The sequence below is a fragment of the Terrapene carolina genome, unplaced genomic scaffold, assembly GCF_002925995.2.
Source record: "Terrapene carolina triunguis isolate 2854851 unplaced genomic scaffold, T_m_triunguis-2.0 Scaffold111, whole genome shotgun sequence".
NCBI classification, from domain to species: domain Eukaryota; kingdom Metazoa; phylum Chordata; order Testudines; family Emydidae; genus Terrapene; species Terrapene triunguis.
Window position 1 is genome coordinate 5808554 of NW_020664462.1, and position 129617 is coordinate 5938170.

Genomic DNA, 129617 nt, shown 5'->3' on the forward strand with positions numbered 1-129617 from the left:
CCTTGATTCCAACAATGGTCTCTCCCTCTAATTCCACAGGGCTGGATGTCCTGTACCAGATCCCTTACGCAGCATCCTCCGTGCGGCACATGCCTCTGGCGCGCTCAGCAAAAGAGCAGCCTTTGTGCGGCGTGATCTCGCACACACCGTGTGTGCCAGGTCACGCCAGCAGGGACAGAGGAGGTGAGGATCAGGGCCGGCTCCAGCTTTTTTGCCGCCCCAAGCGTCGAAGAAAGGGGAAAAAAACAAAAAAAGATAAAGCCGCCATCGGCGGCTGCTCTACCACGCCGCTTCATTCTTCGGCGGCAATTCGGCGGCCGGTCCATCCCTCCGAGAGGGACTGAGGGACCTGCCGCCGAAGACCCGGACGTGCCGCCCCTTTCCATTGGCCGCCCCAAGCACTTGCTTCCTGCGCTGGTGCCTGGAGCCGGCCCTGGCGAGGATGACTGGGGGGGACGTTGTCCTTCTGGGGCTGCCTCCGTGGCCTCCCTCCTGTGAGTGCTGCGTAGCACGCTGGTCGGAATCATCTCGTGGTTATCTTGGGCTCTCCTGGCTGATTGTTGTATCCATTTGCCATCTTAGACGTAGAGTCTGCACAGCCTGTCAGCTTCCGGGGGCAGGGCCTGTCTCTGTGTTTGTGTAGGACCTAGCACAACACCGATACCAACAAGGATGAGAAGCTGGGAATGGGCGACGGGGGACGGATCACTTGATGATTACCTGTTCGGTTCATTCCCTCTGGGGTACCTGGCATTGGCCACTGTCGGGAGACAGGATCCTGGGCTAGATGGACCTTTGGGCTGACCCAGGACGGCCGTTCTTATGCTCTTATGTGATGAGAAAAATCAGCTGTTCCCTTCTGCTGTGGCTGCGAGAGCTGCTGGAGCTCTGTATAAGGGTGTGGCCAGGGCCGGCTCCAGGGTTTTTGCCGCCCCCAATCGGAGCCCCGCTTCCTTCTTCGGCGGCACTTCCGCGGCAGGTCCTTCCCTCCGAGAGGGACCGAGGGACCCGCTGCTGAATTGCCGCCGAAGACCCGGACGTGCCGCCCCTTCCCCTTGGCCGCCCCAAGCACCTGCTTCCTGTGCTGGTGCCCGGAGCCGGCCCTGGGTGTGGCAGTCTCATTACTTGCTGTCTCCAGTGCTGTGTTACTTGGCGGGGCAGAGGGCTAGCCACATTTCCCTGTCATTTCCTCTTCAGGGACATGTGGGTGTGGGACCCATGTCCCTGTTACTGTACAGGATGCAAGAGAGAACTGATGTATTCAACAACGCTGGGAGCCTTTCAGGCCGAGCGCCCTGCTGCACTGCGATTGGCGCACCGGACGGTCCTGATTAACACCCATGCTTCCCTAAGCCTCAGCCGGACCCCTGTCCTGCATCACTGATGTCAGCAGATGTTTCCCCGTGGACATCAATGGGGACAGGCTCTTAGTATAATTATGTTGTGCCTCTTATTCCGTACAAACGACTGAGGGCTTAGAGCTGAACCCAGATCACTGCCGTGGTGTCTGGGGATTGACTTTTAAAGCCAGATTTGCCTCTTCGGTTATGTCTTGGGGGCCCAGTACGTGGTGAGTGAGCCGCATTCTCCTCCTGCCTATTCCAGGGGCCCGCAGGGCTCAGTTCCTGGCCTGGTGCTATTTAACCGTATCAGCTCCATGTAATCATCATTGATAAAGGCTGCGGATGACACAAAGAGGGGGGAGTGGGAAATAACAGAGAGGAGCCGTCTCTGATACAGAGCGAACGGGCTCGCTCGGTAAGCGGGGCACATGGTCCCAGTGGGATGTTGTGGCCAAATGGGCTGATGAGATGCTGGGGTACAGACCCAGGGGAATCTCAAGGAGGAGCAGAGAGGTTATTTTAACCTCAGGCTTTGGCCCTGGGGTGACTGCTGCTGGAACCCTGTGTCCAGTTCTGCTGCCCACAATCCAAGTGCTAGGAGGATAAACGGGACAGACTGTGAGGTGCACAGATACCACAGTGAGGCGGCCCCTGGGAGGAGCTTAGAGAGAGAGCTAAGAACTGGCTTTCTGGTGCATTTTGATGGCGGGTGGAAGTGTGGGCCCATGAACAGGGGGCCTGGGGTCAGTTACTGACTCGCTGCAGCATCTTGGATGAGTCACTTTGCAGTGTTGTGCCTCAGTTTCCCCATCTGTAGAACGGCGATTATAATATCTACCCACTTTTGATGCCTATAGCTGAAGCACTGTGTAAGCTTTAGCATTACTTCTTGCTTGTCGCTGGCCTGGAAACGTGCTCTGGACAGCAACCTTCCTAGGGAGATTTTGGGCACTTGAAGTGCCAAAGAGAAGCTAGAAGTGCCGGCAACAACGGCCAAAGGACTGGGGAGAGGCTAAGGTGCGGGAAGGGGGAAAGGATCTTATCACCTCCAAACCTGTTTACCTATCCCAATGTCCACCTATTAATCCCTTCCCTGAGCCTCAGGTGAGAAACCACATCCTGGTCTGGTCGCTTTCAATTTATACGGCGCGTGGGAGCATTTCCCGTCTCCTGCCTCCTCCTGGCTTAGCCACTGGGCTGTTCAGTCCCTTCGTGCTCACTTTGCAAAGCTGCTCCCGGGGGGCTCGGGGCTTGCTCGGGTCCTGTCACTTCTAATATCCTGCCTGGCTGCTCCTCAGAAGAGACGGAAGCGGCGGCAGGGGCGATGGCTGGGCTGCGTTGAGGCCTTAGTGCCACCGTCACGGTCAGCTGGCGTTTGCTGGGCCAGGTTCAGCCGCGGGGGAAGTTGACACAGCGTCCATGCAGTTATTGGTCTGGCTCCCAGGTTGCGTTTGGGCCTGGCCATTTCAGTGCCGGAGAGGCCATTCTGGAACGGTTTCCCCCTGCCTGATGCAGTGTCTGATCCACACACTCCCAGCGCCTGGGGGTTTCAGGTGCGTGAATCCAGCGCTGGGCTCCTGTGTCTGTGAGCGTCTGGGCCGCGCCACCCCAGGCTTGCAATGGAGGCCGGAACCAGGCTAGATTGACCTGGTTGCATTACGCACACACTGTAGCAAAGTCCAATTTCAAACTGCGGGAAGTCCCAGCAGCTCTGGGTAAGCAGCTAAGGCCCCGACCCGGCACGCTACTCCACCCAGACATTCCCTGCACCCACGCCCGGCCCCACTGACGTTAACCGGGCTCCTCCTGGGCGCAGGCGTCTACCCTTACAAAATGCATCACAGGCTGGGGACCTCAATCTGTGGCCCGTGGCACGACGTGAGCTAAAGGCCGTTTGCTGAGTTGCCGGGTGAATGGTTAGCCCGGACATGCGCCCGTCTCGGAAGGTCAGGCTGCGATAACACTCTCTGCCCTAGAAACACCACGCCCGGGGCAGCGATTTGATACCACTGACCCAGAAGCCTGGAGGTAAAACTCTAACCCGCTCCCAGTGCGAGAAGGGACCTGATATCCAGCTGGCACATGCCCAGCCTGTCGCCCTAGGCTGCCAGCCCTGCCTCCACGTCTCCCTCCTCCGTCCCTCCATCCTCCCCCACTTGCCCTGAATTAACTTTTGCTGCTGCTGTTTGACAGGCAGCTTCTGAACCAACCCCGCTCTGTAGTGCTGATCTAAAATAAAACTATCTCCAGCCTGCCGCACTCTGCTCCCAGCTCAACTCACTCCTGAGATCCACCCCAGGGGGGACTGGCAGCCAAGAAACCAAAGAGCCACCGGCCGGACAGACAGATGCCTCAGCGGAAGGACAACTTGCTATTTCTTCCTTCCCACCCAACTTACAGTGCTGGGATCCGGATTTCCAAAGGAATCGTCCGTCCCCCTGCTTTGCCTCACTTCTGAGCTCCGGGCTGGTGCTGCAGTGTGCCAACTGCTTGCCAAGGTCAGTTGCAGGGAAATGCATGTTCAAAAAGGAGGCGAGTAAATCAGGTCATTGTTAAACGACTTATCTGCATGGCGCGAGCGCGCCCCTTCTTGCATTGTGTTTGCAACCCGTCCCTGGCACCGCGGCTGAGCTGAATGTCTTGCTGTGTCTGTGGCCGGAGGCTACTGTTAACTGCAGCTGCGGTGGATGGGACGTGAGGACGGGTTGCTTTCACTGGCCAGGGCGCAAGCGCTGTATGTAAGATCGACCGCTTGCAACAAGATTCGGCCACAGTGCAGAAGTGCCGGTAACGCAACCGTAATCTGTGGCCACAGCGTGCGAAGTGCACATCCCCTAGCACGTCCGCGCGCCTCCCAGGTGTGGAGCGGAGCAGGGAGATGGGCACGCTGAGCTAGCTGCAAAGAGGGAGCGGAGCCCCACTGCAGCCAGGGACAGGCACCCTGTGCTGTCGCATGGGCCTGCAGCTGCAGATAGGGCAAGCGCTCAGCTAAATTTGGAAAGGGCTCCGTGTTCTGCCGACCGAGGCTTTTTCCCACCTCGGCCTCACACCAGCTTCGGGGGCATTGCATTCCCGTTTACGTAACTTTGCTCCATTAACCTTCTCCCGCCCAGCCCTGCTGGGATGCCCTTGAAAAACACCCTGTAAGTGCACAGTGGCTGAAGTCGTGCTGAGTGGGGGGCCTGCTTAAAGAGACGTCCACAATGAGGAACAAAACACCAAGCACGCCCTCCAAGTGGGTTAAAACTAGACAGTGCAAAGCAAAGGCACTTTGATCATAAGAAGGGTCTTGCACTGGAGGCAGGACGACACACAATGAGGCCTAGTGGCTAGTGCGCCAGATTGGGACTCGAGAGATCCAGGTTCTACTCCTGGCTCTGCTGCTGGGTGCTCTTGGGCAAGTCACTTCCCAGCGCCGTGCCTCGGTTTCCCAACCTGCAAAGTGGGATAGTGGTGCTGACCTTGGCGGGGCATGTTGAGCTGTGCGGCTGACAAGTGCAATGTAAGTGCTGACCCGGTCTCAGAAGAGAAAAGGCACAGGCCCCTAGTGTAATGATCCAGGCCACTCAGTGATTGCCAGGGTTCATCCAGCTGCCAATACGCCAGGTCTAGCTAGCAGCGGGCTCTGCATGGTTCACAAGAACCATGCAGCACTAGTCAGTTCATTGTGATCACTGCAGCAGGGGCCAAAGTCCACCCTGGTTTATACCCATGCAACCTCCCTGCATTCTCCCCGGCAGCACCACTGAAGGCAGCAGGGGACCCCGGGGGACAGAATTGGGCCTGGATACTGTCCTGCTCTTTCATAAGGGACAAAACTGCAAGAGCCTCACTGCAGAGTCACGGCAACCAGCGTTGGAAAACAGCTGCCGTGTTAGGGTGCTGAATCCCCCTGACTGTGCCCTCGGCTGTATTCCCCGGGGCTTTCGTCTGGTCGTGAACGTGCTCATCCCTTGGGAGACTGTTCCATCTCGCTGCCAGGAAGCCCAGCCTGCTATTCCAGCAGACTGTTAGCCCGTGTCACCCCCTGCAGAAACACACTGAGTGCCACGAGGCGCCCCCGAGGCCAATGGCGACTCTCCCAGGAGCACAGCCTGGGAGTGAGTGTAGGCGGCCTCCCATTGCTCTGGGAAGGAGATGCCTGGGACTGAAGCCAGGCTCCCAGCAGCGTCAGCCCAAACTGCACCGACTTTGCATCATCTCCCGTCAGCATCACTTCTCAGCAGGTTCTTTGACACCTCTTTCCTGTCTGGCCTAGGCACGGAGATGACCCTCTTCACCCCGCTATCCTCCGTTCCATGCCCAGGGTTGCCAACTTGGTCATATTTAAAAACCGGACACTCCAGCAGGAGTGCTGGAACCTCCCCTGCCCCGCCTCTTCCCCCTGAGGCCCCGCCCCCTTCCACTCCTCTTCCCCTCCCACCCCCAACCCTCCTGCCCGGGTCAGGAAGGACTTGCCTGTGGAGCTGGGGCTGGGAGCTGCAGCCGCCCAATGAAGGTAGGAGGCGGCCCCGGCTGAGGAGGGGCTGGAGCAGGTGATGACCCGGTGCCTTCCCTGCTCACAGTAACCGGACTTTGGGTGTCCTGTCAGTAAATCTGACTGGACACTGTCAGGTCCCTTTTCGACCGGACTTTCCGGTTGAAAATCGTGCACCCGGCCACCCTATTGTTGCCACTATGCGCCTCCAGCTGCACACACGGAGCATCTCACAGTCTTTCATTCCTCCTCACAGCCCCGCGGGGCGGCAGGAAAATGCCATTGGCCCCATTTAACCGGTGGGCAGAGGAGCATGGAGAGAGCAAGGGCTCTCCCCACAAGGGGACTCCGGCGTCCCAGCGCTCACCGGCTAGCTTCCAGGCGCCCCGTGGAATTCACAGCCCCGAGCGGGGCATCCCCAGGCATTGTCGGGGGACGCAGAATGTGCGGCACAGATGCCGGTGAGCCGAGGGGGGTGCTGCTGAAGCAAGCCAGCGGGAAATGCCCGGGCAATGGGTGGAGCCTAAGCACTGCTCCTCCAGGGTAGCTAAGGCTTTTAGCTCTGGGTTGGAGGGAGATACCTTCCTCCACTTGGGCTTCTTAGCTGTAAACCCTCCTGAAGGTAGGAGCCTAAGCCAGATTGGTCCTGTCTCCCATGGGAGAGAGCCCTGCGCTAGCCCCTAGCCTGGTGGGTAGGCACTCGGTTGGGAAGCGAGAGAGCGGGTGAGAAAGAGAAGGCAGTCCTATTGCCTGGGGTCTAGGGCACGCTGCTGGCATGCAGGAAAGTCAGGCTCACGGCTCTGCTCCAGACTGGGGTTTCAAACTTGAGTCACCTAGCTGCGAGGAAGTGCGCGAACCACTGGGTATAATGGGATGTACGCACACAGCCCGCCTGCTCCCGAAATTCCTCATCTGGCTGCCCCCGGCAGCCTTTTTGCATGGCCTGTTCCGTGCTCGGAGCACACCTGCAGGCGAGAGACCCAGGGGAAGGCGTCGTTGGAGAAAGGCCATAGGCATGACCTCGGGTGCTGAACGATGAGGCAGCGTCAGGCCTGAGGTGGCTTTGTCCAGGCCCATTAGCAGACACTTAGGTTGCCTAGGGGATGTTCCTGGAGGAGATTTCGGATTAGTTTCGTTTGCAGCTGAGCGGGAGTTTTGAGGAGCTCGGGGGCACTGAAATGTTGGACTGAGAGTGGCCGTGGATCTAGCCCTGAAAGACTTGCCCAAGGCTACACAGGAAACCTGCAGCAAAGGAGGAACAGGTCTTGCACATTCTAGGCTAACCACTGGCCCATCCTTCCTTCCTCCGCATTTGGGCTGAATGGGAAGGAGGTTTAGGACCAGGTCCAAAGACTCCCATGGACTTCACTGGGCTTTGGATTGGGCCCCAGGTGAACCCCTTCAGTTGGAAAGCCAAGCCACAGGTTGACCCGCGCTTTTGGCGCAGTGAGTGATCTGCCTTTATTGGACCAAAGAGAGGCTCCAGCTTTTAAAAATTCAGTAAAATTAAAAAAAAAACCGTCAAAGGCAAAAGCTTTCCAAGTCAGACATTAAATCAGGGGCCGCCAGAGTGGTTTTTTTGATTGCTGCTCACACAGGCAGTCCCCTTCCTGATCCCCTTTAAAGTTCACTCAGCTAGTGTTACTGAGTACACAGGATTAACTGCTCCTCTGCCGAGCTGTATTTTCTGCATCTCCCTGCAAGATAGCCCAGCGTGGCTTCCATCTAAGCACATCTCCCTGCCTGAGCCAGGAGCCTTTCGGCTCACCTGCCTATGGTTCATCAGGGTCTGGCTGTTGAGTCTGGCCCACATGCTCAGGGTCCAAATGATTGCCATATTTGGGGTCGGGCAGGAATTTTCCCCAGGTCAGACTGACAGAGACCCTGGGGGCTTTTTTCCTTCCTCTGCAGCAGGGGGCACAGGTCACTTGCTGGTTTGAACTAGAGTAAATGGTGGATTCTCTGTAACTTGAAGTCTCTAGATCATGATTTGAGGATTTCAGTAACTCAGCCAGAGGTTCGGGGTCTGTTACAGGAGCGGGTGGGTGAGGTTCTGTGCCCTGCCATGTGCAGGAGGTCAGACTAGATGATCATGATGGTCCCTTCTGGCCTTAACGCCTATGAGCCTATGAGACTCGGCTGCTGTAATGGAGGCGATTGAGTCACTGAATGAGTGACTCTGCTAACTGGGTAAGTCCCCTCCAGGGGAGAAATTCACCAGCTACGACTACTAATGGGCACGTCTACACAGCTCACGGCTCCCAGGCCGGGTTAACAGGCTTGGGCTAGCAGGGCTTGCACTGGCATGCTAAGAGACAGCACTTTGAAGTTGCAGCTCGGCCAGAGCCAAGCTCAGCGTCCCATTGTCGTAGGCACCGTGAGGAAGAGACAGTCCCTGCCCCACAGAGCTTACGATAGTGGGAGACCAGCCACACAAAGGGAACGGAAGGAAGTATCCTGTGACAGGTGGGTAACTGAGGCACAGAGAGAGGAAGTAACCTGCCCAAGATCACCGAACGCCGTCCTGCCTCTTGGACAGCTTTGACTGAACAAGCAACGCTGCCCTTAGCCATTCCCTCAGCGGCGTCTGGACAAATGATGCCCGGAAGGCGATCATGTTATCAGACAAGCAAATACACTCAGAGCAGTTACAAGCTGGTCACTAAATCTCTCCAAGCCACTGGAAACCACATTGCAATCATACCCGCCCTGCGAGATCCCACCCTAGCAGGCCTTAAAGCAAGTGCTGGGTAGATCAGCCATGGGGTGTTTAGATACAAATGTTCCAGTCTCTGATCCCAGAATAGGGAGTGGGGAATGCAACATACAGGAGTCCCACTTGGCCTTGATGGCTCTGGAAGCTCTAAGTCTAGCCCTGAAAAATGTGACCCTGTTTAACATGACAAGATACACATAAAAACTCTCATCTCCTTCCCTAGACTAAATTGCTTAACAATGCAGAGGACACTACCAGGGACCTGCTGCACACAACACATTGTCACTGGTAACCATATGTTGCCTGTATATTGACAACGATACCAAGCACATTACCCATTACACACCGTTCATTGCCACTGTACACCACCCGCTACATACACTACACTGCCAGCGATGCAACAGCTTCTTGTCCATGACTATGTTCTGCCAGCTACATCCAGTATCTAGCATCCAACATGCTGGGCAGTTATCAGCTACATACAGGACATAGAATCATAGAATATCAGGGTTGGAAGGGACCTCAGGAGGTCATCTAGTCTAAACCCCTGCTCAAAGCAGGACCAATCCCCAGTTCCCTAAACGGCCCCCTCAAGGATTGAACTCACAACCCTGGGTTTAGCAGGCCAATGCTCAAACCACTGAGCTATCCCTCTCTACGTGGGAGTGTCTTGCCATGGGACTTACTAGCACAGAACCAGTCAATGAAGTGGAAAGGGAGTAGCAGAGCGTAGTAGCTCTCTGCCAATTTCCCGATACAGCTTAAACTACCCAGACTTTTGTTGTTTATTATTATTTGTATTATGGCATCTTCCAAAGGCCCCTATCAGAAATCAGGGCCCCATCCTTCTAGGTGCTGCACAGACACAGAGAAACACAGGCCCTGGCACAAGAGATTCAGACCTGTTCAGAGGGGTTTTACCCACCAGACCCCACCCCGAGTATTCCTGGGGAACCCCAGGCTAAGCGGAATGGCCAGCGTTTCCACATTTGATTGCCAACGTTAGGCACCAAAAAACTTGCCTTTTTTTAGAATTGCTCAGCTCCCTACAGCTCTCCCTGACTTCAGTGTTTAGCGCAAGAATCCTGCCTAGGTAAGGACTCTCTTGCATGATCCCTCTATCGTGCGCCAGTCACAGTTTCCCATCTGTGCCTGAGTCACAGAGGATGGTGACTCTGTTACAGCTCTAGCAGAGAGCCCGGCTCTGGAGGTCCCAAGTTAAAATCCCCAGTGCTGGCCAAGATTTCAGCTGTCACCCTTTCACGCTCCGTGCCTGTCTGCCCCTGTGGGGATCGGAGGGCTGCAGTCCGCTTCTGGTGCTGTCCCTGTGCCAGCGTGCTGTGGGAGGGGCATCGCCACAGGGCGGGGCCTGGACACACACACAGTCCTACGTGCCTTCGAAAACAATGTCTGTGCCTAGACGATTTCCCAGCCGCGGGTTTGTGATCTTTAGCTTCATTGTGGCAGCTCCTCTGCAAGGAAAAGCACCAGCGTAGGGGAGAGATGGTTTAAATGAAAGGAAGTGGCCAGAGGCCAAGCAATGTAATCTCCTGAGGCAGGGATTCCCAACCTATGGTTCTTTGAGCTACAGGTCATTCAAGGCTACCGCAATAGCCATCCATTAGATAGGTGTTCCATGTCCTCTGCCTGTATCACAGAAGTACCCAATACTCATAAGAAGGCAGCGTGGTCCAGAGGATTATCCACTAGGCCGGGAGTCAGGTGAGCTGGGTTTGGTGCCCGGGGAACGATGATACCTGCCCTCTAGTACAAAGAGCCCTGAGATCTAGCGATGAAAAGTACCATCCAGGGGGCAGTAAATGAGGTAGAGGCTGGAGCTAGTCCACAGGAGGGGGGAGACAAAACAGGGGACCTCCTCCCTCCGAGCAGCTGGGAAGGGGTGGCAGAGAGGCTGTTACTTTGCAATGGCATAACGTGGCTGTATGGGGACAGCCCCACACATGCATGGTGGGGTTCTGCTGTGGCTCACTGCCTGGCCGTCCCCAGATGAGGATGCTGGCCTAAGCCGATCAGCCCCGTCTTGGGGAAAAGGGATAACAGCCAAGTGCTCTGCAACACTAAGGCGCTGAATGCAATGTGCCACTGACCGCGCTAGCTCCCAGCAGAAGGCGACGGGGCAGCATTGGCAGTGACTGACTGCAAGGGGATTTTGCAGTGGTGAGGCGCATTAGAGTTGTGATATCATATCGGACAATGAGGTGAATCCCATCCCCTGGGATATTTAAAACCAGACTGGCCCGAACGCTGTACGGAGCAATGCTGCTCCGTCAGAAAGAGCAAACACATGACCGAATAGCCCCTCTGATTTCTATGGTCACGTGCTCTGCTGGAGACGGAGTGGAATAGATGGACCATTCTTGTGTTGAGTCTAGCAGCTACTGTGGTTGAAAAATAAAGGCAGGCTGGAATCACAGGGCTGAGGAAATTCCCCTTCTTGTTCAGGAAGGGTAGTAGAAGGATATGTCAGCCCAGGGGTGGTAGGTAAAGAAGCCCGTCAGCTGGTAGAACACTGCAGACAAAAGACGACAAAATGGATCCAATCCTCCAATTTCAAGTCATTCATGTGTAATGAGATCCCACACACAGTGTGGGGGTGAGTAGCTATGGACACAAAACTTTTCCTTTCATTTTTTTCTCTGCCAGATCTGGAGACCCTTGGCTGTTGGGGTGGTAACCCACCAACATGGGTATTAAAGCCGTGTTACCGAGTTATGAGCTGGGTTTCTACGCTCTGATCTTGACTTGTGCGGTGGTGTACAGTGGAAATGGGATCTTCGACGCATCGAGAGGTAATTTTCCTAATCCAAGCTAGCCAGGTGTGGGTGTGTAAGTGGTAGGTGTATTCCAAACAGGTATTCTTACCATCCAGAATTCAGAAGGAGCCAATTTCCACCCATTTGCAATATCTTTTCTTATGATCACAAGTATAAAGCTCTTGGACTTGATTCTCTGCTGAGAATGACCTTGTGAGTCACTTACACCTGAGCAAAGTAGGTGTGAAATGCTGCCCAATCCGAGTGGAACTGTTCCACGCTCACTGGGCACAGATGTAAACGGCGACATCAGGCGCAACGCAGTGGCGAAGCCCCTATGTCAACGTCCTAGACAGGCCGATACATTATCTTCAAGGGCTCTGATCGTCAGTAATGCAGCACATCTTTTTATGGGACAACGGCACTGCTGACGGCTGGGTCCCCCTCCCCCTATGAGAGCTCCCAATTCTTCCTATCTACAGCGTATCATCTCATGATGGTTCCTCAAACAGGGCAGGGGCAGGATGTTGGAGAAATCCCTGGTTGGAGGCTCTTTGCTCCTTTCCTCTGGTTTCTTTAGCAGTGCAAACAACCCGCGTGGGGATGATCATTCTGGGTTGAGTCTGAAGCACATTGGTGGGGTGATGCAGGTGACGCTTGGACTGCTGCTGCCTATGATGTATCTGTTTGGAGCATCAACAGGGGGCTTCAGGCTGAGGGTGGTCATGCCAGCCCCCTCCAGCTAACCCCTAAATCCACAGTTAACTGGACGTAGCTATGAGTGAGACGAACACTGCCCCAATGAACCAAGGAGCAATCCAATCAGCTGACTGAGAACCTGCCCCTAAGCCCATTGCAATCAGTGAAGATCTTTCTAATGACTTCAGTGGGCTTTGGATCAGGCCCATAGGTTTCAGAAGAATGGCTCCACTCCCAAATCCCATGGGAGCCGCAGGCGGTCAGCACCTCCCATGATTGGACCCTTATGGGCTGGCTGTAGGGGTAACAGAGAAGCTGGGAGCCCCCAGAAGTACCCCACCCTAAGTGCTCAGGGGGTGACTCGAAAGAGCTGGAGTGATAGAGGAGATGGCTCCTTGGGTTGAGTGGGATTTTTCAGAGGGGAAGAAGAGCTGTAGCTACGCAACTCCCGTTCATTCCAACAGAAGCCATGCAGTAAATCCCATGCCCGGTCACTTTTGAAAACCTCAGCTGTTTTATCCTATCCTATGCCCTAGAACTGGAAGGGACCTCGAAAGGTCATTGAGTCCAGCCCCCTGCCTTTACTAGCAGGATCAAGTACTGATTTTGCCACAGATCCTTAAGTGGCCCCCTCAAGGATTGAACTCACAACCCTGGGTTTAGCAGGCCAATGCTCAAACCACTGAGCTATCCCTCCCCTGCTTACCCCGATGCTCGTCCCCCGTGCTGACCAATCACAGGGAAGAAGGGCAGCAGCATCATGGTGCAGGCCCTGACTCAGTAACGCCCTGGAGCGCATGCTTCACTGTAAGCGAGTGCAGTGGCTTCAATGGGAGCTGCGCATGTGCTCAAAGTTAAGCACGTGCCTAAGTGCTTGGCGGCCTTGGGCTGTGTACAGAAGACAGTCTCAGCATCAGAGTGGTTTCTCCCCGGGTAACACCTGTTCTTTTGCAGATAATGTGAACAGAAAAGCCTTTCGGCAGGGCATAAAGCCGGGCTGGCATTACTTCGGCAGGAAAATGGTAAGTAACCCAACAGTGGGACACTGGTTGCTTAAAGTACCACCACCAAGGCTGCCAGCTACAAAGAAGAGCCCTGACTTTCCCGCCGCTCGGGTCTCTTTGCACAGTCCCCGCTGCATGTCGGAACGACCGTGTCATCAATTAAAAGTTCACTCACTAAGGAATATATTATTTACGCAACACAGCAAGCGTGCCCGGCGTTTACGTGCACCTATAGACACAAGTGATCCCAGCAGAGCCCGTACAGGGTTGATAGAGCTAAGCTAACATGCTTTGAAATCCACAGATGGTAGAAAGGGCATGAAAATAACTTGAACTGTGGGCCTGATCCTGTGAGGTGCCAAGCGCCCTCGACTCCTGTTGAAGTCAATGGAAGTGGAGGGCCTCCAGCACTGAGAAGGAGCAGGCGCTGTATCCATGCTGTCCGTTAGAGAAGGACATTTGGGGGAGCTGAAGGCTTGCGCGGGAGGAGGGTTACTAAGCAGGAAGTCAGCGATTAGGGGGCCTTGGAGCGACTGCAGTAGCCTTTCCGTGGCTTGTCCGTGCTGACGTGGCTCTGTTCTGACAGGACGCAGCTGACTTTGAGTGGGCGATGTGGTTCACCTCGTTCAGGAACATCATCGTCTTTGCCCTTTCGGGGCACATCCTGTTCGCCAAGATCTGCTCCATGGTGGCTCCTCAGGTGAGCAAGGGCCACTGCCCAGACACGGCTTTAAAAGCACCAGGGGCGCGCATGGTATTGCAGGGCAAACGCAGATCCCTTTCCTGGCTTAACTGGTGATGGCGTCATTTAAGATTCCAATAAACACTGTTCACAGGGCATATTCCTTGGACCAAGGGGACTTTTTTAAAGGGCTGCAAATACCTCATGATCTGACCCGCCCTTGTGGGGCTCGGGGCTTGTTTACCCTCGAAACGCGACAGCGGCACAGCTGCGACGCAGTAGCGCTTCAGTGTAGACACTACCTACGCTGATGGGAGGGGTTCTCCTGAGGGAAGGAGCTAGGGTGATGGAAGAATTCTTCTGTCAACCTAGCACCATCTACACAGGGAATTAGGTCGGCTTAATGACGCCGCTCAGGGGTGTGGATTTTTCACACCCCTCAGTGACATAGGTACGCTGACCTCATTTTCTAGATTAGACCAGGCCTAAGACAAAAGAACACAGCTGGGCCACAGAGAATCCACAGTCGCGATGGCACGGTGGGAGCTAAATACTTCGACCTTTGGACAATATCATAAAAACCATCTGTGTATATTGAGAATTGGATGGGAGAGGGGGCTCCCCCAATGAATGGCCTTCCAAGTGTGTCCCATTCAGGGCAGGGACTGTCTGTCACTTAGGCACTACCATAAAACTAACTAACAAGTGCTGTGGGTGATCAGGCCAGGAGTGGCTGTGACCGAGAGATGCTGAAGGACTCTTTGGTTCTCGACTTTCCAGACAATGTTGCTTTTTTTCCAATCACACTTTTGGGGGGTGGTTTTCTACCTCTTTGTCCGTCGTTCATTTAATCAGGGCAGATGCATAAAAGCAGGATCATTGCTCATTATTTATGTAACCCTTCGGCCCCTCTGAGTTGGCAGCAACAAGGGCCGGGTTCAGTATCTAGGGGTTCCGTTTCAATAACACAATGCAAAACCGGCTCGAGCCCCCCCCTCAGTGACCTGGGACAATTACATCCCACCCCCCGGGTGCCTCTAGGAGGCAATACTTCCCCTCTCGCAAGCACAGAGTCTGAGTGTAGCAAAAGCCTTTTAATAAAGGAGGGAAACGATGCGGCATTATGTTGGGGAAACACCACAAACAGGATTCATAACACAAACCATGAGCAAAAGACCCACCTCCAAGTAAGTTTGGCAGTGTCCTTTTCCCCTCAGGGTCTTAAGTTCAGTCGCCCCAAAGTCCAACAACCCAAAAGTCTCTGTCCCTGGTCAGTGCCGCCCCAGATCAAAAGTTTATCTGCAGAGTTTTACCCCCCCCCCGCCAGCCTGGGTGGAAATGGGGGGGGGCACGCAGGGTGTTAAGGGATCCTTACATGGTCTGAGGCCGACTGCCCCGCCTCTCCATGGAGTTCTGCTGCAGCCTTCAACACGAACGGCTCTGCTCTACCAACCGCTCCGCTCCGCTCCTCTCCTCCAGCCATCCCGTGAGCTGCTCCAGCCGTCCCCAGAAACTGCTCCACTCTGCCAGCCACTCCACCAGCCGTCCCAGGAACCGCTCCAGCTGCCCCCGCAAACTGCTCCGCTCCACTCACTGTTCCATGGGCCGCTCTAACCATCCCGCAAACCGCTCCGCTCTGCCAGCTGCTTAGTAATATATCTTCAGCTCATCCTGACTCTGCTTACATTTACTACAGCTGCTTGTGTGTGTGTGGGGGGGGGGGGACATTTCATTAAAATTGTTTTCCTTTCCTAAAAAGTGTCATAAAAAATCCACAAATCTGAGACCTCCTGGCTCAGTTATTGCAACTCAAAGAGGAGGGACGGTCCAGTGGTTAGCGTACTAGCCTGCGACTCAGGAGACCTTGGACAAGTCAATTAGGGCCAAATTTTTTAAGGTGTTTTGGTGCCTAACTCCTGTTGATTGCAACACAGGTTAGGTATCTAAATACCTTTACAATCTGGGCTTTCGTCTCGCTGTGGCTCCGTTCCCCACCTGGGAAGTGGGGATAACAGCACTTCCCTACCTCACTGGGGTGCTGTGGGGATAAAGACATTAAAGATTGTGAGGTGCCGGGGTGATGGGAGGCAGATAAGTACCTGAAAGAGAAATTTATTGGTTGAAATCCTGGCCCCACTGAAGTCAGTGTGAGTGTCACTGCGGATGTCAGTGAGGCTAAGATGGCACCCATCTAGGAATGGATGATCAGCTGAACACGAGCTCCCAGGATGACGTAATTCTAAGAGGACTAATGTGAACAAGGAGAGGGGCAGAAAACTCCCCTGTCTTGGCTGAATGTAAAAACAAAAACAAAAAAAGGACGACATACACTGATCTGCTCTAGTGTAAATAAAACTGTTCCTGCTCCCCCTGTATCTGTCCGGCACCCTGTATCTGTTGCCCGTGGGCGCTGGGTGTTAGACTCCCCAAGGGGCAGCCTGAGGCACGTTCTCTTTTCTCACAGCACAGATCTGTGGTTTACATGCTCTACGGGATGTTGGCCGTGCTGGGCACCATGGGACGCGCCTACCTGATGATTGTCCTCTCTCACTGTGTGGTACTCTACACCGTCGCGCTGGCTAAGCAGAGGTGGTTGTGCTTTGCAGCCGGGCTTTGCAGCCTGGCCTCTTTCAGGCTGGAACCTTTCAGCATGTGGCAGGTACGTGCGTAGCCGGTTTCTTTCCAGCGCACAGCTCTGTTTTGTTCCCAGTGCCGGGGTCGTGCCCTGGCCACGCACCGGTGTATTTGGACCTATGATTTGATAGCTCATGTCAAACTGAAACATTTGAGGAAGAGCCACATGTATGAAGGCACATCCTCTAGTGGTTAGAGCAGGAACCAGGCCTCTGGGGTTCTATTCCTGGTCCTGCCACTGATGTGCTAGGGGCCTCAGGCCAGGGGCGGCTCAGACTGCCTTCGGCGGCTTGCCTGCGGTAGGTCCCCAGTCCCGCGGCTCCGGCGTACCCGCTGCCGAACCTGTGGGACCAGCGGACCTCCCGCAGGCAAGCCACCAAAGGCTGCCTGACTGCCGCCCTCGCAGAGACCGGCAGGGCGCCCCCCCGCAGCTTGCCGCCCCAGGCACGCGCTTGGAGCACTGGTGCCTGGAGCCGCCGCTGCCTCAGGCAGGTCACTTAGCCTGTCTGTGCCTCAACATCCCCAGAGATTATAATTGTTTCAATTTAGCAATGCACTTAGGCACCTGAGCAGTCCCATTGAAGTAGTGATAGCCCCAGTGCAGGCTTGGTGCATAGGGTTCTGGACTGGGGGGGGTGACTTTGAGTGCATCATTTCCCCTCCCCGTGCCTCAGTTTCTCCATCTTTTAAAATGGCATTGGATGCATTGGTAAAGTGCTTCCGGATCTCTGGCTGAAAAGCTCTATGGAAGAGCTGGATATTATTATTAAATTACTGGTAGGCATATTCTTTAACTAGCTTGCTGACTCGGGACCAGTAATACTTCTCTGCCTTACAGGGGTATTAGTCCTGCCTACCCACAGTCCATCAGGGCTTGATTTTCAGAGGCGCTGAGCACCCGCAATTCCCGTTAGAGAAAATAGAAGCTCTGGGTTCTCAGCACTTCTGCACATCAAGCCATTTCCCGTAGCCCAGACGTAAAGGTGATAGTCCGAGTTTCCTTGGCCCAGTCCCAACACTGGTAATTACTTTCTGTCAATCTAAACACCTCGTTGCAATTTCGCAGCTGCAATTTTCCATTCACGCCATTTGTATAGACCGGCTAGTGGTCCCATTCCACCCCAGAGGTGGCTGCAGCTCAGCGCTGGGTGACGTCATCCCTGTGTGTGATATTCTAGAAGGGTGACATTCACACCTGTTCCAAAGACCAGCACAAAACCTACACACCACTTCAGTGCTCTAGTGAGCTCTTAGGTGCACCATCGGCCTTGTGCTAAACTCCTGCACGATGGTGAATTTCAGCTTAAAGTTTTTGTGATCCTTCTGGTTGTAAGAGCCAGACCATTCAAGCTAGAAATAAGGGGCAGTTTTTTCAATAGTGAGGGTAATTGACCACTGGAACAACTTACCTAGGGAGGTGATGGGTTCTCCATCCCTTCAAGTCTTTCCATCAAGACTGGGTGTCTCTTCAAAAGATACGCTATAGCTCCAATGGAAATTATAGGCTTGGTGCAGAAATTAGTGTGTGAGGTTCAAGGGCTCATGTTATGCAGGAGGTTAGACTAGATAATCATAATGGTGCCTTTCTGGTCTTAAAATCTATGCAGCTAGGCTCTCAGAAAGTAAGGCGCCATTCATAGAAAAACATATCTGAAGCCAGACTCGGTCGTAGGAGATAACCACTGCAGGCAGTTGCACAGAAGAAGACCTTTTCAGCCATATGACATAGTAACTATTCTTTTTTGTTTAGAATGGATTTGTAACCAGAACTTTTGATCTTCAAGATGTTCTGTTTTATGGAGGAAGCGGCTTTACCATCATGCGCTGCATGAGCTTTGCGCTGGAGAACTCCGAGAGGAAGGAAGGGATTTACTCCATCATTGACCTGCTGAAATATAATTTCTACCTCCCGTTTTTTTTCTTCGGACCCATCATGACCTTTGATCAATTCCACTCTCAGGTACTAGCTTTGTGGTTTTCCTCCTTACACCTTACGGGGCAGATTTTAAAAGGGACCCTCAGCCCAGTCTCCCACTTCGAACCTGTAGTTTTACTCCCACAAATAATTGCTGGCACAGTCGGTTTCATTTAGACATACGCTTACCTGATTTGAGGGCACAAGTCAGGTAGCTAGACACAGTGCTTAATTTAGCATAGAATCATAGAAGATCAGGGTTGGAAGAGACCTCAGGAGGTCATCTAGTCCAACCCCCTGCTTAAAGCAAGACAAAAAGGTTGCCGGGGCTCAAGCAATTTTTTGTACATTCTGATGCGGCAAGCTCCAGAGGTGCTGGAGCTATGAACTGCCAAGCCCAGAGGTGCCGGGGCTCAGCCCTGGCAAAAATTAAGCCGTGGCTAAACATCAAGGTGACGTCAGTTGCACCTGCAATTAGATGATGGAACAAAATTCCGATGCAAAACAAGAAGCTGTTTCTAAAAATCAGCGCCACTGGGTCAGGTTTTCAGCTGAGCTGTTTCTACCGACAATAGGTGAAGAAGTGTGCTGTGGTGGTGAAGTCATTGGAGTAGGATCTTGGTTCAGTTCCTGGGTTTGCCACTAACTCACTGTGCAACTTCGGACTTAATTTCTCTGTGTCTGTTTCCCATCTTCAAAATGGGGATGATAATTCTTCTTTACTTCCTAGGGGTGTTGCAAGAATAAATTCATTGTTTGTGAGGAGCTGAGGTACTATGGGGGCCAGATGACAACCTAGATGACAGACAGAAGTTGCACCTGCAAAGTACTCAGCGGTGTGCAGATAGTTAGCTGCCCCTACAAATTCCCATTTGTACATGCAGTTATCCCCATGTGCACATGCTCACACATTCTGCAGCTGCCACGTGGGCCCCAATGTGGACTAGATACACAGGGCCGGCTCTAGGCACCAGCAAACCAAGCACATGCTTGGGGCGGCACAATTCCGGGGGCGGCATTCCGGGTGGGTTTTGGGTTTTTTTGCTTCAGGAGTTGCGCTCTCGGAGGTTTTTTTTTTTTTTTTTTTTTTGCTTGGGGCGGCAAAAACCCTAGAGCCGGCCCTGTAGATACATTATATGTTTGCGTCCCTCTGTGTGTCACATCTTTGTGTCTGTCCGTCCTCTCACAATACTGCCCTCTACTGGATGGAACGTCAGACCTGCTTAGGCAGGCTAAGACATGTGATCACGTCGCCCTCTAGGTGCTGTAGCTGACAGACACTACGAGCCTTCATACAAGAGAGAATTTCAGTCTAGAGCAGTGGTTCCCAAACTGGGGTTCGTGAACCCCTGGGGGTTCACAAAATGTTACAGGGGGTTCTCAGGGAAAAATTCCCTAATGGCGGACAGAGCTGTCCCTAGGGATGTGGACTTCTAAGAACTAAGCAGATCAAAGCAAGCACATCTATTACACTGAGGAGATTTAAGCTTCAAGACTCCTTATAAGAAATGGAAAGGGAGGTGGATATTTTCTGCTGTTTTTAAAATTAAATAGGCAGCTAGTATTGTTTTTAAAATTATTATGAAGAACAAGTTTAAGCTTTGTTGTAACGTGCGTTGGTTGCCTGGACTGCTCAAGACCTGAATGCTTGTATAGGAGGAACTCTTTGAGTTGGCTTCTTAAATATCTTCATGCTCTTTCACATCTGATACTCCTTGATGAAACATAGGAGCCTTGTCTTATAACAGGCTTATTCAAAGTGATACAAGCTATGAAAGTGAGATCTTGGAAGAATGTTGCCATTTTCATAATGTAATAAAAATACTGTAATGATAAATAATAATTAATAATAGTGTGTAATAAGCATGTCATAAAAACAAATTTTATATTTCCAAGATCACGGCTTTTATAATTTATACTCAGGTAAAGGAGAAAATACCTGGACATTTCATTTTTAGGAGGGGGTTCGCAAGACTTGACATTTTAGTTAAAGGGGTTCGCGGGTTGTTAAAGTTTGGGAACCACTGGTCTAGAGATACACGGTGGGGGAGGTAATATCTTTTATTGGACCAACTTTTGTTGGTGAGAGAGACAAGCTTTCGAGCTACACAGAGCTAAATTTTTTATAGGCCTGATTTTCAGAGGTGCTGAGTGCCCGTAGCCTCACTGAAGTTAATGGGAGATGTAGATATTCTAAGGCTCAGAAAAATCAAGCCATTTATCTATATATAAATAAATAAAAAAAGGACAAAAGAATTTTTATACTGGGAAGTGGCTTGGCAACTAAATATACGGGTTCCTCCTGCTCCTCCTATCATACTCCTGTGTCTGTATATACGTACACGTGTGTACCTATATATACACCAACGCACATACATAAGTTACATGTTGGTACAACACAGAACTTATGTTTGCAAGGAGAACTTCCAAATGTATGCAGTCATCCAGTCATTGGCTGATACTCAACTGTCTGTTCAAAAAGGAGAAACAGAACCCACAACTCAGTAGGACACCAAATAAGGTGGAAATGTTAAGCCTTGGAACAAGCATATGCTGTTTCCTTTTGCCTTTTTTTTTTGGTCTTGAAACCTGAAAGAGATGATGAACTCTCAGTGCGGGAACCCAGCTGACATCTGTGTAGTGTGTGATATTTAAATACAAAGCAACATAGCAGCACTGTGCTCATTTTCACCCTCCCTATCACAGTTTTGATTTTAAAATGATTCAAAACCTAAATATTAGCAAGGCCAATGACACGCCAGGTCTTTTTCCCCCATTTCTCCCCCAAAAAGGCTAGGAAAAAATCCACTCACAAACACAGCCAAGAATGCTAGCAGATCATGTAATATTAATCAGCCCCCTTTCATTTTCTTTTAAAGGAGCGCGGTCAACTGGCGGTCTAAAATTCAGGATCTGAACCCAGAAACATGCTATAAAACCTAACGCAAATAGAAATCTTTTAATTAATTCAAAACAATTTCAGTGAAAACGTGGAGCTGGTAAATGCGTCCCTGCAGGGATGGAAACTCAAATGTGGCAGTGTTGGTGCTGAGGCAGAAGAACTAACAAGTGAAACCGACTAGTAAATAAATTTTAAATTTTTAAATTAAAAAATTAAATTTATGGAGATATCCTACCTCCTAAAACTGGAAAGGATATTGAGTCCAGCCCCCTGCCTTCACTAGCAGGACCAAGTACTGATTTTTGGCCCAGACCCCTAAGTGGCCCCCTCCAGGATTGAACTCACAAACCTGGGTTTAGCAGGCCAATGCACAAACCACTGAGCTATCATTGCACCCTCATCTGCTAATGAAGTCAATAGGAATTGAGGATTCTCAGCTTGCATCTTAGGGCTGAGCCTTATCTGTCTCCAATAAGTGACACCCAGTGCAGTAAATAACTTCTCCAAGTTAATTCTAGTGTTCCTCCCAAAGCGTATGCTCCACCCAGCTGACATCTACGGTCCGTTCTTTCTCACCTGCGCGCAAAGCAGACATGACGCCGACTGCCAGATACCAACAGGCCAACCTCACACATCCACTCATTCCTGTCCCTGGGGAACTCCCAGTCAAACGCCATTTGGAACCTGCACAGCTGCTGCCACATCAGTTCTCCCGTGCAAGATTGAAAATGTGATATGATGTGACATCAACACAGGGGACCACATCCTGCGCTTGTTTTCACGGGGGTAAATCCAGAATTGGCTGACTGATCCCAGTGGAATTACTCCATCTGTGCAGTGGTGTCACTGAGAAGTTGGCCCGCGATTCCATGTCAGGCTGGAATTAAGCCTTTTAATTATTCAGTGCCAGCAAACCGCGTGACCCGTACGTTTTTAGATTCAGCCCACACCCATGCTGGCCTATGTCAATGCCTTTTTGTTTCATCCCCTGCAGACTGGTTCCCAGGCTCAAAACCCCAAAGGAACCATTAAGATCATCTAGTCCGACCTCCTGCGTAGCAAAAGGCATAGAATTTCACCCAGTGCTTCCTGCACTAAGTCCAACAGCTCCCTTTTATTTACAGAGGAAGTGGCCCTTCACCCCGGATCGAGTGCTCAGATGATCTACCTCTCTCCGGAGCAGCCTCCTCTGAGTTCATGTTGCTTCTCCCCAAGGTCCCTCTCCAGTGGTATTGCCTTTAAAAACAACAAAAAAAGGAGGGATTATTAGAGAAAATAAAGGGAAATTCAAAAGCAAGCCAAACATAAAGCAGGAGATAAACACAGCTACACTAGCACATGACTGCAGAAGACATAGCTAGTTAGATCCTGTGTATGTCTAATAAGCAAGGTCAGCGTATCTTCCACAGACTCTCTAGCTGCACCTGCAAGACCTCGATGCTAAATGGACATGCAACAGATTCTTCTGCCCTTATCCTTAGAAGGCTGCTGAAAATCTGGCCCTGAGGGTCCTTATTACATTTTGAACTTGCTGTGGCAAGTTACACACTTCATTACAGCGTTGACGATCGCAGGTCGTTGAGGGCAATTTTGGGGAGGCAATGTGAGCTCATGGTTGGAGCCGGGAACGGAGACAGGACTCCGGGGCTCACTTCTGGCCAGGAGCAGCCCCAGCTGCTTTGCCGGCCAAGGTGAAAACTTTTTTGGCACCCCTACTCCCCACCCCCTCGCAGCGGCAGAGAAAAACAAAAACAAAACGCAGCTGGCCAGTCAGAGGGGAGGGGAAAAAAAGACAAGTGGTATAGCTGTTCGGCACCCGTCCTGCTTGCCCATCCTTAGAACCAGCCCTGCTCCTGACTCTGCCCCTAACTGGCTCTGTGACTTCTGAGGAGTCACTTAGCCTCTCTGGTTCTCAGTTTAGCCACCTGTAAATTGGGTGTATTGGTCATACCAATTAACTCAGGCCTGGTCTACACTGGAAAATTAGGTCGGCATAACTGCGTCGCTCAGGGGTGTGAAAAATACACACCCTGAGGGGTGTAGTTAAGCCAACCTAAGTCCCTGTGTAGACAGAGCTAGGTCAATGGACGAATGCTTCCGTTGACCTAGCTATGGCTCTCAGGGAGGTGGATTACCTACTCCTGTGGGAGAATACCTCCCTTTGGCAAAGTCTGTCCTGTCTACACTGAAGTACTACAGCGGCGCAGCTGTGCTGCTATAGCATTGTAAGTGTAGACAAGCCCTCGGCCTAGATAGTCTAACGGCCCCTTTGAGCCTTTACATCTAGGGACTTTCAGGGATGCTCTGAGGCGGAATTGACTAATGTTTAGAAAGTGCGTTGACTGCAATGGACGTTTCCCTGAACAAAAACTGAGTAAGGGCCTCAGGACCTGACCCGTTAATACATCAGCAACTTGCATCTCTGAAACCCTCCCATCTGCCCACCCCACCTCATTATCCAAACTTGGGCCAGGCTTTGATGTGCATTGTTGCATTGAACGGTCCAGTGAGATGCCACACCTCCCCAGCTCCATTCGGATAAATGAGATTGCATTGGGCAATATTCAGGGCCTTGCTTGCCCACAGAAACAAAGCCTGCTTTTCGACAGCCCCAGCAAATTCTGCTATAGGCCCTGATGCTGTAAAAGCTGCCAAGGCCTGACCTCATCGCACCTTGTCAGAGCTGAACTTTCCTCTCCCTTATGACCTACTGCGCAACACTTCCCCTCCAGGCAATACCAAGCCCACCAGAATCTCCCAGACGACACATTTTGATGATGCTTAAAACACAAGACATCTCCTCCCACCTCAGCCGCCATTTCCCCTTTCAGAAATGGTGGACTGCACAATGGCGCCATCTATGGGATGGAGGACCCTGAAATATTGTTGGTACAGTGCCTTGTTAATAACAAATAATATAATAATAATAATAGTACCAGTTGCATAATACCCAAAGATGGGATGGGTGCATCAGAAAAATCAAAGAAAGACTCGGTCCCTTCCCCCAAAGAGCTCACAGGGTAAAGATGTGTGTACACTAGGGGGTTTTAATTTCCCATGGGTGTTATCACTGGTACACCCGCACCAGTGGTAGGATTGTGCGTTACTACGTGTCTGTACAGCGCCTAGCACAATGGGACTCTGACCCTGTTTGGGGTCTCTAGGTGCTACTGTAGAACACATGAATAATAACAACAATAGCAGTAGCAACTGTGAGAGCTCAGTGTAGACAAGATTTTAGAAGATCTGGTATTTTTACCACCATTTTAACTAAACCTGCTGAATGCCGGCTTAATTAATACAGTGCTGAAAACAAGGTCAGCTGCAGGAAACCTGTCTAAATTAGGGCTGCAGCCAGTCCTGATGCTGGCTCAGCTGGACGGTGGAACCAGTGACATTTCCCAGTGGAAAACAGGCTTTCGGGCTGACTCAGTGGGACTGTTCATGGGAGTAAATGCTAGTCAGCATAAGAGCATCAGCAGCTAGAGCGTCTCAAATGAAAGACCACCAGAATTTTTTAACCCCGGGCAAAACAATGCATTTCCGATTCCCACCCCCCCACCCCAGCCTCATTTTCAGAAACAGCTGAGCCATTTGAGCTGAAACTTTCCGAAAATCATTCTGCCTGAAGCAGACGCCCAGTGTGGCACATTTCAGCCCAAAGCCAGTGAAAACAGGGTCTTTATCACAGAAAGCATTGGGCAACCTGAATCACAGGCACTGCTACCACCTCCACACCGATCATCTACTTAAAGGGCTTATATGGTCACAATTACCATTACCTCTGCTGGCCTCACACTCTTTAATGCACTGCCACAGCACCCCTGAGAGGCAGGGCAGGGCTACGATCCCCATTGTATAGAGGGGAAACTGAGGCACGGAGCGGCTAAGTGAGTTGTCCAAGGTCAGACTGGAAGTTTGTGGTGGCTCAGGGAATCAACCCCAGTCTGCTACCTCCCACACTCAAGCCCTAACCACTGCACCATCCTTCCTGTCCGCTAGGCTCTGCACTGCCCCTGAGTGCAACTAGAAGTCAGCTGACCTTCAGCCCGTGGTGGGATGAATCACCTGGAAGGATGTTGTGTGCGGTATCCATGGGAACGCTGAGTCAGGAGTTCCATCCATCCCCACGCCCAGCCCAGGACACTGCGTAGGGATGGCTTTGGAAATAGAGAGCTGAGCGGAGGCCCTTGTGATCCACTGAAGCCCCTTGCACTACGTCACAGATGTTTCCTCTTAGACCTCAATGTTCCAGAACCCGTTGTTAGAGGGGAGAAATGACAGCTGCCTGGGATAACCGGCCAGTAACAGCTGATCCCCACCGGATTAACCTCCGGTGGCTTCTCTGCTCCTATGTTTGGAAGCCTCTTCATTTCCTGAGAGCAGGGCTGCTTGCAGGCCAATATCAAAGGCTGTGTGAGAGTAACACACACAAGCGATGCTGGCCAATGCTTTAATCCTTGGAAATCATCTGTTTCTGTCGATTGGGCTATTACAGCCGCCGCCAAAGTGCTTTCCGAGAACTCCCACCCCGTGGGGAATGAAGAAATCAGAGTGAATATAAGCGGATTTCTTATTCAGCAGCAATTTTACGGCGCTGTTGAGAGCCAAGGCTGTCAATCTCCCCAGCATAATCCTAAATGCTTGCTAGGAACATTATTATATTCCGATATTCAAGGGAGGCTGCAGGTACTGGGAGGAATAGCAGTGATTGTTACTGCAAAGCACACCAGTGAGCCCCCGAAATCAGAGTGGGAAAAGAGCAGCCCCAACTGAGGCAGGATTCTGCCCTGCTCTGGATTCCTTAGAGCCTTGGCCAGTGTGGTGACGGGGCTTTCAGCCCTTCCCTTCCTTTATTGCAACACTTGCTGTCAGGGAATATGCACACGACGCAATGGCCATTCTAAAAAGCCCACTGAAGTAGGGGTCAGAGTGAAGTCACTCTGCCCCATCAGGAGGACCAGCCGGGATTGTGCTTGCCAGAGAACTTGATGCACACAAGTATCAGGGGGTAGCCGTGTTAGTCTGTATCCACAAAAACAACGAGGAGTCCGGTGGCATCTTAAAGACTAACAGATTTATTTGGGCATAAGCTTTCGTGGGTAAAAAAACACTTCTTCAGATGCGTGGAGTGAAAATTACAGATACAGGCATAAATATACTGACACATGAAGAGAAGGGAGTTACCTTACAAGTGGAGAACCAGTGGTGACAAGGCCAATTCGATCAGGGTGGATGTGGTCCACTCCCAATAATTGATGAGGAGGTGTCAATACCAAGAGAGGGGAAATGGCTTTTGTAGTGAGCCAGCCACTCCCAGTCCCTATTCAAGCCCAAATTAACGGTGTTAAGTTTGCAAATGAATTGTAGCTCTGCAGTTTTATCAAGCATTCTTAAAACTACAATACCAACCTGGGGAAGTGGGGAAATAGACTGACAGAGTGAGACAGGTACCCAGAGGTCACCTACTACAGGACAGGCCCAAGAAGGAAAATAACAGAACACCACTGGCCGTCACCTACAGCCCCCAGCTAAAACCTCTCCAGCACATCATCAACGATCCAGGGCTGCCCAGAGGATTCAGGGGGCCTGGGGCAAGGCAATTTTGGGGGCCCCTTCCATAAAAAAAAAGTTGCAATACTATAGAATACTTTATTTTCATTGGGGCCCCTGCAGGGCCCAGGGCCTGGGGCAAATTGCCCCACTTGCCCCTCCCTCTGGGCGGCCCTGCAACGATCTACAACCTATCCTGGAAAATGATCCCTCACTCTCATAGATCTTGGGAGACAGGCCAGTCCTCGCTTACAGACAGCCCCCCAACCTGAAGCAAATACTCACCAGCAACTACACACCACACCACAGAAACACTAACCCAGGAACCAATTCCAGTAACAAACCCCGTTGCCAACTCTGTCCCCATATCTACTCTAGCAACACCATCATAGGACCCAACCACATCAGCCACACACCATCAGAGGCTCGTTCACCTGCACATCTACTAATGTTATATATGCCATCATGTGCCAGCATTGCCCCTCTGCCACATACATTGGCCAAACCGGACAGTCCCTACATAAAAGAATAAATGGACACAAATCAGACATCCGGAATGGTAACATACAAAAGCCAGTAGGAGAATACTTCAACCTCCCTGGACATTAGATAACAGATTTAAAAGTAGCCATCCTGCAACAAAAAACTTCAAAAACAGACTTCAAAGAAAAACTGCTGAGCTACAAAACCCCAGTGTAGCCAAGGCTTCAGGCAGGCCGGGGAAATTCTACTAGAGATGACCAAAGGTGGCTGTTTTACTCTCAGTTCATTCTCTGGGTGGCATAGCAAATGCGTCCCTTTCAATTCAGCCCTTCCCATGCTTGTCTTCCCAACAGGTAAGCACCAGTGAGCTGAGACGCAAAGACAACGAGATGTGGAACATTCGCGTCCACGCTTTGCTCCACCTGGGGGCGATCGTCGCGGTGGATGTGTTTTTCCATTTCTTCTACATCTTGACCCTTCCTGCGGACGTGAAGTTCGTGACTCGGCTCTCAGACTGGGCTTTAGGTGAGTGACGCAGAGAACCACCTTTCATTCCTGTCCCTTAGCCGCTTGGGCATTGGCAGTCTCTGATTTTAGCAGGTTTAGGAACTTCTCGAGTCTGAAATGTTAACTAATATTTTTATTCAGGTGCCTGGATAATGTAATGTAATAAGGGAAGATAAATCAAGGCCAAAATGCTTAACCGTGGGTGCTTGAAGTTGGGCAACTAAATCATTATTTAGGCAGCTGAAGTAAAAAGGCCTGGTATGCAGAAGTGTTGAGCACTCAGCAGCTCCCATTGATCTCAGTGGGAATCGTGGGAGCTCAGCACCTCTGAAAATCAGCCTCAAGGTGTCTCAAGTGGGGCACCTGGTAACCCAGAATTAGTGGCCAGAGTTCTAAGACAACAAGAGACACTGTCAAAGTATCTACTTTCATGTTCAACAACAGCTTCCCCACTGTTTATCATGACTCTGTATTCGCGGGACCAGAGTCTGAGATTCTGATCTCAGCCACACCAGCGTGAGCACATGAGGCCACCAGAGGGTAAAACGCAGAGGACTTCAGTGGAGTGGCTCCACATCTGCACTGATGTAACCGGGAGCAGAATCTGGCCTACTATGCATGTGTGTGGACACAGGCAGAGGCATCACAGGAGACAGAGCCTTGAATCAAGAGCCACGGGCAACAACCAGATCAAGAGAAAAGTTGCCGCTGTCTGAGCCTGGTTCATTTCAGGCGGAAGGTGTACTTGCCATGGTCCTTTCTGAGACCAGAATGTGCCCATAGCTCAGCCTCTGAACTTATGGGAAGGTTTGAGACTGGAATAAAAACAAACTTTGATTTGTTTTAAAGTGTGACGCCTGGGTTAACCGCGGATACCAGTGCTGAGACGGCTGGCATATGCTACTAGAGCCATTCTCCTCGATGGATCACATGCAGGAACTGAATCCAGGAGTTTTAGATCTAAAAGCACAAACCTCTACTGCTTGACTTAAAAAGACCAGATCTGCTAGCTCAGAGGAAGCAGCAGTCCTAAGCCTATTATTATTATTATTATTTATGTATTATGGCACTGCCTAGGAACCCCAATCACAGATCAGGACCCCACACGTGCCATACAGATTCACAACAAAAAGACAGTCCCTGCCCAAAAGAGCTCACCATCCAAGTTACTTCTATATGAGGTCCGGACCCCAGAGGAAAACGGAGCCCCCTTGTGTTAACCAGAGCGGGTTAAATGCGTATTTTGTTAGAATATGCAGTTGCATCTAGATGAAAATGCTTTGTGAAATCGGGTCAGTTTCACCGGAATTTTGGTTTGGAAGAAAACCAGAGGGGGAAAAAGTTCTGACACTAAGAAAACGTCCCATTTTGACATGTTCCAAATGAAACGTTTCAACTTTTTTGGTTTGAACCCACTTTTCATTTCAATGTTTTTTATTCTGTAGGGTATCATACTAGAAAATAAAAAGGGCAATCTTGAAACACAATGTTTCAAATGACGCAAAACGATTTTTGTTCTGAATTTTCCTTCCCAGAGAATTTCAAAAACTCTGGGGTCTGTTCTTATTAAGAATGAAGCCAGATTTCGAAATCACAAAATCCTTCGCTGAACGGAACTTCTGTCTTCTGCACAGCTCTCGTGTTAATGTTAGATCATGCTGCTGTTTGCCTGCCTCTCACTGGGCTGTTCTCTTTATTCCCTTTGTTGATGCGCACCACACAGCCGGCCTGGCCTACTCTAACTTGGTGTATGACTGGGTGAAAGCTGCGGTGATGTTTGGAATTATCAACACCATTGCTAGGTTGGATCACTTGGACCCGCCGCAGCCCCCAAAATGCATCACCATGCTCTACGTCTTTGCAGAAACGTGAGTGCATCTAAAATGTTAATGGACTCAGGCAGCAGGAGACTGATCCAGTCAGTCCAAAGGAAATATACTGAGAAGGAACACAGCTTTTTCATTTCTCTCTCCTTGCAACCAGTTGGTCAAATAGTCCCAAGATCTTATCGGCTAAGGTTGCAAAGGAAGGGAGAATGATCATATGCTACATACTAGTTAGATAGATGTGGCCATGGTCCCAGATCCTCAGCTGGTGTCAACAGTCATTACTCTGCTCAAGTCTATGGAGTTAGACTGATTTACACCAGCTGAGGATCTGGCCCATTATCCCTGCCTACTGGTACCAGAATGGCGTAAGCACATAGGATGGCAAGAAATTTCTTTAGCGTGGTCCGGGGGATGTAAGCAGGAGTAATGGGATGGACGGAAGAGAAGGGACATGTAGGCTGAATATCAGGGAGAACTTCCCGACAAGGAGATGTATTATCGTGTGGAACAGTCTCCAAAGGGAGGAGGTGGAAGTCCCATTACTTATGACATTTTTAAAACTAGACACTAGGCAATGCAGGAAACAGTCCTTCTCCGAGAGGTACATTCAGTCAGTGAACTACAAAACCTTTCCCACCTCCAGCTTCAATGGTGGATCCGTCAGGACTCCGTTGGATTGTTCCCAACTATCCATAGTGTTACAGTGATGTGAGAGGAGAATTACCACCTTTTTCTGGCCCACTTCTGCTAAAAATGTAGCTTACATCGCTATTTATATCACTGAAGTCAATGGCCCAGAGACGGCTCTGGAAGAGGCATCTGCTTATGCCCAGGTCCCAGTGTGTCCCATTGACTTCTGTGGCGTTTGCATAGGAATAACTCCAAAATCAGATGCTTTGGTGAAACAGACAGTTAAAGTTAACACTGGTATTCTGCGCCTGGCAGACAAACTGGTTAATCAGGAGTAAGTTCAATGGTGTTACACCAGTGAAAAATAGGTGCAAACGAGAGCAGACGTCTTTGAATGACTATGTAATATAGTGCAATTGTTACCACTTCCCATTTTAACATTTTTCTTTCGTTTTGCCTGTTTGTATTTTAGGCACTTTGACAGAGGGATTAATGACTGGCTATGCAAGTAAGTCTCCTTAGGAGATCTGTCATCTCCACTGGGGTTTGGGACCTTCTCTTCCATGGTATGACTGACTCCCTGAATGGCAATGTAACTGGAAGGATGTTAAGCATTATTCACTGTGGTCACAGAGAACCCTAAAGCATCTCAGTTCTCATCTCTTTGCTGATCAGCTCCCTAAGCTGTGATCCAGCCAGTCTGTTTTTTAAAAAAGGGCTGGGCCAACTGGTTTGGAGACAATAAGAACCAGCCCGAACCACCACCCAGAACTCGACTCAAACCTTTTTGCTGAACAATTCTATCCCGGTTCCCCTCCAATCCGATTCTCTCTCGCTCCGCCGAATCCAGGCTCCCAAAATCTCTGGTGACCTCGTTCTGACCTCATATCCCACGGCTTATGCTGCATCCACATCTTCCTCAGCCTTTCAACTGTTTTCAGTAACAATAACATGCTAGTGACTGTGCGAGGAAAGTGTCAGGTGGTCTGTGATTAAATGTTTGTGCACCAGGGAACCTGGTAAATGGTTCATACATGGCGAGGTGGTAGGGTTGCAAACTTTGTAATATTTAAAAACTGGATACTCCAGCAGGAGTGCCAGAACCTTCCCCACCCTGCATCTTCCCTCTGAGGCCCCACTCCAGCCCCGCCTCGTCCCCCCCAAGATCCCGCCAACATTCACTCCTCTTCCTCCCTCCCCCATCACTTGTTGCTATTCCCCTCTCTCCCCTGCCGAGGTTGGGAGGGACTCACCTGTGTAGCCGGGGCTGGGAGCTGCAGCCGCCCAATGCAGGTAGGAGGCGGCCCTGGCTGAGTAAGGGCTGGCGTGGGTAATGACCCGGCACCTCCCCACCACCCCCGCCCACAGTAACTGGACTTTGTGTGTCCAGTCAGTAGATCTGACTGGACACTATCAGATCCTCTTTTCGACCCACCTTTCCGGTCAAAAACTGGGCACGTGGTCCCCCTAGGAAGAGGTGTCACAATAAGTGTATATTGTAAAACCCGTAGCCTTGCGGGAGAAGAGCGAGAGGGGCTGTGTAGTGGCTTGTATTATGGTGATACGGTACATGCTCATTGCTGGAGGTTTCCCAGACATCATCCTTCCAGCCCCCCAAGTAACACTGCCCCGGCCCTGCCTGCTGCAGAATCTCATCCCCAGGCCAAACCCCCATGAAAAGTTTTGGGGTTTCCTACTGGCTCTCCTCCCAGTTGCCCTGCAGTAGGGTGTAACCCTCGCAGTGCCAGACAGCAGCCATCCCCAGCCCCCCACCATTCACTCCCCAGCAGATGTAACCCTTTCATTGCCAGGGGACCCCTACAAATTCTTCCTCCTCCCGTGCAATCGCCAGGAGATAAAACGCCTGCAGAAGACAGTCCTGGAGTAACTTGGTTGGAAGCCAATGCTCTCCATAGAGTAACGAGGGGGGGGAATTCTCTGTTCAAGCTGCAGAGCTGCTGCTCTAGCCCAGGGGCTGGAGTAACAACAACAACAACTAGCTCTTACACAGCACTTTCCATTCATGGCTCCCAAAGGAGGGCCAGGATCACCATCCCCATTTTACAGATGGGGAAACTGAGGCAGAGAGGGGTGACAAGACTTGCCCAAGGCAAAAGCACCAACTTTTAGTTTTTCCCAGCGGTGCCCCACCCCTTGCCCCAAGGCCCCGCTCCCACTCCGCCTCCGCCCTCATTCCGCCGCTACCTGGTCCCACTCTGCCCCCTCCCCAAGGTCCCCGCCCACCTGCCGCTTGCTGCTCTCCACCCTTCCCCAAGTCCCTCCCTGGGCCGCCAAACAGCTATGGCTGGTGGGTGCTGAGCACCCACTATTTTTTTCCCGTGGGTTCTCCGGAGCACCCATGGAGTCGGCACCTATAGCCCAAGGCCATCCAGCAGACCAGTGGCTGAACCAGGAATACAATGCAGATCTCCACTAAACAATACCGCTCCTATTGACCCCTAGGTACGTGTACGATCACCTCGGGGAGAACCACAACGATGTTGTGAAGGAGCTTCGGGCCACTATCTGCACCTTCGCTGTCACCACCCTGTGGCTGGGCCCCTGCGAGATCGTTTACATCTGGTCTGTCTGCAACTGCTTCGGACTCAACTTCGAGCTGTGGGTGCAGAAGTTTTTCCAGATGGAGCCCTTTGGCAGCATGGAGGTAAGAAACTCAACGGCAACCTGCCGTCAGGTGGGGCGGATCATCTGGTTTGGGGCGACAGATGGATAAGAACGTGTGCGACTTCAGCGGAGCTGCACCAGTTTACACCCAGGGGCCCAAAACGCTGGCTTCATACAGCATTTTAGATTTCCGATCCAATGGGGAGCCGTAACTGAGGAACCTCAACACTGTCGCACTCCCTGGCAGTCTGCCACAGAACTGTAGCTGTCCCCGCCTCGGTTTCCCTTAGTTTGTTCAGGGATGGAACCTATATCCATCAGTCTGCGTTTGTAACCCCAGTCCTCCGACTGGGTTACTTGTGTCTCTCCCCTTTTAGGGCTGAAAGGAGTCTGGCCCCACCCAAAGTCCTTCCCGTCTCTTTAGTGGACCTTCTCTCAGAAGTTTGGGCTTTTGACCTCTCTTCTTATCCCTTCTTTTGGGGCTGCCCCCTTTACAGGTGTCTTCCTTTCTTTCTTCAACTGGGCAGGAATAAAGTAAGTTAAAGCAGGAACACAAAGGCAATGTTGCCATCCCTGGTCAGGGTTCTCAGCAGCCTCTGCTCCGTGCGGGGAGGATCCAGGGCTGCCCTCTCCTCTAGGTCCAGCCCAGGGACCCTGGGTGATGCGGTCGGGGACTTGTTTACATAAATCTTCTACTGCTTCCCTGGGCTGCTTCCTACCTCACGGCCTTGACGGTTCCTCCTGCCTGATAATCTTTTCAGATCCCTTCTGGCAGAGAACTGGTTTTCCTGGGCAGCTTCCTCCTGTCTGACCCCCATGGAGCCCCTGCCCTTGGGTTCTCTGGATCTCCAGCCCCCCTGTTCTGGCTGGACTGCAGCCTTTGATCCCCTCCGGCCGTAGCTGGCCCATAGGTGCAGCTGGGGAGGTGATCACTCCCTTTTTTAACCCTTTATGATATGTCTACATGAGCGTCCCATCCTGGGGTCAACAGAGTCAGGCTCGCACTACCGTGCTAAAAACAGCTGTGTAAATGCTGTGTCTCAGGCTAGAGCTCAGAGTCTGACACCCACCCCCTCCGTAGGCTTCAGAGCCCAAGCCACAATGTCTACACAGCCGATTTTAGCACAGTAGTGCCAGCTTGAGGCTGTTGACCCGGGCTAGGCGTCTCGCTGCCATGAGCTGTGTAGACGTAGCCTTAGTGTCCGTTCTGTCGTAGGGTCTATACACCGCATCGAAGGAACATTCCCCATCTTTGGTTGGGAAGGGGTGACAGCCCCATCCCTCCCACCCAAAGCCTTTTGGATGCTTCAGATCACCCTCATTTTGGTTTAGGAAGGCTGGTAGATCTGAAGGGATCACCTCTAGGGCAGAGAGGGCAGCTTAGTCTCCATGGCCATAGAGTCCATGGCCCTTCTGCTGTGATTACCAACAAGGGCTCTGAATGGCAGCCTTTGTGCTCCAAGTCCTTCACGTTCACGAGCAGCAACATGCACACGCAAAATCCAAATTCCCTCCCCCCCCCGAGCCTGATCCAAAGCCCACCTGAGCTCCTGGGTGCTTCAGGGGAGATTGATTCCAGCCAGAGAACTGGAGCTTCCCCTAGGGGAAAATGGAGAGGCCATCGAGGGACCCAGAACTACTACCCGTGAAGCACCCACAGCGACTCAGGTGGAAGTAAAGTTAATGCCAACCAAAAACAAAGCATTTAATGTGTCCACATGGAATTTTTCCAGAATGTTTTTTCATTCTGCATTTTTTTTTTGACATTTCAACTTTTTATCCCGATTTGGGATGAAAACAAACATTGAAATACTGGAATTTCCCACAGGTCTGAAATGCCATTTTTCGATCTGTTCTAAAGACCAGTGACCCCCATCTAAATCTGGGAGCTAGTGGCCGGTAGGAGGATGCTGCCGGGAAAGATGCAAGAAATCACACCAGGGAAACATTTCTGTTGATTTTTACCAACCCTAAACCATTGGACCTGACAACGATGCCCTTCAAAGAAACACTTCAGAGCTAACCATCCCCTCGCTTCTTCAAATTGAACTTGTAACCAGATTATAGCACACAAAGCCAGAGAAATCTTATTGCCCAAGGCACCACAATTCTCAGCTCCAAGGGTCCTGGGATTTCTAGTTCTCTTTGAAGATTGTTATAAAAACCACTTCCCGTCTCCAGTCAATGCAGCGGCACTGAGGATTATGTGCAAGTGACGATCACATTCTGCCGTTGTCACAGGGCTTTAGATTTTTTTAAATCTTAACAGCCTCCAGCTAGTGCTAATGACAATCATGACAAAGGATCGTGCCCATAGCAGTGTGCCTCAAGTCAGCCTGCTATTACTAAGGTGCACAGGAGGGGCAAAAAAACCCTCCCATCATCTAGTATGCACTTCGCAAACATTGGTCCATTCCCTTGTCTACCTGAGCGGAACTCAGTGCAGGACCAGAGAAGTTTGAACAACCCTTGTGCTCCCCCAGGGCTGGGTTCCCTGGGCGCTAACAGAGCCTAAATGCTGCTGCATTCTACACATGGCTGCCCACGGCCCTCAGGAAACCATTCCAGCAACTGGAAATCAGCCACATGTAGCAACATCCCAGCCATGCCCCCTCCCCCAGGCCACATGACATCATCTTTAATCCAAGATTAATATATTAAATAAATAAATTAATGGAGATTTTCTATCTCCTAGAACTGGAAAGGACCTCAAAAGGTCATCAAGTCCAGCCCCCTGCCTTTACTAGGAGGACCAAGTACTGATTTCGCCCTAGATCCCTAAGTAGCCCCCTCAAGGATTGAACTCACAACCCTGGGTTTAGCAGGCCAATGCTCCAACCACTGAGCTATCCCTTCCCCCCCAGGAAACTTTAATTCCTGGAGACTCCAGGCCAATCCTGGAGGGTTGGCAACCCTAGTCCCAGGAGTGCCTCCCGGAAGGTGCTGTGTCCCCAGCTCCCATAGACTTCACAGCTCAACACTTCACAGGATTGGGAGCCAGAGTGTCAAATGGAGGGAGACAATGAATGGGCCAGAGAGAGGAGCGAACAGACTAGACAGGAAGGATGGTTCAGGTGGTTTGTACCTGGGTTCGATTCCCTGCTCTACCAAAGATTCCCTGTATGATCTTGGGCCCATTGAATTCAGTCAGAGTGAGGCTCTAGTCTCTCCACACCTCAGTTACCCATCTGTATAATGGGGGTAATAGCACGATTGTACCTCCCAGGGATGCTCTGAGGATAAAGATGGTGTGGTGTTCAGATACCACCGTCGTGGAACCGGAGATAGAAAGATGGGCTTTTGGAGAACACAGCTAACAAAAATCCCACTCCCCTTAGCAGGCAGCACTGTCCCCTTACGCTCCTGTCCCTCTGTTTCGCTGGGCAGGCCAACATGTCAGAGCCGATGTCTCGGCGGATTAGAGGGATCTTCGGGGCTGCAAACTTCTGGGCCATTGTCCTCTACAACGTCCTTGCCCTCAACAGCCTGGACTTCACGCTGCTGGTTGCCAAGAGAATCCTCCTGACAGGTAAAGGCCTTCTGTTCCCCCGGGGATGGGCAAGCCCTTTTTCTTTGCGTACAGGAGTCACTACACCAAACTCAAACCAACGACCTCCCCAGCCTGGCACCCCTGACTTAACGGCAGGAGCGTTTGTGGTTAGCTTATATGCTCCTTGGGACAGGGACCATCATTTTTTTGGCTGTGTTTGTACAGGGCCTAGCACAGTGCGGCCCTGTCCATGGTTTAGACCTGTCGATGCAATTGCAACGGAAATAATACTAACAGGGATTTATTTCCCCGCTGCTTCCTTCTTCCATTACAGCCGCTATTCCCGTGTGGAGCTGAGATTGTCAGACACACGCTCTCCTCACCAGCCTTGTATTTCTAATAGCTTCTTAGGCAGCTGTATTGGATCCCTTCTGTTATTAAATCCCAATTATTCTCCCATCCCCTAATAACTTACCCTGACTGTGTCTTTCTCACCGAGAGGTGGCAGCAGCGTGTTGAAACAGCCTGGGCTATAAGTGGCTGACTGAGTGGTGCCCAGTCCCCTTCCGGGCTCCCCCACGGGACTGACCGGGGCTCAGGAGGGGGATAATGCGTGACCTGGGGGGTTCAGAACGACAGAAGTTCCTGACGGCTGAGTTCATTGTCGGAGCTAGTCATGTTACTCATTCAGAAGTCCTGTTTTAACAGGTACAGAGCCTAGATCTCTCTTTCTCTGCTATGGAAATCGTTGTGGCTTCTAACACTGCCAGACGCCTGCCCAGTGGAATAACGGCCCTGTACTTGAACCTGCTTATCCTCTCTATTATTGATATTCTAAACGAGGGCCTGTGAATGAACTCTCCTGTTATCTAGGACAGAGAGATGGATAGTTGGGGTGGGATCTCCAGAGGGCAGTTCCAGGCCCCGTGTTTATAGAGGGACCGGATGTGAAGATACGTTGCATGGGGCTGGCTAAGAGCGAGTCTACACTACCACACTACATCGGCACAGCTGCACCGCTGTAGCGCGTCTAGTGAAGACACATATGCCTATGGGAAAGAGCGCTCTCCCATCGGCATAATTACACTCCACCTCAACGAGAGGCGGAAGCTATGTTGGTGGGGAACGTGTCCCACCAATATAGCGCAGTGTGGACAGAGCTTTAAGTTGATGTACCTTACGGCACTCAGGGAGGGTGGCTTTTTCACACCCCTGAGCGCCCTAACTTACATCAACTTACACGGTCGTGCAGACAAGCCCTAAGTGGGACGAAGGAGTCCGTCTGAGCTTGGGGAGCTGAGAAAGTCTTTCCACGGGATTCAAAGCTGGGAGGGCCTCACGGTTTATAGAAGACCCTGCTACTTTGGCAGATCTGGACCTACCCCTGGAGAACTCCGCCCCAGTGGATGAGGGCAGATGGGGTCAGATCCAAAGTCAATGGAAAGACTGCCATGGATCGCTGTGGGCTGTGGCTCATGCACAGACACAGCTCCCCGTGTTTATCACCTCTCAGGACCTGCCCCACACCAAGCAAGGATGCTGAGTTGCATTCAGACTAGCTTTGGAGAAGAACCTCACCCTTTTTATTAGCGCCCAAGCCAAGCTGACTTCTGTCCCTCTGACTCGCAGGTTTCCCACTGAGCACCTTGTCCATCTGGTTCATCACCTACTGCGGAGTGCAGCTGATCAAGGAGAGGGAGCGCCTCCTGGCAATAGAAGAGGAGAAACGAGACAAAGAAAAGGCAGCGTAGAGATGAGAAGAGGATTGGCCCAGACACCTCAGCGGCAGCATCACTTCCTCCCGGCCTTCCAGGCCAAGACCCCTGCAAATGGGGCTCTCCAGCATTATTTGCAGTCAAGCTACTGTACCTCACCCATGTACAAATCTTCTAGCTTAAATAAAGATTTTCCATAAGACTTTAATAAGCTTTTAATATGCTAAGAACATATGGCAGGCTAAGTTCTGTTAGATCCATTTAATAGATTCTAAGACCTGGTCATCTAGTCTGACCTCCTGCATAACACAGGCCGTAAGTTTTCACCCACTGATCCCAGCATCTCAAGCCCATAACTTCTAGCTGAGCTAAAGCATTCAGTCCTTTTGCAAGACACACTTGGTGTTTCAGAAAAAGGCATTTCTGTAATGCACCGGGCTAATTGTTCTCCCCATAGGAAGGGAAGGATTCCTTCCTGTTCCCAAGAAGAGAGGAACGTCTTATATACTGAAGCACGCAGTTTGGCTACTGTTTTCTTATCCTATCTAACTATAGCTTCGTAGTAGGGATCGAAAAATTACCCAGCCCTTCACTAATGCATTCTGGGTGCTATGCATATGTTTCAATCTAATCTCTGTATAACATAGGGTGACCAGATGTCCCAATTTTATAGGGACAGTCCCAATTTTTGGGTCTTTTTCTTATATAGGCTCCTATTACCTGCCCTCCCCTCGCCGCCACCACCACCACCACCACCACCATCCTGATTTTTCACATTTGCTGTCTGGTCAACCTAGTATAACAACAGAGGCCAACATTAAATCTATATAAACCCCCCCACATTTTTAAAGCCCTTCAAATGATTAGGACTGGAGAAAATGCTTGACAGTGACAGAGAGCTCAGCCTTCAGCTTGCAAGAAATAAAACAGAGGTGACTTGATTGCGGTATATAAGTACCTTCAAGGGAAGAAAATACCAAGTACTTAAGGGCTTTTTAATCTAGCAGAGAAAGGCATAACAAGAACAAATTCGAGTTGGAAATTAGGCACAAATTTTAAACAGTGAAGGTGATTAACCATTAGAACAAATTCCCAAAGGAAATAGAGAGACAGGATGGGAAGAAACTTTGCAGGGATTCTCCATCACTTGATGTCTTCGGATCAAGATGCCTGTCTGGAAGGTGTGCATTAGTCAAAATCAAGTTATTGGGCTCAATACAGGGGTACCAGGGTGAAATTGAGGGATTTGTGCTATACAGGAGGTCAGACTAATGGTGCCTTCTGCCCTTAAATTCTATGACTCTACGAATGAATACGGCCAGCAGCAGCGCCGGAAAGAGCAGGGGTTTCCAAACATCTATGCTGAAGATGGATGCAAGGAAGTCAGCGTCAGTGAGGGCTCAATTCTTCTGCAGAACAGGCCCTGAGCCTCTCTTTTTGAGTTCCACTAACATCAATTACATTTTTAAGTCTATTTAGTGCTGGTGAATCATAGAATATCAGGGTTGGAAGGGACCTCAGGAGGTCATCTAGTCCAACCCCCTGCTCAAAGCAGGACCAATCCCCAGACAGATTTTTACCCCAGTTCCCTAAATGGCCCCCTCAAGGATTGAACTCACAACCCTGGGTTTAGCAGGTCAATGCTCAAGCCACTGAGCTATCTCTTCCCCCCCCCATAGGGCTAGGAGAGTAGTGTGACCTCCATAACATTTCTGGTGTTGGTTTCCATGACACAGATACCGGTCCCCTAGGAATCAAACAGAGACCCACTCGTTTACTTTGTCCTGCCCACTGAAAAGGCTTAGGATCAAATTCATACAAGTGACTGAGAAGTAAGAAACTCCGACCACTCAGCCATTGAGGTCCTCCATATAATGCTTGAGTGATTCTGACAGATTCACAGTCTGAGCCGGTGATGTGAATGGATGAGCAGATGCGCTCACAGAACCAAGGGGCAAATTCTGAGGTTTACTCTGAATGAAGTTGATGGGCAAACACACACGCTGATCCGCTGAAAAATGTTGTGTGGCTTTGGGAAACTGCTCCCTTGAAATATACTGGATTAGTGCATGTGGGTGTGTTTTATACATACAGATACGTCAGAGGGGAGGATGATCCTGGAGGAAAACATAAAATCATCACCGATAAAGTTTGCAGATGACACCGAGCTTGGGGGAGTGGCAAACAACGAAGAGGCCAGGTCACTGATGCAGAGTTCTGGATCGCTTGGTAAATTGGACACAGGGAAACAATAGACCTTTGTAATATGGCCAACTGTAAATGTATTCAACCAGGAACAAAAGGATGTTGGCCTTGCTTACAGGATGAGGGACACTATCCTGGGAAGCAGTAACACTGAAAAAGATCTGGGGAGTTATGGTGCACATGATCTCCAAGTGCAATGCTACAGCCGAAAGGGGTAATGCAACAGTTCCCAAACTATGGGTCGTGACGGGGGTCACTCCGTCAGTGGATGAGGGTGCAGCAATTCTGAGTGTGCGGGATTGTAAAATAGCATCCTTTGCACAGCATGACCTTGCACGTATGGCGTACGCAAGGTCACGCCGCATGGAGGACGCCATTTTGCTCTACAAAATGGCATCCTCCGTGGAGCATGACCTCACATACATGATGTGTGTGAGCTCATGCTGTGCGGAGAACGCCATTTTAAAAATGAGTCCTCCAGGCGGTCTGGGGTCACAGGAAGCAATACGTCTGAAAATGGGGTCATGAAGGGAAAAAGTTTGGGAATCACTCGGTTAATGCATAAACAGGGGAATCTTGAGTAGGAGTAGAGAGGTTATTTTACCTCTGTATCTGGCACTGGTGTGACCACTGTGGAATACTGTGTCCAGTTCTGGGGTCCACAATTCAAGAAGGATGTTGATAAGTTGGAGGGGGTTCAGAGAGGAGCCACAAGAATGATTAAATGATTGGAAAACCTGCCTTACAGTGACAGACTCAAGGAGCTCAATCTATTTAGCTTTACAAAGAGACGATTAAGAGGTGATGCTAGATAAATTCTAACTGGAAATAAGGCATACATTTTTTAACAGGGAAGGAAATTAACCATTGAAACAATTTACCGCGGTCGTGGTGGATTCTCCATCATTGGCAATTTTAAAATCAAGAGTGGATGTTTTTCTAAAAATTATGTTCTAGTTCCAACAGGAATTTTTTCAGGGGAGTTCTATGGTCTGGGTTATACAGGAGGTGAGACTAGACAATCACAATGGTCCCTTCTGGCCTTAGAATCTATGTATCTTGTAGTTAAAGCACCAGGAGTCAGGAGATCTGGGTCTTACTCCTGGCTCCCTGATATAATCGCTTGGCTTGACTCTGGTCTCACACACATTGGTGTAGATGCCAATGACCTCTATGGTCGTACTCCTGATTCATATCTGTGTAAGTGATGCTAGACTGTGGACCACTCTGTGATCTTGGGCAAGTCACTTAATTTCAGGGCGCTTCAGATTCCCCATGGACTATTCCTATCCCTCTCATTCTCAGGCTGAATTCATTAATATTTCTGGAGGAGCTTTGCGATCCTCAGGGGGAAGGGACTTTATGAAGTTCCCACAAGGTGATGCGATTGGACACACACAGGGGGGCCTGGTTCTGATCTCACTTCCGCTGGTGTAACTCCACTGATGCATCAGGGTAAAACCACCATACAGGAGAGGAGAACCAGGCCACAGGCCCTCTTTCTCCACTCACACCCGTTTACACAAGATATAACTCCACATTACTGGAGTGACTCCCAATTGACACCAGCAGGCCCGAGAGGACAATCAGGCCCAATGGAGTGACACATAGGTCTGACTCAGATACACACTCTCTGTTACTCCAGTTTCATGCTGCTGTAATGCCACTGAACTCAAAGGAGTTACACTGTCATAAAACTGGAGTGACGCCTGCCCGTAGTGTCAGGATATCTTTGTAAGACGATCAAGGAGCCAGGCTGATGTGCTCCAGTTGAGGATTTGGTCCAAAGTCGTGGGGGATGGGACGGGCACTGTCTTTTGGTAGAGCCTTTCCTTTGTATAATCTCATAAAACCCACTCAGATGCCAGCCCCTACCTGAACATAGGTTCTGCTGCTGGACATCCTTGGTACATGTTTCTTGGCACAGCCAGCAGCCCCAGAGATGCCAAATTTACCCATCAGTAACAGCAACATAGTCAGAAGAGTCACGTCTCCTCTTTGTGAAATGCAAGTCTCCTCCAGACGGAGGCTGAAGATGTATCAAGTTGCTTCGTGCTGATTCCTTGGACTGGCCCCAGGAGGTTCGAGCCAGGGCGCAGACTATTCAGAGCAGTCAGAACTCATCCAGCCATGGGTGTCAGAATGAATGACTCAAGTGGCAACGCTTTGTGTGACAGTGCAGGGCAGTACTGCCTTCGGTGCACTTGGAGAAAAAATAATCCATTCCCTAAGAATCTAAATTTATCCCGCAGCTGCACCTGCTGGAACTTTCAGCCGGAGCTAATCTTAGAAACTGGCTGAGGGAGCAATCTGCTGGAGAGACACTTAATGAAAGATCTGGTACTTTCCCCCCCACACACATGAGGTTAACCCCACTCCTGTCTTGCTAAGCTACTGCTGATGTTAGACGCTAGCCTGGTGTAGGGGAAAGCGCGAGGAAGGCCTGAGTTCTAATCCCGGCTCAGTGCCCGGCTTGGGGCTGAACAATCTTTCATTCACTGGCCATTTTAAAATCAAGATTGGATGCTTTGCTAAAGGATCTGCTCTAGTTCAAACAGGAATCATTTCGGGACAATTCTCTGGCCTGTGTTACACAGGGGGTCAGACTAGATGATCACAAGGGTCCCTTCTGGCCTTAGAGTCTATGAATCAAAGTCACATTTGGTCCCAGTTTCCTCACCTACGCAATTCTGTGGGGATGGGGAATTCTAGCACTTGCCCATCTCCCTCACAGAGGTGTTGTGAGGCTCGCTTACAGGTGTCAATGCTAAGCATTATCGTGTTTCACTCCTCCCGTGATCAGGTTCTCTGGAAGGACCGAGAATGGCAGTCTCCACCAGGAGATGCCGTTACAAACAATCGTTGCTTTAATTACATGTGGCCAAAATCCAAAATGATCCCAACAAATTCCACCATTGCACAATCATCAGAGGACGAAAACTTTTAACAGCAGCTAGATTATACCATTAACACCACTATTCAGCACTGATGTAGGGACCAATCCAAAACCCACGGAAGTCAATGGAAAGACGCCCGTTGACTTCAATGGGTTTTGGATTAGGTTCTTACACCCTACGCAAATCCACTGAAATCAATGGAGAATTCAATTCGTCTTTTGGTCCGGTGTGTCGCTGTGACCCCATGTGGGACTCCAGAGTGAAAGAAACCATGACCTATGTATATTTCAGGATCATTTTACTCCATATTTACTCATTTACTCCTTCTCATAACACAAGAACTAGGGGTTACCAAATGAAATTAATAAGCAGCAGGTTCAAAACAAACAAAAGGAAGCATTTCTTCACACAATGCACAGTTAACCAGTGGAACTCCTTGCCAGAGGATGCTGTGAAGGCCAAGACTATAACAGGGTTCAAAAAAGAACTAGATATATTCATGGAGGATAGGTCCATCAATGGCTATTAGCCAGGATGGGCAGGGATAGTGTCCCTAGCCTCTGTTTGCCAGAAGCTGGGAATGGGCGACAGGGGCTGGATCACTTGATGATTACCTGTTCTGTTCATTCCCTTTAGAACCTGGCATTGGCCATTGTCAGGAGACAGGATACTGGGCTAGATGGACCTTTGGTCTGACCCAGTATGGTCATTCTTATGTCCTGCTCTCTGAAACTGGGTTAGGTCCAGTCTCAATGAATTGCTTCACCTTATGACCCGGAAGCATAAATAAATAACACACTAATAAAACTGAGAAGATACCATTCAAGAGGGACAAAGAAAAGAACAGGATCTAGAGAGATTAAGGACATGAGTAAAAAATGAGATTTAGCTTGGCAAAGTGCAAACTAATGTATCACGGGGAAAATAATCCAAAACCCAGATATTCAGTGGCAGGGAGAATTTGGATCCTGGCTTTGAGCAGCCCCAGCCCCCAGCCACAAAAAGCAACACTACAGCCGACACGCAGCTTACAAAATCAGCTCCTAAAACGTTGCCGTTTAAAAGCCACAGAAGAAGCTGCCTGAAAAAGACAATCACAGTAGCTGAGCAGAGACAGCAGGGTAAGAGCATTCTAAGGGCCATGTTCCAATCTGTCACTCACCCACCGCTGGGCATGCAGGAGTCAGCAAGGCATCAGATATGTTGTGTGTATAATGGCCATGCAGCCCACTCCCAGCCGGCTAAAAAGCAAGCCCTGCATTGCAATGGGTTGTGTCTTTCTTGAACTCCAAGATGCAAAAATATCCAATAGAACCAAAGAAGATGAAAAGTTCTAGCAATGATGCCCTCTTTCCCACCGTACAGTTGTAGGAACTTGCTTGCATAGCTTAAACCCATCTGAGCCAAATGGATCCAGTGCTCCAGCAGCAGATGAGAAACATCCAGGTCCCTGGCTTACAGACTCCTTGAGCTTCTGCCAGTTCAGTGACGGCCCTTAGGACAATGTGCTGTTTCCATCAGCTTTGGTGCATGAGCAGAATGGGATGCAGCTGTATTTGGGCTGTAATAAAAACTGGTTGTCAGTCAACTAGACAGATAGGGTAATATCTGAGACTGTTGTTATCACAAGCTCGCTGACACTTTGCAAGGTTCTAGTATCTTGTAGCGTCTCTATTGTCTTCCATTCATTTCAGATCATTAAACAATTGGATGTTTTCCCCCATCTTCTAGATGGACAAATTGTTCCACATATAACAAGATGGAGATCTGGGCTTAATTCCTGGCTCTTCCTCAGACTTCCTGTGTAACCTTGGGTGGGTCACCTAGTCCCAGATTTTCACACTCACTCAACCATCCAGCTGCTCCCTTTCTGAATAATGGGTCTGGTGTTTGGATTCCAGGCCAAACCAGGACTTGGTTTGATGGTACCGAAGTCTCAAGGGCTGTTCTCACAGGCCTCCATCCCCAAATGACAACACTTTGGTGAGATCAGTTGCTCTTAGGTGGCTTCCACCACCAATGATGGAAAACTCAGGAGAGGTCTGCCACCTCTAACTGCACCCAGATTAAATCTAGAAGAGGCCCTTTTAGGTCTGGAGCCATCCAGAGCCCAAAACAACAGTGGTAAGTTCAAATCTAAAGCCCAGTCTATGCAGAAATGGCACCGAGTTACGAAAACCTGTCTCTAAGTAAAATTAGTTAAATCGGTGCACTCTTTTTGTGTGGACACTCTTAAATCATTTTAGGCCTGGTCTACCCCAGTTTTTGTATTGGTATTACTATTTCGGTGAGGGCTGTGATTTTTCACTGAAATTGTTATACCAGTAGCATGGCTGTAGTTATTCCAGGATAGATAGTTGCCCCCCTTCCGGTAGGAGAATAACCATAAGGCAATTTTATACAAATATAACGACGCCCACACTGCAGGGAGTGGGTTGTATCATTTTAACTAAACCAGTAAGAGTGGCTGATATCTTTGTGCTGATTTAATTACATTGATTTAATTAAATTGGTGCAATTTCTGTGTGTAGACCGGCCCTGGGGCTAATATCAAGGGAAGAAAATAAAAGAAACTTATGTACCAATTTTACAATCGCTACAAATTGTTATGCTGTAGTTACCCTGCTCAACTCTGTCTGTCAAAACTAATTTACCTCATCACAATCTTCAGGTACAGAGCAATTTTCCTTCTATCTATCTTTGTCTTGTTTACAGATTGTTATTCCATTACAAGAACTGCTTGGAGGAGCCAGCATGTATCCCCGTGAGTTTCAATCCGGTGTTTTTCTGTTCCCCTGATGTGACAAATGCCAGGTACAATGACTGAATGATGTTCTGCCCCAGTGGAGAAGACCTAGCACAAGTGAAAACCAAGATCTTCTCTCCTCTCTGGGCCTGTCTATACTGGGGGTATTTGTACTGATTCATAAACATAAAGTAAGGCTAGAAAGTAGGAGCGGCAGAAGCACCCTAAAAGTGGGGGGACCATACGTGCCCAAATCGTGGCCCTGCCCCCCCCATGCTGCGCTGCCCCCCCAAGGCCCTGCCCCTGCACCACCCCTTCTCCCTGAGCCCCCGCCCTCATGCTGCCCTTTCCCCCAGACCCCACCCATGTGCCGCCCCTTCTCCCCAAGCTTCTGCCCTTGCTCCGCCCCTTCCCCCAAGGCCCCGCTCCCTCCCCCCACCATCGCTCGCCCTTACGGCTGGTAAAAAGTAGGCAGGCCATGGCCCACTCCTCCCTCCCCCCATTCCAGCGCCCCTTCTAGAAAGGACCCTTGAGATCATGTAGTCTGACCTCCTGCATTCCACAGGCTAGAGATTTTCTGTGTGGATGGGAGAGCGGTTAGGGCTAAAATCTGGATAAAAGCCTGTCCAATGTAGACGCACCCTTAATAATAATTGGGAGGGGGAGGGGAAAGAGGTGCAGGTTAGGGGGAAGGGATTGACCTGTGTAACGGAAACGTTGCTATGCAACTCGATGTCTAAGTCTAAACTATAACTATAGAGTGATAACATCATGGTGATTCGAATGGTTCGTCCATTGTAAAATGCTCCCGTGAGCTTTTTGAGCCGTCACAATTTTGCTCTATTACGGTAACAATATCTTGGCAGCCATCTCAGAGCACCGCGGGTGTCGTGATGCTACATACCCTGGCCATTGGAAATGCCACAGAGACAGCAGCAGAGCTGGCCCCCAAACAGGATCATCTTTCTTAGAAGTTATTATGAAACGTGCGTCCCTTTTTCACCATTGAAAATGTGTGAATTTTTTTCAGCTGGCTGTAGATAGCAGGGAATAGTGGGCAACAGAGAGGGAGGACGGCCCAGTGAGCAGGGTGCCAGTCTTACGTCCCGGCTCCATCAGACGCTGTGTGACCTTGGACAAGTCACTTAATCTTTCTGGGCCTCAGTTCCCCATCCGTACAATGGGGATAGTAGCACTGCCCTGCCTCCCAGAGGGGGTGGGAGGATAAATACCTTAAAACTGTGAGGACTGTTCAGACACGACAGTGATGGGGTTCCATAAAAATACAACAGACGGAACAGACCCCAGAGCCTCATCCTCCAAAACCACAGGCCCCTACCACATGTGCTGTAGGAGAACCTCCTTTAGCTGCTTCCAGTAGAGGCCTATGACACACAGGTGAGCATGTCAAACACTTCTCCCCCCAACAGTTACCCTGGAGCAGGTCACGGGAATGTCTCCCTTCCCTTCCCCTCTGCCTCCAAGAAAATCAACCGTCCAAATGACCTAGACAGCCTTAGCTGTGTCACAATGACAGTACGATACGATACCTCATTGCATATCTACAGATTTAGCATCATAGTGTATTTTTAGCCAGGTGAGTCCTGCACTCGATGTTGAAGAGGGGCAGGTGGCGGGGGAGCGGGGAAGAGGGATAACAAACCCTACCGTTCACCAGCTAGGTGGCCGGTTTTTTTCCTTTCTGATTCATCTGAAGGAAAAGTTGTTTCACCTGCACTATTATGGACGCAGCCAGTCACACGCTGGCCTTCCGGAAAAGCCCAGACCCTTGCAGCACTGATTCATGAGCTGACAGAGCATTCCTGATGGGTCCAGGCTGCACATACAGCTGTTCCCCCAGCCCCCTCCCTTCCCGGTTGTCCAATGTGTCATATTAGAGGGTGATCGGCTTACACATGCTCCAATATGGGTTCCTTAAGCTTTGTGAGGCTGTGGTTATATATAAAGCCCCTCACTGAGGCTGAAGCACACAGCCAGTTGTATTAGCCGCAAGTGCTTCACATTCTTAAGGTTCCAGCTGTCGGGAAGCAAGGGGAGAGCTGAACAGATCCGGGTAAGTCTCTTTGCTGGGGGATAGGGGGAAAAAAGGAGACGAGCAAACAAGCCATTACTCCCAAGCATGACGCTGCCAATAGACCAAGCAGAAGAGCTGCGTCTCTACCAGCAGACACTCCTCCAGGACGGGCTCAAAGACATGCTGGACCACAACAAGTTCCTGGATTGTGTCTTGAAAGTCAAGGGGAAGGAATTCCCCTGCCACCGGCTGGTGCTGGCAGCCTGCAGCCCCTATTTCCGGGCGATGTTCCTTTCAGACATGGAGGAGAGTAAGAAGAGGGAGATCGACCTGGAGGACGTGGACCCCGAAGTCATGCGCAAGATCCTCCATTACATCTACACCTCCGAGCTGGAGCTCACCGAGCAGAACGTGCAGGACATTTTCTCTGTGGCCAACATGTTCCAGATCCCCTCCATCTTCACCGTCTGTGTCTCCTTCCTGCAGAAGCGTCTCTGCCTCAGCAACTGCTTGGCTATCTTCAGGCTGGGTTTGATGCTGGACTGTGCCCGCCTGGCAGTGGCCGCCCGGGATTTCATCTGCGACCGCTTTGCCCTGGTCTCCCGGGATGAGGAGTTCTACCAGCTCTCCCCTGATGAGCTCATCGCTGTCATATCTACCGACTCCCTCAACATTGAGAAGGAGGAGACGGTCTTCGAGGTGGTGATGAAGTGGGCGGAAGCCAAGGACCGCGAGAGCCGGATCCAGGCCTTGCCGGTTGTCTTCGAGAGCATCCGTTTCCGCCTCATGCCCAAGGATTACATCAGGGACCATGTGGAGAAGCACCCCATTGTGAAGTCCAGCCCAGAGCTGCTCAAGAAACTCCAGGTGGTGAAGGATGCCAGCGAAGGCAAATTCATGGTGGTGAAAAAGAAGAAGGTGAAGAAAAGCAGTGAGACGACAGCTGGGGACAACGCTGTCAATGGAGAAGTGGCCGAGGGGGATGATAACGAGGAGGACGTCCTCCCGGGGATCTTAAATGACACAATGCGCTTTGGGATGTTCCTCCAGGACCTAATTTTCATGGTGAGCAGTGCCGGGGCGGTGGCCTATGACCCCAGCGCTAACGAGTGCTATTTTGCCTCCATCTCGGCTCAGATCCCAAAGAATCATGTCAGTCTGGTAACCAAAGAGAACCAGATCTTCATAGCAGGTGGACTGTACTACAACGAGGACAACAAAGAGGACCCCATGAGCTCCTACTTCTTACAGGTACCGGCTTCGTTACTCTTTTGCTTCTATGGTCCACTAGAAGGATCGTTGATTTTTAGGTTCTGTATAGCACAAAGCCAATGAAACTCACCGTCATGTGTGTTAGTTGTATTTGGCTTGTGTGTCCCTTATAAAAATGCATGCCACAAGCCTTTATTTGCTCTGTCAGACGTAGAGACTGATTGAATACTGCTCGCTGTTCCGCATTAAGTCAATGGCTTGTTACATAGTGATCTGTAGGCCGTGAAAATATTTAGATACTAGCGTGATGGTACTATAGAAAACTCGGAGACAGACAGATTAGAGAGCGAGAGCGAGCGAGAGCGAGCGAGAGCGAATATTGGGATAGATAGATAGATAGATAGATAGATAGATAGATAGATAGATAGATAGATGTATTGCAAAAAAGTTTGGAATTTCCAAATAGGGCTAATGCAGTGATGACTGGGTGAGGATCCTTGGCCTATGTTACGAGGAGGTTGGACTAGATGATCATAATGGTCTCTTCTGGCCTTGACATCTATCAGGGAGGTTTTTATTTCAAAGCTGGTTTGTCCCTCTCTAGCGGAAACATGTCTTGTGAGCTGGCACCAGGCTAAGCACGGTTTGATTTTGCAGCCTTCTGATCTCTGCCACATTCATCTGTCTTCTGCCACTGAATATCCGTGCTAGCAGTCTCATTCACTGCTGTCTTAGGGCATTCATTTCCCTAGATAACAGTGCCCCGATGCACGCTGAACCCCAGAAGTCACCAAAGACATCTATGATCAGCGAGAGAGGTGGGAACCAGCCATCTGAACCTAGGCCTGTGCTGTAACTCCAGGCCATCTTTCCCCTCAGCAAAATATGCAGCTAACACGAGGAGCCTGCCTCTCTCCCACTTCCTATGCTCCGGGCTTACAGACACCCAGCAAATCCTGTATCCTCCCTCCAGCACTGACCAATCCCTGTAACTACAATCAGCAATACTCTACCGCTGATGCTCCAGAGGAAAGTGAACAAAGATCATAATGCAAGAAGTAGTTGTGTATAATGCTGCACAAAGCAGAGGGTGTGAAACAAGCCCCTCCCTCCCCCCAATCGGGAACCCCATAGGTAGAACGGGCCTGATTCTCCACTTGCCTTCGCCATAGACACCTGCACAGGGTGAGTGGGAAATGTTACTATTCTGACCCAATAGGGTTTTACACCCACTGGGCTCAGGTGTAAGTGCCACACACAGAGAAGAAGGCAATGAAGAATCAGCCCCATCCTAGCTGAGTACTTGGGGCTGCCTAGCTTGTCCACTGCATACCAGGGCAAGGACTAAAGGTGAAACAGAAGTGGGGAAGCCAAGGAAGGGGGGAAATTCCACACCCATAGCCGTTTACCTCTTTGCACCGCTGTTCACACCGATTGGAGACATTGATAAGCAGAGAACATAGGCAGCGTTTGTGCTCAGCCTGGGAGAACTAATGAACAAACATTCAAGGGAGCACATTTCTGCTGAGCAATGCCGACTAGTACAGTCGCTGGCAAGGTAATGCCCAGAGATCCCCTCCAGAGTGCCCTTCCCTGCAATTAACAGCTACGCCAATTAACAACCTGTTAGTCTGCTGCTTAGGGAATAGAACAACTCCCTCTTTCGCTGCTCCAGTACCAGCGAGTGTGAGGAGTGTGAGTCGGCCCTGCATAGCAAGGAAGGTCCTGTTAAATCTTCATGTCTCCCTTGCCTAAAGCCAAACCTTAACAGCAGAGCTTAAGTCTCTTCATGGTCCTGTTGGCTAAATCGCAGGAGACAGGAGTTCTAGATTTCTAGATGCTGCTCCCAGCTCTGCCACTGCTTGTCTGTGGTGCCTTGGGCAAATCCCATAACTGCTCAGTTTCCTCGCCCATAAAACGGGGACACGGCTAAATTCATGTTTGCGATGTGCTTTGAAATCCCTGGATGGAAGGTGCTATAAAATTGCAAAAGTATTCATTATTACTATTGAACTGTTCCTGTAGCTGACGGTGCCCTTATGAATACAAAGCAGTTTCCAGTCTTTTTCAGTCAGACCTAGAGAGAAAGTTATACCTAAAAACATTGTAACCATACACATATTACATATATGTATCCGGGTCCATCAATATAGGGCAGTGCGTCTGCTGATACAGGCTTCTAGGGGCCCAGTTCTTCTCACTGAAGCCAATAGAGTTAGACCAGGGGTAGGTTTAGTCATACAAGTTGGACAGACAATGATAAAAAAGGAAAGTTCAGATGCTGATTACAAAAAAAAAGGGTCATAAATCCAGAAGTCTTGCAAATTTTAATATGAATGGTTATTCAGCTAAAAATTCATATCTGGAAGTGCATTGTTTTCTCTTTGCCATTTGTTATTCTCAAGTAAAATAAACTTCAGTCACCCAATCAGGAAGAAGACATAATAGCATGTGACTGGTCACATGCCATAAATAACAAATAAATAGGCTGAAAATGTATAAATAGGTAACATACACAGAAATTAAGATCATGAGAGGTACTCAGATGCTTTGGTGATGTGGGCCATATTGAATCTGGGTAGATAGCTGGATCTGGATATGTCATAGTTAAAGCAGGTCAATATTTTTCCAATGGAACAGTTTTCCGTCGGAAAATACTGATTTGACTAAATCAAAATGTTTCATGGTAACGTGTTGATTAAAAATTTCGACAGGAGATTATCAAAAAATTTCATTTTGAGAACTTTGAAATGTTTTGTTTTGATTTTATCATGCTGACTTACGTGCTATGTTAATAGTATTATATCATACCATACTGCAGGTCATAGTGAAATGATAGAGTCAAAATTAAACATATCAAAATATTTAATTTTGCAAAAATTTCCAAGAATTATCCCATTTCAGGACAAATCCAAATGTCAAAATCACAGAATTTCCTGCAGAAACAGAAATTCCATGTATTCAGTCAGCTCGAGTCACAATTCACAATGAATATTAGGGGCAGGACCTAGGCGCTCAGGTACTACAGTGATGAGAACATATATAGACTGGAATAAGTATTATTCAACCACCTTTACTCTTGATGCAAAACCCATTAGCGCTCTTTGCAGTAACTAGCATCTCTCCAGGTGTGGTGTGAGGGTCAGCTGAGCACAAGCGATCCCCTAGCCCCTGGTTCTTAACCCATGGCCCAATCAGGACACAGCTATGGCCCATGTGACATCCTCAGGGCTATACAGGTAGTATATATATATTGTGTGGATGCAGCCCACAGTGGTAAATAGGTTGAGAACCACTGCCTTAGACAATGCTGTCTGCTCACAGGTACCACATTCTGCTTTTGTACATTAATTCCCCCTGCTCATCTCCAGCGTGGCACCATCTCTTCCCCTCTCACACCTGATCATTAAAAAAAACAACGAAGGAACAGGGAAAGCCAGTCAACTTATAAAGTGACATTTATTTTCAGTGGCCACCTAATGTATTGGCAGAAACTGGATGCCTTGAGGGAGGTGGGGGAGGAGGACTGCTCTGCTCACTACTCGGCAGCTCCTCCTTGTGGCCTCACCTGGGGAATTAGCTCTGCCACCTGTGGCTACTCAAGTCTGTTGTTCCCCTCAGCTACTCCATGGCCTCTCATGCACTGGGAGTAGCACCAGTGTCCTCTTCATAGCTTAGCCCTCCAGCCAAGTCACATTAAAATCCTTCCTGCTTCCAGAGTATCACAAGCCATTTGAGGCAAACTGTCCCAAGTGGTCTGCTCCCCACTGCCTGGTCTGCACCACTCCCCCAGTGGCTGGTAGGGGAACCCGGGCCCACCTTCTACACCAGATTCCAATCCAGGGACCCTCAACCCAGCAGCTCTGGGCTTTGACTCTCCCTGCCCTTACTGCTTTAGTCTGGAGATACAGCTCCATCTTTAGTCTCTCCGTGCTTAGTCTGGAGAGACCCTGAAGCAACAGCCCATGACAAACAGGGATTCAGGCAACAACTAAAGCAGACGCTCCCTGCTGCGGAGTCCCACAACGCTGGCTGGAACAACCGCTGAGCAATGCAAGGTCACTCGCCTGCCCCTCTCTGTGCTCAGCAAGGCTCAGAATAAACAAGCTGCTCACCTGGTGCGGAGAGAACTGGACGAGCTGTGCTCTAGCACCAGCGTGAGCGAGCGAGCAGTGCCACACTATCAATGGTACCTAGCTGGGCCCCCATCAGCCCCAGGATCTGGGCACCTCCCAATCTTTATCCTCACAGCGCCCCGAGAGGTAGGGCAGTGCCACTGTCCCCAGGGGGCAAGGAGAGGCGCAGTGATTTGCTCAAGTTCACACAAGGAGAGCAGGGAAGTGAACCCAGGTATCCTGCTCCCAGGCTGGCAGCCTAACCACCGCGCCCCGGTTTCATCGAACCCAACACAGCCTGTCACCAGAACCAGACGCTCAGACCCGGGGCCCTGTCATTTTGGGTACCCTCTTGAGCTGTAGTGAGCACCACCAGCTCCCACTGACTTTAGTGGAAGTGATGGGTGCGGTGCACCTCTGAAATGTTGATCAATCAGCTCTCTGTGGCTCAGTGTCCCCATCTATAAAATGGGGATAATACACATCCCTGTCTGAGTCAAGAGCTTTGATCTTTGCACCAACACACCAATTTCATAGAAATATACATTTTTATGCATGCACACGCCCCCTACCCCATGCGTATATAGGATCAATACCAATATCTTATGCTCCCTCCCCCTGGCTCTGCAGCTACAAATAATTAGCAGACATTATTGCCAGCGCAGTGTTGCGATTCCCCCGGCACAAACAGGGAAGCAAGCAAAGAGAGCCAGATCGGTTTCCAATTCCAGTAGAAGCAAAGGACGAGAGTGCAAATTGATCATTGCCAGGCGGGAAAAGCACGGAACCATCATTTTATTCTTACATTACTCAGGGTAGTGGGCTGCATTACGGACAACGCACAGTTAACTCCCATTGCCGAAAGCTATTCTGATGAAATCTCTTTTGGAGGCTGGGAGACGGAGCTAAAGCTGAGGTGGCTGTGACATGTGAGCTCCTCCTGGCACAATGATTGCTCAGGAACTGAAAAATTCGAGACCAGCTTAGCCCAAGGAGACTGAACTGTATATAAACGTACCAAGTCATCGTAGAGTGGCCTTCCGTGAAAAGAACAGAGGCCATTCCTACAGGTCTCTTGGGTCCTGTTTATCGCCATACATGTAGGAGCCCCCATCATGGAGCAAGACTCCCCTGTGCAAGGCGCTGTACAAGCCCCAGAACAAAAAGACAGTCCCTGCCCAAAGACTTTGCAAGCTTAGAATAAGACAAAAGCCAGCAGGTGGATACAATTGGAGCACAAGGAAACAAGCAAAGAAAGGACCCACAGAGAATCTCCACCCTGGGGCTGCTTTGCAGGAGGCTGCAGAACTGGGCGTGCCCTTTGGTACCTGTAGGAATGGGCTCCGCGCTTTGTCACTGCGTACTTGGCCCCTGATATTTTATTTTAATTTAGCAAATTGACAGAGTAAGAGTAAGCAAATCCATTCTTTATACGTCAGCGAGGGACTGGCGCATAGAATCATAGAATATCAGGGTTGGAAGGGACCTCAGGAGGTCATCTAGTCCAACCCCCTGCTCAAAGCAGGACCAACCCCAACTAAATCAGTGCATACTGTACCCTCATGGCTATTCGTTTCCTTGCAGTATGATCACCTGGACTCTGACTGGCTGGGCATGCCCCCTCTGCCTTCCCCCCGCTGCCTCTTTGGCCTGGGAGATGCAGAAAACTCCATTTTCGTGGTAGGAGGGAAAGAACTGAAAGAAGGAGAACAGACCTTGGACTCCGTCATGTGCTACGACCGACTGTAAGTGCCTGGGAAGCAAAGCAGCTGGGCTGGGGTGTAAGAATGAATCAATCTGTACAGGGCCCTAAAAATTGAAGTAACATCTAGAGACAGTCTCCGAATGCTAGATCCAGTCACCCCAGCAACTGGAATTGTCCCAAATCCAAATCCCTCCCTTGTGGCTCTGATCCATCTCCGGTACCATCTGTTGGGTTTATTGCAATTGAAACCTCCAAGGAAAAGGGGATTGAGGCCATTAAGGGGCAGCCAATCAACACTAATTTTATCAAGGGCCAGACTATGCCTTTGGCTATGCTCACACGGGAACTGCCCGGAGAGCTCAGAAGGCAGGATATGGCCCTTAAAGTTTTGGGCGCCGGGGCAGTCTCATAGGTGTAACAGCCCTAAGAGGACAGCCGTCAGCAAACAAGCCCCTGGTAGATGGCCCTGGGCAACAAAACTGGGCTCTGGTCACAACCGCAGTTTAGGATGATGCCGAAAAAAGGATTCAGAGTCTCTCAAACCCAGACCACTCAAGGGTCCAGATTCTCCAAGGTTTTGTGGAGGATACTCAGAGGATCAGGCCCACTGAGAATTTGTTGGCCTCTTTTTACAACCAAACTTGAAATGAAACGTTTTCTGCAGGACTGCAGCCCCTGCCCCCAATACATCCCATAGTGTGCTATCCTGTGCCACCCAGCTGTTGAGCATCATATGCTCAGAAGCATGAACATCAATTGCCCTTGCAATCTCAATCCCAGCGAGCGTAGCTGTGGACAAGAATAAGTGATGCAAGTGACTGCTTAGGGCCTCAGGTGTTATGGCGCCGTGCTCTGATCTGGCACCAAAAGGACCAGCCTGATTTCCCTCCCCTCTGGCAATGAGACCAGAAAGGGAGAGCCCACGCTACCAAATTCTCCTTCGTCTCTGGGAGCAGAGAAGGTGGCGTCATACCAGTCATTTCCCTGTAAAGCTAGTTGCCTCATTACTATCATGCAGCAGTGAATTCCCAGGGTTAATTATACATTGCGTAAAGTATTTCCCTTTCTCTGTTTCGAGGTATTTGCATTCCAGTTAGGGTGAGAACCATGCTGCATGGTTCGAAAAATTAAAGCATACACCCACCCCTCCGGCTCTTATATTTTCCATAATCCAGTCATCCAGTGCAACCCATTATGGACTCAGCTGTTAATGAGCAAGAAGCAATGAGTCGTCTGGGAAGATGGAGGTTCACCCACTTCCATCCAAGACTAGGATAGCACATAAAAGATATGGTCTAGGTCAAACAAGAATTATTTGGGGGAAGTTCTATGGCCTGTATTATACAAGAGATCAGACCAGATGATTACAATGGTCCCTTTGGGCTTTATCATCTATGAATCTGTGAATCATAACATCTCCATTCCCAATACTTAACTTTAATCTACCCTGCAGAAAGCCACATGTCCCATGTTCTTCTCAATGGAAAAAAGCATTAAACTGTCTTTTCCCACTAATCTAGCAACCACTCCTGGAAATACAGGAGCTGCCCAGCTTCCCCACAGTGGTTAAGACTAATCTTAGCATATGCTTTGTATCATGCACTATGAACTGCCTGAAGTATTAAATCTCACTGAAAGGCAAACAGAAATGCCAAACAATCCTTCCCCGTCTGCCTGCAATAAGCTGGAATGGCTAGCGAGCTGGTGTCTTTTGCTCAGTTTATATTTAGACATGTCTGCACTGTTTTATTTAGGCATGTCTGTTTCATAGGCAGAGCTTTCAAACCAATTCCCCTTCCTATCAACCATGGAGTTTATCTAAAACTCTCTTGGGGAGGAGGCTCTCTTTGCTAAGTGGCCTGAAGTGCACGTACCTGAAAAAGACGATAACCAGGAAGAGCTTTCAGATCCTCTTCTAGGCAACTGGGTTTCAAAGTGACCAGCACAATAATCATACACGGCCCCACTTTATTGACAGCTGAAATTTCAGCAAACAGTCTTACCTATTGATAGATGGATTATTCCTGCTTGAATTAGGGGTTAGACTTGGTAGATCTAAGGCCAATTCAATCCAGAACTTTTCGGTTTCTATGGAAGTGCCTTCCACTGGTCTTCAGTCTGTGGAAAGAGACATTTGTCGGTGTGTGTGAGGGACTGTTTGGAGTGGTGTGTGCAGTGTTTGTATAACATGGTCGAGTGGCTACAGGATGGGGTCAAGAGATCTCCATTCTAATCAGGGCCCTGACTGTGACCTGCTCTGGAAATGCAGGCGAGACACTTAGGTCCAGATTTTCAGATGCGGCCTCGAATTTTAGGTGCCGCCATATTTGGGTGCCCAACGTTAGAAAACGAGAGCCTGATTTTAAGAAGTGCCGAACACCCAACTGAGTGTCACACTCAGTTACCCCCAAATTAGTGGTAACTTCTGACAATGTGCCCCCTCCCCTCTCCGTACATCAGCCCCCCCCCCCCCCCCCCCCGTAAAGCCAGGATAATGCAGGAATAGCTGCCTTACAGCGATCTCAATCAATGAAGGTTTGTAAAGTGTTTGAGATCCTGGGATAGAAGGTGCTGTATAAACATGAAGCCAAATACAACAAGCTAAGCGGCCGAGAGGATGCTACAGAAAAGAAGGGGCATTATAGCAAGTATCCCGTATGTCGTTTCTTTTTCTTAGTGGTCGACTATGAATTTGTTAATGAGTTTTTAGACTCCATGCACTTTGGGCAGGAACTCCATCCATCCACCTACGGGGTTGGAAAGCACCTCGTGCCTTCTGGATGCTATCCCCCATCTAAACAATATAATACCCTTGCTTTCCGTAATCCTTATACAGGTCATTTAAATGGGGCGAGTCAGATCCGCTCCCCTATGCGGTCTATGGCCATGCTGTGGTATCAGACAAGGATCTAATCTACGTCATAGGAGGCAAAAGAAGTGACAAGTAAGTGAAAGAACAAGGGATATAAAAGGTGTGGGAGGGGCAAAACATCTCTGATGGCACATGGGTTGGGCTGTTTCCACATCCTAGGTCACGTCTAGAAGAAGGAAGTCGTGGAGGGAGCTCTGTTGGGTACATAAGTAGCGTTCTAGGGTAACCAGCAGATTAAGGAGTGGAGGGGAACAGATGGATCAAATGGGGCTGGGGGGCTAAGACGTGGAACCTTTCACTTCCAGGCCTCTGGCCTGAGTCCAGCCTTGATTGTGTTGCTAAAGTTTCTCTCAGGGCCCTTGGGCCCCCTGTCTAACTCCATTGAGATCAATGGGAGATCTGCAAAGGATCAAGGACAATATAAGGCCACAAGGCAGAAAGCATATCCTCCTCCCTCCCCATATAAACAAGCATAACAAATAGCAGGAGAGGACAGAAGAGACATGAGAATCCCCTTAGCAGGGAAGCTGCCTGGCATCAAACCAAGGAGCTCTGCCCGGGAGAAGGCTGGTCTGGCCCAGCAAGGCCCAGCTGTCGCAGCCGCAGCAGTAGTCAACAACCTCACCAAACATTCCCTCAGGCCCAGCTGCCACTTATTATCTGCAGGGAACAAGGCCTCAGCATAACCTGTTGCCTTCAATGAAAATTCCAGCCATTGTAAAACAGCAAAAATAAATATTGACAAAATAAGCCTGGCCTACCACAGCAAAGATAAGCCCTGCGCCAAAGAGATTACAGGCTGGAAAGAGGGTATATACACAGCCAGATACCTCCTAGATTGGAAGCTCTTTGGGGCCGGGACTCTTTTTATTAATTTCTTGTACAGCATCAAATTTCATCATCAGTACTTAACAAATAAGACCTGCTGCCGGGTGCATGCATGCAGATCCCTGATTTGCATATAGCTAGACAGACACATAGCTAGCAATGATGGGTTTGGGCCCTTTGGGGCGTCACCTGATGTGCTGAGGTGCCACTCAGTCAGCCTATTCTGCCAGCCGGGGTCCCCTTTATCTGGGCAAGGCTCACAAGCCTCTTCCAGCCAAGCACACAGGCAGGGCCATGCCCAGCTGCACAGAGAGACAGAGATCGGCTCTGGAAAGATTCAGCCTTAGGGGCTTGCCCCAACACTCTGGTGCCCACTCCCTTTAAGGGGTACAAACTCAATGGTTTTATGAAATTCGCCCCCTCTCTCAATGTGGAGGGAGATATGCACAACTTCTTGCCTCCCCCCAGTTAAAAATTACATCAACTGGGTTATATTATAAACAAGAAATAACTTTATTAACTACAAAAGGTGAATTTTAAGTGACTAGAAGAGATAACAGAGAGAACAAAGCAGATTACTGAGCAAATAAACCAAAGCACGCAAACTACGCTCAATATACTTAAGAAACAGGTTATAAAATGTAATTTCTTACCCTAAATGTTATTTTAGGCAGGTTGCAAAGTTTCTGGGGTTCAGAGTTCCAGTTCTATTTCTTTTCAGACTGGACCCCTGTCTCAGTCTGGACTCCCCACTTGTCTTCCCTTCAGGCGGCTTTCACAGTCTTTCTTCCTGGGCAGACAGGCCATGGAGAGGAGGAGTCCCATTTGCCTTCCTCCCCACCCTTAAATAGGAATTACATAAGGTGGGAATCCTTTTTTTCCCAAAATTGCCCCCCCCCCCCCCCCCTTCCAGTGGAAAGTTACAAGAAGTCCCAGGTAATGTTTAGTATCACGTGACAAGACCACCTGACTGTAGAATCAGAGCATCCATGAGTCAGTGGCAGTATGGAGCGTCCGCAGGAAGGCCAAGCCTTTTCACAGTCCATTGTCCTCTCTGATGGGCCATCAGCCCTGTCTGGCTTTTCCATGGTTGTACCTGAAGTGTTGGCAGTGGGCGTCACCCAAAGTAGCATAGTTGAAATACAGACACACAGTCAATATTCCTAATTTCAGATATAGAAATGATACAGGCATACACATTGGATAATCCCATTCAGTAAATTATAACCTTTCTAATGATATCTTGCAAGATCCATCTGGCATAAAGTACATCTCAGTTATGTCATATTCATATCATAAGCATATTTTCATAAAGAATATGGAGTGAAATGTCACATACACAACATCAGGGTGCAGAGGCGCTGATGCCATGGGTGCTCCGGGGCTGGAGCACCACGGGGAAAAATTAGAGGGTGCTCTGCACCCACCGGCAGCCAAACTCCACCCTCCTCGCCTCCCGCCCCCGAGCGCGCTGCGTCCCCACTCCTTCCCCTCCCTCCCAGCGCTTCCCACCCCCCCGCTGCCTAACAGCTGTTTGGCGGTGCTTAGGACTTTCTGGGAGGGAGGGGGAGGAGCGGGCACGCAGCAAGCTCAGGGGAGGAGGCGGAGAAGAGGCGGGGCAGGGGCAGGGACTTGGGGGAAGGGGGTGGAATGGGGGTTGGGACTTTGGGGAAGGGGTGGAATGAGGGCAGGGCGAGGGCAGTGCAAGGGTGGGAAGAGGCGGTGCAGGGGCGGGGCCAGGGGCGGGTCGAGCACTCATGGGGAAGAGGGGAAGTTGGCGCCTATGCCAGTTGTGTTCATCGTCAATAACGTGTACTCAAGAAAGGTGCCTGTTGTACAAGGGAAAGACATCTATTGATGTGGGCTCAACAGTAAAATGCACTGGCCCCAATTTCAAGTGTAGCAGCAGAGTCTGTACGTTACAATCAGCTGCCGACTTAGATCGATACTCCAGAATCCCTCGGCACAATGGAACAATTCCATGTAAATAATTCTGTGAGGTTGCTTTTCCCTCTTGCCCTTTTTCAGGAAGTGCCTGAACAAGATGTGCGTCTACAACCCGAAGAAGTTTGAGTGGAAGGATCTGGCTCCCATGAAAACCGCCCGTTCTCTGTTCGGAGCAACCGTACACAATGGCAAGATCTATGTGGCAACTGGCGTGACCGACTCTGGCTTGACTGACTCGGTGGAAGCGTATGACATTGCAGCTAACAAGTACGTACCATGGCTCATCCTCGGGATGAAAATGCTATAGCAGAGGTGGCCAACCTGTGGCTCCGGAGCCACATGCGGCTCTTTAGAGGTTAATATGAGGCTCCTTGTATAGGCACCGACTCCGGGGCTGGAGCTACAGGTGCCAACTTTCCCGTGTGCTACAGGGTGCTCACTGCTCAACCCCTGGCTCTGCCCCAGGCCCCAGCCCCCCTCCACTCCTTCCCCAAATCCCCACCCCCTTCCCCTGAGTCTGCCACACTCTTGCTCCCCCCTCCCCCGAGCCTCCTGCACACCACAAAACTGCTGATCCCAGCAGGCGGGAGGCTCAGTGATGGAGGGTTAGGTGCTGATCGGCGGTGCTGCTGGCGGGTGGGAGACACTGGGGGTGGGGCGGAGCTGATGGGGGGCTGTTGATGTGTTACTGGGGCTCTTGGGCAATGTTCTGGCTCCTTCTCAGGCTCAGGTTGGCCACCCCTGTGCTATAGGGAGCAGCTGCAGGAATGTATGAAACAACCTGCCCCCAATCAGCCAATGATTTGGGGCTATCTTGGCTCCATCCATCCAGCTCCCTGTGCAACTGATGCACCTCTTCACCTGGTGTTAGTTATTGCCAATTGCCAGTGCTGGGCCAGGGGCATTTGTCTAGCGCCAGAGGCTTGCTGCAGTATCAATAGCTTGAATGCACGGAGAGCCTGGAGAGTGGGATCACTCAACCAGGACAGAGGCAGAAGGTCTGAGCTGTTGCATCCCCAGGCATTGGGATGGGGTAGCCTCCCTGTCCAGATATCCAGATATATCGCAACTTCCAGGGGCGACTCTCACTTCTCAGCCTGGCGAGGGTGTGAACGAAACTCAGCCGGGAGGGGAGATTTCGGACTCCTTCCTGCTCACTAACAGCTTGATCCCCACTGGCTTCAACGGGCTTGAGATCAACCACTGAAAGCCCACCGGGCACAGGCCATGTAGCTCTAGGAACTCGGAAGGGAAGGAATCCTCCCAAGGGCTGTAGTAGCCCTCATACTGACCGCGCTGCCCCTCCATGGTTCTGTGTAGTCTTAGATCCACTCCATTGCCCTACCCCAAAAACCCCTGGTGAGTCTGGTGCTCTGTAGTATGCAAGGTGGTGCAAACTCTCCCCTCCTACACACACTCAGCAGAAGCCCACCAGTCACGTTGTGTAATGCATGACTGGTAGGCACTCAGATGCCCCAGTGAGGAGTGCAGCATAAGAACCTATACAGATAAGAATAGGATCGATTGTTTCTGGTGGTATCCAGGGTCTTCTGCATCTCCCGAGGGGAGTTCCGGGTGCTCAGCATTCCTGAACATCAGGCTGTGGAAATTGGGCACCCCAAACTGGAGGCTGCTTTTGAAAAACTAGACCTAAGCAACTTGCCTGAGGGCCACACAAGCCGGCGAGTCACACTACTGGGATTAGCACTCAGAACTCACCAGATTCCAGGCCCACATCCATGCTGAGATAGCTGCCCTGATAGAGGGCGCCCAGAACACTTTGCTAACCAGTCTAACCTTTTTGCCCGGCAGGTGGGAGCCCTTCACTGAATTCCCCCAGGAGCGCAGCTCGGTCAGCCTGGTGAGTCTGGCTGGCAGTCTGTATTTACTTGGTGGATTTGCCACAGTGGAGACGGAGTCAGGAGAACTGGTGCCAACCGAGCTCAATGACGTTTGGAGGTAAGAGACGTCGCCATTGCGAGCGAAGGGCATGGCTGGGGGCTGAGTTCTTCTGGAGTTTTAACCAGAGGCGGTTTAAAATCCATTCTCTTGCCTTGGTTTTATTGCTGTCCACTGATCGCTCACTTCTCCCCCGTGATTTTAAAAAGATTTAAAAAATGAAGAGGGGACAGAAATGAGGGCCACAAAAATGATTCAGAGGCTGGCGAGAATGCCTGACAGTGAGCGATTTAAGGAGCTCAGTCGGTTTAGCTTATAGAAAAGAAGACTGAGAAATGACCATCACAGTGTATCACCTTCCTGGGGAGAAAATACCAGGTCCTGAAGGGCTCTTTAATCGAGCAGAGAAAGACAGAATAAGAGCCAAAGGCTGGAAGTTAAAGCCAGACAAATTCAAACTGTAAATAAGGCACTTTCTTTTTAACAGTGCGGGTGATTAACCACTGGAACAAACTAGCAAGGGAAGTGGTGGATTCTCCATCTCTTGGTGTCTTCATATAAAGACTGAGTGCGTTTCTGGAAGATATGCTTTAGCCAAACATAGGTTATTGGGCTCAAAACTGGGGTAACTGGGTGAAAGTATATGGCCTGTGTTAGACAGGGGGTCAGACTAGTTGATCATAAAGGTCTCTTCTGGCCTCAAAGTCTATGAAACTGGAAATTTTAAATCACCCTTTAACCAAGGCCTTGTCTGCACTGGAGAAATTTTGCACAACATTTCCCGCTAGTGCTAACTTTGGGGTTGAGCCTCACTGGTATGTGCTTAGTCTTGGTGCCAAAAGGCAACTCAGTGTTCCAAGCGCCATGCTGACCAAATCTGCTTTGAACCAAGACAAAATATGAGACCACTTCCCAAGCAGGTTGACTGTCAAAACCTAACAAACTTGGGAGGAGAGGGATCTATGGGATGAGATCCTCAGCTGTGTAAATTCCCTGAGCTCCACTGACTTCATTTGAGCTATGGCATTTTACACCAGCTGAAGATCTGTCTCTATCACTTCTCTGGCATGGGATCATAGCAAAGCTAGGTGTGTATTTACCAAGCGATGGTGGTTGTTTAAGTCTTGGGGGCCTCAGTCCAGTCTCCAGTGGAAAAATACCTACTTCTGCAAGACCTCTCTAACTGACACCCTCGTCAGCAGTCTCAGCAGAGAGACCACTGCCATTCAGTCCTTGGGAAGTGACCTATCCCTCCCCACTAAATGTGGGGAAATTTGCTAGTAGATGCCTGTACTGTAGCAGTTCTGTGGAGTGAACTTAAGCCTCCAGAACTGTCAGTCTGGCATTTTTCATCAGCTCTAAGAGCCAAATTCAAAGTCTGTTGACTTCAATGGACTTTAGATAAGGCTAAGTCCATATTCAAATGACAAAAACTGACCAAACAAGTCCTACCTACCAATCTTGGGAGTTGCCATGATATATGGAATCATAGTTCTTAAACAAGAGGCATGTATTAAAGAAAACAAACTACAGCTACTGACACAATCAAACAGGTCTCCACACAGCTTGAGTTCCACTTCTGTCTCTCTTGTTTACCAGACACCACATCCTAGCTGGAACTCTACACACAGAGACATCTAGTGGTTGAATAACATACTGCAAGTAAACATATCACTAGAGCAGCACTGAATCTGACTATTTGTCATAGCCAGAGCTGGGATAGGGAACACAGTTGGTGAGAATAGAGTTCTTTGCTCACCGTAATATTTTGTCTCCCTCCCTTCAGGTATGATGAAGAAGGGAAGAAGTGGGAAGGTGTCCTCAGAGAGATCCAGTATGCCTCAGGCGCCACCTTCGTTCCTGTGCGCATGAATGTTTTACGGTTAACAAAAATGTAAATGACGCGATGATTTATGTTGTTCCTGGGTTTTTCTAAGTTCACATTTATTGATATAAATGGGGTGGGGAGGGATTGTATTGGTTAAGCCAGAGAAACATATCTGTGATTTGTTGCCATTTTACTTCACCCAGCAGGGAAAGAGGAAGGGAAAGAATTAGAATGGATCCTTATAGGAGCTTAAAAGCTAAAGCACTACTTAGAACCCAGATCTGGAGACCGCAAGGAGCTGTAGTGGCCTGAGCACTGGACTCATTCTATCTCTAGGAGCAGATTTGTTTCCCTCTTCCTGGTCAGGAAAGGAACAGTAACCACCTTTTTCCTTCAGGGCAGAATCCTCTGTTTTCCAGGAATTCACATCCTCCCCTTCCCCATTTTCTCCCTCCATCCAACAAGGCCCTTCATCATCTCAACCACTCTTCTGACTGGGGAAGGCTGGAGGCCGATCCCAAAAGAATGAAGCAAGCCAGAATGGCACAAGGGTCACCCATGCATGGGAATCTCAAACTCAGCTCCTCCCCACACCCGGTAGCCAGCCTTACCACACGGGGGTCAGTTGTCTGCAGCAAGGGAAGCAGATCTGTGCTGTAGACATTTGGAGCTGGTCTGAAGCATGTAGCGCTAAGCAAGGTGAGAAGCCTTGGCCATTCTTTTGAGCGGAACTCACGCTAGAAAGAAAAGAGTAAGTGTGGGAGTGGGTAGGGGGATTTCGCAGGCTGGAACACCAAACAGTGCACTAGAAAGATAAGGCTAAAAGGAGTGAGCACTGAAGAACAGGTACAATCAGACCAGACCATGATGATAGATGTCTCAGACAGACACCCACCCTCGGACTGACCTCCACACCTGCCTTTTGAGTTTTATTTCCTTGGCCTCATTTAATCTTTACATTCAGGTGCTTTCTGCTCCCTTTGAGCAACTGTTACAGAGGCAGAAGGGGGGAAATGCCTTCTTCGTGTCATCAGGTATTAGCTCTCCTTCCCACTAAGTAGAGGACCTACACTTCCCTTCATCTTTCTCTGATTCCTAATGTAATTAAATAACCTCTTCTTCTTGTCTTTTATGTCCCTTGCTAGGTGTAACTCATTTTGTGTCGTAGCTTTTCTGATTTTGTCCTTACCAGCTTGTGCTATTCTTTTGTACTCCTCCTTAGCCATTCATCCATGTTTCCACTTTTTGTAGGATTCCTTTTTGATGTTCCGGTCATTAAAGACCTCCTGATGGAGCCATATTGGCTTTTAACTATTCTTCCTGTCTTTCTTTTGCATCAATGGGTTAAAAAGTAAAGATAAAGATCTATAACAAGTTGATATATCTATTTGCTTAAGAGCAGTACTTTGATGCCTGCTCCAAGGAGGTGAGGGCTGCAGCATGGGAGAAATCCTCTTTTTGTGCTAGCAGCTGCAGAAGCAGTTGATTTGTCCCTATAGTCCTGGTAGTTTTATTTCTGTTCAGTTTGATTCATTACCTGGAGTCTGCATCCCCCCACTTCTTCACAATAACAGAACCAACAAGTGCAATGATCGCACACAGAGTTTTGAAAGGCTTTGTTGCATCAAATTTCATTTTTCATAGGGTGGTTTTATATTTACGATGTCACGGAAATGTGTACTGTCCTTTCCTTGTTTTTTCTTAAATCATAGTTTGCAAAATAGATCAGTAAACCTCAAGATCTCACCAGCTTTTGAATCAGTGGGAGCGTCCTACCAATGAAATGTGCATTTTTTAGGCGCCAATAACAGTTTTTGATAGAGAGAAACACAACTGTACTTCTAGTAGGCACAAATCTTTGTTGAAGTGAAAGTCTAAGGACTCCTATGTTACCTGACCAGTGTTTTATTTTACAATAAAAAACAAAAGTGAAAGACACACTGTGTTTATGAGTGTGTGTGTGTGACAGAGAGAGATGACCATTCCATAGCAACTAAACATTAGAATCAAATTGCAGCTGCATTGAACAGGTTTGGAAACTAGTTGTCATGAGCACAGCAAGCCTGGGTGCTAGGCAACCCAGCAAGCTCAGCTGGTCCCCCTGAGCCTTCTCCAAATGGTTCCTAATTGGGCGCGGGAGCCAGCAGCCCGCTACTTGAGTCTGGCAGCGTCAGTGGCTGCTCAACGTGTACCATGCCTGCAGTGCTTGCCCTGTTTTTGCCTCCGCTTCCTGCTCCAGCCCTGTTCCTGCCTTGCCCCCTGCCCACTTAGTCTAGTCCTTCCCTTCCTGCTCTCATTCTGACTCAGGCTCTGACCTTTGGCTTTGCTCCTCGCCCCCGACTCTGGCTTCATCCTCAAGCCAGTACCTGACTCCTGGATCTACTCTCACCATTCCTCCAAACTACCGCCACACCCACCAGCTACGGCCCTGCTCCACCCACTAGGTCGGCCGCCTACACCTGGCAGCCTACATTAGTATTACGAAAGTCAGTTCTGTGCATTGGTTATTGTGCCAACAGCCTTGACCTTGATTATCTGAGGTCACCCTTCCTCCATGCACACATTAAGGAAAACACATAATCTAGCTAAGCTTTTATACCAACCTAATTCCTATTATTATATTTATCGTTGGCATCATATGAGCACCTGGAAGCTCCCGTGGAGCGTGGGGCTTGCCGTACATAGTTGGAGGCAGTCCCTACCCCCAAAAAGTTTGCAATCTAAATAGACAAGACACAGGGCTGGAGGGGGAACAGGTAGGTGGAGTATCTTGCTCCCAGACCTACAGGAAGTCAGTGGCTGAGCTGGTGACAGTGTCAGGCCCTGCCTCTGACAATCAGGCCTAGTGGTTGGAGCATGGGTCACAGCGAGGTGTAGGGTTGGGCCAAAACCAAGGGTGGACCTGGAATCGAGATCCGGGGACAGGCCAAATCAGTACCGAAACCAGGGTCCAGATACGCGCCAAAGGTCAAAAACCAGGGAGAGTCCGAGGCAGTGATGAGCTGCCAAAATCTTAACAACCGGTTCCCTACCGGGTCTTTGGCGGCACTTCGGCGGCGCCGCCGAAGTGCCGCCGAAGACTCAGAGCGCCGCCTGGTGAGTACAAGCCCCACGTGTTTTTTACGTGTTTTTTTTAGTCATCCCTGCCGGGGCCCCGTCGAAACTGTTCGAATCGGGCCCCGCACTTCCTAAAGCTGGCCCTGCACATCCGGGTTGCAAAATTGTATTGGGGGCCGGGTAGGGAAGGCTGTGCCTCCCAAAACAGCCTGTTCCCCCCTCATCTGACCCCCACCCATGTCCTGCCCCCCTCAGAACCTGCAAGGGCCACAAGCAACCCATCAACCTCCCCCTGCTCCTTGTCCCCTGACCACCCCCTCCCGAGAGCCCCCACCCTAACTGCCCCCCAGGACCCCTCCCCACTCCTCCCCAACTCGCCCCGCTCCCTGTCCCCTAACTCCCCCGACCCCATCCACCACCACCCCGACAGACCTCCGGAACTCCCATGCCTACTCGAACCCCCCCCCATTCTCTATCCCCTGACTGCTCCCCCAGAACCTCCGCCCCCTCCAACCACTCCTTGTCCAGCCCCTGCCTTATCCAACCCCTCCTCCCAGCCCCGGCCCGGCCCCCTTACCATGCTGCTCAGGGCAGCATGTAAGGATGCCGGACGGCCCGCTGGAGCTCGCAGTCCCCCTTACCATGCTGCTCAAAGCGGCAGGAGCTGCCCAGAGCGCTGGCGGCGCGCTGCAGCTCTGCAAGGGGCGGGGGAAGTGGCAGAGAGGCCAGGGGAGCCTCCCCAGCTGGGAGCTCAGGCGGGCCAGAGACAGGATGGTCCCACGGGCCAGATGTGGCCTGCAGACCAGAGTTGTTTGCCCACCCTCCCGCCCCTTTAACAGCCGGTTCTACACCGGCTTCTAAATTTAACAACTGGTTCTTGCAAACCGGTGGGAACCGGCTCCATCTCCCCACTGGTCCGAGGGTGCCGGGAGGATCAGGAGGCGGAGACCAGGCTGGAGCAGGTCGGTGAGGACCAGAAGCTAGTGCAGGGTCAGGGCAGGGCTGGGAGTCTCTGGAGCTTGGTGTCCTGCAAGGCAGCAGCAGGACGGTTCCTGGGCAAGTAGCGCTGTTGCTCAGACTGAGCCGCAACTCTGCCAGGGCTGTGGAAATACCTGGGCCTGGGGTCACCTGACAACACGTACAGCGCAGTCCGCGGCAGAGCGTTGGACTCCTGTCGCTTTGGAGGGGGGCCTATAAAACATGGCCGAGAAGCAGCAGTCGGGATTCACCACCTCAGCCATGTCGCCCCTGGCCTAGCTGGCCACGGGGAGAAAGAACGTCACCCGGAACACAGAGCAGGTAGAACGGTGCCTCGCTCTCAACAACCCAGCGCATGCCAATGGGTCACTTGTGGGCCTCTCAGTAACTAACAGCCACTCACCACGGCTCCTGCTCCGCTCCTCTCATCGCCCTCTCTTTTCTTCTCGAAAAACAAAGCCTTTGGAAGCCACTGATTGTTTCTATTCAGCTCCACCCCTCCCCTTCGATCTGTCTCCCTGCCCAGCCCCATCAAGAGACCATGTGTAGCTTTCGCTGCACCGGTTTTCCCCAGCTGGCCAATGCTACACGGTGCCCTCTGCTGAGCTGCATGGGGGTTAGCATGCTGACAGCGCACCAATGGTCGGCAGAGGAGGAGGAGATGAAGATTCTTGGCTACCTGAGCTAATTTCCTCTCTCATGCTGACAGAGGCAGGATGGCACCAGATGCTTGATCGCCCATCAGAGGAACCATGATTGCTCGGTGGCTCCAATCCAATATCTTGAGCTACTCTCTTTGGGCCAATTCTGATCTTACGTCTTCTACCAGCATAAACCAGAAGTGGCAACAAGAGATTTACTTTAGTGGAGAATGAGCATGAGATCAGAATCTCTCCCAAGTATCATCTTCTAATAGGATCCAGTGTTAAAATACGGGAATTGGGTGAAGCAGGGCTAAAACATAAGGGCTCGATCCTGCAAACTGCTGAGCATTGGCAACTCACATCAAGGTCAATGAAAGCGGAGGGAGATCAATTGGGCTACAAGTGAGAAAATCCAGGAAGAAATTGTATGGATTTTACCTAAAACTCCCTCAACCACAACAAAATCACAGAGATTTTGCAGAGAAAACTGAACAAATGTTGCCAACATTCTCAGCGGTTTCTTGTTGTCCCTGTATTCAAAACAAGAGAAAGAAAATGAGTCTTATTTGTGGCCATATTTACACTACCTACCCAGAGGCTAGGTTTAAAAAAAAAGAACAACAACAACAAAACCCTGAAAAAACTATTTTTGTAACTTTGTGACTTTTAGTCCTTACCTGGAGTCAAAATGAAGCTGAATCAAGGACGAAAGAAAGGAAAGAGAGCACTCCATTTAACGAATATACTGTCATTGGTTTCATTATTTAATGCTGAAAGAATGTATTCCGTTTCCGTCTCATGTGAATGATAGATGCTATGCACTCAGCAGTACTATCAGAGGAAACGGATCGAACACAGACCACTAGTAATTATTAGCACCAGTTGACTATAGAAGCAGTCTAAAACTGAACAGTTGACCCTAACCCAGGTCACTCTTCCCCTGAAATTCTGGACAGTGAGTTAAATTACTACTCTGCTGCAAACCATCCCTGTTTTGAAAAGTTAAAACTGGACTGAGGAGGTTATGCAATATTCAAACTCAACTGTGATTTCCCCCCTTCTCATGTGCATCCATGACTGTCATTTAAGATGTGTTTGGACAGCACTTAACACAATGGGGTCCAAGGTGGTGTGACCTTTAAGTGTTACAACGTATTAAATAATAATAATCCCCACTGACAACACAATGCGGGTTACTGGTGCACATGGAAAAGAGACAAATGTACCCCTTAGATTTTGCAAGCTACTGATAATTGCAGCTGTTAGTCTAACCCAGATTTTTAAGCAACAAATTATCCAGGCAGACATGCAAACATAAGGACCAATGCACCTAAAAAATGGGACAGAAGACCTGGAGCTTTATTATGGAACATCCTACAGAATTTAATAGTGTCATGAAGAGGACGCTGCGATCCTGGGAGTGACGTGGGTGCCTGGAGCAGAAGTGATGGCAGCGAGACGTCACCAGAAGAGGGCGCACTGGCTAGCAAAGCTGATTCCCTGGGACATCCAGCAGAGGGCACCACGGTGGTGAGTCCCACCCTATCACAGGCCCCAAATCAGTAGAGCCTTTAAACTCCATCTTAAAGTCTGTCCGTAGTCAGAACAGCACTTACCTCTCTTAAGCCTTTCCCATTCTATTTACTTCAAGAAGATTTTGGCACTTGCTTAAGCACTTAAATAAATCAGAGGAATAATGGGGTTCTACAGAACAAAAGCCAGCAGAATTCAATAAAGAATGAGATCCTCTGTATAGGCTTCTTTTAAACCCAGCCTACAGCAAGGGTATCATTTATGTTACGGGGGAAACTTCAACTCAGAAAATCAAGTTCTTTTTGAAAATGTGGTACCAACTACTTTTATAGGTAACACCTAATCTACTATCTCTGATTCAGTATCAATAGGTCAGCTCCCACCTCTGATCGGCCCATGTCATCCTCCATTGGCTACGTGTTATATTTCAGACAAGCACCTTCACACTTTCTTTTATGCTGCCCTCATGCTTGGGAGGAGCTCCCCATAAACATCTGCAAAACTAACTCATTATCTTCTTAAAGCCCTCCTTTCCCGTGATGACTGAAAGGGTAACAAGAAAACATTCTACAAATACATTAGAAGCAAGAGGAAGATTCTCACAATCATGACAGTGGGACCAAAGACTTTAAAAACCAAACAAAAAAACCAAACAAATATCACGAGGTTCATGATAAAAACCACAAGAGTTGGCAACACTGAGTATCTTACTCCAGATATAATCTCTTTGAAATCAGTGGGGTTACCTATGGAATAAGATACTACTCAGCTAGGGTGACCAGACAGCAAATGTGAAAAATCAGGACAGGGGGTAGGGGGCAATAGGAGCCTATATAAGAAAAAGACCCAAAAATCGGGACTGTCCCTATAAAATCGGCACATCTGGTCACCCTATACTCAGCATGTGTAAGTGTATCAGCATCCGCTCCCTGATTTTCTTCTAAGGACATCCTGAAAACATTACCTGACAGTCTACTTAAAGGAAAATCAAATCAGAAAAACAAATATTTTTAAAACAAATTAAAAAACAAACAAACCCAAGCTGACTGGGTCTTTTAAAATATTACAGGATGGTTAACAATAAAATTTACAGAAAGGTTAATTTCTATTAAATTCTACAGGACTTTTCCATAGAGGACGCAGAAGACTTCCAAAGCTAACCAGAGAAGAAACATCACATATACAATAGCTTCCTGGCAGGAAAGAAAAATTCCTGTGCATAGCATAAAATCAATCAATCAATCACTCAATCAATCATTTCCTGGGATAGCAGAATAGCACCTGCAGCTGTGGGGGGATTTGGACACAACCACTCATTTTTATTGCTGGGCTCTCAAAACCAGTCCGTTGGTGATAAGGTATAAATATATATTTAGCTCCTTATGTTGGAGGTTACACATACATGCGAACCATCACTGTGATGCTGTGTATATACAAACAGATGATCAGAGGCCACCAGTTAGCGTCACAATTAACACGTACCCCTCAATAACAGGTTTCAGAGTAGCAGCCGTGTTAGTCTGTATCCGCAAAAAGAACAGGAGTACTTGTGGCACCTTAGAGACCCCTCAATAGCAACTCTACTGATAGGAAAGGGTTAACATAAGTAATATGTGGGGGAGAGTCACATGAAGCACCCACAAGCCAACCAATGTGATAAATGGATTAGAGACCATCCCAACATTGTTCCCCCATCACTGTCCCAGAGTTAGTGGGTCTGATTCTCAGCTCCAGTGAGTAACTCCATTGATTTCAGTGTAGTGACTCCAAATTTACATGCTGGCAAGAGATTCGAAGCCGACCCAGAATTTTCTGCACTTATCCCATTTGTTTGTTGACATAACCCTTATTGCACGTACTGGATCGTTCCCCAAGGAGGAAAAGGCAGCTCCTTCTCCTCGGTTACCCATTCAGAACTGCCGCTGTGCCCATGACAAACGACCGCTTCCAGAACAGATTGCACGGCAAGGAAGCGTCCAATGTAAAGGTCACACATTGGAACCCGCTATGCCCAGCTGGGAATTGCACACGGGCCTCCTGAAAACTGCTGAGCATAGTTCTTACTAGTGTGAACACTACATCGAAGACAGTGGCCCAGTTTTCCTACCTGTGCTCATGCAGATACCTGACTCTGCAAGTCTTCCTGATGAAATCAACGAGACGAGGCGTGGAGCAGGGTAAAAGTGGCCGAACGAGGCCCAGTGGGATGATACTACTGTGCTTTAGCAATGGCTGAAGGATGAGGCCTTTCAAGCATTGTCCATCACCCACTGACATTAACGGAATGACTCCCATTGACTTCAACAGGTATCAGATGAGGTCCTTAGTTCGTAAGAGCCTCCACAATCCACGTCCCCGGGACAGAACTGAGGCCGAGCATGCAGCTCACATGCTAATTTCTTGGGGCCATGACTCCCAGTGACTCTTTCCCACAGCCTGGAGCACAAACAAGGCACCTTCTCCACCCCACCAAGGCGATACTTAGAAATCTGGAATGCAGTCCGGGAGAGATTCTCAATGGCTCTGATCAAGAAAGCTCAGATGTAACTGAACAACTTTCCCGGTCCTCAAACGTAACAAAAGGGAACACGGCAATGGCTGCGAAGCGGACTTTCTCTTCCTAAATATGTCCCACCAGCTGGAAGAGGCAGCCTCTGTTCAACACCGGAGGGGGTCAGGAGTGTTCTGCGTTATGGAACTTTCAGCTATTCTAGTTCTCCAAAGAGCAGAACAGTCCTGAATACCACACAAAGGCATTCAGCAATGTCCTGCTAAGGGGCCACGTGTGGGAAAGTCCTATGGAATGTACTAAGGCAGAAATCAGTAGGGTCTATAGAAACAACTTTGGAAATCCTATAGATTTTAATGGACAGCGAGGTCCTTCCTGAAGGTTATGTTTAATCAGTCCTATAAGCACAGATAGAATTCTCCATTCAATTCTACGGGGCTTTTCCATGGAAATAGCTTAAGAACATATATTCACAGGGCCAAACCATTGAAGCACTAGCAAATTCTAGAATCACTGGCATTCTCAGGTCATTACTTTACCAGCTGTGCAAAAGGTGCAATTTCTAAGTGTTACCAAAAATTCCTCACATTCTCCCAAGCCACTTCATCTCATACAGATTGTCTTCAGCCAAGGCCAAAAGATCTTCACATACCTCCTCCAAGAAACCCTGCCACATGAGCCCATGTGCAAATCCATTCCAGAGTGGGGCTAGAGGTGTATGGAGAACACAGGATCCCAAGTTTCCTGCTGGGACAGCTGGATTCCAACCAACTCCCAGCCACTTTCTGCAATATGTATCCCATGCTTTTGGCTGTGGTGGTTCACTTGAGGCTTCCTCTGGTGGTACAGGTGGTCTACACAGAAACCATCAAAAACACACAAAACTACAGTCAAAGACAGCATGACAAGACAGAGTGCAGGCACTCCTTCTCTCACACACACTGCTAATCCCAGAAGGCAAGGTTGTGTCTAGAGAATATCTCCACCTGCCATACACAGATACACTCTTTTCAATGACCGACGTTCTTGGATTCTGTCTCAGCTGCATTCCGGTGCAGCATCAAGTCTTGGCTTCTTCCTGCCGTTCCCAACCCAGGTGAGTCTGTTTCCATTCAGAAAAAAGCCTTTAATCCCATCTGGGGTCCCCATACCTTGGTGGATCCAAACACATGTTGAAGTATACATTAGCACAAGCTGTTAGGGGCTCCAACATAAACAGGGGAGTACTTAACACAGCTATAATTGGCAGAGAAAAAAAGCAAAAGATAAGTGAGAATCAGACTCCATTAGTAAGAGCTATTTGTGGGCCAGTCAAGCCAATCTCCTTCCCCTTCCCCATGCTATTAGCTTAGATCAAGCCTGGTACATGATATTAAGTAGATCTCTTTGCAATACTTTTTTCCTCAGAAGAGGGTTAATTCCCACCAGCACTTTTCTGGCATTGGGATACCAAAGACCATTTAATCAGAACCAGATGTTTTGAGTGACATCCAGAGCCAGTCAATTCCACACCACTTGGTTCCCAAAATATTTCATCCCATGGTTCTTTAGCTCACCAGAGGTCCCTGGATCACTGCTCGAGAATCACTGAGTAAGACAGCTTCAGCAGCCTCATCTGCTCACCCTGTAATTCTGTCCTGCAATGGAAACTGCTGATGAGTGCCGAGTAGATTCCCTTGCTCTTTAAATTCAGTCCAGGAGTCAGGGCCAGGGGCAATAAAGGAGACTAGGGCTTTTCAGCTAAGGAATCAGTCCCGCCCCCCCAAAAAGAAAAGAAATTCTTATAGATAAGAGGGCCAGATCCTCAGCTGGTGGAAGCCAAGGTAGCTCTACTGAAGTGGAGGGATAGCTCAGTGGTTTGAGCATTGGCCTGCTAGACCCAGGGTTGTGAGTTCAATTCTTGAGGGGGCCACTTAGGGATCTAGGGAAAAATCAGTACTTGTCCTGCTAGTGAAGGCAGGGGACTAGACTCAATGACCTTTCAGCATCCCTTCCAGCTCTATGAGATAGGTATATCTCCATATATATTTTTTATAAATTAATGGAATTATGCTTCTTCGCATCGCCAGCTGAGGACATGGCTCAACAAATATTCACAACATGTGCATTCTCCCCAGAGGTGCTAGGTTCCTGGTACCAACAGGCTGGGTAAGGCCAATGCCATTATTCAAATAGGGACATTCTGACTCGCTGGCTGGACGGGCAGACTAAATAACTTGCCTGGTCTCACTTTCCAGCTCCGACACGATTCCAGTTACAGCTGCACACGGAGACAAAAAATGAAGCCACTCAGCAGCAAGACAATGTGCCGGCCCCATTAGTACAACTCCACCCACTGTCCCCCTCAACAGCCACTTCCAATAAGGCCCCAGAAAAATATGTCCGCATGTCTCCTTCTCTCTCAAGCCACCAGCTAGAATTACACACTATTCTTACAGGGCCCGACCCAAAAGTTCTGATGTGGGAACAGCAGGATTGGGCCACAAAGTACCAAATGGGCCAGCCCTCCAGAGCCCCTCTCCACCACAGGGCTTCCTGAAAAGGGGGCAAGAAATCGAAAGTGATGGGCTTGAATGACAGCTAATGTTTCCTTTTATAAAAGGCAGATCATTTATTGGTTCAGGTCTTCCTCTTGCAACCTCTTTGATAACAGTCAGAATATTACTGTGCTGGTAGGATGTAGACCCAAGGGCCTGATTCTGATCTCACACACCAGTACGACACCCTTGACGTCAATGGGTTTACTCCCCATTTGCCCTGGTGGGAGGTCAAAATCGGGTCTCAAAGGTGACCAAAAATTCAGCCCATGGAGATGCGCAATTCCTCCTGAGCAGCTGGCAGCTACCAGAACACGGTGGTGCACCTCAATCTGAACAAAAGACCACCTGGATGGAAATGCACACTGGGGTCTTCTCCACAGGTCTCCCTCCAGTGTGACGGGCAGTTGCGATCTGCTCCATTTAAGGCAATTTGGTGCAACCCTTGGCAGTTCCCAACAACTTGCCCATGTGGCTCTCAGCTGAGCCATATTCGCATGCGCCTGCGGTAGATGCTGGCGCTCTTCCAATGGCCATCATGATCTCCTCCAACATGAGAGAGGATAACCTTGCTTTCCCACCCTCCCCGGACATCAGACCATCCCAAAGAGAGTGCTACCGTACTTGGAGTTAAAGATAAACATATATTGATTACACATGGTCATTAAAAAAAAATGTAGTAATAATACATTTCCTAGAACATTACTTAAGATGCTTTTGGAAAGCATCTGAACTCCCCCGACCCCCTTCCCCGTATCTACACAGAATAAAGTGCTTCATTTATTTTGTTCACAACTAGTAGAGCCACCGATACACTCTTTACTTGGCATGTTTGGGCAACAGATACTGAATGCCATAAAATAATACACAGCCAAACGTCAGGCATTAGAAACTAGTTTGAGGCAAGTGAAGTGCTTGTGTTTCTTTTTCTGTTAGTTTGTTTCCTTCAAGTTCCATGCTACTGAGGTTGTTCTTTTATTAGGTTCTACCCACCCCTTCCCTTCATGGATGATGTGTCTCTAGGCAGGGCTGTGGTGGAAAGCTGCTTCCATCCATGTGGACCAAAGGTGTCTGTCTGGAAAGAGTTAAAAATCAAGGTTGTCCAGCAGCTGATGCCAATTTGCTATTGCACTGCGTCACAGCCACCTCAGTCTGTCACCCCTCTGGCTGCGTTCTCATTATGGCTGTCGGCCAGGGGGCCAGCCCTGCTTTATGAACACTATGAGGCAAACCGGTCTGGGCTACCAGGTTCCTGGGAAATTGAAAACAAAGACCATCCCCACCACCGCCCCCTCCCTGCAGGTTCAACCCAAGAAAATGAGGCTGGGGGAGTGGGCAGGTGTGTGTGTGCAGAGTTGTTTGCTGAACGTTCATTAACTGCTAGTGGAAATGAAGCCCCTCTCAGACTCGTGGCGCATTGAAGGAGGGATGCGAGGGGTTAAGGTGCAAGAATTCAAATAATAAAAAGATTGAAAACAACAGGCTGAATTTCTCCCCTGGTCGAACTCAAGAGGCTTTGTAGGAGTTCTACCAGGGACGAACATGGGCCAATACGCTTCTGGAGCCATTCGCTTCAGCTCTTGGTACGGTCACAAAAATACCCAAATCAACACATTTAGACTCAATAAGGGTGTAGACAAAAGGGTTCAGAGATGGCGCAGGAGTCCTGGAGGTGTCTCTCCATCCTGGCCTTGGAGCCCCAGGGATCTGTGCATGCGCTGCTCTGCTGTCTCCAGGCTGCTCTCTGGGCAACATTTTAAAATGAATCCAAATGGGCAAACAGGCGTGGATGGGTTCTTTATGCACCTGTGTCTGCCCGTATCACCAAGTGGCTGGATTCTCCTCCCGCTTACACCTGTTTAACGCTGGCTTTAGTGGGGTCACGGCCAGGTCCCCTTGTGGCGCGCTGTGGCAGCTTTAGTAAGACACGCAACAACTCACCTGCACATCTTAGGCAATCCAAAATAGTGTCCTCCATGCGCCGTGACCTTGCATGTGCGGCGCATGCGAGGGCAGGCTGGACGGAGGATGCCATTTTGTTCTACAGAATGGGGTCCTCCAGGGGGTTGTGCCCAGCCGGTTGTGCATGCAATGCACGTTTTGCGTACACAGAAGGCATCCCACTGGATTTACCCCAGTCTGTGAGGAAGAACAGGCCCCTGAGACAGGCACACTGAGAAACTGCAGCAGGCTGGGGGAGAAGTGAGCGATTCCAATTGGATTCTAGGCAATCAATGACTTTCCCTTTTGGGAAGTGCGCGTTTGTGGGAGTAGATTCAGTGCTGGGGAAAGGGACCAGTTTCTCAGCCCTGGAGGTTGACATTTTCTGGCCATGGAACAGCCCCATTACGGGCAGTGCTACCTATCCTCACGGCGCCCTGCTAGCCTACCTCAACCCTGATTTGGAAGAGTAGGAGTGGCAGGGGAAATCGGTGTGCATGGCCCTTTCTTTCCATGACCTCTGTAGAGTCTGCCCGCAAGGGCTAGGCAAGAGGGACAATGATGGAGGTGGCTTTTAATGACATGGGATGAGACCATCAAACCCCCCATGGCACAGGCCTTCGGCCGGCCATCCTCAGAGGGTAAGACCTTCCAGTCACGACCAACTTGGGTTGGGTTCACACCAGTGACATAAATGAGGGTCTCTAGGGCCTGAGGGTCTCTAGCTCATTGCCAAGCTCTTGAGACATCTGGTCTCCTTGCAGACACATGTGATATCTAAAAGATGCTGGACAGTCCTAATAACACGCAGGATGCTGGACCTGTGGAAGCAGCTGAGTAGGACATCCTGTCCCATGGGATATCTGCCACTGATCTGAGGTGCTCACAGCCATACCGGCAGCCCATTCAGCAGCCGCCTCACTTCGCATGAAGCAGAACCAGACTGTTTGCGAGCACAGAATCTGCAATACACGACGTTAACTGATTGCAGTATAGAGGCTGCGGCTGACACAGGCGAGAGAAGGGGTCAATGGATGTGAAAAGCGATGTGCCTTTCAATGCCAGCTGGTGCGCTAACGAGGAGGTGCCAGATGTGGGGGGCAGCACTGGACGTGCACTTGGTGTGCCAAGCCGGAGTGAAGTGGATCAGTCATTAAAGTCACAAGTCAGCAGTCTAGCCCTAGTCAGCAATGCACTTAAGCTCACGCTTAACTTTAAGCACATGGTTAAATCCCGTTGACTTCAATGAGGCTTAAACACATGACAGTTAAATAAAGATGGCTGCCTGCATGTGTTAAATGCTTTGATGAGTTGGGGCTATTAAGACACGCCGTTGCAGCTTCTGCCTTAGCCAGCCGCGGCTCAGAATCTCCACGCATGTAGGTGTCTCGACTGAAGCTATAAAGCCAACAGAACAAATTGCTAATGAGAAAGGGCTTCTTCAGCTGACTATGTGTGTCTTCTCCCTCCTGCTTCCCTTTTTCATATCCCAGTGGCAGTGCTCGCATTGCCAACTATGAATCTGGCCAATGTATTTCAGTATAGCCTTTTCTCCTAGATCCTGCTCCACCACACATCGGGACCAGAAGGAGATACATAAGGGGCAATAAAATGACCTCAGTCAGCACTGCCTTCTGCCACTCTGCAAGGTGCTGAGCAGCTCTTAGAGCAGTGCAAAACACCCCCCAACACACACCAATGGGAGTTGAAGGTGCCTCCTAGGAGGTGCTTAGAGTATTGCAGGATCTAGCCTTGAGGGCTTGTTTGGACTAGGGAAAGCCTCTAGACTAGGGTAATTACATCAGTGTGGTTACACCGTTGCAACCTTCTAAAGTACAGGCACCGCACTGCTGCAAAATGGGGCTTTTCCTAGGGTAAGTCACATAAGTGCAAGCCCCATTTTAGGCCATGGGAGGTAACAAAAAAGCCATTCTAGACAGGGCCTAAATGAGCTGCCATTCCCTGACCATGGCACGTGCCAGCCACATGACATCAGGGTTATAAGCTGTACTCCACTAGTGTGAAACGGACCTTAATAAGTGAAATGCAAGATGAGAGTTGTCAGTGTAAGAGACAGAAAAGCCCACCGACATGATGCCGCTTCAGACAGAGCCAGCAGAGGCCGGGATGGGTACTGTTCTGCTGCACTTCAGTGATCTGAGCTATCCCCCCGAGAGGCCAATGCTAAAAGGCTTCCCTAGTCTGAAATAGTACCCTAAGTAACGTGGCACAATCCCACATCAGTCAAGCAGTATCACGGAGCCAGGCGAGGGAGTTAAATTTGCCGGACCTGAAGCTCACATGGGCTTGCAACATTTTATAAAGTGCTTGTCCTTCTTGCCAGGCCCCTTCACCAATAAGGCAGCCTCTGGCTAGAGGGCCACTGAATTCTAGTAGCCAACTCCATGCTAAAGCCCTCAAATGCACTCCCTCTGTACAAAGGCTCGCTGTGCTGTGACTGAAGGCAAAACTGGACTCCTAAAGGAGAGTAAAGTACTGGGGCTAGGGGACATGAGACTTGAAAGGAGGAAAAGGAGACGAACCACTGCTCTTCCTTGGTACTACAGGCAGGTTATCAGAGCTGGCGTGCAGACTTCACGCTAACCAGACTCCCGAGCACACACTGGGGAGCTTACTTTCAATAACTGTAAGGCACTATTATGACAAGTAACTTCCAGGGAAGTCCAACCTAGGACTAGATTTTATTTTATTTTATTTATTTTAATTTATTTATTTTCTAGATCCTGCTGCGCCGTTCAGGCTGGAGTGGAACGACTTTCCAACCTGCTTTTTAGTCTAAAGACCAACGGAGAGCTCACCACGGGAATGCTCCAGCTCCACCAACAGAGCCCACACACAGCTCCAGCCCACTTCCTAGAAACATGGGGCTCATTTCTAGCATCGGAGCTGGGATTATCATGGGTCTTAGCCCCTTTGGGGAAAAAATCATATCAAGCTAGTGAATCCTTTCATTAAACCCAGCTGTCTGAGTTGGGGCTTTAGTCTAACAAATTGCAGAGGAAGTGGGGGGGCGGGGTGTGGAATCCCGGTTGGGAAGGAAGACATAACAAGGGCTGCTAACAAGAGCAGGCTGTGATGGTGGGTTTTGAGAAGTGGGCCTCTCTCCACTAATACACAGCCCCCTAACTCATAACTTAGTTGGGGATTGGTCCTGTTTTGAGCAGGGGGTTGGACTAGATGACCTCCTGAGGTCCCTTCCAACCCTGATATTCTATGATTCTATGTCATGTGGGCCACTGGAGATGCCAGATAGTGGTAACGTCTCATCCTCCCTAACCTGGCTTGGATTTCAGCCATGACCAGGGGATTCCTGTGATGAAGTGGTGAACTCATTGAAAGATCTTTCCTGCAGTACTAGCCTTTCAGGACGAGGGACGGGCTCAAGCACAAATATGCTAGATTACATATAACAGCCACTACCTCTAATCTGTGTAGCTGCCATGAAATATTACCATCCTTTGTTTTCGTAGCCTGTGTCACTTAGAAATCCCCCTCCACCATGCACAGAATAACATAGCATCTCTGCCTTTCCTTGTGACTGTTCCTGCGGCTGACTCACTGTGTGAAATAGCCCCCGGGCCAACCTCACAGGGATTCTAGCTCTCGTGCATCTTTGCATCTCTGTGTGCCCATGTCCTGTGCAGTTTTCCCAGAGAATGATGATTTGGGCTGAAACACCCATTATGGTGGCTAGAGCAGGGTTACCAAAGGGTTGGTCTATGCTGCAATCAGAGGGGTGTGATGGCAGCACATGTAGACATGCCAAAGGCTAGCTTTGATCTAGCTAGCTCAAATAACAACAGCAGTGAGGCTACGGCAGTACAGACTAGCTGTTCAAGTACATAGCCAGGACCCTGGATGGGTGTGCATGGCACATGCCGCTGCAGTTTCAGTGCAAATGTTCTTCAAGCTAGCTAGCTCAGGTACGTCTACAGGTGCCGCAGTGACACCTCTGACAGCAGCACAGACCCAAAGTGTGCCATGTGGCAACCCTTATCTTTACCACAGCCTGCAAAGACTACAGCTCCCAGCATGCTATGTTCCTTCCTTCGCCCAGCAGAAAGCCATTCGGAACAGCACTGCATGCTGGGACATGTAGTCTTTTCAGGTGGTTTCAGTGGCATACTAAAGAGGGGCGCAACCCTGATTAAACATTTTGCACAGGATGCATCGTGGACAAGTTCCTGACTAATAGCCACAGGCAAAGCTAAAAGTGCTGCCTCATGAGACAAAAACACCTAAAAACCCCCTTAGTGCTGCCGTGAGGAACTAGTGGAAATGGCTCGATGGGGCTGAGCATGAGCTGTGCACTTCATTAGTCTAACGTACTCGCACGGAACATGGAGGAACACGTGCAAGTGGGAAGACATTGTGGCAAGGGTTACCCCGATACAATAGCGGACTAGGGGGCAGAGGTAAACCATCTCAGCAACAATGCCTAGTGAGGCGGGAGGAGGAGTCTGACCGGGGCTTGGGAAACGCTAAAGCCATGGAACGAGGAGGGAAGGAAGAGCCGTTTGTCTACACCCTGATTGAACGCCGGCACGCCAAGCTGCCTGGGAGCTTGCTGTGGCCCAGAGCACCTCTCCTTTTGCCGGAAGGCTGACGGGCTCATCATAAAACCAAGGGAGGGTAAAAAATCGAAAGAGAGAGAATTAACCGCCTCCCTCCTTCTCCCCGCGTCACGCGACCGAGCAGCCCACTGGGCACTCCCTGCGTGGCAGAGCAGTCCGTGCGCACGCTGGCCTAGTTGTTCGAATTGACCCGCCCAGCTGGGAACAGGGGAGGCGGTGGCGGTAGGTGAGGAGGAGGGGGGAGGGGGTGGAGCAGCGGCAAAGTGAGTGAGTGAGGCGAGGGGGCACCCTGGGGAGCGGAGAGGCCGCCGCCGTTGTTGGCGGGGTTGGTGGTGTCCGAAGCCAGGGGGTTGCTGACCCGGAAGCACTTCTCTTTGTGGGCCTTGAGCATGTTGGAGAAGCGGAAACGCTGGCCGCACACGTCGCAGGGGTAGGGCTTTTCTCCCGTGTGGGTCCGGCGGTGGCGCTTCATGTTGGGGCGGCTGGTGAAGCTCTTGCCGCAGATCTCGCAGATGTAGGGCTTCTCACCTGGGGGACGAGGGGATGGCTGGTTTAGGGACCGCTCCCACCGCTGCTCGGGGGGTGCCCATCTCCCCGGCTTGGCCCTCCCCACCCATAGCCTCCCCTACTTAGCTCAGGAGTGCTGGAGTTCCTTCCAAACCCATCAATGCCATTCCCAGCTCACCAACAGAGCCCAGACTGGGGAACTCCCTCCCCGGCTTGGAGATGAGTTCCTCCCCTCAATAGGGTGGGGACCAGTAATCCCAAGCTCCATCTCCCACCTCGAGCCAGATTTGCACTGGGCCAGCTCACGATCACCCAGCCCTTCAATGGAGCAGCAGGGCTATACATCTCATCAGCTATAGCTCCTAGGCATCGCTAATGCTCCCATCCCATTATTAACCAGGCACCAATGAACAGCCCGTCGCAGAACAGAACCTGTCCCGACACACCAGCATGGGGGGCGGAAGGGGAGCAGCAGAGATATTCCCTGCTCCACATCCCCAGAGGTTCTCGGGGGAGGCAGAAGCTAAAGCAGGATGCCCCCGATGCCTTGTAGCTGGGGGTGAGGAAACTGGACGTCGGGAGAGTTCTCACCCGTGTGCGTTTTCATGTGCTCATCGAAATACTGTTTCATGTTGAAGTCCTTCCCGCACCACTGGCACATGAACTGCTTGTGTCCGATGTGGATGCTCATGTGAGAGCGCAGCTGGTACTTGTACTGGAATCGCTCGTTGCAGTTCTGGAAGGGAGAGGATGAAGTAAGAGACAAAGGCAAGTGGCTGAACAGAAATAGCCCAGGACAGGAGCGGAGAGGGTTTTCAGCTGCAGCAGTCTCTCGCTCGTTCAAGCTCAGTCATGGGTAGCGATCTCTGTTTTACAGAGGGGAAACTGAGGCTCTGAGAGGTTAAGTGACTTGCCCAAGGTTCACAAGGAGTCAGTGGCAGAATAATGACTCCTAGCTATGAACTCAATGTTATCATGAGACATTCCAAATAACTAGGCTTATGATTAGGGGCCAAACCCTAATGCCTTTACTCAACTTTTATTAAGCCCTTGCTTGGTTTTTATTAAGACCTCTCCTAAAGACTTGAGGATGAATAGGTCAAATAATAATTCAGCCATGCATATTGCACTAAAACCTGAAAGAGCTCCAGCTTCCCAGAAAGAATCCCTCTTGGGCTGAGCTAAAAGCTTGTCTAATTTAGGAAAAACTGATTTTAGCTTCAGTGTCCTACATGGTGCCTCACAGAACAAAGTTGTTATCTGAAGCGCACAAGCCTTCCCTTACAGGGAGAGGAAGAGGTGGGGGGTGTGCAGACAGTAAATGGCTGAGAGGACAAGCAGTCCAGGGCGGTGACGGGGGAACATTCACCAGGTAACCTAGCACTTTACATCCTTTTCACTAGAACAACTACTTACCAACTCATCACCAATTCTAAAAGTATTTTAATCTGCAGGACTAGTTAAAAAACATTTCTTGGGCTCTAAACAACAAAAATAAAATAAATAAAATAAAAGCAAAGAATTAAATTGATACACTTTGCCTCAGGAATTTGCTGAAAAACTATCACGCAATTTTTTTTCATACTATATTCACATCATAAAGTTGCAGAGTAAGCGCATTAATAGTAGGTCAGGATCAGAGCTGGTCAGGAAACAGAATTTCTATGCCAGGCGAAAGTTCAACATTTCAGCCCACATCAGGACGAAAAGTCGAATATTTTATGGAACAGAAATTCCAAAAGAGTTTGATTTGGAAACATCAAAACAAAATGTTTCAATAATGTCAAAATTATTATATAACATATGTAACAATAACATGATTATAATATAAAAATATAAAGTTACCGAAACAAGAAAATTTACACAAATTGTTTGGAAACTTTTGCATTGAAAATTTCATCAAAATCCCAGGAAACATTTCCATGTTGACAAAACAGCATTTTCTGATGGAAAAATGTTAACCCCCCCCCCCTAATGATAACATTGTTCACTGCATCCCAGAAGATCCAGGAACACTTTACACACTATGGGCCAACTCCAGCTGCTGTGAATCAGCCTAGCCCCATTGACTTCTATAGAGTTATGCTGATTTACATCATCTGAGGATCTGGATTGATACCAAGCTACTGTACTCCAGGCTAGGGTGAACGGCAAGAGCCAGCTCCCAGATGCATGATGCCAGCAATGGGAAGGGGACACATATTGCCCAAGGACAACAGATCAAAATCCTCCTCTTATGAAAAGAATCATGGGATTGTTAGTGTCTGAGTGGTGCAGATGGAAGCACAGATATTGGGTCTCATCCTAGAGAGACCTCAATGCTGTCAATGGCATGGACTGCACTGTATCTACCTTGAAGTGAGAGAGAGAAGGTTGGTGAGGTCATATCTTTTATTGGCCCAACATCTGTTGGTGAGAGAGACATGCTTTCAATCTCCACAGACCTCTTCTTCGGGTCTGGGAAACGTACTCAGAGCATCACAGTTAAGTACAAGGTGGAGCAGATTGTTAAGCATAAAGAGCTAACACATGTTGCAAGAAACCATTCAAAATGAAGTCTGCAGTCACAGGACAAGGAGTTAGTGGGTTACAGATTGTAGTAATGAGACATTAAACCAGTAGCTCTATTGAGTCCATGATTTTTGGTGTCTAGCCAAGTTATGAATTTAAGCTCCCAGGCTCGTCTTTTGAAGGCGTTGTGCAGGTTTCCTTTCAGGATGAGGACTGAGAGGTCAGATATGGAGTGATCACTTCGTGGAAAGTGTTTGCCCATGGGTGATAGGGTGTTTTTGTCTTTTATCATTTTACTGTGAGAGTTCATTCGAGAGTGTAGTGATTGTCTCTGGTTTCATCCACATAGTTGTTGGGACATTTGATGCACTGGATGAGGTACACCAGATGTTGTGAGAGGCATGTGTAGGACCCCCGGATCTTGAATGGTGTGTTGTAGGGGGTATTGATCATCGTAGCAGTGGAGATATGTCTGCAGATTTTATATCTGTTGTTCTGGTGCCATGTTCAGTTGGTGTGTCCTGGTCTGTGGGGAGCTTGCTTCTGATGATAAGTTAGGTGAGGTTGGGGAGTTATTTGAAGGCCAGAAGAGCAGGTTCAGGAAAGATTTCTTTCAGGATGGAGTCCCCATCAGGCATGGATTGTAACTGTTTGATGATACCCCGTATGGGTTCCAGTGTGGGGTGGTAGGCATGTAAGGTTGTAGGTGTGTGATCAGTGGGTTTTTTTCCACTGTATTGAAGCAGGTTCTCTTGGAGACTCAGAGAGACCTATTCCATGATGTGATCCACTTCTCTGAGGGAGTGTCCTTGCTTGGTGAAGGCAGTTTTAAGTGTAACAGGTGTATCCCGGACTTTCTCCTCAGAGCATATTCTGGGGTAGCTAGGTGCCTGGCTGTAGATAACCCATTTCTTGGTGTGTCTGGGGCAGGGCCGTCCTTAGGCATATGCAGAATACGCAGCTGCGTGCTTCATATGCGGCAGTGCCGGCGGACAGCCCTATCCCCCAGCTGCCCCCCCTGTGCATTCCTAGGGGGGTGCAGGGCCTGGGACAACTCCCTCCGCCCCTGCTCCGCTTCTTCCTGCCCCCACCCCGCCCCCATTTTCCACCCCTTCTCCCAAGCCCCCTCCCCCAGCGACAGACGTAGCCCAGGGGATTAGCGGGGGGGAGGGGGGGCCTGGTGCTGGTGCATTGCTGGGGGGGGGAAAACCAGGAACCGGGGAGTGTTGGGGTCACCCTGCAATAAAACCAGGCTGGTAAGAGCCAAAGTGTGGCTGGCTGGCTGCAGCACGCACAGACGTATCTGGGAGTGATTTACATGCTGGAAGCTGTATGGGAGCAGTCCAGACTGGAGGGTACAGCAGCAAGGCATTGTACAGGGAACCCCAGGTTAGAGGGCAAGGGGGCACAGCTACGCACTAGTCTGGATTGTATCCTGAGTATGTCACACTGTCCCACCGTGATGGTTAAAGAGATGACTTACGTTCACACAACACCTTTCAGCCTGGAGAACCCACAAGTGCTCACAGTCAGGAATCACTTGCCTATTCTGAAATGCAGCCAGCTCCCTCTGGGGTGGATTGCCGTGGCTATTTTGCACCAGTAATGGTGCAACATCTTTGTAGGTAGGGAAGAGACTTCCTAAGCTGATGATGCAGGGGGAATTTCAAGAGGTGGGACATGTACACAATGAAATTTGTACGGGACCCTGGGGCTCTCACAGAATGCACGGTGGGCCTTTCGATGACCACGAGTGTCAGCGCTTTGGTTTTCTGTCTCATCCGAAAGAGTGCACACATCACCTCAGTGCTCCTCAACACCACGCTGACGTGCTGGTCCAGGGCTGACTCAGAGGGAAGAATGCCACCCGCTCAGTCAGCGACCCTCACTCCTGTGTAAGAACAATAGTGTAACTGCAAAGTCCCAAGGGCTCCCATTCATCCTGTTTCATGCTTGACGAGGATTTAGTAGCAGGGTCAGGATAAATTACTGCACAATTAAGTGCTGAAGTGTGGCTTCCCACCTTCTGTTGAAGCACATGGCTTGGCGACATAACTATAGGTTCTACATTCCGAAGCAGGGTCAAGGGGAACGGAAGGATCAATAGATGGACGATTATCCCAGGCTACAAGAGTGGTTAAGACTCCTTATTCAAATGCATTAGAGCAAGAGGATTTGCTGTATTGCTGCTCAGCTCTGGAGGAAGCAGAGAAGACACCTTGCTCTATGTAGTTGAGGACACTGGAAAGCAAAATGGTCATTTTCTGCACACAGGCTTGGTGCTAAAGCCACATCAGGTCAGGAAGCGCACATAGCTAGGCGGCGCAGGGAACTTACATGCATGATCCCAGCCTTGGGCAGCTCTCCAAGCTCCCCAGGCATGGCCAGTGGAACCCAGAAGATAAAAAGAAACAGTAACACAGGTGTACTATTCACAGCCTGCTGACGAGGAACTTTCACATGAGCAAGCTTGTACCTTGCTACCTTCCAGGGCCAGAATACAAGCCAAAGCTCCAGCGAGCTCACAGCTTCACATGGTTCCCTCCACCAACTCTGTGGCTTGGCAGAAGTTTTTGCATTCCTACAAGAAAAACAGCCAGATTATTCAGCACTTTCTTTTTGACTGTGCAGTTTTCCAGTGGTGAATTTATGCCCCAGCAGCAGTTGTGTGGCCATTTAGGGAAATTAGATAAAAGCAGATAGTGACCCTGCATCTGTAGTGGCTGGAAGAACTATGGAATTCAGAACGATTGTAGCTGCAGAATACGTGATTCTCCGAATTCACACTCGCCATTGTTTTAATGTGTCTGTTACATCAATATCCTGTGGATGGGTGATGTACTAGTGCCAGGTGGAATCCATGTGGCCCTGTAGGAGCCCTGAAATCAGGCACTCCCATTAAGAAACATTTTGATATCTATTAATCAGACCAGATGATTACAGTGGTCCTTTCAATCTACAGCACTTATCCAGCCCCTGTTACCATAGTGTTTGTGCACTGCACACTCTTTAATATCTTTATCCCCATGGCACCCCTGCGAAGTAGGGCTGTGCTATTGTCCCCATTTTACAGAGGGAGGAACTGAGGCACAGTAAGATCACATAAGTCGTCACTGGCAGAGCAGGGACTTGAACTCAGGTCTCATAAAGTCTGAGGCTAGTGCCTTAACCACTGGATCATCCATCCTGCTCTGGATGTTATTAAACCTCTGACTGCCAGAAGCTGGGACTGGATGACAGGCGATGGCTCACTCGATAATTCCCTCTGAAGAACCTGGTATTGGCCACTGTCGGAAGACAGGATACGGGGCTACATGGACCATTGGTCTGACCCAGTGTGGTCATTCTTATATTCCTCTCCTCTCTGTACATTCACCAGCCTCTCCAAACCAGCAGTGTGCTGGAACACAGCATAATTCACTCCCCACCTAGGGGCCAAAATAACCCTAATCTGTTGATCTTCAGGGTGTACTGCAAAGCCCACCTCCTCCTCCAGGCTTTTGGGGGAAGGGAAGGACAGCCAAAGGCTAGGTGTAAATGCGAGGCTGGGAACCAGTTGCCAGATTAAAGGATTTCCCTCCCTTTTCAGCTTGAGGCACCTGCCTGGCTTGCTTCCAGCTTTCTGAACCTATAACAGATGTAGAAAGCACCAGGAGATTTTGGAGTGGTGCTTTTCAGTTACTTAGCTATTGAACGAAATCAACATTTAACACATACCCACGTTTCAAATGTGTGCACCGACAACAATGGCATACGCAATGCCCTCCCAGCCCAACCCAACTTGGAGAAGGCAGCAGCAGAGAAGGAGTTACAGTCAGAAAGCCAGTTTTCCCAGACAAAGTGGAGTGTGTGGAATTTCTTTGATGTAGTGCTACTTTTAGTATCCCTCCGCCGCTAAAGCCAGGTGGTCAGTGAACAAGAGTCCAACTGGACAGGTCTCGGAGGGAGAGAAAAGTTATTTGAAAAAAATACACCTTACAAACCTGCATGGTAACATTTCTCACAATATACCAGGGCTGCAGACAAGAGACAGGTATCAGCAATGGGGATTCGTGGATTTGTAGTGGAGAAAATAGTTCCAGCTCTGATAGTTTGGGAGGTACTGGACCTTCAACCAGTGCTTAATCTGTAATGAAAGAGGTGCCCCCCATAAGGCTTTAGGGAAATATGCTTATGAATGTATATATATGTATATATGACACAACTGGAATATGTTTTATGCTACATATGCCATGTAACATATCTATGTAAAGGTTATGATCTACTGAATCGATTAATCCTATTTGTATGCTTGTATAGGAGAGAGGAGGGGGTCTCCACCCACAAGGGAAAGTCTATTTAAACCCAGGGGAGACCCCTCCATTTTGTCTTCAGCTGGCTAAAGAGAGAGCCTCTCCACTCCCAAGGATACCTGAAAGGAACTGGGATAAAAGACAGTAACTACAGGGGGTGTGAGTGATTGCTGGACCCAGGGTAGAAGGAGACTAGTCTGTAAAAGGAAGCTTACTCTCCTATGCAAAGTCCAGCTACAAAATGGAGATTTGGCATCCCCTGGGCAAGTCACATGTCCATGCGTGACTGAGTTCCTTACCAGCCAAGCCACATTCCTGGGAAAGCCCAGATGTGGATTGGCGTTTCCAAGTTCATTGTTGACTGAAGGGCTTCTTGATTGGGCACTTACTGAGAATGGTCTTTTCTCAGGAAGATGACCAACTGCTTCACTAGAACCTACTTAGAATCAAACAAGTATGCAGCCAATATTCATAACTTTGAATACAAAAAATGATACATGCATACAAATAGGATTAATCGATTCAGTAGATCATAACCTTTACATAGATATGTTACATGGCATATGTAGCATAAAACATATTCCACAGTTCTATATGTCTCTCTCTATATATATCATTCATAAGCATATTTCCCTAAAGCCTTATGGGGGGCACCGTCACACAGGGCTCGAGCAATTTTTTTACTTTCATAATGGATGCGGCAAGCCCAGAGGTGCCGGGGCTATGAACTACCAAGCCTAGAGGTGCCGGGACTCAACCCTGGCAAGCCCAAGCACCAATTAAGCATTTGCCTTCAACCCACACCCACTCTAGGGCTGGCTATGGCCATCTTACGTCAGGGTCATTTTCTGGGGCTGGGGGGTGAGAAGGAAATACGTTTCTAGCAAAGAGCTTTTCAAGGGTGGCTAAATACTATTATCCTCATCTTAGAAATGGGGTAACTAAAGCAGTGGTTCTCAACCAGGGGTACGCGTACCCCTGGGGGTACACAGAGGTCTTGCAGGGGGTACATCAACTCATCAAGATATTTGCCTAGTTTTACAACAGGCTACATAAAAAGCACTAGCGAAGTCAGTACAAACTAAAATTTCATAAAGACAATGACTTGTCTATACTGCTCTATATACTATACACTGACATGTAAGTACAATATTTACATTCCAATTGATTTATTTTATAATTATATGGTAAAAATGAGAAAGTCAGCAATTGTTCAGTACTAGTGCGCTGTGACACTTCTGTATTTTTATGTCTGATTTTGTAAGCAAGTAGTTTTTAAATGAGGTAAAACTTGGAGGTACGCAAGACACATCTGACTCCTGAAAGGGGTACAGTAGTCGGGAAAGGTTGAGCGCCACTGAATTAAAGCCCAGAAGGCCAAATCTTCAGCTGGTATAAATCACTGTAGCTCTGTTGAAGTTAGTAGAGCTACGTTAATTTACATCAGCTGAGGATCTGGACCAGAGAGTTTAAAAGGACTCACCCAAAGCACATCAGAGCCAGGGAGAGAACCCAGCTCTCTGGATTTCCAGCCCTTTAGGTAGCCACTAGATCAGTGGTTCTCAAACCTTTGTACCGGTGACCCCTTTCACATAGGGAGCCTCTGAGTGCGACCCCCAGCAGTTTGTAGCATCAGGGATAATAAAAGCAGTGGCCTTTTGCTCCCGAATACATTGACCTCTGCTCAATGAGGTGAGCCAGTAGGTCTGCTAAGCTGATACATGTTATAAGATTCCATGTCTGAGGGTATGCCTGCCCTGCAGGGGTAATTCCCAGCGTGGGGAGACCCCCCCCCCCCCCGCACTTGCTCCGATCTTGCAGGCTAAAAACAAAAGTGTTGCTGTGGCAGCGTGAGTGGCGGAAGGGGCTCGCTGCCCCACGTACGATCCCGTCTGAGAGCCTAGGCACGTACTCAGGTGGCTTGCCCCTTCTGCCGTTTGTGCTGCCACGGATATACTTCCATTTTTAATGTGCTAGCTCCATCAGAGCTGGCATGGCGATGTCTGCTCGAGGTGGACATTACACCTTCCAACTCCAGCGCAGACATACCCACAGAGGCTGTTGACGTGCACCTTCCTAAATCACCATATCCAATGATCATAGGGGAAAATATCCTGGGGGGCGGGGAAGAGGGGGAGGTAGTTTTAAGAGGTGGCGGTGGATGGAAGGGCATATAAATCCCATTTCCAAAGCTACCGCTGCAAGATTATTATTCTGCTTTCAACTCACACTGGTATCCAAATAGCTTAGTCTGGACTGGCTGTAGAGTGGTCTCTATGCTCCTCAGAGCAGAGATTTTGTCTGCTTATTGGTTTGAGCAGCCATAACCACATGGAGAAGCAGCGTTTTACTGATGTCAGGACCGTTTAAGTAACCGTTGGGTGGGTCATTGGCAGGGACTGAACCTAAGAGCTCTGGATCTAAAAGCACTAATCTCGAGTGCCTGAGCTATTGGACCTGGTCCATTAACTTGAAGGGAGGAGTCCACAAGTGCCTATATGTCATCCAGCCACTAGAGAGGGACAAAGATCCTCGTATCAATGTGGGTTACACCAAAACTCCTAAAACAGAAAGAGGGCAGTTGCACTAACCTCTGTGGATTGTTCCATTTGATGGGATTGTATTGGAGTACCAAAGTTGAGATCAGAGCAGTAATAGAATCATAGAATATTAGGGTTGGAAGGGACCTCAGGAGGTCATCTAGTCCAACCCCCTGCTCAAAACAGGACCAATATAGGGAAACATAAGCAACTATTAGCATAGCCACTCCAGGCTAGAGCAAAGAGAAAGCCCTGCACTAGGACCCACAAGTTCTTAATTCAAACAATGTTATGTTTATTACCATTTAAAAAAACAATTCTAGAAAAGCAGGGGAGAGCACCAGTGCAAAGAGGCCTCCAGTGCAGGGCTCTCTTTGCATCCATCGAGTAGCAACTGCAGAGGCAGAGGTGGTGCAAGCTACCCACAATGCTGCCTTTTCAATGTGCTTCAACACAGAGCCTGGATGACCAACTCAGTGGGCGAGATGGTCATTCAGTCTTGTGCCCATTCAATCCTTGGCTCCCTCTGCTTATTCAGGCAATGAGAACATAAGAACAGCCATTCTGAGTCAGACCAAAGGTCCATCTAGTCCAGTATCCTGTCTTCCGACAGTAGCCAGTGCCAGGTGCCCCAGAGGGAATGAACAGAACAGGTAATCATCATGTGATCCATCCCCTATCGCCCATTCCCAGCTTCTGGCAAACGGTCACTAAGGACAACATCCCTGCCCATCCTGGCTAATAGCCATTGATGGACCTATCCTCCAAGAATTTATCTAGTTCTTTTTTGAACCCTTTTATAGTCTTGGTCTTCACAACTTCCTCTGGCAAGGAGTTCCACAGGTTGACTGTGCGTTGTGTGAAAAAATACTTCCTGTTTGTTTGTTTTAAACCTGCTGCCTATTAATTTCATTTGGTGGTCCCCTATTTCTTGTGTTATGAGAAGGAATAAATAACACTTCCTTATTTACTTTTTCCACACCAGTCATGATTTTATAGACCTCTGTCATATCCCCCCTTAGCTGTCTCTTTTCCAAGCTGAAAAATCCCAGTCTTATTAATCTCTCCTCATACGGCAGCTGCTCCATACCCCTAATCATTTTTGTTGCCCTTTTCTGAACCTTTTCCAACTCCAATATATCTTTTTTGAGCTGGGGCGACCACATCTGCACGCAGTATTCAAGATGTGGGCGTACCATGGATTTATATAGAGGCAATATGATATTTTCTGTCTTATTATCTATCCCTTTCTTAATGATTCCCAAAATTCTGTTCGCTTTTTTGCTGCTGCTACACATTGAGTGGATGTTTTCAGAAAACTATCCACAACGACTCCTAGATCTCTTTCTTGAGTGGTAACAGCTAATTTAGACTCATAATATTACATGTATAATTTTCTAATGTGCATTACTTTGCATTTATCAACACTGAATTTCATCTACCATTTTGTTGCCCAGTCCCCAGTTTTGTGAGATCCTTTTGTAGCTCTTCGTATTCTGCCTGGGACTTAACTATCTTGAGTAGCTTTGTATCATCTGCAAATTTTGCCACCTCACTGTTTACCCCTTTTTCCAGATAATTTATGAATATACACCTCTACCCCGATATAAAGCGACCCGATATAAGATGAAGTGGGGTGTGGGGGGGGGGGGGGGCGGGGGGGGGGGGGGGGGCGCGGCTGCACGCTCCGGCGGATCAAAGCAAGTTCAATATAACTCGGTTTCACCTATAACGCGGTAAGATTTTTTGGCTCCCGAGGACAGCGTTATATTGGGGTAGAGGTGTATTGAACAGGACTGGTCCCAGAACAGACCCCTGGGGGACACCATTATTTACCTCTTTCCATTCTGAAAACTGACCATTTATTCTTACCCTTTGTTTCCTCTCTTTTAACCAGTTACCAATCCATGGGAGGACCTTCCCTCTTATCCCATGCCTGCTTACTTTGCTTAAGAGCCTTTGGTCAGGGACCTTGTCAAAGGCTTTCTGAAAATCTAAATACACTATATTCACTGAGGGTAGCAACTAGTGCCAGTTGCGCTGCTGATTTTGTGGCATGGATGCCTGTCCAATAAGAACTGGGCTGAGATCCCTCATAAAAGAGCCAGTGGTTGTGGATTGGTGACCTGGGAGGTGTAAACCTCTATCTCAATGCCAGTCCCCAAACCATCCCGCTGCTTTCCTCCATGCAACATAGGAATTGCCGCGCTGGATCAGACTCATGGTCCATCTAGTCCAGTATCCTGTCTCCAACAGTGACCAGCACCAGCTGCTTCAGAGGGTGGTTCAGGATAGGTACTTTATGGGATAACCTGCTCCTTGGGACAGTTTCTTCCTGACCCCCGATAGTTACAGGTTGGCTTAAGCCCTTAACTTGCTCCGCAGGACAATGAGTGAAAGCTGGTAGCAGACAGAAGTAATGGGGTTGTGGGTAAGATGTAGAACTGAGAGCTAGGACTCCTGGGCTCCTTCCCCAGCCTGGCTATTTACTCATGAGAGTCTGGGCAAGTCAGACTCTCTAAGACCTCAGTCTCCCTGCCTGCAAAATGAGCACAGTACTAATGTAACTAGTCTGCTGCCCGCTATGGCTACTGACGGCAAGAGCGGCCATCCACGGAGACCACGGGGGACAGAGCTCTGCTCCAGAAGCACAGCTTACCTGGGCTAGGAGGAGACTGTTGGCTATTCAAATTACACCCAAAAGGGGGCAGTGATGAACACTCACACTAGTGATGAGCAGGGATCCTCGAAATCCGTTTGCTGCGGAAAAACACGGAATTTGCATTTTTACAGAGACCCTGACTGGGCTTGGGCCGTCAACCCCGGACGGCGGGGCTCAGGCCATCAGATTTCATTTTAAGCGCGGGAAAACCCGGATATGTATGAGTTCCTTTTCATTACAGAATTTGGGGGGAGGGGGGTTATCACGGAAAACTAGGATCCCTGGTGATGACTAGCTGGTTCGTTAGGTATTATCTCCTTCCCAAGGGCCTTATGGCAAGGCTTGGATGACAGAAAGATCCTCTGGGTTACAAGAAATGGAAACAATTAGCACGAAAGGGTTCAGATGCAGAAGGGCTTGTGGTGGGGGCCGGGCATGAATGTGTGCTAATTTGAGACTGGAAGTCCCAAGCAGAAAGCAGGTGACTCACCATGTTGAGGGTGTAGGGGGAGGGATTTTTTTTGCGGAGGGGGTGTCTGCAGAATTTCTTCTCTTACCTCACATTTAAAAGGCTTTTCCCCGGAGTGCTGAAGAGAATGGACTTTCAGGGACATGCTGCGTTTGAACGACTTCCCACACGTCTCACATGTGAACGGCATATCCTTGGTGTGAGCTACAAATGAAGACAAAAAGGCAATAAGACTTGAAGGGGAAGGTGATACAAAGTGACCGTAACAGTGAGAACGCCCCGGTGCTCCCTCCAGATGGAGCCCATCGCTGGCACGCCAAAGTAAGGCGATCCGGACTTTGTACCTCAGAGGGCTGCCATGGGAATGAATGAGAAATGGAGCTACTTAATGTCTGTGTTAGATTAACAGCTGAGCTAGCTCGGGAAAGAGGGGGCAAATGGCATGAAGCGATTTTAAATAAAGAGCGATAACTTTTATGAAACAATACACACACCTCTCATAACTCACTGGCCGCGCTGCCTAGCCGCCAGTGTATTCTCTGAACTTTTGGATTGATCACCCTCGCTTTTAATATTTTGAAACAAAAAATTGTGCTGTCTCCTATTTTGTTTCTCTTTAATAAAGAGTAGTAACTACTGTCTTTCAATAAATCCAGGTGAAACTTGCTCAGTAAAGAGAGGCTTTTCCCTAACCAACAGCCCTGCAAACTCATCCTGGGATCTCAGAGTCCAGCTGGAGTCTTTCCTTCTCTTGCATATAACCAGCAGACCACATGTTGCCTGCTCTTACTCCTTTCAAGCCCCACCGTCCTCAATAACTGAAGAGCAGCCTCTGACCATGTAACTTAATTAACAATCCTGTCGATCATGCACAAGGAGGAAGAGACCCTAGCTCACCCTCCCATAGCTGGGTTGGTTCTGCAGGGCTAACAAGCACTAAAAGCTCGTCCTGCCGCAGTTTCCTCTGACTCTGATTGAAAGCCATTGAAAAGAAAGGGTCATTTTTATATAGTCCCTTTTCTGAGCAGACCCACACTTAAATTCTGTCACAAGCCACTTGAGACCTGTGACAGATATTGCAACTATACGCAGCATCTTTGGGGCGGGCCTATTGTATTTTATGTTTAAATCAGGAAAACCTCAAAAAGCCATTCTTCTGAGACGGACCAAACAGTATGAGCTGTAGACTATTCATAGCCCTCTGCACCAATACGGGCGACGTGTATTTGAGTGTTCTTGGCTTGTTGAGTTGGTTTCCTGCGCAATATGGAATTACCAGAGGGTGATTTATGCAAAATCTCAAGGCTGGCTATGTAGATTCCCAGCCTTTGAAGCCTGAGCTCCTGGGGCACTGGGGGAGCGACTGATTTTACCCGTTTTCAGGAGGCTGGGAGACAAAGCAAGACTTCGGGTATAAAAGGTTGAGTTTAAATAGGCTTCCTTTTGATTCAGCAAACAGACAGGACCTTTGGAAGAGCTGTGTGGTCACCGGTAAAAAAACCTTGTCATTGTCTTTGGAGAGAAACTAAAGAGCAGGGGGCTAGGTGTCTATCAGAGCTGCTGGAGATACCACAGGGTGTGGCAGGGAGCTGCGCAGCCATAAACCGCCAGTCAGAAGGGAGTGGGACAAGGGTCTCTACCCAGAGACAGGTGATGGCTGGAGGCCAGAGACCAGACTGGGCACTCCTGAACTGGATCTCAGAGGGAAAATACAGGTGCAGTTACACTGAAAGTGTGACAACGACAACCTGCCAATGGTAAAGACTCACCATAAGAGTCGCTTTCTTCTAACGCTCAACAAGGAACTTTATTAGCAAAAGGAAAACAGCATTGTCTCTAAAGCGTCCGTCTCTCATCTCCTCCATCAACTAGTTCCGGAGAACACATACATTTAATTTAGGGTGACATTTTTCGGCCAATCTTTTTTTTCAAGCAAAAATGCAGGTTTGACAACACCCAAACGTTTCACGAATTCACATTTTAGTTTCGCTGAATTGTTCATTTGAAAGCAATTCAGAAAAATGAAAACATGTTGTTTAGACATTTGTTAAACAACCCGTTTCAATTTTTTGGCTTGAAACGAATTTTATTTAAAAATTTCAAAAACATTAAAAATGGTCAGAATTGAAATGGTTTGATTTTGTCTAATAAAACATTTAATTCAACTGGAACCTATTTTTCCCCGTTTTCCAGAACTGCCAATGAACTGAAAAATCTGTCATTTGACCAGCTCTAATTTCAGTTTTTTAAGAGATATGTGGGAAACCTCTTCAGCGCAGTCTAGGGATAGGGTTAAACTGCATCTCCATTAAGCGTGATGCCCCCGCAGCCCCAGCACAAACACCCATGCACTCACCAACCATGTGTTTCCGCACATGTGCCATGGTGTAGAATTTCTTCTCGCAGATTTCACAGGAGAACTTCTTCTCCGCGTAGCCATGGACAATTTTATTGTGTTCGTGCAGAGACCAAAGTTTCTTAAACGCTTTCCCGCACGTCACACACTGCAAGGGAAGAGAAGAATAAGACAGGGGCTGAAATACGCCAGAGGGGGAAATATACAGGGAAGGGTCCCCAGCTTACAAAATTAAACGTAGCATCATGGGATAAACTGTCGCCTTACAGTGGGTGGGTATGATAGGGGGTCCACACTAAGGTGACCAGACGTCCCGATAAAATCGGGACTGTCCCGATTTTGAGGAGTTTGTCCCGCATCCTGTCCAGAGTACGGTCGAGACGCCATTTGTCCCGATATTTTGTTTCCTGGTCTTCGGCGGCAATTCGGCGGATAGTCCTTCAGTGGCGGACGGTGCTTCTGTCTTTGGCGGCAAGGTTTATTACCCGCCGCCAAAATACCGCCAAAGACCGTCCGCGACTGAAGGGCTCTCCGCCAAATTGCTGCCGAACTCCCAGACGGGTGAGTGTAAAAAAAAAAAAAACAGCTCCCCCTACGGCAGTCCCGATATTTTCCCCTTAACATCTGGTCACCCTAGTCCAGACAGAATTTTTTCACTCTATGCTGCTCCCCTGTGCACTCCTGACAATCACACTCCTCTTGCCCACTTGAGTTCTACAAGGTCAATCGTGCTCCAAAGGAGAAGGAGAGTGCATGGAGAAGGAGAGAGCAACGCCCCACCCCAGCCCTTCTGCACCAGACAACAGAGCTGGCTACCCCAATGGGGACCACATGGTTGTAGCAGAGCAGGTCGGGAAATGGGATAATCCCGCGCCTGGAACATTTTGCCAAAAATGAAAACAAACTGAGTTTCTTGAAATTTTCTCTCAGAAAATGGTGACCTTTGGTCGAAAAGCCCCAAGGTACTCGTTCAGCTTGAGCAGAATATCCAATTTGCTGTCACAAAAGTTTTGAGGGAAAATTCTTGACCAGCCCTAGTTTATAGGGTGCAGCGCTGGCTGCTCTCACCGTAGGTGCTGGCTGCTGAGGGCCTGTGCTGTAGATCCACTGCAGTTCTGATGCATGAGGGCTGGATCCCAGGCAGTGGGACATGTGGGGCGGTGAGGCTGGGCACCTGCTGTTGTGCAGATCCTCTCTTTCCTCCCCTGGGCAGAGGACGCTACCATCGTTACTTTAGCAAGCCGAGAGGCAAACAGAGTTACGGTGAACGGACTAAGCAGCGGCACATGGGTAGGAAGATGGATATCCTAGACCCCAGCAAGCCTGGGGTGTCGTTCGGAACGTAAGCCATAGGCTGTGTGTCTTCAAACCATCAGCAACGCTGGAGGGATCGACCCAAAACCCAGTGGTGTTTGCAGGATTGATTAGGGTCCTCCTGAGCTTGTATCCCCTGGAGCTTCGCTTTGGATTCAAATGAACAGAAAGACTGAGCAAACCTCAGCCAGAACCTCCTAGACTGGCCTGGCTCAGCCTCTCTCTCTCGTCAGCTTCAGGCTAGTGGCTGTACATGCTCTAGGGAGGGGGAAGGCACAGGGCGGAGAGAGCCTGGAGACGCCCTCCCAGCTGCTAGCTGCACTACAGTGTGGGGCCTGCGCCAGGACCGCCTTGTCCTTGGGCACTAGATTCCCTGGGCTGCCTGCCAGCTGGGGATGGTGGTATCCCAGCATGCAATGTGTTCAGCCAGTGCTCGTCTGCCGCTGCATGCAAGCTCCTTGTATTCCCCCCCGAGGCCATACCAGCTCCCACACTGGCTCAGGCCTAGCACGAAAGCAGCAGCCATCCCAAAGGAGTCCAGCCAGACATCAGCATCGGCTGGGCGCAGAATCGCCAAGACCATGGGTTCTCTGGGGCAGGGACTGTCTGTGTTACCTGCCTGTACAGCACCTAACACAATGCGGGCCCTGCTCCTTGACTGGGGTTCCAGGGCACTACCGTAATGTAACTAATAACGCTCACATGGCATAACCGCCTATAGCCTCGCAATCAGAGCCCAGCGCATGCCCAGGTTTCCTTCACTGTCTTTCCAGCTAGCACCGGATCACGAAGAACCCCACAAAGTCCTAAATCTGCCACTTACCACACGCTGCCCTACAGGTTACAGTCCTCCTGCAGGAGCAGGCACTGCAGCCCCAGATTTCATTAGCTCCGGGGATCGGCTGGAACTGACCTGTCAGGCACCATGAGCGAGGCTTCACCTTCACCGCTCCCCTGACGCTCTCGCTGGGAGCCATCACCGCGAAGGGGAATGACAGCGTGAATGAGTGTCACTGAGGGCAAGAGCGAGCAGGGGAGTCGATACAGCTTCACCAAACTCTTTCATGACAAGCTCCACTCATTGCTACAGTACACACAGGGAGCGCTTTGTCCCCGCACTGAATTGCAGCCTTCTCTGGGGGGCGGGTAGTTTAACACAGTAGAACACCAGAATACGGATCCCACTTGTCACTGCAGGAGGGATTTACGGAGGCTGGATATAGTTATCCCAGGGGAATCTGACCATAAAACTGCCATGGGATCGTTAATGGCCAGTCGGCCACAGCTTCAGTTTTATGTCACATTCAGAAGAGGGCCTCTCTCAGCACAATGCCCTCTACTGCCAGGCTTGGGCGCTGGCTCAGCACCAACCTCAGCACCCAGGGAAGAGTGCCCCTGTTGGATTACCACGCCACTCCCTGCAGCACCTCTGTCTCTTGCAGATCTGCTGCTGCTCAACAGCCTCTTGCAGGGCCTAGGGCAAGGGATGAATAGGAGCAGAACGCAGGGAAGAGCAAAGATGCGAACTGCCCCACCACACCAGCTGCGCAAGGTGCTGCCCCCTAGAGGCACTAAGCCATGCACAGGCATATCACCTTGCTCCACCCTGCTCAAGAACTACATGTGTTTTCCTACTAGCCCTAGCCAACAGCCAGCGGCTCGCAGAGCCATAGTCTGGCTCTAGCGCTCTCTGCTCCACTTCCAGGCGATAACTTTCCGGGGGAAAAGAGCTGCCCCTTGGAATAGGCAAGTCACAGGATTGCTAAGGAATCACTGACTTCGGATGATCAAGCATCCCAGCGTCCTGAACACATCTTTACCGTGAAGGAGTCAGAGACAGGACAGTGCCGCTTGCTATAATCCCCGGGCTGTGCTTACCCAGCAGCAATGAGACATAGGGACACAGCGCCAAATCACAGTTCACAGGCAACAGCTATCTTTTATTGGCCTCCCAAGACCCTCTCTTTTTGCTAATCCCCACCCCCACCACGTCCCTAAGTTTGTATCTGTCACATTCCCTGAAGAGACTGACAGCAAATTTGGTTTCAAGACCCATTTAAGGAGCACAGCTCACAGCACGGGCAGAACTGCAGGGATTAACCCACTGTCTGCTTCTCATGGTGCCAGCTCAATAGGCTTCCGCTCCGCCGCCACGCCACCTCTGGCCGCCAGGGCTGGGGAGAACAGAAGCTAAACGGGGTTGGACTTGGCCAGCATTTGGATGGGAAACCCCCAAGGTCTGGAGACCGCTGAAAGACGTGACGAATTACTGACTCACCAAGGTAACCCCGGTGTTGAATCAAAGCCCCAGCAGAGGGGGCACTGCCCTGCAGCACATGCTGTAATTTGGATGGGGCTTGTAAAATCAAACCTATGTGGTCACTGAAGACCCCGGGTCACTTTGTATAATCACCGATGTGTTAAATCTAGCATCCGGGCTTAACTCCACTTTTGGCCATTTTATTCGGTCAATCCCAGTTTAGCTGCATTCTCAGTGTGGAGGGAAAACTGTTCTCCCTTGCCTGCCCAAATCGCTGCCTAGCCTTGCTCGACATCAGTTAGCCAAGTGTGCAAAGTGTTGTGGGATCCATTCAGGGATGGGATCAGATGTGTCTACTGCTTCAGTTCCCCATCTCTCTCCCAGGAGCTGCACGTTATCAGAGTGCTTTCAAGCCTTGCCTTCAGCGTTCAGCGCTCTGGCTACAACGCATAGCTCAGCCCTTCTGGAAAATGAGCTTTCCTTCCCCTGCATTAGCTAGCGCAGGGGTAGGCAACGTGTGCCGAAGGTGGCACTCGAGCTGATTTTCAGTGGCACTCACACTGCCCGGGTCCTGGCCACCGGTCCGGGGGGCTCTGCATTTTAATTTAATTTTAAATGAAGCTTCTTAAACATTTTGAAACGTTATTTACTTTACATACAACAAGAGTTTAGTTCTATATTATAGACTTATAGAAAGAGACCTTCTAAAAAGGTTAAAATGTATTACTGGCACGCGACACCATAAATTAGAGTGAATAAATGAAGACTCGGCACACCACTTCGGAAAGGTTGCCGACCCCAGAGCTAGCGCTTTATATGTTCAAAGCAAAGCTCCCACTGACTTCAGACTGGGAGTGCTCAGCACTTCAGCAAGTCACACCCCAGGTGTCTGAAGTTCGGACAACCCAGAAAGAAAGAACTAAAGAAGACACAATGGCCACCTGGGAAGTTTGGTTTAAGTGACTTGCCCAGCATCATGTAGTATCTCAGTGGCAGAGGCGGGGACTGATTCCAATTCTTCAGGGCAGCATTTGCCTTAGCCACAAGACCCTCCTTTCTCCTCCTGCAGTCCCCTCCTTCATTCACTACACACCTTCCAACTTCTGCAGCTTCTGGACATCCCACAGAGAACCACCTCATTAACTACACAATCCCAGTTATGCTCTGAGCACTGTCCAGCACATTCGTATTATTCAGAAAGCCATTTCGTGTTGAAAAAAAAAAAAAGTCATCCATGTGTTTTCAACCAGCCCTACTCTCTAACCTCCTTCAGGTTAGATACTCGTACTTTCCCCAAGCCGGCACAATGTCACAGCACTCTTCATATTCCACAATGCTATTCCCTCAATGCACAGATCAAAGAACTGAACGTCTCACTGCCGTACAAGCTTAGCATCACTGTCAGACGCAGAAAGAACATAAATTCGCTCATAATACTTATTTTACCACAAAAACGCACAAAAAACTTCTATAGATTTGCACTAAGACTTAAAAGAAAAAAAGGCTCAACTGTACAAGAAAACAGTACCAGGCAAAAATCCTTCACAGGCACAATGATTTGTATGTAGATTTATAAAATAGATTAGTTTAAATTCAAACCAATCAAAATATTTGCCTGCAAATTCTCAGAAAAGTTGCAATTTTGGTTGAAGTCCAGTACTCAAAAGTTAGGAAATGCCAGAATTAAGGTTGTCTTTACAAGTTTAATTCTGTTCCCGTGTGCATATACATTATGATACAATCTTTAATTACATGATCACTTACCATTTTTTCTGCAGGACTCCTGCCTTGTGAGTACGTCTACACTGGAACAAAAGACCAGCAGCATGGCCATTGCTGACCCGTGTCAGCTGACTCAGGCTCAGGGCTCAGGCTGTGGGGCTAAAAATTGCTGTGTAGACATTTCGGTTCAGGCTGGAGTCTGGGCTCTGGGACCCGCCCCTCTTGTAAGAGCCCAAACGTCTACACTGCAATTTTACAGCCCCGCCGCCCAAGCCCTATGAGCCTGAGTCAGCTGACACGGGCCAGCTACGGGTGTTGCAGTGTAGACACACCCATGGTTACAATATTAAGGCAGTTGAATGCTGCCCTGGAAACTGGATTCTATCCCTGCTTCTGCTGCACAGTGCCTATGTGATGCTGGACAAATCACTTCAATCAAACTTTTCACAGGCAGTCACTAATTGTGTGTCCTCATTTTCTGGGTGCCATCTTGAGACCCTGGGGTCAGATTTGCAGAAGTGTTGAGCACTCATGGTTGCCAGTGAAGTCAATGGGAGCTGTGCCCTGAACACATAAATTGCTATTTAATGCAAAGTACTCTGAAAAATCAGGTCCTAGCTGCCTCAAACTGGTTGCCCAAAATCACTGAAAACTTTTAACCTTAATCTCTCTGTGCCTCAGTGCCTCTTCTGTAAAATGGGGATAATACCATCCCTGCACCTCCCCGGGTGATGTGAAGATAGACTGGTGACTGTCTGTGCAGCACTTGGATAGACAATGATGTGGGCCACAGAAAAGCCCATAAGGGCATTAATGATTCCATCTTCATAGCGGGGTTTGAATAGTGTGCAGTAAAATAACACAGGGGTGCACACTGAACTATGAGGAGAAACCCAAATACTGAATAACTATCCTGTGCACTGAATGAGCCAAGAGTCCTGTGAAAAAAAAACAGTATCTGATCATCTAAAAAGATTGTACCATAATGCATACATGCAAGGGGCTGAATTAAGGCTGCACAGACAACCTTAATTCTGACATTTTTGAATGATGGAGATTGCAACCGTAATATTTCAATGTAGGGTTTTTTTGTGTGTAATTCATTCAGTACACAGAAGTTTAAACTCTGCTTTAAGTTCAGTCTCAGGACCTTAGCACCAGATTCTGATAGTCGAACTCATGTTGAGCAGTGCCTTACTCTTACGAGTGGATGCACATGGGTCTGAACCTTAGCTGGTGGAGCTGATGTATCTATTGACTTCAATGGAGCTATGTTGACTTACAACAGGTGACGATCTGGCCTGCTGACGTCAATAGGAACGCTTGGGATAAAATACTCTTCAGGCTGAGTAAGGATACCAGAACGTGGCCCATAACTAGGGCTCTGTGTCTGTCACGGAGGTGGCGGAAAGTCACGGATTCCGTGACTTTCCGCGACCGCCATGACTTCTGCAGCGGCCAGTGTGGCTGACCCCAGGGTCGCCCAAGCAGCTGGCTCTGGGGCCAGCCACACCGGCTGCTGCTGGAGCAGCCCCAGGGCCACCTGAGCAGCGATTTCCAGGGTGGCCGGAGCAGCTGCTACTCCGGCAGCCCCCAGCAGCTGATGTCATGGCTGGTGCCGCCTCTCCCCACAGCAGTGACTCCCCAAGATTTAGTCAGGGATATTTATAGTATAAGTCATGGATAGGTCAGGGGCGTGAAGTTTTGTTTATTGCCCATGACCTGTCCATGACTTTTACTAGAAATACCCATGACTACATCGTAGCCTTACCCATAACTATGGACCATTTTTTCCCCCTTCTTATGTGGTTTCTCCATTGTGGGAGATTCGCAACCATGGTGGGCCTGTACTGTGCCTCCCTAATTCCCCCAGAAATAGCGACACAAGAAGCTGGTTATAAGCAGTGTTATTTATGCTTAGAGTGAACCTATCTTATTTGAAACCTTCTGCATTCCTATACTTCCTGCGTCTTTTACGCCCAGTCCTTATCCCTCAGTATCCCTCACACGTGGGTAATGGAAGGGCAAGAGTTCGAATTTTACGTGGCTTCACCAACCTCACTGCCCAGAGCTATAGTTTTAGGGATAACCCACACAAGATCAGAGCTGGATTAATTTAAAAATAAATCACTCAAGCACTGGAAGGATAGCATGGGACTGTCTAGGATATATATATTAGTCATGACAGCATCATATAAAACAGTTCAACATGGATTAGAAGATTTGTTGGAGAATTTTTTAAAAATTCACTTTTACTGATTAATCAATGCAGCTGCAGCATTCAGCATTATTACACTTTTCCTGGGTTCTGATTGGTTCATGTCACCTGTATTGTTCCACTGTAGCAGCCAGCCAATAAATTACTCTTAAAGAAGACTTGGTCTATATTAGAAAAGTTGCATTGGTTTAACTGAATCTATTTTAAGAATCCATTAAAACTAGTTAAACTGGTACAAACCTCTAAAGCAGACATACTTAAAGCGATTTAAGCAAGGATTACACTAGTTTAACTGAATTCAGAAATTCGCTGACACAAAAGCTAAACTGATTTAGAGCAAGAATTAAAGCTGTTTTATCTCACACAGCAAATTTCCAAATTAAGCTAAATCAATTTAAGACAGGGTTAAATTGGCTGAAGTGTGTCTATGTTAAGAGTTTGTATCAATGTAACTGGATTGATTGACTGATTTTTAAAATCGGTTTGGATAAGCCGGTGCAATGTTTCTCCTATAGACAAGGCCTAAGTATATGTATGAAAATGACAAGAAACATTAGATAAGTACCTATATACAGTAGCATCATGGATTATCCGAATTGCTTGAGTGACACTGTTATGTATTTGGGTAAATTGGTAGGGAATATCGGAAACAGACCTGCTAGCAGTTCCTTGGATCAGGGCATTTGGATACAAGGGTTGTGCTCTGTGTGTGTTGGGAGAGGGTTGTGCTCTGTTTGTGGGGTTATGCTGTGTGTGTGTGTGTGTACACGTAAATATACACAAAGAAATTAGCTTTACTTTTTCCTCTCGTCTACATACTAAACAACCTTGATAAAATCCTTGGTCATCATTGCTCGAGATTCTAATTGTACCAGACAAACCCTTGTTGCCAAGACACTCACACCGGTAGATAAGGAATTTCCTTGTGTCTCAGTGTAACACACTGGGAGGCAGGGGGCAGTGACTGCAGAACAAGAGAGCAATGCTTGAGTGGTTTGGGGTCACAGAAACCTAGCGTTTTCCTTGATTCCCTGTTGCTCATATTTCACGTTTACACAATAACACGAGGATGCATACCACTGTCCACTCGCTGCAGTGCTGCAATTTAGTTTCTTTCCAGCAGTTGGCACTGCAGTTCTACAACTGACATTTGTCAACACCCTAAAGCAGTGGCTCTCAACCTTTCCTGACCACTGTCCCCCTTTCAGGAGTCTGATTTGTCTTGCGTACTCCAAGTTTCACCTCACTTAAAAACTATTTGCTTACAAAATCAGACATAAGAATACAAAAGTGTGACAGCGCACTACTACTGAAAATTGCTTACTCTCTCATTTTTACCATATCATTATAAAATAAATCAATTGGAATATAAATATTACTTACACGTCAGTGTATACTATACAGAGCAGTATAAATAGGTCACTGTCTGTATGAAATTTTAGTTTGTATTGACTTCGGTAGTGCTTTTTATGTAGCCTGCTGTAAAACTAGGCAAATGTCTAGATGAGTTGATGTACCCCCTGGAAGACCTCTGGGTACCCCCAAGGTATGCATATTCCTGGTTGAGAACCACTGCCTTAAAGTAAGAGAGCTCCTGTGGGTGTGATGTCAGAGCAGTGGGATGTTTTCTGGTGGGAAGTTTTCTGGTGTCAGAGCTATGGACCTGCAATGCTACTGTTAACACGGGCTTCAAACACATTGGCGCCAGCCATTCATCACAGCCTTACGTCACCTAGCTTCCTATGCTGTGTTCTCTCTGTGCCCACAGCCTGCCCACTATAAGGTGCCATGCCAGTGCGCTCTGACACTAGGCCAAGCCTTTAATCCTCATTATGAGCCCCTTTAATAGCATTTGAGCAGGGGGTTGGACTAGATGACCTCCTGAGGTCCCTTCCAACCCTGATATTCTATGATTCTATAATTTCAGGGCACGCAGCTTTCAATCCAGGATCCTTTCAATTCCCTACCCCCTACCCTCACCCCCATGTTTACATTTTTATTCCTGCCTCTCAAAGACCCTGTTATTTAGGGACAACCCTGCCCCCCAGCCCTCCCAGTCTTTCAGTCAGAAAAAGCGGGACAGAGCCCCACTTGTGCCTGTCTTTGTTTAAAATACAAAGCTCTGCACCAACAGCTCAGAAGGCTACAGTGACCCCACAGGACACAGCAGTATTCTGGGCCATGCCTCTACTGTACCTCAGTGGTTTTGTTCCTGTTATAAGGCAGTCAGAGCCACGCAGGGTAGATCACTTATTGCCTCTCCTCCCCACCCACTAGGGATCGGGATGTGCGGGGTAACGGGGAGCCAAAGTAAGATCTGGTATCACTAGAGCCCCAGGACAACACACACAAGCCTCACTGCCATAAGGAGCACCAGCCGCTATCTCAGAGTACTCGGAGCATCACTCGTGGCTCTGCTGGGAGAGTACGATGCCCAATCCCCGCATACCTCTGGCATGTCACCAGGCGGTGGCACAGAGCGCCCGGGCCCCTCTGCAGCGCCCTGGGGCCAGGCGGGCCATGACGGCGGCTCACCTGGATGTTCTTCTCGCAGTCCGTCTGATGGTGCAACAGGAGCTCGCTCTCCAGCAGGAAGCGCTTGCCGCACTTGTCGCAGATCTGCATGCGGCTGTGGGTGACGTTCATGTGCTTCTCCAAGTACCAGCGGTTGTTGAAGACGCGGGGGCATTTCTTGCAGGGGTAGTGCTGCTTCTCTTCCAGCTTGACTTTCGGGCCCAGCCCATCCTGCTCCTTTTTCCTCTTCCTCCCACGCTGGCCCTCCTCTTCCTCCACCACCTTGGCCAGATCCTGGGACCTGGTGGACATGGTGGACTTGGTGGCCTTGGACGACCTGCTCCCCCTGCGGGGCTGCCCAGATTTTTCCCTTTTCACTTCGGACGCCTCTTCGTCGTCTTCCTCTTCCTCCTCCTCCTCGGTGGTCTCCTCCAGGTCTTCCTCTTCGCTGTGCTCCTCCTCTTCCTCCTCCCCCACCTCAGCGTCCTCCTCCTCCTCCCCCGCTTCCTCGTTTTCCTCCTCCCCTTCCTCCTCGGTGTCACGTCCATCCCCGTCCGGTCGGCTGATCACGGCGGCAGCTTCGTTGGCGGTGGGCTTCCCTTCCGTCCCCTTGGACACATTGAGGGTTTGGTTGTTGAGGTTCACTTCCACAATGATCTGCTCCCGGTTATAAGAGCTCTGGCTGTCCAGATCCTCCTCAGACTCCCCGCCCTCCATCTTACACATGGTGGCCAGGCCACTGTCCTTCTCCTCCTTGTAATACTGCTTGGCAGCCACAGCCGGGAGGTGCTGGTTGCCGTCTCCACCCATTCTGTCCTCTACTCGCACCGAGTAGGGATCGTTTCCTTCCCGGGCGTAGATCTTGGGGTGCAGAGAGTCCACCTCTTGCTTAATCTCACAGTAGTACTGCGGGGGGACAGAGTTGCCACAGGCGTCGGGGGGCAGGGCCATGTCGCTGGCCATGGCCAGGCTGAGGGATCTGGTGTTGATGAGCTCCTGGCAGGAGGAGGCGATGTTGTTCATCTGCAGCACGGCGGCGGCGTTCAGGACGTCCTGCACATTGCAGGCGTTCACCAGCAGCTTGGAGGTGTAGATGAAGTTGAGGATCTGCTGGAGGCCTTGGGAAGTCAAGGCCTCCAGGGAGAGCTCTACCCGCTGCAGCTGCTTGTTCTGGGTGAAGAGAGAGTGGAAGAACTGGCTGTACGCGGCAAGGACCCCCTTGTGGGCGGGGAAGATGCTCTTCTGCTGAACTAGGACGATGTCCACGTCGCACAGGTCCGGCTGAAACAGGCGCTGCTCGTTCAGTCTGTCCATCAAACACGTGAAGTGGAGGGCTACATCCTCCACCAGAGAGTATTCAGCGGAAGGGTAGTCAGTTGTCTTTTCAACTATCAGCTGCAGGGAGAGAGAAGAAAGGAGATGCAAGAATTCAGGAGCGAAAAACCCTTTCCTTTAAATGGTCCCTCACTTCCCTCCCTGACAACAGAAGCTAGATGCCAAGGGAGGCAGCTTAACCTAGTAGTCAGACCACCACACTGATAACTAATACGCCTGGCTCTACTCCATGACTGATAACTTCTCCGTAACATGGCCCTGGGCTCCACCACCTCCCATGTCTGTCCCCCCACAATTGTGAAGAGGGAACAATAATATCTGCCCACTTCCATAAACTGCTTTGAGATCCCTGGATGACAAGCCCATTGCAAGCATCAGGCTTTATTCTTATCTGCTGTGGTGGGTCTTTGACTTGAGAGAATGGGTTGTCCCTATGTCCTTACCCACCCACCATGCTCTGGTTATCTCTGCAGACCTCCGGATTCAAAAGAACGAAGCTCTACTGCCTGAGCTGAAAGCCCAGGTCCATAAATGCAACAGCTGACTCAAACCTCCTTACAAGGTCCAGCCACTAGAGGGAGACAAAGCCCCATGTTGATGTTAATATGAGTTCTTTAAGAATTTGGCTACACAGTCTCATCCACAGTGTGAAAGGGAGTTCACGCCAGTTCAAACCTTCCTCTGTCTGAGGAAACTGTCAACCATTTGTGACAAACGCAATTTGTGGCTCAATGGATACCTGTTCCCTGGGAACTGGATTGAGAACACCAAACCTATGTCACCACGAACGGCGAAACGCCTTGCCCACCCTCACCCCATCAACTGTCAGTCATTACCATTCCAACGCAGCGCCGAACGGGCTTAAGTGATCGTTTGAAATGGAGACGAAGGAGCAACTGAGCCACTAAGCAAAGGGGCAAAGTCACTTGGACTACGACTGCAGAGACGCGGGCCTGGTCCAGACACAGATCAGAACGCCCCCAACTGGTGGGGGGGATTTGGGTTCGGATTGAGGTCCATCTCCACTACAGCACATTAGATACTAGTATCTTCATCCCTGATATGCCCCAAATGCCCAGAAGGAATGGGCCCAACTCCCAGTTGCTCTCTTGCGGCACTTGAGGGAGGGACAGAGCATGCAGATAGGGGATAAAGAGGACTTTAAGCTACCTTTGCACTCCGCATTATGGCTGGTCAATGTTTTTCATTCAAATTTTTTTTCCTTCCTATGAAAAATGGCTTTGTTGTCAAAACGGAAACCTTCATGGGACGTATCGGTTGCCAGCAACATTCTTCAGGTTCTCAATGTCAAAACACAACCTGAAAGTTTCAGCCCCAAAATCAAAATATTTCTGTAAAACATTTGAAAATAAAACAACAACAAAAAAATCCAGATTTTGGCCAAAAATCTTAGGATTTTCCAGTTTTTTGATGAAAATTTGGGGAAAAAATACTTTTGTAGAAAAATTTCAACAACAAAAAATGAAAAGAATTTTCATCATAATGTTTTTCAGGAACAAAAGATCATTTCCCAACCGGCCCTGCTCCCTGCGTTGTGGGGCTGTTCAGGGACCTGCCCAACACCCACCGTATGGCACAGCAGCCTCGGGGCTGTACGAAAAACAGAACAGTCTTGGGGCAGTGCTCTCTGACCATGCCCCCAATCTGCCTCCTAGGTAAGAGCCAGTCAGAAAAGGGGCTTTTTTCTACAGAAAATTTTGGTGAAAAAAAAGAATCATTTTCTCCAAAACCCCAAATTTTCAACAGAAAAATTCGACTCCTTGGAGAAAAAGCAACAACTCAAACTATTTTAGCCAAAACCAAAAATATTCCACTTTGGATACGTTGCCCTGGTGCCTCATGGGAGTTGTCGTTCAGGTAACTCATGCTCCGATTTCTCCTCTCTAGGCCGGGATGCCTGGTCTAATGACATCTCCCATGATGCCATTTGTGGCTTTCAGTCAAAATATTTCAATGTTTGAGTCTGAGTTTTTGACCCCAAAAAAAATTGTGTGTGGAAAGCAGACAGTCTCTGTGAAAAATTGAGTTTAGCTGAAAACCCAATTTTCCAGCTAAACAGTTCTGATGGAAAATTTCCCACCAGCCCTTTCCTCCGAGGCTGGGGCTGTGAGCTGGGCTGGCGGAGAGCTACTCCATAGCAGCCAGGCAGCCTCGCTGCACCAGAGAGCTTGTTCCAACCACTTTAAGGCTCCCCCTATGCTCCTGGAATGGCTCAAAGCATCCTTAGCGTAAGTCAGGCCAGATGTCTTCAGAGCACTTTATAGCTTTAGCCCCTTGGTTCTTTGTTTCAACTGATCAAAAATCCACCATAATAAAGTCATGAGATAAGAGGATGTCCAGGAGAATCCAGGCCTAGCTGCTAGAGAGGCATGCATGCCAGATTGCTGGCCTCCCCCACCCCAACACGCAGCACTAACTAATCTCAGTTATTAGAACGGTTGTGCTTTTTATTCGCAAGCCGTGGATTAAAGACGCCTCCTAACAACTGCGCTGAGAAACGCAAGCAGCAATGGGCTCCCAGCGAAAGTAATTCCAGCTGTATCTGTGAGCGGCAATTACCTTCCAGCTTCTTGTGGTCCTGGCAGAGGGGCAGCGAGGGAGAGATTTAGTCGGAATATGGAAGTGACCTAGAACTCTGGATGAACATTTCAGATGCTAGAAAGATTAACCCTTTCCCTGCCCCAGGTACAAGGTATCACTAAGGTATCACTAAGGCACTGATCTCCCTGGTACCCAGGTGTGTGTGTGTGTGTATATTATATATATATATATTTTTGGGCTGTTTCAGCCCAAATACTCAATTCAATTAAGAACTGGTGACTTTAAGCCTAACAAAAATTTCTAACCTGGGCAGTTTGAAGTTAGGCCCCTAAATTCTTATTGCAGACACGTGATTTTCAGAGATGATGAGGACTCAGTCACGCGCATGAGGAGCCAAGTCTCTGAAAATTAGGTGTCTAAATAAGAATTTAGGTGCCTAACTTTAAATACCCAAATCTGAACATTTGGGGTAAAACTGCCAAAGGAGCCTATAAGCCCCATTTTCCAACGGGACGCAGAAACCTAAATCCCATAGACATTTTCAAATTTTACTCGTTAGCCTTAGGACAAATAAAGGAAATACACACACAGGCGTGCCACTTACTCACCCTGTGGAACTCACTGTTGCAGGAGAAAGCAACAGAGAGTCCTGTGGTACCTTTAAGACTAACAGATGTATTGGAGCATAAGCTTTCGTGGGTGAATACCCACTTCGTCAGACGCATGACCCACGAAAGCTTGTGCTCCAATACATCTGTTAGTCTTAAAGGTACCACAGGACTCTGTTGCTTTTTACAGATCGAGACTAACACGGCTATCCCTCTGATACTTGTTGCAGGAGAGCAAGTAAAATACTGCAGCTAGTTTGTTTTAAGGAGGGAAAAGTCATTCTTACGACCAACAACTTTTACAATCATGCAGGAGAAGATCAAGGTGATCAGATTTCATGCTTCAGGATGGAAGCTGTTGTCCACCAGGGTCAGGAAGAAAATATTTCACCACCACGGAGCACAGCATTGCACAGCTGGCTAGGCGCCTCATGCAGTGTTCTTGCTTTTGGAGAAGCACACAGCTCTACCTGATCCTTCACCACCACACCACTGCCACCAAGGAGGCCCAGTGCTTGGACAAGATCAGCTCAGGGAGGAAGAACAGCTGACTGAAGCTGAAACTGAGCAAGACAGAGGCCATGCTGGTGGGCAGAGGAAAGCATTTTGAAGAGTCAGCTGCCAGCATGATGCAGTCTCCTTTGGTTAAAAGTACACGCCCACAACTGGTCAATTCAGTCTGTGATTTGGGAGTACTCCCGAATTCCTTGCTGATGCTGAGCCCTCACAGAGCAACATCCATGAGTAATGCTTTCTATCATCTCTGGTTGGCTCTGAGACTCGGTCCTATCCTGGCAGAGGGTGACCTAGACTCAGTTATTCACGCTCCCATCACCTCTCAGCTGGTCTATAGCAATGTGATATACCTGGGCATGAAAACTTCAGTGCTTAGGAAACTCCAACGAGTACAGAACGCTGCATGTTTCCTCAGCAACACAGACTACCATGAACCATCCAGCTTGTCCTCTGCTCTCTATACTGGGAGAAGAGCAACTCAGTCTTCAAGGTCCCAGTCCTTATCTTCAAGGCGCTCAATGGCCTGGGCCCTGGCTATCTAGAAGTCCATCTAAAGCTCCACGATGAAGACCATGGTCGACAACGCCGCTCCTCTGGCACAGTGGAACTCTCTACGATCAGGGTAAAGCTTGTCTGCAGGAGACAGCTTTCTGAGGGGCTCGTTTGAGACTGTGAAATGAACTCCCCCAGGAACTAAGGGCCGTTACAAACCTCACCACCTTCTGCTCCCAGTGCAAGGTGCATTTCTTAGACCTCGCCTTCTCTAATATAAAACACAGAGCAACAAGTATCTATATTAAAAAAAAAAATTACAAAAACTGCATACACTTCTCCCCCGGGGAGAGGCTGAGAGAACAAACAACATGTGACAGATGTTAGTCACTTAATGCATGACTGTGATAAGCACACAGATACTACTGTGATGAGCGCAGTATAAGAACCTATGTAGAATAGAAGAGACTGAATGAACTGATACAGGGAAAGTGCCTCCAGATCCAAATTGAGGCACGTTGGCCGTAAAGCAAGGGGAAAACCAAACCAAACGAGATCCAGAGGAAGCCAATGGCTCACGTTCACGGTGGAAAGGCCAGAAGGGATCTTTGTGATCATCTAGGTTCACCTCCTGCATAACACAGGCCACCAAAGTTCGCCCAGTAATTCCTGAATCAAGCCCAGTAACTTGTGGCTGTGCTAGAGCGTTACTTTTAGAGAGATGTCCTATCCGGATTTAAATAAAATAGTAACAATCCCCAGCGCTGACACAGTGCTTGTCATCAATGGACCTCAAAGCCAGTATCAATATCCCCCTTTTAGAGATGGGGAAACTGAGACGGACGGAGGCAAAGCGACTTGCCCAAAGTCACTAGCAAGCCAGCCGCAGAGCCAGGAATAGAAACCCAGGTCTCCTGATTCTCAGTTCAATGCTCTATCCACAAAAGGCAGCACTGACCAAGTCTCCAAGTAGTAGAAGATCCACCACGGCACCTGGTGAGCTCCTCTAAGGCTAGGTCTACACTACCCGCCTGAATCGGCGGGTAGAAATCGACCTCTCGGGGATCGAATTATCGCATCTCGTCGGGACGCGACAATCGATCCCCGAATCGATGCTCTTACTCCAGCAGCGGAGGTGGGAGTAAGCGCCGTCGACGGGAAGCCGCGGAGGTCGATTTTGCCACCGTCCTTACAGCGGGGTAAGTCGGCTGCGATACGTCGAATTCAGCTACGCTATTCGCGTAGCTGAATTTGCGTATCTTAAATCGACCCCTCCCCTCCCCCCCGTAGTGAAGACCTGCCCTAAGAGTTAGGAGTTTTTCAGCCACCAGTTCAGTGACGCATCAATCGCATTGGGAGGCTAAAAAGAATTAAAATAAAACCTCTCTCCATTGGGGAGCAGCACATGATGTGGCCACATTCCCAGGTACACCTCTACCCTGATATAACGCGACCCGATATAACACTAATTCGGATATAACGCGGTAAAGCAGCGCTCCAGCGGATCAAAGCATGTTCAATATAACGTGGTTTCACCTATAACACGGTAAGATTTTTTGGCTCCCGAGGACAGGGTTATATCGGGGTAGAGTTGTATATAGAGTGCCCGGGTATGCAAGACCCTCCCTGCAGAGGAAAGAGTCATCCAGAGCACCGACCCTTGTCAGCAGTTTCAGCAAAGCCTCCAAGAGCTGAATGGGCCCTGAGGACTGAACACCCCTCCTGCCTTCTCAAGAGCATGTTGGCTGGCAGGGCAGCGGGGGTGCAGTTTGTTCTGCATTTCGTCATTCCTAGCCTGTGGCCAGCTGAAAGAACTCCCACTGCAGGGCCTTCCACACAGCTCCTGGAGGGTACATTTATAAGCAAGGTTATATATAAATGGTTCTGATGATGGACAGACGGGAATTATTTCCCCCCGACTCGTTAACCGCTTGAGCAGGGGCCAGCGTGATTTTCCAGCTGTGGGAGCACAGCCCCTCCAGCTGGGAATTAACAGGTGTTATGTGGGCGTATGGAGAGGGGAGACCACATTCCACACAAACCTCATCTGTTTCAGAAGCAGCTCTGAAGACCAAGGGCACGATTCTCATCTACACGATCGCCCTCTTGGCCCCACACTGGCAGTGTAAACGGGGCTTTACAGGGAGAGTAAACTTACACCCACCTGAAGGCTCCTATACCCTGCCAGAGCGGTGCCAAGGGGCATTGGCGTAAATGAGAATCGGGCCCCGAACGACTAGACAAGAACGGCAGCATGCAAGTGCCATGCTCCTTCCTCCTCGACATGGGCTGTGACACTGCAGGATCCAGGGGAAAGGCACCACCGGGCACACACCACGTACATCTCACACTAAGTCTGGGGAAAGTCACAAGAGAGCCAGCATGCACTCGGCATCAATCACCGCAGGCATGCAGCAGGCACAGCGTTCCTCCTGCTCATCCCAAGAGCTGGAATTTATAGTAAAAGACTTGAGGGTCCATTTGGCTTCTTTCCTCAAACCACAAAAGGAACCAAATGAGCACGTAGGCTTGTAGTGATTTCAGCTGCTTCGCTCCCCTGCTACCACTTAGCGTCTCTGAGCTGAGCATGATCAGAACCTCAGCGGCGCTCAGTGTTCGCTGCATACTGCAGTGAAATACTGCACCGTACACACGCCCACACACAGACACACATTACAGTGAGATAAACCCAAAGGTTGCAGACAAGAAACAATTATTGTCTAAAACACACACACACACACACACACACGGGGAGCTGGGGCTAGAACGCTGGTCCTACAGTTCTAGGGGATAAAAATTACAGCCCTTTATTACTTCAGAGCGCCCTTAGGTGAGAGTATGTATCTCTCTATCCATCCCTGGCCGGTCTACATGGGAAAGTTTTTTCTATATAACCAAAGGTGTGAATTTAACCAGAAATAGCCATCCTGGTGTAACCCCCTGCACACCACTTATTCTGGTGTAAGAGTACCTTTTTTTTCCATTTAGCTCATGCTGCTTGGGACAGCGTGTAAGTTAAACTGAAAACAACCCTTTTATAGCAGAATAATAGAGCAGCCATACGCTGGAGGGATTGTTCTATACCAGTAGAACGATACCTGGATAACTGCTAAAACTTTCCCACGTAGAAAAGCCCTTAGGCACTTATGCAGCCCTTATCATCGGGGTATCTGAGAACCTCGCGCTATTTACTGTATTTCTGCTTACAACACCCCTGTAAGGTAGGGAATGTATTATCCCCTCTAGTGAATATGGAACTGCCCTGTGAGAATTTATTACTGCTGCATGTTGGGCCTGGCTATCGGGATGGTGTTTTCTGTGTTTGGGTTTAAGTATTTCTCACTCAGTCGAGAGTAGAGGGAAGAAGGAAAGGATGACCTAGACAGCTACCAGCTGACACGGAAGACTGTTAAAGGGACAATGCAAGGACTATTAGTCCAGTGATGCTAGCTCAAACCCCGACTGAGCCTACCGGACTGGATCGACCAGCACAGGCCAAAGCTCACCAAGACTTGAATAAGACTCCTGTAGGACAAAGAAGGCTGGCAAGATTTAACAGGACAGAGAGTGTCTTGGGGAGTGCAGGGGAAACCAGACGGAAACCAGAATCAGGCCCAGGAACGTGTCTGGAGAATCTAGGCCAGGCAGCCCTTCTGGGATGGTAGGCCTTTAGGTAAGATAGATGTGTACAAGCTGTTTGTTAATGTACAATCATTTTCCCTCTAGTGCTTGTTCCTACTGTTAAATAAAAATCACATGGTTTTATGAAGGTCACTGGCTCCCCAAGGGAAGAAAAGCGGGTGCCTGCACCCAGTCGGACCTGCAGAGCAACATTCAGTGGTGTCACCAGATCATGGTCTGAGAGGGGAAGAATGGAGAACTCCACCCGGACACAGGAAAAGAGCAAGAGGCCCAAGACTTGAGGCGCTACCCTCAGGGGGGCCAGAAGTGCAGCTTGCCCTGTAAACCATGACAGCCTCACTTTCGTCATCGATTCCTAGATTTCAAGGCCGGAAGGGTCCACTGTGATCATCTGGTCTGACCTCCTGCATCCCATAGGCCAGAGAACGCCCCCGCAAAAATTCCTAGAGCAGATCTGTCACAAAAACATCCTATCTTGACTTAAAAATTGCCAGTGATGGAGAATCCACCCTGACCCTTAGTACATTGTGCACCTTGTCTATTTAGAGGTGGGGAATTGAGACACAGAAAGACAAAGCGACTTGCCCAAGGTCACTCAGCAAGTCTGTGATAAAGCAGGAAGTTGAACGCAATTCTCCCAAGTCCCAATCTAGCCCCCTAACCACTGCACTGTGCTACCTCAGACAGAAGTAATATATCCCTTGTCTACAAGTAGCCCACAGGATAACATCACTCACTCATACACCCAACGCTAGTACGTCACAATGTATACTAGCTTCTAATTTTTACTAGGCTACGTTTCCCATTTCCCCCCCCCCACTTCACCTCAGTGCTAAGTTACGTGGCTACTTTATCCAACATGGTTTCTCTCGCTGTGATGGAAGATGGCATTGTCTTCTTGACCCCCTAGCCATAAGTACATACCTTGCAGAATGAGAGGGCCCCTGGCATGGTGAAGAGTTCAAAACCAAAAGTTTGGTCTTTTTTGCATCCATTAAATGAAGACTCAAAAGAAAAAGAAAGCTGTAAGCAGGGCGGTTTTCCTGAATGAAATCTGTGTTGTTAAGCAACTGGGATAACTCATCCTCTCATGCCCCGCACCTCTGCCCAGCAGGGTCAGCAAACCATCGGAACAAATCAATAGCGACTTCTCAAGCTAATGGAAAATAATGGAAAATACGGCAGATGTTGCTCAGCCTCATGAGTCAAGTCTGGTTTCTTTAGCCACCTGCCTGGGAACATTTTCACTCAGGGCTCCTAGGTCAGCCCCAGAATGGATTGATTGAAGTCAGTGGGGGGGGTTTGCTGCTCACTTGAAGAGCAGCTGGCCTAGCTTCCTCTGTGTTCTTGGACAGAGAACAGGGCGCAGCACAAGTTCCCAAAGCAGTCTCTCAAAAGGTGCTGCCTCCTGCCTGCCAAACCCACACACCTGTTAAAGGCAATTACACAATTACAGTACATAACACTCCAACTCACATTATTTAACTCATTATCAGCCCTGGTTAGGATGATTTAAGTTGTTTTATTTCTTGTTGCCTAAGGCAAGGCATCACCTGGAAAAATTTAAAGTCATGCTGCAGCTGTATAGTAGCAGCCCGAGGCTAGAGAACGGTATAATTGGTTGCTCCCTTTCTAGCTGTACTTTCCTTTCCTTTCGAATAGTAAAAGTCCCTAAATCCTACAATGTGTCTTGCAGCTCGGGAGCAGTGCCAGACGGGGATCTAATCACCCCCAGCAAGAGAGAAACCCCTCCCTCTTAAGCGTCTGCCACCTGCGACTGTCCACAGCTAGGACAGCATAGGGTATTTAAGCAGCAACTCTAGGGATAGATTCATACAGTCTAAGGCAGCGGTTCTCAAACTTTTCTGCTGGTGACCCCTTTCACGTAGCAAGCCTCTGAGTGTGACCCCCCTTATAAATTAAAAACACTTTTTGATATATTTAACACCATTATAAATGCTAGATGCAAAGCGGGGTTTGGGGTGGAGGCTGACAGCTCGCGACCCCCCACGTAATATCCTTGTGACCCCGTGAGGGGTCCTGACCCTCAGTTTGAGAACCCCTGTTCTAAGGCCGGACAGGACCACTGTGGTCATCTAGTCTGACCTCCTGCATAACACAGGCGTTAGAACCTCACCCGATTTCTGCATCAAGCCCCGTTTGAGCTATAGCAACTCTTTTAGAGAGACAGCCGTCTTGACTTAAAGACCACAAGCCATGGAGACTCCACAGTGTTCCTAGATAAGTTATTCCAATGGCTGGCTCGCGAACAGGAGCCGCAAACAGGGGAGTTCTGAGAGGGAGGCAGATACACCTAACAAACGTAGTCTCAATTTAGGCCAATAATCCCTCCCCAAAAAACAAAGAACAAACAAACAAACAAGACCTCTGCACGCGTAAAAATAATCCAGCAGCAGAGTGGGGGCTGTCCAGTTTATTGCACCAAATGCAACATGTGCGATTCCTGCCTTGTGGGCAGGTGGGTGCATTTGGTGCAGGTAACGCATGGCCCTCAGAGACGGAGTACAGGCTCTGGAGACCGGAGTGGCTGAACTGGAGGAGCTACAGGAGACAGAGAGGTACACAGAGGAGACTTTCTGGGACACAGCAGAGTGGTCCCACCCCCAGACTGACAGCCTTGTTTGGGAGGATAAAAGTCTTGAGGAAGAAGATCAAGCTGGAGTGGAGGAAATGATCCCATATCTGGGACTCTCCTTCCAGATGATGTCATGGTATCCTCTCGCACTGAGGATACCCCTCCGGGGGAAGGGACCCCCAATATTAGGAAGAGACAGGCAATAGTTATGGGAGATTCGATCATTAGAAATATAGATAGTTGGGTTTGTGATGATGGGGAGAACCGCATGGTGAATTGCCTGCTGGGTGCCAAGGTTGCAGCCCTATTGAGACATCTAGACAGACTTCTGTGCAGTGCTGCAGAGGAGCCAGTGGTCATGCTACATCTAGGCAGGATAGGGTTGCCAGGAGTCCCGTTTTCGACCAGAATGCGCGGGCCGTTAAAAGTCCTGTCGGCGGCGCAACGGAGCTAAAGCAGGCTCCCTGCCTGCCGTGGCTCCACATGGCTCCCGGAAGCAACAGCATGTCCCCCCTCCGGCTCCTAGGCATAGGGGGCAGCCAGGGGGCTCTGCATGCTGCCCCCACCCCAAGTGCTGGCTCCACAGCCAATGGGAGCTGAGGGAGCAGCCCCTGCGGACAGGGCAGTGTGCAGAGCTGCCTTGGTCGCACCTCCGTGTAGGAGTTGGGGAGGGAGGGGGGGCAACATGCCGCTGCTTCTGGGAGCTGCCTGAGGTAAGTGCTGCCCGGATCCTGCACCCCGCACCTCCTTCCGCACCCCAACCCCCTGCCCCAGCCCAGAGCCCCCTCCTGTATTCCGAACCTCTCGGTCCCAACCCGGAGCCCCCTCCCACACCCCGAACCCCTCATTTCTGGGCCCACCCTGGAACCTGCACCCCCAGCCCAGAGCCCATACCCCCTCCCACACCCCAACCCCCTGCCTCAGCCTGGAGCCCTCTCCCATGCTACGAAACCCTTGGCTCCGCCCCCCAGCCCGGAACCCCCTCCTGTAACCCAAACCCCTCATCCCTGGCCCCACCCCAGAGCCCGCACCCCTAGCCGGAGCCCTCACCCCCTCCCGCACCCAACCCATTGCCTCAGCCCGGAGCTCTCACCCACAGCCGGAGCCCTCACCCCCTCCTGCACCCAACCCCCCCGAGCCAGCCCGGTGAAAAAGAGCGAGTGAATGAGGGTGGGGAGAGCGAGTGACAGAGGTGGGGGGGATGGAGTGAGCGGAGGACAGGGCCTCGGAGAAGGAGCGGGGCCTAGGAGGAGGGGCAGGACAAGGGTGTTCAGTGTGGTGCGAGTAGAAAGTTGGCAACCCTAAGGTAGGAGAGATGTTCTGGAGGCCAAATTTAGGCTGCTAGGTAAGAGAGTGAAGTCCAGGACTTCTATAGTAGCATTCTCTGAAATGCTTCCAGTGAAATGCGCAGGACCTATTAGGCAGAACTGCAGGGTCTCAGCGTGTGGAAGAGACGATGGAGGGATTTAGGTTTGTTAGGAACTGGAGAACATTTTGGGAAAGGAGGAGCCTGTACAGGAACAATGGGCGCCACCTAAACCAAAACAGAACAGATTCCTGACATGTAAAAGTAAAAGGCCGGTTGCCAACCCTCAAGGATTGCCCTGGAGTCTCCAGGAATTAAAGATTAATCTTTAATTAAAGATGGTGTCATGTGATGAAACCTCCAGGAATACGTCCAACCAAAATTGGCAACCCTAGGGAACGCTGACAGGTGCAGAGGATTACATGGTTTGGACAAAGACATCTCTTTGGGGAGGATTTATTAAAAGAATACTATGTATTGGAGTAAAGAGGAGAGGATAGAAGTTGATAAAGTAAAGGTAGGAACTGAAGAGAAACAGTCAAATGAAAAACAATCCCATACAATTACATCACATGAAGGCAGACAACTAAATACTGACACATTTTATAAGTACTTGTGTACAAATGCTAGATGTCTAAACACTAAGATGAGTGAACTTGAGTGCCTGGTCTTACATGACCATATAGATATAACAGGCATCACAGAAACTTGGTGGAATGATGATAATCAATGGGACACAGTAATATCAGGGTACAAAATATACAGGAACAAAATATATGGGAATGGCAGGGTAGGCCAGGCTGGTGGGGGTGTGGCACTATATGTGAAAGAAAGCGTAGAGTCAAAAATAGTAAAAATCCCAAATGAATCAAACTGTACCATAGAATCTCTATGGATAGTAATTCCATGCTTGAATAATAAAGAGTACAGCAGTAGGAATATACTTCCGACCACCAGCCCACCAAGATGGTGATGGTGACTGTGAAATGCTCAGGGTGATTAGAGAGGCTACAAAAACAGAAAACCCAATAATAATGGGGGATTTCAACTATCCCTATATTGAGTGGGTACGTGTCACCTCAGGATGGGATGCAGAGATAAAGTTTCTAGACACCACGAGTGACTGCTTCTTGGAGCTCCTAGTCCTTGAACCCACAAGGGGAGATGCAATTCTTGATTTAGTCCTAAACAGCGCACGGGATCTGGTCCAAGATAGCGGAACGGCTCGGCAATGGTGACCACGATGTAATTAAATTTAACATCCTTGGAGGGGGGAAAATACCAAAGAACCCCAGCACAGTAGCATTTAACTTCAAAAGGGGGAAGTTATATCATATATCAAAATGAGGAAGCCAGATAAGCGGAAATTAAAAGAAACAGTCACAAGAGTGAAATGCCTGCGAGCCGCATGGAAACTTTAAAAAACACCCAAATAGAGGCTCAAACTAAAAGTATACCCCAAATCAACAAAAACCCAAATATGCCACCCTGGCTAAGCAGCAGAGTAAAAGAGGCTGTCAGAGGCTGAGACACCTGGTCACTGGTGTTTCTGCAGCATGAAGGCGGCTGCAGGCCCAGCTATGAGCAATTAAACATTTACTGTTGGGGGATTGTGACACCTCAGTGGTAATCACTGGCCTAACATGTACTTGGGAGGATATAAGGGGAAGGAACAGAAAGAAAGGGGAGGCGCAGAAAAAAAAAACGGAGAGGAAAAATGACTGGTGGGGAGAAAGTGAATAAGGAAGTGTTATTTACCCCTTCACATAACACACAAACCAGGGGTCACCCTATGAAATTAACAGGCAGCAGGTTTAAAACAAACCGAAGGAAGTATTTCTTCACACCACACTCAGTCAACCTGTGGAATTCGTTGTTGGGGGATGTTGAGAAGGCCAAAGTGTAACAGGATTCAAAAAAGAACTAGATCAGATCACGGAGGATAGGTCCATCAACGGCCGCTAGTCAAGATGTTCAGGGACGCAACCTCATGCTCTGGGTGTCCCTAAACCTCTGACTGCCAGATGACAGGGGAGGGATCACCCAATGGTTGCCTGTTCTGTTCATTCCCTCTGGGGCACCTGGCATTGGCCACTGTCAGAAGACAGGATCCTGGGCTAGATGAACCATGGGTCTGACCCATATTGGCCGTTCTTATTCTTATGTAATGGTTAATTTCCCTCGCTGTTAAAAATTTGCACCTTATTTCTAGTCTGAGGCGTCAGCTTCCAGCCAAAGGGTCTCATTATGCCTTTTCCTTATCACCTTCAAATCTGCTACTGACAACCAGCGCAGCCTCCTGCAGAGCGCGAGACCCTCTCATATGCCAATAAAAGGACAGTTGTTCTGGGTGGGCCTGATCTGAGGCCCTTTACTATTTATTATTTGCATTACCGTAATGCCTAGAAGTACTCCTGCTTGATGCTCGGCAAAGCACGTAATAAGGCCCAGTCCCTGCCCCAAACAGTGCACGACATAAATAGGAAGGACGGGTAAAGGGGTCGAGGAGGGGGGAGGAAACAGCCCAAGGTTACACTGCAGTGCAGTGGAAGAGCTGGGAATAGAAACCCCCCTCTCTCCCTAGGCCAGTGCCTATCCACTACGCAGCACTGCCTTCCGTATTGGACAGAAGAACATTTGAAGCAGAGGTTGAGTTTTTTCCATTTGAAATGTTTGGAGCGGGAAGGGGGTTACAAAAGAAATGGCTTTTTGATCAAAACAGAAATTTCAGTGGGAATTTTTTTTCGGGGGGGGAGAGTGTTTGTTGAAAAAAAAACAAAAATCTGATAAATTTCGATTTTTGGTCAGAAAAATTGTCGGGTTTTCAATGAAACACTTTTGCAGCGTGTGGATGTGGGCCGCCTGACAGGATTATCTGGGTACATCTCATTTAATGATTTAATGCGGGGCCTCGGGCACTTCAGTCCTGTGGCACATAATAGCCTTCTGTGGGCTATAACACTTGGGTCTCATTCCGGTTGCTGGGTTCAGTGTGCAGGTGTTGGGTGGCGGTGGTGGCCTGTGATCTACAGGAGGTCAGGCTAGAAGATCTGGGGTCCCTTCTGGCTTTAAATTCCACGACTCAAACTTTTTCATCATTTTTGGTGGGAACAAAAATCATCTCTTGAGCAGCTTGAGTGCGAGGGCCAGAAAGCGGGGGCAGAACAGGCCGATCCATTCCATGTCTGCTTGGCTCCACTCTGACCCATACAAAGGAGACCTAGGGGATGTCCACGTGGTGGGCCAGTACTCTCAGTAAGTGGAGAGGAACAAAGCTTTTGTTGCCCGTTTTCCTTTAGCGGCCTCGGGCATGGAACAGGAAGGGAAGAGGTGACGGAAGCTTGAAGCAGCAGGCCCTTATTGATGGAAGCAAAATACCCGAGTCTGATTATGTTTACCAGAAACTAAAAACAATCCGAGCCCAACTGCACTAAGAAATTGTTTTGAAAATATTAGGGTCGATTTAAAAAAAGACCCAAGTGCCCTGTAGGGGGGCAGGGAAAGAGCCAGATAGCATCCATCATCCACCCCGCTGCAGCTTACGAAGGCAGAAGCAGACGGGCAGGCTCTTTAGGAGAGTGACAGGTCTCACCGACAGTGCTTGACAGCTCTAGTTTCTGCCCGCAAAGCTGCAAGCAGGCTGCAGACCCATGGTGAGATCTGTGGATCTATCTATGATGATAAACATTTTTTTTTTTAAAGGATCGTTACTTGGACAGCTCTGTGCATGGCGCTGTGTCATTACCAAAACAGGAATTCACTAGAATCTAGAATGCAGACTGCTTGCCAGGGATACACTTGGAATGCTATGTGGCGGGGGACCCTACCTTACTGAATGGACCTAAGTCACCCCACGTATAAGCCAACCTCCAGTTGAGTGAGGATGAAACTAACAAGTGATGCCAATATAAGTCGACCTCCACAGTTGCAGCCATCTCAGTACTGCCTTGCTCCTCGTGACCTTCTCTCCAGCCGCCCCAGAGATCTCCTGGCCTTGCAAGACTTGACCCTAAGCTTACCACACACCTCCATTCCTCTTACTCGACTCTGGGTTACCGTAATTCACTCACATATCAGTCCCCACCACCCAGCTGAGGGCATAAGGGCCAGATCCTCAGCTGGTGCAAGTCAGCACAACCAATGGAGCTACACCAGCTGAGGATCTTGCCCTTACATCATCAAACAAGCCTCTAGCTGCAAAGAGTTTGGATGCGCTTTCTCCCAGCGCACCTGCTCTGAAATTTGCAGCGGGGGAATACTTCATAGGACAGAGAAGGCTCAGAGACTTCCTGGCTTACGACACCACCCCATTTTGATGAGCCCAGCACTAAATCACGGAGCCCCACGGTAACTCATCAATGTCTGAGCCCACCACCTGTACGTTTCAGATTGGATCCAGCATGCTCCTTGGAGACGCTGTGCTCTGCAAAGGGAAACGCAGCAGAGCTAAGCAAAGAGTAGCTCTCCGAGTGTTACATTTCACTCCAGTGCCACTGTGCTTCATTTACGCAGGGGAGATGGAATGACTCACTTCATACTCCGCGTGTTAGAAATAAATACTTCCCTCCCTCTTCTTGATCAATGGCCAACGAAAGATTCTTTCTGATGCCCAGAGTGCTGCCAACTCTTGAAATTTTATTGCAAGTTTCACAATAGTCTCAAAGTTCCCAGATCCTGGACTCATGTGAATACCCAAGAACCTCAGCTTTCATCTAAAAACAAAGACAGGTCTCTAGGCCTTCTGGTTGCAAAGAGAAGTACGAAAACCTGAACCTTAATGGTTAAAACACCAGAAGAAAAATTTAAAACCCCTAAACATTTACTTTTCAAAAAAAAAAAATCTTGCGGTTTTTAAAGACAACCTCAAGATTATTGGAGGTCCAGCTGGCAATTTTTGAATGTGTGGGGTTGGCAATGCTGGGTCTAGGAACAGTTGTGCTGTTACTATTTGTACAGTGCTGTCAGTGTTCATGGCACTGTGCAAACAATGAGGCCCAGCACCGGAGGAAGTTACAGTCCGATTTGGGCAGGGATTTTCAGGGACCACTGCGATCAATTAGTGATCAGGGTCTGGCTGGGAGCAGGTAGTGACTGAATGAAGATCAGGGTTGGATGGGCGAACAGAAAAAGCAGCAAAGATAATGAAAGACTTCTCCACTTCTATCACACTTCCCCCATAGGCACAAAACACCCTTGTCAGATGTTCTCTAGGCCCTTGAAAATCCCATCTGATGTGCAGATTTCCCTGCTGTGCAGGGTCAATACCATTGAACAACACTGAGTCCCTGTTTAAAACAAAGAGACCCCAAACACACCGGAAAGGCCCAAGTCTGTACTAATCTCTTTTTCCTTTCGGATGAAAAAAAAACTGACTCCAAGAGGTTAGGTGACCTGCCTAAGGTGATGACTCTTAGCAAGTCAGTAGGAAAGCTATGGAGAGAACCCAGGAGTCCTGATTTCCAGTCCCATGCTAGAATCACCTTTCTTAGCGTGATGCTGCACCATCGTTTGCTTAACCTCACACTTCAGTTCTCGCTGGAAAAGGCCTTCGCTTCTCAACGACTTCTACTGTCAATGATCCAGGACAAGCCAAGCTTATTCCTTGACCGTGACTAACTCTTGCCCAACATGGGAATTGCACCTAACCGCTTCCCCAGCTGGTTTCCCTCCTTTTCTGACACACCCACATGCTGTCAACCTCCTCCCTTTTTCCTAGGCATTCAGTTGGTTTTATTCCCAGTTCTTGTGGATGCACTCACCAGAGAAGCATCATTGGCGGAAGTGCTAACCAGGGACGATAGGCCAGCTCCGCGGACCAAGCGTCCCCCCAAAGTGGAGGCTTTGTTTTAAGTTTAACAAATTAATTCTGCATACGTGAAATCCGTAACCCCATGCTCGTATTTTACCCCACCAGGCAGCTCTAATCAATCCCAGAATCAGTGATGACAACACGCATCTTAGCTGCATCTTGCCAATGACCTAAGCTTTGCTTTTCAGCAGCAGATTTGCTCGTTATTGATATCAGATGCTTTCATGCTCTCTGTGACGTTGCACTCCATTTGGAATACATCCACGTGAGGGATAATCTGATAACCTGTTCCAACGGGTAATGACACTCACTGCTAAAAAAAAATAATGGGTCCTGTTTCTAGTTTGGAATTTACTGACTTCGTTTTCTGGCCACTGATCTTGTTATGCCTCCGTCTCCTGCTTTTGATTCGTCTTTCAGTTTGGCAGGAACACGGCGACCCTGGCACGAGGGAACCTCCATCCGGTCCATAAACCAAACGTCTGACTCAAGAGAAGCAAGAACCCTGGGGAAGCAGTGGAAGCTGGCTGGAGCACCCTCCCGTCACTTTCACAGGTGAGAGAATATACCTGTGTTCTATGCAATGGACTTTGCCAGCCTCTGGCAATGCCAACACAAAATCAGTGCCTGGATTGACAGCCCCAGAGACCAAAGAGCTCGCTATCCACAGAGCAAGTACAGCATGGACTGGAGCAGTGTTAACATCAATCCACAAATCCCCACCACACCATGACCTGGAGAGACACTGATTCCAATCTCCAGACCTCATACAGGTCATGGAAACAATGGGAGAGGAGAGGCGTCTTTTAACTTATTTATCGTTAGGAGATACAGCCAGTGCAGCTCAGCTTAATTCATCCCAAAATACCAGTGTCGCTACTTTTATTGTCGACTCACCCTCCCCCGTCCTGGGGCACTCCCAATCCAGTGCCACCGACTCAAGCCCAACTAGCTGCAAACGAATTGAACCAGGCAGCTTGCAGGACAGACAAAACTAAATCAGGGTCTGAACCCAATGCTTGGCGTTGGCTTGGGTCTGCGAATAAAAGGCAAAGCAAGGAAGAACCAAGGCAAGCGGTTTTTTGGCATCTCTCACGGGCAGTTAGTGACCTCTGAGATCACCATGCCCCCTGCATTGGAGCTAACAGCTTTGCTGGCAATTTGTTTGGAGGGAGCTGGGCCAGTCCCCCCCCCCCACCCCCACCGCTTGGCCCGACTTGACACCGTCAAAACTTTATGGCTTGCCCGGATCTGCAATGCTATTCCCAGGAACCCTAATAACTCTGTTCTGTTGGGGACCGATGTTAGACTTTAAATATTTGGGCAGGAGGGAAGGGTTTAATACATTCAACCCGGAGGGGCGGGAGGGAATTATTAAAGCCACCTGCAGAAAGCGAGAGCAGCCGCCAGCATGAATTATGAAACGAGCCACAAGAAAGAGCAGAGGCATAATGTGGAAATGGAGGAGATAAGATCACAGCCACAGGCCCTCACTCCGCCTGGCCAGTCCTATTGCATCACAGGGTCTGTGCCCCTCTGGACATCCTTCAGCCAAGGGATATTGGTGTTTATTATAGTCACAGGGCATAGTTCCAAGTGCTGAAATGCAGAACTGGTCCTGATCACGGGAAGGTTAGAGCCCTCGGAGCTCTCATCAGCGTCCGGGGTAGCTGCGGGTGCTCAGAAACTCAGGCTCAGACCCTGCCTTTGTTTGCATGGAAGCCTCACAACATCCCCGGTAAGTCTAGTGACAAGGGACCGTCCGCAGGAGGTGTTATGGCAAAGGATGAAAACCGGAGCGGCTTTCCCAGAATTCTGTGCTGCCCGGAAAGACGCTCGAGTGTGTTTGAGATCTGGGCTCGGCCATACCCTGCTTTACTGTTTCACCCACCTCCAAGGATGCTCTCTGCTATTTTTACGTTAAAACTTGAGCTGGTTGAAAATTTTTGATCAAAACCATTTTTTGATGGAAAATGGGGTTTTCGACTAAACTACATAGTTTTTGTGCAAAGTGTCTGCTTTCCACCAGAAAAATACATTTGAAATAAATTGAAGCCTGAAAACCTAAATAAATGCCGCCAAAATCCAAAATATTTTTATTTGGATATGTTGCTAATGACTCATGGGTGTTGTAGTTTGTTTGCCTCATGTCCCCATTTTCCTCAATTTGCCAGGCTTCCCAGCTGGACTACGTCTCCCATGATACACCACAACCGGGGACTCCCATGATGCACCACCTCTTCTCTCTAAAAGGGTGGACTGGATTACATCCTGGGAAATGCAGTCGGACCAGGTGGCTCAGCCTAGAGAGGGGAAGGAAATCACTAGATATTGCAGAAGCATTTCCAAATTGAAAATTTTCAGCTTTCAAATTTTCACTGAAAAACACCCCAAACATTTTCCAACTAGCTCTAGTTAAAACATAAGCTCACACTAAGTATGACCACTTCAATGTAACTACAGAACATTTCTTTAGAAAATATTTCTGTGTATATAAAGGAACTATAATTATTTATCCGGGAAGCAATCACATGGATTCTAACAGATCAATTGGCCAACAGCAACCCCAGACCACAAATCTATTCCTCTTTTTCCTTTTAGATTAAGAATTTTTATTCTGTTTTTCCAAACAAGAACAGCACAGCAGGTTCTATGGCCAGTTTGCCTCAGGAAGTGCTGGATACAACAAAAAAGAATCTGCAATCAGGTTTTGCCAGAACAATATTAAAATAAAAGGGGAAAAAATATTATACACATAATGATATCAAACCATTACTCGCTGCACTCAGTAGAAATCAATGAGCGCCTCATTAGCAAATACACAGCATGGCAACTGGTGCCCTATGAATATGTACCAAGGACCAGTCAGGATTGAGGGATTCAACCAAGGAATCACCTCTGACAATAAATTACTTTCTCCTCCCAGGAGAAATTTGTTCCAGAAGCAGCCTAGGTGACTCTGTCTGCAACGATGGGATGTCCAATGAACGTTTGTGGTTAGAGACAGGTCATATTTTTTTCACACTGTGCCTTATGAAAAAAAAAAAAAGATTCATAGATTCATAGATTCTAGGACTGTAAGGGACCTCGAGAGGTCATCGAGTCCAGTCCCCTGCCCGCATAGCAGGACCAAATACTGTCTAGACCATCCCTGATAGACATTTATCTAACCTACTCTTAAATATCTCCAGAGATGGAGATTCCACAACCTCCCTAGGCAATTTATTCCAGTGTTTAACCACCCTGACAGTTAGGAACTTTTTCCTAATGTCCAACCTAGACCTCCCTTGCTGCAGTTTAAGCCCATTGCTTCTTGTTCTATCCT

At 49.2% G+C, this 129617-nt stretch overlaps 3 protein-coding genes across 3 annotated transcripts in view; 2 read left to right on the plus strand and 1 right to left on the minus strand.

The window, feature by feature from the left end:
• The first annotated feature begins 3613 nt into the window (after positions 1-3613).
• HHATL (hedgehog acyltransferase like) lies at positions 3614-38171 on the plus strand. Its single transcript, XM_024215221.1, has 12 exons — positions 3614-3841; positions 11201-11346; positions 12964-13031; positions 13600-13713; positions 16160-16354; positions 18080-18289; positions 27536-27707; positions 29413-29557; positions 30621-30656; positions 32612-32813; positions 36161-36302; positions 37893-38171. Exons 2-12 carry the CDS (start codon positions 11241-11243, stop codon positions 38012-38014), a joined length of 1512 nt encoding a protein of 503 aa, XP_024070989.1. The 5' UTR covers positions 3614-3841; positions 11201-11240; the 3' UTR covers positions 38015-38171.
• Positions 38172-47782: 9611 nt separating this feature from the next.
• KLHL40 (kelch like family member 40) lies at positions 47783-65378 on the plus strand. Its single transcript, XM_024215224.2, has 6 exons — positions 47783-49112; positions 54773-54933; positions 57730-57837; positions 60622-60807; positions 62353-62499; positions 64226-65378. The coding sequence occupies exons 1-6, from the start codon at positions 47967-47969 to the stop codon at positions 64335-64337; spliced, it is 1860 nt and encodes a 619-aa protein (XP_024070992.1). The 5' UTR covers positions 47783-47966; the 3' UTR covers positions 64338-65378.
• Positions 65379-76168: 10790 nt separating this feature from the next.
• The window catches only part of ZBTB47 (zinc finger and BTB domain containing 47), a 102637-nt gene continuing 49188 nt past the window's right edge, over positions 76169-129617 (minus strand). Inside the window, exons 2-6 of the mRNA XM_024215222.2 lie at positions 107448-108821; positions 97399-97546; positions 95131-95246; positions 83160-83304; positions 76169-82589 (exon numbers count right to left, since the gene is read on the minus strand). Of these exons, the coding sequence (XP_024070990.1) occupies positions 82234-82589; positions 83160-83304; positions 95131-95246; positions 97399-97546; positions 107448-108821 (2139 nt within the window). The 3' untranslated portion in view covers positions 76169-82233. The remainder of the gene's footprint in view (positions 82590-83159; positions 83305-95130; positions 95247-97398; positions 97547-107447; positions 108822-129617) is intronic.

Excerpts from the sequence above, each read along its gene's own strand:
- HHATL (XM_024215221.1), top strand. The coding sequence starts at position 11,241 with ATGGGTATTAAAGCCGTGTTACCGAGTTATGAGCTGGGTTTCTACGCT. Across the intron at positions 11,347-12,963 it reads GATCTTCGACGCATCGAGAG|ATAATGTGAACAGAAAAGCC; the intron begins GTAATTTTCCTA and ends GTTCTTTTGCAG. Across the intron at positions 13,714-16,159 it reads GCTCCATGGTGGCTCCTCAG|CACAGATCTGTGGTTTACAT; the intron begins GTGAGCAAGGGC and ends CTTTTCTCACAG.
- KLHL40 (XM_024215224.2), top strand. The coding sequence starts at position 47,967 with ATGACGCTGCCAATAGACCAAGCAGAAGAGCTGCGTCTCTACCAGCAG. Across the intron at positions 57,838-60,621 it reads GGAGGCAAAAGAAGTGACAA|GAAGTGCCTGAACAAGATGT; the intron begins GTAAGTGAAAGA and ends GCCCTTTTTCAG. Across the intron at positions 60,808-62,352 it reads TATGACATTGCAGCTAACAA|GTGGGAGCCCTTCACTGAAT; the intron begins GTACGTACCATG and ends TTTGCCCGGCAG.